At 40.0% G+C, this 144,179-nt stretch overlaps 4 protein-coding genes across 5 annotated transcripts; 1 reads left to right on the top strand and 3 right to left on the bottom strand.

The window, feature by feature from the left end:
- Positions 1 to 87,193: 87,193 nt before the first annotated feature.
- ppp1r3c2a (protein phosphatase 1 regulatory subunit 3C2, duplicate a) lies at positions 87,194 to 88,636 on the top strand. Its single transcript, XM_070850951.1, has 2 exons — positions 87,194 to 87,296; positions 87,448 to 88,636. Exons 1-2 carry the CDS (start codon positions 87,283 to 87,285, stop codon positions 88,451 to 88,453), a joined length of 1,020 nt encoding a protein of 339 aa, XP_070707052.1. The 5' UTR covers positions 87,194 to 87,282; the 3' UTR covers positions 88,454 to 88,636.
- A 3,183-nt stretch (positions 88,637 to 91,819) lies between these two features.
- LOC139218984 (phospholipase A2-like) lies at positions 91,820 to 92,805 on the bottom strand. The gene is made up of 4 exons (XM_070850746.1): positions 92,726 to 92,805; positions 92,462 to 92,609; positions 92,235 to 92,368; positions 91,820 to 91,962 (listed from the first exon to the last, which is right to left on the bottom strand). Exons 1-4 carry the CDS (start codon positions 92,772 to 92,774, stop codon positions 91,844 to 91,846), a joined length of 450 nt encoding a protein of 149 aa, XP_070706847.1. The 5' UTR covers positions 92,775 to 92,805; the 3' UTR covers positions 91,820 to 91,843.
- A 1,366-nt stretch (positions 92,806 to 94,171) lies between these two features.
- prkab1a (protein kinase, AMP-activated, beta 1 non-catalytic subunit, a) lies at positions 94,172 to 100,400 on the bottom strand. Its single transcript, XM_070850276.1, has 8 exons — positions 100,329 to 100,400; positions 98,438 to 98,614; positions 98,162 to 98,331; positions 97,784 to 97,877; positions 97,348 to 97,462; positions 96,855 to 96,988; positions 96,412 to 96,480; positions 94,172 to 95,924 (listed from the first exon to the last, which is right to left on the bottom strand). The coding sequence occupies exons 2-8, from the start codon at positions 98,585 to 98,587 to the stop codon at positions 95,847 to 95,849; spliced, it is 810 nt and encodes a 269-aa protein (XP_070706377.1). The 5' UTR covers positions 98,588 to 98,614; positions 100,329 to 100,400; the 3' UTR covers positions 94,172 to 95,846.
- Positions 100,401 to 106,068: 5,668 nt separating this feature from the next.
- Positions 106,069 to 130,474, bottom strand: phf24 (PHD finger protein 24). Of its 2 annotated transcripts, XM_070850628.1 has the most exons (9): positions 130,387 to 130,474; positions 121,109 to 121,536; positions 119,070 to 119,255; positions 114,523 to 114,601; positions 114,007 to 114,209; positions 112,927 to 113,093; positions 109,935 to 109,967; positions 108,738 to 108,815; positions 106,069 to 107,527 (listed from the first exon to the last, which is right to left on the bottom strand). In XM_070850628.1, the coding sequence occupies exons 2-9, from the start codon at positions 121,532 to 121,534 to the stop codon at positions 107,431 to 107,433; spliced, it is 1,269 nt and encodes a 422-aa protein (XP_070706729.1). In that variant the 5' UTR covers positions 121,535 to 121,536; positions 130,387 to 130,474; the 3' UTR covers positions 106,069 to 107,430. The 2 variants fall into 2 exon arrangements, with proteins under 2 accessions (XP_070706729.1, XP_070706730.1); XM_070850629.1 differs by lacking the exon at positions 109,935 to 109,967.
- Positions 130,475 to 144,179: the final 13,705 nt, after the last annotated feature.

The following is a 144,179-nucleotide window of genomic DNA, read 5'->3' as shown; positions in this document are numbered from 1 at the left end:
CTTGTACCTATTTTCACAGAGATAAAACCAGATTTTCTTAGCCCTGTTGTATTTACAAAACAGTTTTTTACAGTTGTGCTTGTGACTCTGTGAGGCTGGACTTAGAAACAGCACTGCTTTGAGGTAAATGCTTATGAGTATTAAGGTTCGCTGTGCCAACATACACATTAACAATGACAACATGCTGATGTTTTGCAAGTGTAATGTTTACTGTCTTAGCATATTAAAATTTGTGAATTTGCACATAACACAAATTACAGCAGAGGATGATGGGAAGGCTATTGTTTGCTTTGCAGGTATTCTGTCATAAACCAAAGTAATGGATTTATTGAAATTCTGAATCTGGCACAGATTCTAAAAGCCTTAAGAACAGGGCATGGCGTGGGGTTCATTCCCATCCTGGAGCCTGCAGCCAGCAGCTGTTTCAAAAGACACCACAGGAAACATTCAAAACTGCTTCCCTGCCTACTACTGATCAGTAAGAGAAAATGGACTCAGTCAGAATCCTCTAACCTAATGCGCCAGATGGTTTGTAATACAGAATCATCTGGGAAGTCATCCATAGAAATTGTTTGTAAAGGGGCAGGCATGTTCCAAAAATACAAGTGATTGGATGAACCATCTGTCTATCACTGTCAAACAGAAGCTAACTTCAATCCATCAGACCAGAGAAGCATACAACTCCTGCCGAAGCCAGTGTTGAGAAGAACTGTTCTCTGCTCCTCTTTCAGTGAAGAAATTGCATTTGGAGCCGCCATCACACAAAATGTGAAAACATTACAGGGGCAAAGTGTCTTAGCCATGCACTGTGCAATAGAGTTAGATATAGATAACCATAGTTACAGCAAAAGTCACAATTACACCTAGTGACCAGGACAATCCACCAATCCACTGACCTACAGCACACTCAATCAACATGCAAGGATGAGAGGTGACCTTAGGTAAGCCAATTTATTGTTACCCCCCTCTTACAGAATCTGCTGGTAGGGCTAATTGTGTTATATCTGTCCAAAACTGCGCCTTACTTGAGTTCATAATTTTGTGATTGTTTATTGATCAGTTCGATCGAGGTAGCCGGCATTGTCTGACAAAGTCATTCTTCATGAGCACCGGATGAGTCCTGACTTGAACTGACTATACAACTGAATTCACTGCAAACAAAAGCACACCCCTGACGCTCTAAAGCAAACAGTGATGACATGAGGCCACAAGGGTCAGAGGCGTTTCACACCACCCACGAGCATCCTGCTCACCTTGGAATGACCTGGTTATTATGTACTATTTGGAAGCAGACTGTTTAAGCCATGTCAGCTGGCCTAAATAATGCCATCACCTGAACAAGCAGGACTCAGCAAAGAGATGGGGGATTAGCCAGCGTGTTGGCTGCTTGCTGTCTCGCCTGCTGAAGGGCAGATGGAAATTACTTGGAAAAACAATCCTTTTATCACCAATGTCAATATTAATATTAATCACCCAGGGCGCAATTCTGTGAGCAAAACCCAGAAAAACAGCAACAAAACCAAAAAACTCTAAACATACATTTATAGACAAACACACAAAGGTACACAGAGAGACTTGTGCCCTGGCCAACATGCACATGAACTGAAGAGACAAAGGTCATTTAAGGACTAGCCTGTAAGGGCTGTAATATAACTTTCTAAACAGTCAGCAGAAATATTTTATGCCATAGATTTCAAAGACATGAAATAGATATCTTCAAAGAGCAGGTCTAAGATTAGGATGATATTTATAAGGTAGAAATCAAACAGTATACACTGTAACATAAGGCATTTCATGTCTGCATGAGTAACTATCCACTCATTTATACAAGGCTTTTGTATTGAAGCATCACTTTGGGTAAGGTAATTTTTTTTTCCATATTAAACACCACAGTACTTTATATCAGCATTTTGAGTCATAACCTCATTTTAACAAATTCAGCTTTTAAGAAAAAAATAATCAAACTCCCTCCTTCCTACATGAAAAGCATCATGCCGAGGCAGTAGGAACAGTTATTTGTGTACAAAATTCATATACACTATATACAAGTTTAGTTCTGACAATAGCAACACAATAGCTATAAATGAAATCAACCTGTTTTTGTAGAGTCAATTAAACATCCACAGCCCTACAGCCTCACTACAGTACAGTGTAATTGAATTTCTGTCAAATGAGGGGGACCATTCATGATGGCTTGGTGCTTCACATTGGACTGCTTCCAAACATCTGATGTACGGCTGTAAATATTGCAAATATCTAAACAACAGAAGGAGAGGGATTCTGGGTATTGAATATGTAAAAGGTCGCATAGATAATAATATAATCAGCACATTAGCCTTTTTTGTCTTCTTTTTTTGTGTGAAATCTAGGAAAAGTGGTTAAAACCTTAAATTAAAGCTGCCAGCAGTGTTGAAGGGCCCTCACACCTTCATGCACGTCGGGTTGGGCGGCGGCTTCATCCTGTTGCCGGACGCCGACCCTTCCATTCCAAGCTCAGAATTTTCATGTATTCCGGACAGTGCATCAAGGAGTTACATGTCACTTCCTGTGTCCCCTATGTGGCGCTAGAGAACAACCACTAATCACGTCCTATATTTCAGCTTATGAAGTGTTGACTACACCGTGAAAATTTCATGCAAATCAAATGATGATTGGCACAAAAGTCTTACTTCCTGTTGTCACTAGGTGGCGCAATGGCTGTGGTCACTAACTGGCATGTAGATGTCTTCAGGCCGGGAGTCTTATTAATCATGACAAGTTTGGAACAGATTGGATAATGTACACTGAAGAGACAACAATTTCCTGTTTCATGGTGAACACGGCGTTGCCACGGTGACAACGTTTGGCGAAACCTCAAGAGCTTCATAAGTGAGCATCATCCACGTCTTGGGAATGTTTGGACTGAATTTGAAGAGGCTGTAACTAACCTGCTGGGATGGACACTCAGAGAATAAAACGTATCACCTCCTGTGGCGCAATAAGTGTAGTTCAAAATTGTTCAAATGTGTCATTTCTTTTCAAACTGCCATATTTCCTCACAGAGCCGTGGCTCAGGCCAGACGGGCTCTGGCTCATGTGCTTGCTGCAAAAATGGCCAGATGAGGCTCCCTGGACAGAAAAGAGCACAACGGGCAGGTACACACACTTCACACTGTTTTTATTCAGCCCAAATGAACAGTGCTAACACATATCATTTAATGACTCATGAAAAGTAAAGATGTATAAAGATATAATAAATGAAAAGAAAAAACTGAAAAAGAGAAAACGAGTGGAGGAACATTGATAAATAGTTACTCCTACAGGACACAAGGGGGCGCTGTGACACCTGAACCCAAACTTCTACCTGCACTGTGGAATGAACTCCCTGAAAAGAATTGATTACATTTTGTTTATGATGAACACATCTACAGAGTTATTGATAACTTTCCTGGCTGGTTGTGTCACTACGCTGCGACGTTTCTCGGGTCGAGGAAGTGATCAGTCTTGCCAACTCCTCAGTGAGGAAAGTGGCTATAATTACAACAATTTTTTTGTATAGACGGTTTTAACTTGACAACATTAACAACCGATAACGACCAAAAAGAGACAATAGAAAAAACTGTCAATGGCAATGTGAGAAAATGATGGCAACTAGTCTGGCCCTAATTCAGGTTCAGTGTTTGGTTTTTTCAGACCCCCCTCCACACACACACGCTGTGCTGGCTCACAGAAAGAGCAGGTCATCTTCATTTTGGTCAAGGCTTTCTATGGCAGGTTCATCAACTGAGGGAGCTGACTTAAATGAGGAAGCAGCTGATGTGCCAAAAAGCTGCAAAACATTATCAGGCAGCTTGTGATCATAGCAAGCCTCGGCAGACAACTTCAGACCAAATCTGACAGACAGCATGGAGTTAAGGGTCTGAAGTTTGGTTTTTACCACCCTCATCTGGCTGAATAATCTCTCGACTTCAGCATTCGAGTGTGGCAAGGACAACACAGACACAGCAGCCATGGCAAGTTCCTGAAACTTGATATCAGCTGCATCCCTGAACTTCCAAATCTCACCCCAGAAGCCCACGCCATTGCTGCAGGAGAGTAGCCAAGTAGCTTGGCTAATTTTTCTATTTCTCCCAGGCTGTTATTGTGCTTTAGAGTTTCCTCTGCATTGAAAACTGACATGTACTGCAATGCTTCAATGTTGTCCGGCAGTCTCACCCTCAACTCATTAGTGAAGGAGATGGTGAAGGCTACACACCGCTTTCTCACATTGTTCTTCTCCTCAGGTGCAAGGTGGAGCTCAGCTGCCTTTGACTCAAGAAGGTAACCAAGGTACGGTTTGGGACTGATGTATCCATCAACTGGCTCTTTGAGTACATCAGTATTTGCCAGTGGATTCAGCACTGTGCTACTCACAGACTTTATCAGGCTAACCGAGCTGTCAAGAAGTTTAGGAGGATCTACCTGCTCTCCCTCACAAGCCTTGATGGCCAACTGTACCTCATCCAGCACTGACTTCAAAAAAGTCAGACACAAGATGTTTTGAGGATCACCATACATGGAGTAGGAGGCAGCATGGTGGTGCTGTGGTCAGCACTGTTGCCTCACAGCAAGAAGGTTCCAGGTTCAAATCCCAATTTGAACCTGGAATCTTTCTGTGTGGAGTTTTGCATGCTAGCATGGGTTCTCTCCGGGCACTCCGGCTTCCACCCACAATCCAAAAGACATGCAAGCTGGGTTAATTGGTAACTCTAAATTGCCTGTAGGTGTGAGTGTGAGAGTGAGTGTCTGTCTCTGCATGTGGCCCTGTGATTGGCTGGCGACCACTTCAGGGTGTACCCCGTCTCTCCCCACAATTGATGCTCTCATATATGGCTTTGGAGACACTGAAAATCAGTTCTAAGTCTCCCGTACCAAGTACTCCACACTACAGGGGATGGTGTCATTGGAAGCATGACTTCCAGCAAGCTGCAGAGAGTGACACACACAGTGACAACAGGAAGTAAGACTTTTGTGCCAGTCATCATTTGATTTGCATGAAATTTTCACGGTGTAGTCAACACTTCATGCTGAAATATAGGACGTGATTAGTGGTTGTTCTCTAGCGCCACATAGGGGACACAGGAAGTGACATGTAACTCTTTGATGCACTGTCCGAAATACATGAAAATTCTGAGCTTGGAATGGAAGGGTCGGCGTCCGGCAAGAGGACGAAGCCGCCGCCCAACCCAACGTGCACGGAGGTGCGAGGGCCCTCCAACGCTGCTTGCAGCTTTAATTTCAGTTGAATCTGTCTTGGTGTAACAAACCCTTTAGTTTGGATTTCACACACATTTCAGTTGTGGAAACCATAAAAGGGACAGCAAAACTCTTTCCTTGTCAGGTGTGACTATGCTAGGCTTAGTGAATCAAATTCAAACAAATGGACTCAGCTGAATCTGTTTTGTAGTGATTAAAGTCCTGGGCCAGGTACACTCCCCAGCTCCTCCGCAGTGCTATAAGCTCTCAGTTCTTGGAAAGAGACTTGAGAGCATGAAGTGAGAAAACAAAGACGATGCAGAAACATTGTTTTGGCATGTTACACTGATCCCTCCAAGAGCTGAGAGAGGGGAAGTGGGATGTGGAGTAGAACTACAGGGAAATATCTCTTGGATATCTGGCAGTTGGGAAATAAATGTAATCCCCCCTTGTTATTATCTTCGTCCGGGCTTGTGCATATTTGAGATAACGTCGGGTAGAAGGAGTTGAGTAAAAGCATACTCCTTCCAAATAATCCATGCATCTGATTAGCCTTTGGCTGTTGGTGGTGGACAGGGAAGTGGCATTATCTCTAACTTCTATGGCAGATGGCAAAGACGCAAAAGGGAAATGAATGAAGAAGAGACAGAAAGGTACTGTAAAAGTGGAAGAGAAGGATGCATATCATGTTTGACTCTCTTCATCTTTGGTCTGTTTTAAAACACACTACTTCTCCTGCCTTCCTCTGTGGCATATTAGAATGCTGTTGTCCAAGTCTATCAATTCAGCTGACAACCAGAGGGGCTTTCGATGTCGAGACAGGGTCAGGCCATATCCTGACTCAGCTTAGAAAATAAGGGCTCTACATCTTAATGTGAACCCTGCAAGAACATAGAAATAAATTGCCCTCTGCTTTGCTATCTTTCCTCTGCACAGACAGTGTCATGCAAATTGCCATGTGTTTTAATGTATTTTTTATAGAAACATCAACTATTAATTGCAGGACCATAAAAAAAGAGATGCTACATGTCTTCACATGTTAAATGGAGCTAGCCCTGCATTCGGCACATGCTAAGTTATCCTGCATGCAGCAGGGTGATTTCTGTCACTTCATTAATTCTTTTGGATTCCTTATCAAAGTGCATACTGTGGCTGTGATTCTCTTTTCTAGTTCATCACACCAAATAGATCAGCCTGAGATTCATGCCTAATTCTATTAGTCATTGCAGCGCTCTAAGGGGAAAGTAGTATGATAAAAAAAAAAAAAGAGGGCAGAAATACTGGAATTCTTTTCCCTCTGTGGGTACTGGCACCAACTCTCAACTCCCCCATCCTCGCCTTCCTTTTTCTCTTTGTCTCGGGCTTTCTTTGTCTGTCTCCATCCTTCTCTCTCATGTAGACATAAATACACCCCCTCCCCACCCCTCTCCTTAACATTGTTAAAGTAAGTGATGGAGTGATTCCGATGGGCCAACATGTTCCCCACTTCTCGAATTTGTTACCGCTGTTGTTGTAATTTCAATGTCTTCCCCTGTCCCTTTTCTTTGGCGTCTGTCGGCTGCCACTGTGCCTGCAGGACACCAGAGGAGAGGACTGGCATCCTCAATGAGGAGGGAAGCAGTGCTCGCCTTCACGCTCCAGCGGCTGCACGCCTGCAGAAATGACAGTGAGAGGGAAAGGTGTAGGTTGACAGGCTAAAACAGCTCCTGCGTTCACGCAAACACATGAACACATTTTCACAAATACATATGCATCCTGCGCATTTGGGCAGACAAACAGGAGCTGGACATAATAACAGCAGCAACAAACATAAAGGGGTTTTTATATAATTATCTACTAAACCAGAGAACATTGGATACAAACCAATCAAGAACGCTTTCATGAAATAAGATTCACATATTTTGGAGGTGTTTTACCCACCAACGAGAGAAACACTATATAGTAGCTATGTTCCCACAGTAAGACATAATGTGTCTCCACACTGTCAAAGACATGTGTTGATAGGAGAAAAATAATGAGAAAAATTAATGATAAAAGAAAAGTTTTTGTGGACTTTCTCAGTCTTATTTATGTTGCATATTTTCTTAGTTGGCCGCAGGCCTCACCCAACACACTTGAACCTCATGTTTTTAGCCTTAGGATATTCTTAATTTGAACAGTCTGTGCCATGAAAAGTTAAGGTATATTAGCAGTTCATGTTTGCTCTATAACAATTAATGTATATAATGACTGTGATTATCTCTTATACTGAGGAAAAAGTCAAAATTTGTAGAATCTGAAGTTCTAAGTGTTTTTATCCTAAACACAAACACAATTTCTAAAAGGATCGCACCACCTTGGCCTTAAATATCAAATGTCAGAGCATCCTTGAGTTCTCAGCGAGGGGATTTTCAAAACAACCCTTGTCTGCGAGACAAATGTTTAGTGTGGTGAATACTTACGTCAAGCAGGATTCAAGGGTCTGAAAATTGATTTGTATTTATTGAATAGCTTCCTGGAATGTAGGAAGCAGCCGTATGAATGTTTTTATACTCAACAGGATTTAATGACCATGATAGGCCAAAACATCAGTGAATAATTTCAATCATCTGGAGCAAATAAACACTTTCTATTGTAATGGTGCCTATTTAGTGTTTCTATTCATTAGTTGTCACTGTGTGGGTAGCACCTTGAGATACTTTGGTGTTATTTCTTCTGTCTTTATAGTTTATCCTGTTGACAATGAACTCAGCTCTTATTCCTAGCTGAATAAAAGACAAAGGCACATCCCAGACTTATGAAATTGATTTTATTCTAGTCATTTAAATGGCACCAACTGGGTTGTCATTAGAAATGCCCTGAAGACCCTTGTATAACAATAAACAAAACGCCAGATTTCACAAATTTAATCAGGTTCCAAGGTGAATTTGAATGCAAGGGCGAGCATTCTGTCAGTGAATGACCAGATTGCTCATGCCTGATCCACCATGTGGGCCGCCTGAGCTGGTGGGTGAATCTGGCTCTGTGATATAGACAACATGATTCCAAATTGTCTCAGCAAAAAGTTGTGTGATAAGTAAAAAAAAATGTAATGAGATGTAAGTAAATATCCTCCTATTTCCTACTATCACCACATACAAATACACACATGCATTTACACTCAGTGCAACATCAAAGCACTTTTTATTATCTTAAAATTAGAATTATGAACCAAACATGAAAGAATGCAGTAGAAAGCATGAAGTGGCTAATTACAAGCCTTAAGGCTTCTGCTTTGGTCAGTGCCATTACTGACTAACATAAACTCTCATGTACATAACTGTTTCAACCCCGAGCAAAATGTAATTTGAAAGTAGTGTAGTGTGACAGTTTTAATGAAATGCGGCTCGCTTTTAGCCAGCAACACTTGAAAATTAGCTTCCAAAACAATCACAAATAATATGGTGAGCAACTGGTTCTTTGTGTATGCCACACTGTGTATTTCTTCCATTTTCATCCATGCGAGGAGCATCACTCTAGGGATGGCAACGTGACACCACCTTAGTCAAAGCTTAAATATCTCCTCAGTTATTGGATGGATTGCCAAGAAATCTTGGACAGACATTTTTGGTCCTCAGAGGTTGGTGGTCAATCACTTTGGGAATTCTCTGACTTGAAGTGCCATCTGCAAGTCAAAGTTTCCCCTTATCCAGAGACATATTTCTACATCTAAAGAATAAATTGGTACAAACTTTGGTCCTAGATTATAAATCTTTATAATCCCTTGATTTTTCCACTCTCTTCAGCAGGTCTAATTTGCCCAATATAAAGACAAAATGCTTTCAAAAGTAACGATATTCCAGCCTCAGCTTGGATTCTGTGTAAGTTAGAAAACAGCCCTCTGCCCGATCTGCACCTGGTACTACAGAGTCTGAGGCTATACTTCTCCTTTTTGGATTTGTGGAAAGTCTTTCTCCCAAATGAAACGTAACTAATCTGACAACAGCAATATTCACAGTTAGCCCACCAGCACAAAACAATCAGGACTTCTACTGCTCCATAAACCATCATTTTAGTGGAAATGCTCACAAGTTTAGTTAACTACTAGCATGGAATACTACAGCATCTCAAAATAATAAACTATCTACCTTTCTATCTACCAGTTAGCAAACTCAAAGCATCTTTCCCAGCTGAACTTGACAGTTATAAGAGCGGAGCAGAACTTTGCACAGGCACAATTGCAATGTTCTTTAAGAGCAAGTGTTGTGAGAGGAGAGAGTTACATCAACCATAGTTGGTTTTAATGGTGTCCTGTCCTGGTCAACCACATTGTCTATGCTCTGTCTCTCTTCCCACCTCTCAGTTGACATTGCATAACTACTTACTACAGCACTGGAATCACATCAACACAGTTGCAGACAATGTCATTATAAATGGCCCGTTGTTGGGGCCTGTTGGGTTTGGGTCAGACTGCTGAACTCTAATATAGCACAACAGTGTATTAAGTTTTAAGATGTGCATAATTCTTTGCCATATTAGTATTCGTAGGGATCGGGAAAGAGGGGTTGTCCCTGTCAAGATCTATAAAAGTAAGAAATGGATAAAGAGACAGACAGTGTTAAAGAAGATATCTGTGAGTGACAGTCAGTTAGTTGGGAAAGTGGGAAAAGGAGGATGACCTTTATGTGAGGAGAGGTGTCAGCTCCAGGAGGAGCAGGAAAGGGGACGGTGTCTCCTTCGCTTCAGTGACTTCCTCTCTCCTGTACAAGATAGCTGTCGGCCATCTTCCAAGAGGACTCTCTTTCACTCTTTCACTCAATCTTCCTTTATCTTTCTGCCTATCTTCCACCTTTGCCCCCCCTTCACTCTTTTCGTATGTAGAGTCTCCCAACTCCCTCTTTCCAGACCCCCCTCCTCTCTCTCTCCCTCTCTGTCAGCCACTGTTAAATCAGATGGATTGCAGGTGTTTTTCTACAGTGAAGGAGGATTCACTGCTGCTGTATGCCTGCAACCTCTCAGTACGATGCAGCAATCCTCCCAATTTACTGTGCCGTAATTTATCCACAGACCCTAAACATACTTAAATAGCATTTATGCATGCAGGCCTTTTGGTTATCCTATTTATCATAACCCCAATCTCTGCATTAATTCTGAGGTGTGATTAACTACAAATGCTGCCGTTGGTGAGCATATAAAGTCTAGCAATAAACTGCCCAACTTCATCCACTGCCCATACAGTGATGGAGATATTACTCAAGCGGCCAATCTGTGATTATTTTGCATTAATTTACCGCAGGCGTTTTAGCATGACACTAGATGTATCCATGCTGAATACGATTTTCTATCTCGTCTGCTGTGTTTTCAGGCATATTTTCCCGGAATCCTCAAACTGGCAGCTGCTATCAGTAAATGGTACCAACCTTTCTCTGCGCAGTGAAAATGACTGCCTTGTAAGCTTTGCACCAGCCTCAGCCCTCCCAAGATGGTAGTTAAAAAAAACGATGTTGACCTATGCATGGCCTCAGGACTGTATATCTCAGCCAGAACAGCATGCAGGAAATAATCCCCCCAGTTTTGAATTATTATGTGTCCCAAGGTCCCTAAATGGATTTTCTTAGGAGCAATGCAAGCCTGGAGAAGCTGGACATCAGACTATTTTGCTTTGTTCAGTTTTTTCCCTCTTTTATTGATTTTAATATTACCTAGACTTCCATAATCCCACTTATACAATTAGATTTATCTTCACTCTTCCACTCGTGCGGAACGGCACTGATTAATTGAGTCTCTATTGACAGGTCTCAATTAATTGGACAGAGAACTGAGTTCTAACTGCACAAAATTCATTAATAGCTGACTCTATATCAAGGATATTGCATTGAAGGAAGGCTAAGGTCTGGCCTTTTAAGATCACAACAATAAACAATCTGGTTCAGACTATCATGACATTTCCAAACCAAGCCCTTTGTCATTTTCAAAGTGTCTGTCTTTTGGTACAGAGTTCTATACAAAACAATCACTGTTATGGCTCTGTCCTCATATGCTCTCAAAGATCACCCAAGTGCTCTAATTATATTTTGCTGAAATTGTCTAGGGAGCACAGGTCCAGCTACATACTTGCTGCAGCACTATATAGGTGTTAGGTATGTAGGTGTATGGGTTAAGGTTCACACACTACAGTTGCTTCAGTTTTATGGGGATCTCAGGGTTTTGACCTTCTCCAGGCAGGTGCTGCTTAAGAGTTGCTGATTGCTCGGTGTGCATATTTTTCTTTTTCACATTCTTGCATTGTGATACTTTTTTCTTTTTTGTTCAGGTGTATTTTGCAAAATCTTGCGTAAAATTAACAGGGGAAAAAAAGCAGACACAAACAGACAAAAGCAGAAAAAAAAAAATCAATAAAAATGCTTCAAAGAGGGTGCGAAAGAAGGAAAAGCTCAAAACAAGTCAAAAAGTCAGAATCTGATCTCCCATAATCCTTCTCTTTGCTCCATTTTTTAAAGACAGAGTAGCAGGAGTTTGGCAGCAGGCTCGGTTCAATGATGCTTCTGTTCCTAAAATGAGTTTGATCTGCTGAAATAAACTATACAAGAGTTGCATTTTTTTCCATTCAGTAACAGAGTGCACAGTGTTTTGTCCTTGTAACAATGCAAAATTACCACTAAATGCAAAATTGGAAAAGAAGTTTGATTAATTTTTATTTAACAATAGCACAAAAGTCTATAGCATGAAACCCAGTCCTCTAGAGAGAAGGTTTTTTGGCAGCATTCATTCCTTACAATGAGTTGGAGGCGAAGGTGACCCCTGTGGAGCAAGTATCTCAGGCTCAACCACTTTCCCTGTAGCACTTTCTTGCCACACGGGCCATCAGAAAGCCGGGCTCAATCCACTTTTCTAAATTGCTACCATTTAATGGAACACCTTGACCTGACTTCCCTCCCTGCCAAAAATAAATAAAGAAGTTGTTGGTAAAAATGAGGCCTTCCAACTTGGGTGATGCCTGTGGAAAATTGAACGTATCAAACACTGCTTTTACAGAATTGTGCTGCAGGTACTTTTCTCCAAGAAATCTGGGCTAAATACAGTGGCAGTATTTTCTGTTCGTTTCTATACAGACACAAGAGACTGCTCAAAGGTTTTTACAGACAGAATACTTCCTTCATATTTTCTCAGTTGTGAATGTATCGGACTAACTATGCTTTTCTTCACAGGTACTTTGAGACCTCAGGCATGTGCAGATAGTCAGGCAGTTTGACCCAAAGGTGAATAACAGCCACAGGAAAGCCTGATTCCTTATGTTAGCTTTGTCCCAGGTGGGTGGAGGAACAGCTTGTGGCATGACCTGCAGTTACAAGTGTAGACATAGAAGAGTATGAAGTTCAAACGAGAAGGGTGAAGAATTAATGCACTAGAAAGTAAAAAGAGGCTTCTTTTTTTAAAAATTCAGGCCTGGTTTCCATAGCAATTATCAAGCTCATCTTTTGGCTGGTAATTCCTGCAAAATTCAGAGAGGGTTTTATCTCTCCACACATAGATATACAGCAGCTCAGCATGACTCTTTTGAGAGAGCTGAAAAAAGGGTTTTTATTGTGGCTGATTGTCATCCTCCAAGTGTACAGTTATCCCCACAGATTTGGGGGGATCAATCTGTAAAAGTACAGTCCTCTTTAAACACCAATAGTTTATGTTTCTCTCTAGGTCCAACACATTAGCGGGCTCTGATTAGACTTTAAATGTAACTGGCCATAATGCGTCCCACACATTAAATGAAGCCAGCAAGAATCTAATTAGCAATGACTGCTGACTTGAGTGACAAGTTGTTTATGCAATGCGTCGATAAGACAGTGATGTTTGCCAAAACCAAGGGGATGAAACAAAGTCCCTGTTCCAAGCCACTGGCTTAGTGGTCAAAGCAAACTTGATTGCTTATGAAATAATCCAAATAAAGGTTTCTCAACATCAATTGACACACATTGTTGAATCAAATACATCATTTCTATTTGATTATAAAGAGAAGAAATATAGATATCTTGATGACTATCCAGTCCTAATGGATTACTTCTTGTTTAATATTCATGTGTCTCCAGGATGACTACAGCTATCATAACATGCTCTGAATCCAACAAAATCTATTTTCTCCTCAAGTGAGTTTCTCTGCCCTGGACATTCAGATTGCAGCTGTATTTGTTAAATCTTTTACTGGTATCATCTCTAAATGTTGCAATGGGTGGAAAGTGAAAGAGGCGGGATAACACTTCTACTGGCACCTCAGGTAGTCTTTTGATCTCAGCTGAAACCCCACTTGCCTGCTGGGAGGACTTAGAAGGCGAGCTGAGAGCCCAACACAAGCAGCGCCATGAACCTGGGCTGGAAGCCAGCCGTTGTAGGTGTTCTGTACAAAACTGATCATTGAAAGAATAGGGAAATTTTGTTGTCCATTAGTGTTTGAAGATGGCTCCATTACAGATATTTCTAGGAGGGCCTTGGGAAACTCATACGAACGCATAAGAAGCTGGAAACAACATTCAACCTACAATGATGTTCCTTCACTAGCCTGATGGGACAGCAGACCAAATGGTTTCTTCCAGGATAGGGGAACATAAAATACAATGCACTGTTTTTTGTATTTTATTTTTTACTAAAACCAGGATTAATGTGTTTTAACATTCCTCTGTAAAAGGCTGATGTAGTGTAGACACACTTTTTAAATTTGTAGCTGACAATAATGACAACTTTAGCTACCCTTATCTCCTACAAAAATAAAATGATCATACTGCTAATTAGAGGTGACCCTGAATAGTTGACGATTCAATGATTCGATGTAAGGAGCCTGATTTGAGAGCCAATTTAACGGTCGAAATACCCCTTTGACATGAAAAATGTGGTCAGAAAACAGGGGATTATTCCATGTGGGTGTTGTGAATGTCTAATTTTACATATAATTGCTTGAGAAATTAATATTACTGTTCTCTGAGGATCCATGTCTATAGCAGATGACAATTAAGATGTGAAAAATAACATACAGCAAGTACTCTACCGTATGCGGAAATTTTTACTTCCACCGATATTCTGTATCATAGCAACCGGAGCATCTCAGCTGCACCTCTATGGCATTCTCAAGTGCTCCCAGCTGGGCATTTTCAGAGAAGCACCTGGTATTTTCAGCTGGGAAAAAAAACAAACGCTTTGGTGGTGGGCTGTTGGGCTGTCTGTAGATCATGTCCGCTATGTGCGGTAGTATGGACAGCACCGTGGCCCGCACCTACACACTCTTTAGGCATCATTCTGTGATCTGATCTCTCTCTATTTTTAAAATCAGATATAAAATGGATCCGAAAAAGTCACACAGGTGATTAGGTCATCTCTTCGCCAAATGCATATGTGTGAAATCGTCAACTAAAGAGAGACCATTTGGATCATCCTGCATTACACATGTTGTTAGGTTTAGGCTGCTACACCTCTCAATGCATCATGCTTCAATATTAAATCGTGGTTTTTACCTCACCCTTACCAGGTGCTCTATGTTGGATTATCATGAAAATGGGAATCATACTGTAGTGAAAATTAATTAAATACATTGACAGTGAACATTTTGCAAATAAAACCAATGTAAATGTAATCATGCTGCCATTTCATTTCATAATGAAAATGTGTTTCAAAATGTATTTGCCAATGCAAATGAAGTGTATATGAATTTTTGTTGTAGGATACAGGGTTATCAGAGGTTACCCATACATAGTGACCTATATGAAGAATAACTTAGTAATAAAAGTGTATTTTTGTACATAAGTTATTACATTTGATTCTAGGCCATCTGCATTTTGTTTGAATTTAAAATAAAATGCAGGAACTGAATTAAAAACTTTCCTTAATTTCAATATTGCAATAAGTATCTCACCACAATTTACCACGTTTCTTGCTCTGGAAAAAACTAGATACAAATCCACGATGCCCTGTTATAAATGTGCCACTAACAGGCACTCAAGAAGCCAAAAGAAAAGCACAGCCAGTTTGAAAGGAGCACAATCAATAGCAGCCCCCTTTACTTTATTATTTTCCTCCCTGGTCTCATCCACCTATGCCGATCCTGTTAGCACCATATAATCTGTCTCAGGATGGCACCCTTCTTATATCCAGTCTACCAGCTTTATAGATTACTGCCTTTTATTGGAGAAAACAACAGAACAAGGACATTCTTTATTCACTATTGGAAAACTATAAGGTACATCCCTCTCTACTGTAGATGAGACACTCAACAGGCGTATGATAGTAGCTGCTTTAAGAAAGAGGGGGAGTCAAGGGGTGCATACTTGAGTGAGTGAAACTATGTGGGTCATAAAGGGTGAATTCACCTAAATGATGAAAAATCACATTACTTCACATCACTTGCAGTGGTTTTGACATATTGGTTACTAGGGAGTGTGTGAAGAACTAATTAGGAATGATAACTAATGAGAACTTCCTGAATAACTCTGGATCAAGGAATATATGGTAGATAATGATTAGAAGTTATTGGAGAGCAGACTAGGAGATCCTCTGTTTGGGAATTATTGTGTAATGGTTAGCTAAAAAGTAATCCTATGGCCACTGCCGCAGACCACAGCTCTTTTTTCTGGCTTGCCAGACATGCCACTCAAAACTTCAAGCCAATAGGACATGTCAATTGTCAAATGGTAAATGCCCTTTACAAGTCTAGCCAAATATGTATAGCAAATTGTTATCAGTTCTACTCAGAGCAGGTATGCTCACGTGACTGAAAAATTAAAATGAATGAAAAAAAAAGCATTTGGCTTGTGTTTCCTAAAGCAACTGTAGATAATCCAGTCCAGTGAACAGTTTTCATTAAAGCCATTTTCAACCAGAAAAGAGGTCTGACATGGCGATGAATTTCTTTTCACCTCTCATGTATCAGGATGGCAGTTTAGAGACAAAAGCTCAGCCCATAAAACGATGTGCATAGTTAGATACCACGGAGATAGAAAAATGTGTATTTGTGATTTGGCCTTTTCCGACCCTTTCAAAACTCACCATGTAGGAGTACCTGGGTGTAAAATCTCTCAGCGAGGCTAATGCAGTTAGAAAATCTCAGCACTTTTTCCCTGTCTGAATGCAACACATTTACATAAAGCTCAGTAATGTGACCTGTGCTCTTCTGCTTTCTGTATGAGTGAATTTTGTCAAAAGACTGCACATTGTTTCTTTAAGCACATATGAAACTACAAACAGATGGTAAGCACTGAGTAACATTTTTAAGTGTATTTAATGGAACGTGCTTGTGTCAATTAATGATTTTCAAATTTATTTTTCAAGGGGGTCATTTACAATCACACGGTTACAATCACAAGGCAAAATCCTCTCATCAGTCATTCTCACTGACTAACTCTCAGTAACAGCACAGTTTTAACTACGACTTAAGTGTTTCTCTGCTTTCAAGAGCCAAACTTTACCAGCTGGTCTGAGTTGTACACCAGTAACATTGACCCCACCAGCTTGTTTGCGAATCCCCTTGAGTTCCCACTTTACTTCTTTTCACCATCACATTTACCATTTCTTGGCGTGTTTCGGGTGGAAATTGATGAAGCATGACTTGCTGGCGTGTCAGATGGATGGTGCAGGAAATGGATCACTTGCTTTGATTAAAGCACCCCGCTTGGCTGGCTTTGCACATCATAATCTAAGAATGGATTACACTGCAGTAATGTGGGTCACAATATTTAGCAACAGTGAAGGCAAAGCCACTGCAGTGCATGGGAAACGAGGCTTATAGAGAAGACCCCAATGAGATGTAGTTCTATACCGTGTGATTAAATTGTGGAATGCATACAGAAACTCACCGCTGCCCATTTAAAAGTGATTTTCTCACTCCAGCCATCCATATAACTCCTTCGGTCCTGCCTCTGAATGTAAAGGTGAGTGTGATGATGGCTGTGCAGAGTAAATATGCATGTGCGTGCATGCACGAATGCCCGTGCATGTGACTGAGTGTGCAGAGTTATTGACCTCTAGCAAGGGAGGAGCATTAATGTCCAGCGTGCCGTGAAACCGGCCTACACCCCGTGTCCAAGGTGACTGGCACTGCCCTGTCCCATGGCACACTTCTGCCTCTGATGGATTGACTGGGCCTTGGAGAAGGACCTCTCAAAGTGCACTCTGTCTTTTTCTCTATGTGTGTGTATGTCACATTGAAAAAAAAAAATTAATAAATAAAAAAACTTTTCATTGTCTGCAGAATACAACTTTTGTTACAGCTATCTCCATCACTTGTAAAGCTGCTGTTCTCTTGGTAACTCCTCAGGAACATTTATCAAGACTGAGACTCTCCCTCCATGCCTCATGCTAATGAATCCCTGTACACTTTCTTCTCTCTAATGATCCTCAGGAAATGCTACCCTCTTGTCTCCCTCTTATCACTATCTCCCATGCTCCTTTAATTTATCTAATGCACTGTTTCATTTAAGTAATGTATAAATGAAATGTGCCTGCAACATTTTCCTCCCATCATGTTCTCCTTATCTCTTTTCTTCTTTTTCTCTCTGTACACTTCAACTACTTGTGATTGAATGGATGAGCGGAACACCCGGAGGATGGTGCTAAACTCCTACACAAGACTGTATTGTACATGCCAGTTCCATTTATGGGATGACTTATAGATTTCCCCTCAGCACATGGGAAGGCAAATATGTGAGAAAACTGCTAACAACATAGCTTAATTGGAGATTTGATTACAGGCTGCCACTGGAATATTTGCCAAGAAAGTATGTAATGAAAGCTTTGGTTGTCAAGTTTGTCACGTTGGTGGCAAACAATTTCCAGCGCTGATTGACTGTGGATGGGAGAGTGTGGAAGTGCTCATTGGATAGTTACATAGCTGATATATCTTCAGTATGTGCATTTCTATGCTCATTGCACTGATCATGCAAACTAATCAACCTGCTGAAGGGCAAAACATTTGTGATTAAAAAATTTGAATATCCAGTCAATTTGCTGCCAGTACAATTTTCAAGAGCAAATGAAACATTTATTGTATTTTGATATAAACATTTTACGTTGTCCAAAATATTTTACTCAAAACACACAAAAGGCAACACGTAACTAATTAATTCGAATTCATTCAGTGAGAGAAGTCTTCAAACCTGAAAACAGTGGCCCAACAAGTGGCGTGTTTCTGTCCAGAAATACTCAGTACAAATGAGTTTTGAAACAGTTGTGATGTATTTTTTAATACAAGGATGTTTGTTACCACAGTCAAGCAAGTCATTATAAAACTTTGCTGTAAAACCAGTTGCCTTGAATATGGTCTCATCTTTATAACAGCAGCAAGTGATTCTTCTTAGCTGCCCCGTGTGCTTACTTTCCCTCAGCCTACAAATATGGTAAAGGTTCTCCATGCTGTAAGAAGTTTGTGTCCATCAGTTATTGGTGTAAGTACACCAGTAAAACAAGCTTGATCTGTATTAATTGCAGATTCTGCACCTCCTCTGTGGCTAATGTTAATTTCATAATGATCTTACTGAAGTCAAGCGACAGAAGTTGACAATGTGCAAATACTACTGACCCATTTTTGGCTGAGCAGAATATGAAAAAGTAGCCTTGCGTGTCACTGTTTATAACAAAGAGTATTTATCCTTTGCTGGACAGACCACAGTAAAAAAGGAAAAAAAAAAATCTGGGGCATGAATTAAGAGTATACTCACTTCTCCAGGCGCCACTAAACCATTGAAAAAGCAGTTTCTGGTGTCACATTCTTTAGAGATCCTTTTAAAGTGTGGGGCTACAGCAATTTCAGACTACTTCTGTCTTTGCTTCTGACAGGGCACAGTCATTATCTCTGCACCAACAAGAGGCCTGTGGTAAAATAAAGGTTTAGTGTTATGAATGTTCCCATTTGCCTCGATTTTTTTAGATAAATCAAAACATTTTTTTATACATGATGTTCTTCACGTTCTTCAGGGGTTTGTAGACTGATGTGGCTGATGTTCATGCAGCATCGCTGTCAAGGATGGTTTTGATGTTTTCTTTTTATGTTCTTGTCTATTGAGATTCACAAATATATTTCCATTTAAAAATGATGTAATCTGTAATCTGTCTAATATTCGCATCATGCATCATCATTTCTTACGTCCATAATCATTGCTGTAGGCATTTATGTTTATATGTTGGTTATATGGTTTTGTTGCCTTGCATTCAATCTGATGTAAAGAATCTGAAGTACCATTGTTATCAATGGAAAGTGAAGTTAGTCCATACTGTAAAGTACCCAAAAGAATATCATTTGAAAACAGATGTTTTGTGTTGAAACTCCAGTGCGAACGTGTGAAGGTATACTGGAAAAACTGTCACAGACACATCCACTGTATTCTGTAAAGAATCACCCAAAAAAAGGTAAACTTGCTTATTAAGACCCAGCATGTCACATTTACTAAAAATTAAGTCAAAGAGCCCATTTATTTAAAGCTGTAGGTACTTTTGAGATTACAATTTCACTTAGAAAGCGTGTTAATAAAAAAGCCTGCATTAATACACAGTATGACACTACATACAGTTGTAAAGTAAAATACTACTTCCATGTTAATGCAACCATGACAATAATCAGATATAACACTCCAAAGGATAAGAGGTTATTAGCTGAGAAATGTCACGCCATTTGTCACAATGAGGCACAATAACTGCTTTTACTTTTGATATCTATATACAATTAAGTAATTTTACTTCAGTATAACTGAATGTGGGACTTTGACTCATAATTGAGCATTTCTTCTTTGAAGACTAACAACTTAATTATTGTAACTTGTCATTAAAGCACCTGTAGCCATTCCAATATGTGTACACATATTTATGGGTTTATGTAAACCTCTCATCTTTTTCATCTATTCCTCACTGTATAGTTTCCCATCAGTGCAGACTGATAAGCTGCTTTGACCCTGTGTGTCTACATGTCCCTGCAGTCGATGGAGATGATGATCGATGTTTCAAGTGACATTTCTCAGCTAATAACCTCTTATCCTATTGATTCTCTGCCCAGATATCCTGCTCTGCTCTCTTTCAAAAAATGGATTTTGTCCTCTGCTGTCCTTCTACCCACCCATCTTCTTTGCTCATGTTTCTGTATTTTATAGAATATCTAACATGGACATTCAGAACCTCTTCTCCTATTCTGCCCTTTTTTCTCCATATAGCAAACCCCTAAGGCTAAATTCCACCACAAATTAAAACCAAACATTACCATTTTTAGAGAGTGGCCCACTTCAAAAGTCACCCTGCCTACAGGAGCAACTGTCACTTCAGTTATAGTACATCTGAAAAGGCAGAAATGGGAAGGAATTGAAAAAGAGCCTCACCAAAAACCCAGTCATGAGTTACCAGGGTCTTTGAGGAGCTTCTCAAAGGAAATGATGTTTCTGCACACCCATATCACAAAGGCAATCACTGAACACTCCCTCGCATCTTAATTAAAAACTATGGGCATACAGAGACTACCGGTTGTGCTGCCAACTTTGACATTTTCGTCGAAAGAATTCACAGTTATTTCATTGTGTGAGTTTTAATCTGAGCTCTCTCTCTGTCTCTCTTATGTTTTGTATTCATTTATTCATACAGAACTCAAATGAAATAAATCAAAGTTTAACCAAGGAGAAAGGTGAAAATGGTTAAAGGAAAGAGAACAAGTTGTTTGCAAATAAAAAACACTTGAGAGAAATGTATGAGCTGAGATTACATGATGTTGTAGTCACTCTAACTTCATTAGATGCATCCAAATGTGCTTTTACCCTGAAGCACATTCTACCCTAAAAGACATGTGGTGTGAAACACTTGCTTAATGCCTAAATGTTAAAACTCATGTAGCAAAAAGCAGCTTTTAAAAGTCGTTTTCTGTTCATTGCTGTCATCATAGTGGTTCTCAATGCTTCATTTCTATTTAAATGAATAAACTCCACTTTTAATCACACACCCATCCAGGTTGGAAATTACAATAAATTGAATAGAAATAGGTTGATTTTCTGTCCACCTGTCTGTCTGCATGTGTTGATTACAGCTATGTAGACAAAACAACCCTGAAGCCTGGTAGACCATCATTTCATCATTCCAGTAATTTACATGATTAATTACCCTGTGCTCAGTAATATGCTGAATAAGAACGTCTACAACCCACCAATCCAAATGGCTGCTGCAGACACTTACATTTAACTTGACAGTCCATAAATGACCATAAAGTATAAAAAAATAGTCAAGCTCATTTTGGATCTGGGACATTTATGTTTTTGCCTCCTTTTGCCAAAAGAGATGTAGTAATTAATATCATTGCTGAATATAAATCTGGTGTATTGAGAGATTACAGACCAGCATTCAAAAGCTTTTGACACATTCAAGTTCAAGGAGTTGTATTTACTGTGTCTACTAAACTGTGTACATCGTGTAAATCGTGTAATCCTCATTTACATCAAAACACCCTTTTCACCCAAGTCCAACAATTCAGGATGATGCTTTGAATTTTTATTATACAACACGTAGTTCCGACCAAGCAATCTCAGTGATCAACTAACTTGCTCAAATCAGCCTGACAGCACAACTAACAGCTGCCCTGCTTGTCGGTAAAAATATTACTCCACCATTTCCATGGCAACATTGTAACTTTTAACTGCCGGAGTGGTCATGGTCACAAAAAAATCCATTAGTTACATTTTGAAGAACATTTCACTAACAAAGCTTATTAATTCCATTCAATTCACAGAACAGTTTTGTGGCAAGCACACATATGTTTCTCTGCAACAGGTTTCCTTTCACCTCAGTTTCAATACTCCAGTAGGTCAGCAACATAACAGCACTGTGGCTCAGCTCTGTACATGAGAAGTTCGCGAACTAAGTAGTTTTGACGTGACGTGTTAATTTTTCGGTTATTAGTCAGTCTCCTGTATGGAATGACTCATGGAAATGGATATTACACTGGTACACTGGTCTTATAAATGCAATATTACACTCGAAAATTGGCTTTACCATCATTATTGGCACGATTGTAATGCAGCCAGGACCAGGGCGCTTGCATAGAGGTCTGTTAGCATCACTGAGGCACACCCTCTTGAGTAATATTGCTTAATTTTTGCATTTACTTTTCAGAATTTACATTGGTGGCTTTACTAGCTTATATCTAATTGGCTGCTGAATATGCCGATAAGACTACATTTACTGTTGATAATGTGGGCTGACAAAGGAAGACTTAACTTAACGGTAAGAACAATTTGCCAGGAGCAAGTGATCATAGCAATAGTTTATTATCATGTATTAATTGTGCAGTAAGTATAACCAAATATTATTTGATTGAATGATTTACAAACAATCAATGTTTCATGACCCCAATATGAAAAGTAGATGATATAATGTCAGACATTTCTGTGTTCTAATTTGAGCAAATGTTTAATCTGTTTTTAAGCAGGTGCTTGTGCGCTATTAGCAAGACACTGTTTTGTGGTTGATACTACTTGTTAAATTGCCATCAGTTGTGTCATTACAATGTTGTTAACCTTCAATGCTCTCTATTTTTGTTTATGTGTTTGTTCTTGTTCTTTTTGACCAAACAAATGCACAGCATGAGTGGGACTACTTATGTATAAAAAAGAATAAAGCTCTGTCTCAGAGCAATAAGTGCACTTAAAAGTCATATAAATGTAGCTTTTTAGATGACACAATTGTCCTCCCTTATTGTTTAACTGATTTCATTGGCATCCATTGACATTCATTGTTCTTTTTTCCCCTCAATCTAAAGCTTTTCCCACTATAGTTTAAACAGTTGTACAATGTGTGGATCATTTAATTGCATATGCTACAAATACAACTACTGAATAATCAATAAGTAGTCATAGAGCTCAGATAGCAACACAGCTAAGGAATTGAGTCTGTAGTCTGTGATGTGCAACAAAAAAGTGCAACAAATTGCTCTTTTGATGGCCTCCTGTAAGAAGTAGAGAATGTAAGAATGTGAGGGACAGACGGATAGTGTTGTGTGGTCTCTTTTTTCACTGTGTGTTGTAGAGCTGTGAATCTTCATTTAGTAAATTTCCCATGCCAGAAAGCTAGCACACCAATTCCATGCCACTGTCAATCATTGACACGGTGTACTGCTGCAGAATAATTTAGAGGAAAGTGTGAATTTGGTCATTTAAAGGAAGACATTTGAAATGCCTGGATTAGGGTAACTCGAAAGAAGTCAGTCTGGTGATATTTAAAAGTTTTTGACACTGTCTTACTTTCTTAGGTAGTACTATTCTAGTTGGAGAACAGGAGGATCATCAACATATCATCAGTTTATCAGTGTAAAACATGTGGACTACATGCAATAGATACTCAAGCAGATTTAAATTAATGAAATATGTTATTCTGTTTCGCTACACTATATACTCCACGTCATTTTATCAACTGGAGCAATACTCCCACATACTTTTCGCCCTCATACATTACGTTAACATTACGTGGGAACATTTTTGTGTGTGCAACAATGCTTATGTTCTTCATACAACTCTCATATTTGAGTGTGTATTAGTTGTTTGTAGGTTCTCTACAGCACATCAGTTTTATTTTGTTTGGTTGGTGACAACCATTTAAGGCATGGAGTTCCACAGGCATCAATCCTTGGTCCTTTATTATTCTTCCACTTGTAATCTTTGGATCAAATATTTCAAAGACAGTTTTGTTTTATGTAGATTATGCTTGTATCTACTTCAGTCCCAATATTGTGGAACTGAGCAAAGTACATGTCTGTCTTAAAGTTAAAAGCTGGTTATCTCCTCCAGTTAAAACACATAAATATATATATAGGTTCAGCCTCTTTAGTCAAATTTCTTCAAACTTAAAATCCATCTCTTGAACAATAAACTAGACTATTGCAACACCTTTCTGTGGTATTTGTGCAAATGTTTAAATAGTCTAACTGTTGCTCTCTGAGGTCTGAAAAGTTAGACTAACATGCTAAGTGTTTGATTTAGAGATTCAAATGTATTCAGTAACTGTAATTTAAAGAAAAGTATTGTGTGCATCCATAAAGATTTTGCAATATCTGGCATATTACTTGTGCTGCATGTGCTACGGTTGTTTAATCTTTGATATTTTCCAGAAATACCTCCAAATACATGAAGTGGAGGCCTTTGAGCCACTCGCTGCTGTGCTGTCATCCAAAAACCCAGCCAACCTGCTTGGCACTACCTCCTCTGATGGCAGATGTAGCTGCATGGGTTCAGACTTTTTCTTTTTTTACTCTCCTTTTCTCTCCATTTTCTTTTTTCACTTTGTTTGAAGATGTACTTAACAGGACCCTTCCCCGTTGGCATTGTAAAACATTGTAAAAGGCCATTTTTGGGACATTAGCTTTCTCTTAAAGAACACAGAAGAAGAGGAGGATATTGTGGGTTAAGAAGGAGAGGGCTGAGTTAGACAGAGAGGAGGAGAGGCTGAGTTCTTTCTAGCATTTAATGAGCTGAGATGTGGATAAAATTACCAGCACTGAAAGTTTCAGGCTTTTACAAGGGAGTTGAGCTCTGGGTCCTTTGTATTATTTGTGATTTAATTAGCAGCTGTTCACAACAAGAAATATGAAATTAATTAACAGAGGTGTATTTCTAAGCTTTGATCAGGGAAGTCTACTTTATTAGTTGACTTTTTCAAGTGTTTCAATTCCCTGATTAGTGTATTTTGAAGGTAAGGCTGGAATGCAAAACAGATCTTTGTGACTGTTTTTCCTGGCTCATGTTGGCCTGAGAATAAATCAAACAAAGTAATTTGGTAAGTCTGAAATGTGTATAGGTGTCACTTAGTTCACTACATATCTGACTTATGGGTTTGTGATGGCCAAGTAAAGGTCGAAACACGTTGATTACGGTGCCATCGTCAATGTTTTGCTCTTTCAGGCTCCAGAGGCACAGATACCATTGCCATGCTTCAAAGTTCCCTCTGCAGACTTTTAACTGCTAGATGAGATTGTGTAATAGTGCAACATTTTCTCATCAAATAAACTGTACAATGACCATTTAACAGGAAACTGTTCTACAGTGTGGAAAATAAGGGATTAGAATCACTTTGTCTTAGATGTAGATTTCAGAATTAGAAATAACGCAAATGATGAGGAAAAAGCAGGGGAAAACAAAGCCAACAAGTGTACTGAATGCAGATGCAAAAGCATCAAGCAAATGAAGCATGCTTGAAAATGTTTTAATGTCATCTATGTTACACACTTATGCTTCATGTATGATTAAGTGATTCATCTGCAGAGCAAGGCTGCGAAATTTGAAACCACAACGTTGCAAGCTTTTTAGAACAGAGCTGTGAAACACTGTAAATATGTTTTGTCAATTAGTGCAGCTAAGTGGAACTGATTATGACATATTCATCAAACCATGATTTGCGTAAGTCACCGCCCCCACTGCGAACACTCAGTTGCCCAGAACACACAAAAGTTCTTTTTTTTTCAAAAGTCACACTTTCATCATTTCAAGATGTACTTAGTACAACAATACATTTAGATGTACAATCAAAAATTCATTGCTTGCTTCTTTCCTGTGTATTTTTTGTCAGTGTGAGACAGAAACAAAGGTAGAGACATAAAAAATGTAAATCCTGAAATTAAACAGAAGAGGACAAAAAAAGATAAACAAAAAAAAGTTTCATAGGAATAGCAAGGCGAAGGAGATGACAGAGGAAAAGAGAGCTTGCACAAAGTGAAACCAAACATTATGTCTTCCGTTTCCTCAAGCGGTTCATGCCTCTGCTTCCATTAACCTCCACGATGACAAGAACAAAACAAGCGGATACTCCCTGCCTCTCTCTCCTGCACCCAGTAGCGCGTGTGCTGCTGAGGTGGGGAACGGATCACGGGCGACACAGATTAGGAGTCAACAGGGTTCCCTTCATCTGGCTGAATGCAGCTGGAGGGCCGATTAGACAACCCAAGCGTGGGTGAGGAAGGGGACGCCCGATGCTATCACAGCCTCTCAAACTCACTTCCTCGCTGGGAACTCTGCAGACTACCGTGAAATTGATCAAGCTCCCCTAAAAGATGTCATAGTATGTGTGAGTGGCATGTGGCAAATGAGGATAACTGCTATATAAGGATGCCTGCAGGTTATAAAAAACCTTTGGCTGATGTGTCATTTATCAGATTATTCTAAATTAAGTGTGTTAACTGGGGTCGAGGGTCATTTTTGTTGATTTAGCTAATGCTTGTTTTTTTTTCTTTGCATACATGTATGTTTTTTCCAGCACCCATTAACTTCCCTTTACCCTAAATGTACGGTGCCATTTACTTCATCACAAACTCAGCTATGAATCAGGTTTACCATTTGGTGTATTTAACATACTATTACATTCCTGACAGTGGAAGCCATGTCTGTTTCTGGGTTGAGTGTTGAAAGGTCACCTGTAACTATATGGCTACAGCCATGAAATACAACAAAGGCTTGGGCTGTAATTGTGGCTACGGTTAGGGATATTGCTATGGTTGTGTTATGGTTTTTGCTATAGTTCTGGCTATGTTTAGCAGTGCCTTTAGCGCTTACAACTGTTTTTCATATGCAACAACTATTTCTTTCTCTTTCATTTTAAAGATATGTACATACAGTACCTTTTCACAAAAAATTATAATAAAGACAACATTTTCATTTTTATACCTTTTCCATTATACATACATATATATACACAATACATATTTTGCATCAAAGCATTACACAATACTGTGTATAATCTCAAAAATGACTTCAAATGAATCATGTTGGATGTTCCACAATAGGCCTGAGGACACTTTTATATGAAAATTACAGTCTTGGGATCTACGCTTCTGATCAACAAACATAAATGAGATAATATCTGAAAGGTCAACATGAGGATTTTCAACCAAGTTTCCTTTTCATGTTTCTATGTTAGTGATAAAATGTATGTCACTATTATTCTGTTGCTTTACCACAATAAGACTGACTCTCCTGGGGTCAAATTGATAGAAGACAACATCACAAAAAATGCTGTCAGGAAAAACAAACTCACTGCTAATAGAAAATGGGCATCCTGAGGAGGGATTTTTTATTTTTTTTTTCCAATTCAGGGTTTTCTTTAAATGATGTTACCCAGACCGCAGATACCATCTGGCTTTTGAGACGGTTGAAATGATAGAGATCTTTCCCTCTGGTTGATTTTAAACATTCGGGGGGAGGTATATCCTGCCACCATGTCAGAGATGCTCTCAGCTTCCTTTAAGATATTCTCCTGCTAAATCTTTCAAATTGAAAGTAAAAAGTATTTACAGGCAATCTGCCATCACTATCTGAGAAGAGTTAACTGGAGATTCGGGCCAGGGTCTGGCACGCTCTAGGATTGTATGAATGCAGACACCAGTCTCCCTTTACGTCCTTGTGGCCTCCTCTATCTCTCTTCCACTCTGACACGTTCACTTTTTCACCAACTGTGACCTGTGCTTCTTCCATTCACTCATCGCAAGCAGGAACTGGGTCAGTTTGACCTTTTATCTGTCAAAACACAGAACTAAAGTGACCTGACAGGACAGAGTACACTTTGTGCTGACTGGCACTTTTCTTATCTGATACAGGCTAAATTTGTTTGCTCTACATTTACCATTTCTCATCTGCAACACTTAAAACGAGTCACACTAAAAAACACTGTCACTGTAGATGTGAGCATCATCATCCTTTCTTTTCAGGCCCAGCTTTGATGCTTGATCTGAGGCTTGCAAAAGAAAAAAAAAAAAAGACTTAAGGAGGTTGACTTCCGCCTCAACAACAAAGAACCCACTCGAACATCTTCAATATGTAATAAAGCATCAGGGTGGCAGCTGATGCTTCCCTAGTGTTGTTCCATGACTGATCCTGGTGTAAAATGCCCCAAACTATAAACATATGCCTACATTAAAAAAACAAAGCTCTCTTTTTTCATATAAATTGGTCATCCAGGTTTCTCTTTGCCAAAGGCAGGGTTACAGAATGACCCTGTTAAGATGAAAACAGTAGCATGAGATTAAAGCACCACCCTGTGCTGGGAAACATTTGAATTTGAATGATGCTGGGTTGAGTTGGCGGAACAAATGGGAATAGAAATCCTCTGCTTTACAACACAACTACTCTCCTCAGCATTGGTTATGGAACCAAATAAAGGGATAATGAGCCAACACTGAACTGTCAATTACAGGTACAGTTATGTTCTCTGTGGCTTGCTTGCTTTGTCAGAGGATGTGCCGTCATCTCACAATACTAGGTATTTAACATCCTCTAGAGAATACTGTATGCACAGAGAGGCTGATAACAATGGGATTATGTAAGTAATGGCTGAACTGAGTGAATTATTCTGACTGCCTTTGGAGCTTTTCTCACAAAAGCAAAGGGAAATGCCTCCACATCACAAGTATATGGACACTTACAGTGGTACTTTGTATTGTCACTGTGGTTGGTTTACAGCAGGTCACAGACAACCAGCTTCATTAGATATCCTATACCGCAAAACATCATTATCTTATTAAATAATATGTGTAAAATGGAATCCTAAAAAAAACATGTCAGACGAAAGTCAGCCAGTATGAATATTTCAACCAAATTCCAATAGAAATAAACTTGTTTCAAGAATTATCTAAAAGAATTGTGTTTACATCTTGAACAAAGAAAGGCAAACATAGGGGCTATACTAGAATGAAGAAACTTAAAATATTATTGGAACAAAATTATACTAACTATATAATATAAGTCTATGTACTTTACTGTGCAGGAAAGTCAGGGGAGTCGGTTTCTTTACAGACATAATTTTCAGGTGGAACACCTTAGTACTAATAGCAAACAGAAATGTGATGTTTCCTTCTGTGATAAAACCATTGAAGTGCTGGTAACAGAAATAAATCATAAAGTCAATAAACTTACTCAGGAATGTCACTTACACATTGTTAGCCATATTAACCAATATTCAGAGTGTATTGACTTTAGTAAAGGTGCATTTTAATACTTATGAATTCAACTTTTGATTTGTCGAGGTCAGTTGAAATGATTGGAAAAATGTGTTATTTTCATCCTTTAAAAGTTCCAAAGTTCCAATGAGTTTCACTGACAAATTGACTTTATGTAATGAACAAAGTGACTGTCCATGGCCAAGTATACACGTTTCTTCTTTTGTCTCTTTGTCTAGTGAATTCTGGCGAACGCGAAAAGCCTTGATGTCCTTCTGATGCCATTTGCTTACCAAGCTCTAATCATTGTCCAACAGAGTAGGTGAGTGCATCCATGAGCACTCACACTTTTTTTGAAGCTTCTACACAGCTCTGCTCACTTTTCCATGGACCTAAACTGCCCCTCAAAATGGAGTGACAGCTTGAACCACCCACATATGTTTGAAGGAGATGAGAGAAAGCTATAGCAGCATCAAGTGAGTATGAAAATGCATACTGTGGAGGTCTGTGTGACATTGTCAGATTCTATCATCAAATGCAGCCTCCGTGTGTGTCTGTTGCATCTGCACGGTTCAAAACACAATGATTTAACCAATGCACAATGTTTCCATCAGAGGAAGTAGTAGATGATGTTCTTTCTTCTCTCTGCTCTATGGTCTGCATTCACTGCAAAACAGGTTATTCATGAAACTTGTAAAATCTTAATTTGGGATTATGTCATCCCTTTCTTTTCTTATCTAAAATGGATAATTCTGTCAAGTTCCACTTGCATTACAAAGCTGAATGGCAATGGGGGCTTAACAAAAAGCCACTTTTGGATCTGTGTCTATATTATCTTTTTATGACATAAACATCTCTGTATCTGTATTCAGAAATATACTGGAATAGAAAAGGGTCTGTGTTAGAAGCTGTTAGTAACTGTCTAGTCTGCTGCATTTTCAGTCAACAAGATAATATTTCAATTGTATACCTGAGTCAATCAATCAATAAATAAAAATAAATTAATTGAATATAATAAATAGGTGAAATTATTTTCAAACTTGTGGATATGGTGGAAATCAGTCATGAAGTTCAATGAAAAATACTAGTCAGAAATGCACTGGGCCATATTGCCCTATTTTCATTAAAAGCTGGAGGTTGTGTGAATAACCTCTGAGGAGACTCGGATGAATGTAAAGTTGGTCTGAGGTGCCTGGGATAAAAAACTAGAAAGCGTTTGAAAAACACCGTTCCTCATGTGGCCAGATTACTAAAATCTTAATAAATGTGACTGAGCACGTAATAAGAGGAGGTCCCTGTGAAAATTAAGTTTGTTTGAAATGAAAATGAGAGCTATTGACAAAAAAAAAAAAAAAATCCCTTGCACCATTTTAATGCACTTTGGAGACAGTCCCTAAATTCAGTTCGCTCCACTGTCAACAAGACGCCAGGCTTCAATGATGAATCACAAGGTAAAAAGCTTTATATATGGCTAAAGCTGAAACTAACCAAGTTTTGGAAGCAGAATAGATGATGAGCAAAAGGCCTTGTGTATTTCAAGGATCATACCAATCTTAAAGATGAACAAAAACATTGCATTATTTTCTATTTATGTTTTTGTAATGACTAAAGCCAGAGCCTTCACTAGATCAATGCCACATGCATTGCCAGTATAATGTTAGTTGTTGCTTTTGTTGTGCAACAATAAAGACTGAAAACATTCAACCCAATGTACCAATAAAACCATCTTAAAGATAGACATTGAAGATACAGAAAATAGCAAAGACATTTTGATATATTGAAACATTAGATTTCTTACTTTTTTTTTGAGTGACAGGAAAGAAAAGAAAAATTTATAAAATCTCCTTGTAACGCTCCTCACCATTAGGTTTTAAGAAGCAGAATAACTCATGGCTCATATCATGGTTTTGACTCGTAAAGTGAGGTGAATTTGAAAATAAATAATCTAGCTTTCAAAAGACTTATTTTGACATTTTGAGATTTGAAGAATGGTTTACAGTTGTTTAGTGGCCTCATTTTGATGCTAATCTAAATCGTTGCTTTCCTCAGTGGCAGATTCTTTTGTTTGATACTTGTACATGAGTCAATATTTTTCTTTGTAGCAGGGGATGTTTTACAGTGGCCAGTTATTCGGCAGGGGGCCAGCGGGAGCCGAGCTGCATGGTACAGCGTGTGTGGTGATTAATCACGCTGTGACTCTGCGTCTCTCGGGCCTGTCAACTATTCTGGCCGCATGAGGTCTGGGAACATCTGGGGATGTCTGGGGACGTCAGGGGGTGACCACGGCCCATTCGTCTCCCAGGGACAGCGACCAGACGTGCCGCCTCAATCTCACGTCACCCCCCCTCCCCTCCTCCTTACCTCCGGGGTCCCTGCAGACCCAGCTTGGACAAAAGGTGTACACTCTTATTACATGACACATAACACTCTGAGGAACTGTGAACAGAGGAAGGCGATGTCTTGGGGCTGCACATCAGTGACAATAACAACCGGGGTTGGTAATATGCCTGTTGGTGAGCTATCAAGAAGAACAACAACCTGCTGGGTGTGGGAATAAGGCCTGACACATCGCTTTAGCGGCAACAACTTAAGACAGGGATGCAGCTTAAAATACCGCAGCAGCAGACATGCAAAGGGGCACAGGATCAGACTGATAACATAGATAAATGTTAAAGTTATGCTTAAAGCAGCGCATCGTCTTCAATGTGCTGAAAATATGCAGCAGCTGAGAGGCAATAAAAGCTGGCAAAAAAGGAAAAAAAAACAACAACAAGGTGTCAGTGGCATATTTCTTGCTGGGGTGCGCAGACAGATCTGTCTTGCTAGAAATAACAACATGGTTTCTAACAATACAAACAATCCCTGCCAAACCAACCCCATCCTTAGCTGATATCAGAAATATATCAAGCTCTGTCATCATATGAGATTTATTTCAAAGTCCTCTACGTTTTATCCTTTGAGAACTAAACCCAGACTAAGGTTTCATTAAACATCCTGCGACCAACTGCAATGAGACAAATTTAAATGTGAAACATATACCCCCACACAATTAAGATAAGGGATAATGTGTTGTTTAGACTCGGTTTATTTTAACAATTCAGCGACACAACTGGTTGCACGATAAATGCTCTCAATGCAGGTGACCTAAATATTAGATTAGGAAATATGCAAAGCAAGATTTTATAAGCAAATCCTTCCAGTGGGCAGACTTTTCGCCCATTAAAACAATCCACTGAATTACCCTTGCCATGCACTAAATCTTCCACTTCAGGCATCGTGTCTTGCAGCTTATTTTGTAAACATGAACCTGATTGTGTCTGTGGTACAATCCTGGTGATTCACAGTAAATCAATTCAGCGGAGATAAGATAAAGCAGCTGCGATGAAGTTAATGCAGATGAGGTATTTTGGGCATAAAAGAACCAGCTGATTATGCAGTGGCCCCTGTTCCTGTTCCAGGAAGCGGGTGTACAGCAGAGATACATGCGCTGTGCTCCCCCTCGCTCGGTGTGTGACGGCATGATGAATGATAGCCATGGGGGGAGCAGAGGACATGCAGCCAGGGCAGGTTTAACATGAGGGAATCATGGGATATACATGCACTGGCTTTGTTCACGGGTCTCTTTCCATTTTCATCCTTCTGTCCCTGCGGCTGGGGGCTCAAACACCAGGTCTTTGGAAAACCGCAGTGGCGGATTTGAGGGTCTCCCTCCAGTGTGACGTTTGACAGGTGGCGGCTCACAACGCATTGTTTTCCACAGGCGAAGATTTGACGTTTTAAATCCTGCTTAAATCAGTACTGTTGGACTTTTCTAGGCACATGCACACACCAAAAGCCGTATAACACATGGCTCTCAGTGACTTAGCTGAGTGTGATGGGATTACCATGACTCTGGTGAAACTTAAGCAGAAACCACATGAATATAAACTCTAATCTCTAATGTGAAGGTCAGTATATCTCTACAAAATAGATTATTTTCAAACCACACACAGAGAAATCCAAACACACAAACATACACACACATATAGGTCATAGAATTGAAACCATGGGATGAGAGTTTTAGATGTCATCTGTCAGCACAAAGCAATGTTTCACATACGTGAACGGCAGAATAATAAGGAGTAATTTTAGCTCAAACTGGTGCTAAACCATAAAGCCAAGTGGTCTTGGGCTGAGAATTTAATTTCTAAACAATACTTTTATGTTTGCTAATGAGAATCTTCATTGAAGACGCAGCTTCTGTCTCTGCTGTACGTTTTAAAGGAAGGACTAGTTTATCTCAGCGCTGAAACGCCCAGGTGGGGATTTAACTGGAACACTCACTGGCTGTGCTCTGCTTTATCAAGAGCCAAAACACCACAACTCATCCAGCAAGTTAAATGGAAATGAATTTTACGAGAGTTTATATAAAAGCTCTTAAAGTTTGTCTCACGTTTCCCAAAACAGCACTTACGAGCGTGTGCTTGCATTTGGCTGTCAAGAGATAATTGCTGAAGAGGTGTAAGAATTCATTGCACTTGAGGTACTTGACTTGTTTAACCGCTGTTTTCGTCTGTGCTTTGCATTTTTGCATTACATGGATGACAGATGGCACTATTGAAGCACTTTATACTTAGAGCTGTCACACTTCATGTCATTGTGTTGATGTTTGTTAAAGAGAGTAAATTTTGTGTCGTCTATTTTAATCGAAACACATTTAAAGCTGCAAATCAAACAGTGATGGTTAATAATAGTCTTGAGCCCAATCAACAACTCGTGCAGGTAGCTTAAGGTGGTGTCCGGTGACATTTTGGCAACTAGAAATTCTATATTAAGAAAGCAAAATGACCAGCTTACATTAATACTAAAAATAAAATTATGTTTAAGCCTTCACAAAACCCTAACACTAAAATTAAGGTTAAATGTGGTCACCATGACTATGCATCATGGCTGTAAACAGAATGATATCCTTTCTACGCATGAGAAAGATGACGAACAGGGGCAGGAGTAGTAGCAGCCTGTGGATGCAGAACTCTTGCCAGTTTTGTTAGGTTAGATCTATGTCATGACTTAAAAGGATTGTCTGGATTATTTTAGTTTAACAAGGTAGTTATCCATAATTAGTGTATTACTTACTGTATACTGTAGTCAGCATGCCTGCAGCTTGGAGGAAAAGGCTGAGATCCCAGAACAGACAAAGAAATCTACTACTGTGGACTGGGTCAGCAGAAAATCATATTTTAGCTACCAAAAAAGCCCATCAGAAAAAAGTCATCATCAGTTTAACTGCTCTAATGTTACCAGACTCCATTCACAAAAACTATCTACAGTAAGTAATACACTATGGATAAGTACCTCATACAGCCCCACTTCAACATTAATGAATATTCAATAACCCAAACTATCCTTTTGGATTATTACACCACAGGGAGTCAGTGACCATAATAAAACAATACCAGTTAAAGTTTAAGCTTCAAGGGTTTATTGATTTATTTATTTTTTGGTTGGGAGGTGATGAGGTGATGGGTTTTTATCTCTCTTTTCTCTCTTTTTTCTGGCACTTAACCTACTTCTTAACCAGGTGAGCTATTGAGATTTTTTGCACCAGGACTCACTGAAACTGTTCAAATATACATTCAGATGAGAACCTCATGTGATTCATGATGCTCCCAAATTGTGTCCGACACTTTACATTTTTTAGTCTGCATTCTTACAGCCATTTTTCCCCACCACTGTTAACTAATCTTAATGTGCCCTTCGACTGCATGATTAATTCCACGTCCCATCAATGCTGCCATTAAATCTTTTTTTTTTTACTGTTGCTCCTCTATAGCTTAACATCCCAGAAGGCACATATTTCTGCTGCAGTGAACTGAGCTTGAAGCAGTTGCTTGGCCAGCCATGTTTTCAGTTTGATGAAAGTCTTAGTGAAAAGACACAAGGTCATTTAGAGGATGTTCTTGCTGACTGAATGAGCAGAGCAAACAAGAGCAAGCTGCTGTTTAAATTAAACATCATATTTAAAAAAAATGAGGCCAAAGTGCTGTGAATGCTGAGATGCCTTCAGTTCCACAAAGGTGAGTTTTCTGCAGATCACGCCTTCATTTGGTTTCTCTTTCTCGGCTCAGCTGTATGTGCTCATTAGGTACTAAAGCTAGTTGAACAGTTAAGCACACAGCCTCTGGAATCACACAGGAACGTGGAAACATGGGATTGAATCTCAGGAGAGTCACAACAAAGTAACAACAAACAGGAAGGTGAGCAAAAAACTCAGTGTCTGCTTTCATGTAGTCAACAACAGCACAACACAAGTATGTTTGTCAGAACATTATTTAGTAAAATCACGACTGAATAATTGCCCCAAATTCATTTTGCAGCTCAAACTAACTACTGCCTACGAACTAACTACTCTGCAGATGTAGTTCAGATTCACGTAAACACGGGAACACTGTTAAAGAATAACTTGTTAAATAAGTCTCGTTTGTATGTGGATGATAATTAATTATGCAACATTCAGATTTTCTTTATATTTCAGTAAGATATAGTCTAATTAAATATTTAATATGCGTGAAGATGGATGAGCTGTAAGGCACAACTTTATGACATGGCCACCATTCACTTATGATATACCTTATCATAAAAGCCTTTGTTGACATCTGCTCTATTAAAATTGGTTAACTACAAAATTGTGCACAACATGAAAATACAACATGTAAAATAGTAAGAAGACAACCACAGTGTTGTCGTGTGATTTTACTGCTACTGACTAATGACTGTTGCATGTTACATGTTTTCTGAAATATCTAACAGTTTAAAAATACTACATTTTAGTATTTTACTACTACTACAAAATATAGTTTTAGTGTAGGAGGTCTTTCTGATGCCAAAAAGTGTGTCTGCAAGATAAATTCGCTTTACATATTCTGCTTGTAAGAATCATTGCAAAGAGAGGCAAACATCAGATGAATGACAATCTAAGACATTATGTTTTAGCCCCAAACAAAATGTACTTCTGTTTTATATTACTGCTACAGTTTGTCTTAATGTCTTCCTCTTTTTCTCTGTCTCTTCATTCTGTTATCCAAACACGAATAGGCAAAAAGCACAGATGCCGTCATGCACACACACACACACACACACACACACACAGTATGGCCATGCTTAGTTTGGCAGCGCCTCCGTCACTGTGAAAGACCTCTTTTCTCTGGGCACCAGTGGAAATGACTGCCCTTTCATTAATCTCCCTGTCCACAGCGCAGACCTCCCCTAATTATAGCCTTTGTTTACCTTTACGCTGGCACGCCCATTGAATTATTGATGGCCGCCCTGCCCCAGTCAGTTTAAAGGCCTCGCCAATGGCCACACAGAAGCCAGTGGACAGATACCTGCCAACACATCCCCCATGTCTCCTGTATGACAGTTCACTGAATTATTATGCTAATAGCAATTTGTTTTCCTGACAGTGTGCTTTGTGCAGAGAAAGGCATGCCATCATCTCATGCTTTGTTGCGTAGGTGTTTGGTGATATGAATCATTATTTTATTTCACTTCACTATTTTATTTTACTTCCAAGTACTCTTCTGATGTTATTCTTTACCAATTTCAGAAAACATTATTGCTAAGATCACTGAATCTTCAAGGTTCATTTTTTAATCTATTGAATAAACAAATGACCCTTGGAATTATTCAAATGAAATGGCAAGCACTAACGATCATCCTTACTGCTCATTGCATGAATTGAAATGCTTCCGAAGCATAATACAAGTCGCATCCAATTTGCAAAACCTGCCTTCAGTGGCCCATTATAACCCTCTAATGGCATGCATATATAAAATCCCTCTATCTCTACTGCAAATAAAAAAGCAACTGAGACCAAACCAAATCCATGAATGATTACCCCCAACAATAAGTAAATCCGCAGAACTAAAATTCAATTTTCAGCAATCCCACAGTCCTACTGCTAGACGCCATTCAAAGCTCATGAGGATTTGGACTTAAGGCGACTTAGAGGTGATTTATGCAGTAACCCAAATGGCTGTGCTAGGAAGAGAAGAAAGGTCCGGGCCTTCAGAAAGAAAACCTGTCTCGGTGTCATGGTTCACTGTAGCTGCACTCTGCCAGACAAGGTAGGGTTGCACACCCCCTTATGTCATGCAATTGAAGTCGACCCTCTCTCACTGCAGGCTAGAGAGAGAAAAAAGATCAATCTTGAATGTCAAAACCATTTGAGATATCTCTGACATGGTTGTTTAGAACAGTTTCGCTCCAGTATACCAATCTATAAAAAGAATCAGAATCTCCTTTATATCTCAGTGGACATTACATACTGTTTATAATACAAACAGCAATATATCATGTGTCAAAACAACGGTGGAGAAATATGCAATCGTACCCCATTTAAATACTTAATATGTACTAATACATATTTATATGGGACAATAATGCGTTGTTAATGCTTAATGTTTTCATAATGATCCTTCTCAACAACCTGTGAACCAATGATCTTGTGATATTATGGCATCAAGTTTGAGGAGGATTATTTCTATATATTTAAACTTAGATTATGCTCTTGTTAATTACATTCATTTTGTTTGGCATACAAGATGGTATCATCGGCATAAAGGAGGGGGGGGTAAAGTTGATGTACCTTTACTAGCCATCCCTGGAAGTGACAACCTTGTCTCCCAGAAACTACATTTACATACATTGTGCAACAGCAAATAAAATGTTGACTCCCACTTGGTTAAACATGGGGAAATCATGGTGATGGTTTTGATTTAGAGTTTCTTTATTCATGTTTAACTGAAACATCAGGTAGTTCCATTACATGGAGGTGGTATCAGCCTAAGCTGAACTGTTTTCCATATTTAGGGACTTTTTCCAGAGGCAAAAGTGGACTTGAAAGTATGTACAAGTGATGCTGTAGTAACAAGAGAACACAGACAGAGAAAAAGAGACAGGCAGACAAAATTCTGTGTATTCAGTCATTCATGAGCAGTATTTATTTTCATAATGATAATGCCCATCAGAAGGTGGTTATTTTCCCCACTGGCGTGCACACAAAATCAGGCTGCAGCTGTTTAAGTAACCGTATGGTGACATGTTTCGGGGGAAATCCAGCATGCGTGAAAATTTGTGGTGTTAAACTGACTCACTGAGGCTTTTTGATGTGGAAAGCATGTGCTTTATCAGCTGATCTAAAACCAACATGATGTGGCATTTAGGCTAACATATGCATTTATTTTTTTGTGAATTAATATAGATGTCTATGTGCAATCACTTCTTAACCTTACTGCTCCCAAGAAAGATTAACTCAACACTTTATACTCATACACAGGAGTGGATGCACAATAATTATTATTGCCAAAAGGTACCATTATATCATTCAACATCCGTCGCAAGTCGCAGCAATGTATTTAAAAAGGTCACTGTGCAAAATTTGAGATTTTAAGAAGCTATCTGAATGTGAGAGGTTTGTGCACACTAACTTAACCCTTAGTGTAAACTCTGTGTACGTTTGTTTCTAAAGAACACATTTTAGCGTGAAATATTTTAAGAATATTTATAAAAACAAGAGGCAGTGAAAAAAGGATAAACGGAGAAATGAAAAGAAAATCGAGACAGAAACTCTTTAACTAGCTTCACAGAAATGCAGTTTCACACAGGCAGCTTGTTACATTACACGTTCATTACAAAATTCAATCATTTCTTTTCTCATTTCCTCTGCAACACTAGAATTAAAAAAGGAGAACAAAATGGATTATTGCTATTTTCCCTCCTCGTGATCACACTTTAATGCAGAAGACATCAGAGTACTGATATTAGAATACACTGATATACTAGGATTACTTTCTCATTCTGAAACAAACATACTCAAAAGGATGACACTTCTGGGGACAAGGTTATACTTCATTCATTTTCAGCATCAGTGGTTCACTTACATGAGCTGATATGACTGATATCACTTTAAATGCCATCTTTCAGTCCTCTGCCCTTCTGGAATACCTCTGCTGAGGTGTTAAAGATGGGATGCGGTGAGCACTCATGGCTCCTTTCACAGCATTGCGTTATTAGTCTGCACAGGTGCTTTGCAACACTCCTTCACTCTGGAGAGAACAGTAGGCAACCTCAGGCTGATGATGATGGCCATTTCAGACATCAGCCACAGGGTGAAAGGGGGGGGGGGGGTGAATAATAACGAGACAGCAAATGGAAAGGCTTGTCAAGTGGCATTAAAGTGTCACTTTCAGAACATGAATCACCGCATCACCGAGGGGTCTTGATAGATGTGATGTCAGGGAGGTAGATCTCTATTGTAGGCTGAACACAACAACAGCTAACAAGTTATTGTGTGTTCAAGTGAACCATTCAGCACCTCACAAGAAAAGAAAAAAAAGATTACACCTTTATATACCCAAGATGTTAAATTGATCCCCACTATGGTTTTGTTCAAGTCGGGACCAACTATTTATATTACACGCACCTCGCTCAAACAAAACTGCTTCGGCTCATCAAATTTTTGTGCAAAATAAATACGATGAGAGCCGTTTCAGATATCAGTTAGAGTGCACCGAAGTGGAAAGATAATAACGAGAGTGCGATACAATGTGATTCTCAAGTAGTATTAAAGTGTCACTCTCAGAATGTCAATCATCATCAAATCACTGAGCAAGAGGCCATGCCACGACGATTACCACACGGATGGTTAAACACTGCAGCTGCCATGATGAATTTATTTTTTTACATCATGTAATATGTTTGTTGTGTTTTCATATGCTGTGAAGACTAATGTTTCCATAATGATTGGTATGATTTGTATACAGTACAATAGCACTGATGCAACCTTTTTATTTTGTAAGTAGTAATATTAAGCAAAGAATTAAAGTAAAAATTGAAGAGACCAGTTCAAAATTAGTCTGCATGGGCTTCTCAAATAGGTTGTTCAAAGGCTGTGAAACATGAAATCTATAAATTTTACAAAAACAACATGAGCCATATTCTGAAGCTTGTTTTCTAAATAATCTAAACGAAGCTTATCTCAAGTTCAATCCTTCCCGCCTTCTTCTTAATCAGTTGACTATGGCCGTTTACTTCAAACCAACCAGATTGTCAGATCTCTGTCAGCCAATAGTATCATTGCTGTCAAAAGTTTATATCTGTTCCCGTCTCTGCTCCTGTGAGCTGTCATTTCAGGGCAAAATCATTGCTCCTACCCCATTCAGCTCCAGTTTCATCACATCCAGCACCCAGGTTTGAACACAAAGGCCTCATCACATCCAGATCTTAAGTCAAGTCTTTCAACTTTCACCGTCAACTTTTTCAAACTCTCAATTCAAAGTTTTTTTCCTCCCCTCAGGTGGTTTCTTTTAGTTATCACCTTTACAAAGATCGTATTATTCTTATTAGTCATTTGATGATACTAAAGAAGCTGCAGGCGGCTGTCAAATGAAGGGCCTATGTCGAAAGCTCACCTGTCCCACCTACAATAGAGACACCTTACATTAACAGAGTCACCATATTCCTGATATTTTAGCTTACCTTTTGCATAATATGTAGACCAAAAACAGGAGAAGAGCAACAAAGACAGCTCACTGATCCAGTTTGTTTTTGTAATTGCAAAGTTTAGTTTTGCAATGAAATTTGTTCAATAAGCATAACATTGTTCATCACTGTCACTCAAATAGGGAAATACAGAGAGTAATCATGAGCTCATTATGTAAATCATCATATTACTCTTCATAAAAGGACTGATGGGCACCAATCCCACAATGCAGGACCTAATAGATCTTTCCATCTAATTAATTTGGGAAAGGGTTATGTAGCGGTGGGAACCATAAAGTTGAGGGATTCAAAAGATACAGATGTTTCAGGCAAAGAGGTTTTAAAAACTGCTCAAACTCAAAGCAGAACAGTCTCAGACCTGTAGTTTCTAGATTATGTAAAGTCACTCCTTTTTATTATTATAACTATCTGATCTGGAGTTATTCACTTGCAAGAAATGTTTGAACATCCATTTTCAGGAAAGGCAAAGCAGGATAGAATGCAGCGAAACAACGGTGGCACCAGGCTTTGACGGGGGACACACAGTTGGGTGTCATACGCATAGCAATAGAAATCACCATGATTTGCCCCAGCGAACTAAGAGGGGACTCAGAATCAACCATATACAGGGGACCCCGATAAAGAGCAGCACAAAAAGATGAAGCATCTCCAAGCATAATGGAGAAATGAAAAACAGTTTGTGAGGGGAGGTTAATTCAGAGCCACATCACTGATGGAAAGAGTTTTTCAGACAGCTGATCAAGACATTGTTGTCCAGTTTCAAAAGCTGAGCTGACTTAACAGAATTAAAATGGTATACAGGCACGTTTTTGCTGCAAGCTATTGGAAACCTTGTCCAGATCAGTCAGTGATCAGTTGTTTAGAGACAAAAACCACTTACAAGTACAACCTGACTTGACTCAAACTCAACAAGATTCTAACACTGACTTGGATTGCTGGACCGCTCAACACAAGGACATAAGAGTGGCACAGGACAGGGGAAAACTCCGACGATATGTACAGCAGGGAAGGGAGCACAGGTGGAAACAATCAGGGCGGGGCAGACAATCACAGGAGCAGCAAAAAACAAAGGGCAGGAAATCAAGGGGCCTAAAAGAAGAGAGAAAAGTAGCACGCCACAATAAAACAGGAAATACACAACACACATGAACTAACTAACAAACTTGACAAGACATAACTCTAGTAAAGTGATCTTCATGTATAGAATTGGGGAACTTGTCCTTTAAGATCGCATTAATGGATGCAGTTAGTTGCTTCAGAAAACACTCAACTATAAAATAGTAGAGACAGGCGTCCCTGTAGGGGTCTAAGATGCATACCATAGAATTGCAATGCCTCAGTTTGATTTGACTGTACTGTACGGGACCTTTGACCACCACGTTTGTTTTTTTTTTTTTATTGTCCCTGTACTTTCAGAAGGAAAATATCCGACTCCCAAAAAACGATAGAAATGTGATAAAGTGCTCAGTGTTGTTCTGTTCCTCCAGCATGTCGCAGGACTTCTGACAGACAGAAATAGAGTTGTAGTCATCTTCGAGAGAGGAAATCAAAGCTTCAATTACCTTTTCCAGGGTGCGTTGGATGAAAAATGGTCTAGGAATATTCTACAGCTGAAAGAAACAGCATGGGAGAACCCAAAATACCAAAGCTCAAATTGCTGTCAAAAATTACACCTACATTAATTGCTATTGGCTTTACTTTGGCAGATGGAAATCCATGCTGAATCAATTAAACTGAGTTGGAAGCTTCAAAAAGAACCATTTTTGATTTGGTCTTATGTAGTTGCAGGAAACTCTGTGACACCCATTACTTTTTTTTTTATCTGAGGCTTCTCAGAGTCATGAGCCAACTGGAGCCTTGAGATTTTATAGGCACACATAACCATGTTGTCAGCATAATAATGAAAATTTATTGGAAGTTAGTGAAAGTCCAATTGGAAGCAAGTGCATTGAGGATAAGGAGGAGAATCTTTCAGGACCCCAGACTGAAGTGTAATATCACCTGATGATACCTATGGTGACAGAAGACATTTTTTTTTGGAAAGATAACTGAAACCAGTGAAAATTTGTCCCTAAATTTGACTTAAAAACCTTCCTTTGAGTTAAGCAATCTTGGACTTATACTGCAACTGAAAACAGACTGCTATTCAACAATAGCAGGAAAACATCAGGAAAAGGACAGATAAATTACTGTGTTGGATTGTTTCTCCATTAGCGGTAAAACTGATGCACAAAAACCAATAATCATACCAACATTGCACCAGACTGTGTTTTATCTTTGTCTGCAGTCATTTGACAATTTAGTGTAACCAGCAGAAACAGAACAGTGTACTAATTATCATGTCTTCCAAGGTTTCAGTGTTTCACGATTTCTCTCAAAACAACCAAAGGAACGCCTTTGAATGGCTTAAAGAAAGCTGAAAAAAAAAAAGAAAAAACAGTTGTTTTTTTTTATTTTATCAGTGCAAATAAGTCTGATACAGTATGACTATCAGAAGAAACACACGATATACAACCACTACCACATTTCATGAAAACCTTGCACAAAAAGTACGAGTCCTTTAATCATATCCAGTACTGGCTGAACAGACTGTCATTTGAAGAAAAACAGCTTAAGCCGTTCCAACAAATGCCCCAAAACAACATATGTCTACGTTGAAGTCACAAATCCCAGTACTGATATGTGCAGGGTCTGGTTCTTATACCAGAGCCATAAAAGTAGTGACAAAATAAGCAGAAAAATCACCCCACTACTTGAGCAACAACACACTGCTAATATCATTGAACCCTTAGATGGTGTCACACCAAGTGCAGACACACGGACTTTTAAAAGAGAACCTCGGATGCGTGTTCAGATGTATTTTCATACAGAGAGGGGAAGGGAGATCCAAACAAAAGTGGTCACTGGAGACACATTTAATGCGTCTGTAAACTTACGTACTTACAGCTGTCCACTTGTGATCGGGTCACAAGACGCCTGTTAATGCCAGGTTGACTACACCCACTCTCAGAAGTGTCACCGCTAGTGGTGAGAAGAGTTGCAGTTTCACACAGTCAGCACTGTCTCCATCACCGGGGCAGCCAGTCTGCCTCACGTCATGTACTGATGTTAATCTTAGCATTAAAGACTTGGAGATAAGTTTGACAAAAAAAACTGAAGTACTTCTTTAAGATTTCAACATGCAATGAGTCCTTAAAAAATAAAAAAATAAAAGACGCAGACGGTGGCTCTTCAAAATAAGCCAGAGAAAATAAGCTGCTCTTACATCCTTAATCTCTCTCTGACATTTGGGCAATAAGTAAATCATAATACTGGATGACACTTGGAGTTTCAGCCTTGCATTTATGTGCAGCTTTTCAACACTATTAAAAGCCTCAGTGTTATCATCTGGCTACGGGAAGGGTACATTTCCTGATTTACTGTTATTGTTTTGTTTCCAAGTACAAACTAAATAAACTCAGTACCAAGAAGGATTTCAGAACTGCAGAAGATTTGCAAACTGTTGAACAATGCAGATGATGCAGAAGCACACAAGGTTTGAGGAAGAAAAAGAAAAAGCAAACAATGCTGTAAAGTATAGTTTGTGGATTCTGTGTGCCGTTACAACCCTGACTCACAGGCTGCAACAAAGGAGGGAGTACACACAGAAGCAGCAAGGAGAGGTTTATTACCACAACATAACTTAACAGAAATAAGACTGTTCTAACCAACAAAGGTTTGCTGGCCATGTGGTCAGCCAGCAACTCAGCCCCAGAGAGAGAGCAGAAGGACAGACGGCCTTTTAAAAAGGTAGGACCACAGCTACAGGTGTGGCCAGGCAACTCAACGCCCACTTCTCCAGAGTCAGGATGGAGAACAGCAGGGTAGCAGACACATCAGCAAGGCCGTCACAGTACTCTTAATAAATAAGGTTCAATAAGACTTTGAAAGCAGACTGGCAGGAGGGCTTGACTAATGTTAGTTTCCCACTATTAAAATATTATCAGATTTTGACACAAAGCTAGAAGTTCAGACAAATCATGAATGATTTTATGATGTAGCTGTGGAGGTTCGTCTACCAGGACACAGCAGAGCAGAGCAAGGACACAAAATGGGTCAAATCAAGAGTATACAAATATCTGGAGATGCATCTTAAGTTGGTTGTCAGTTATCAACAAAACTCACTGCTGGATTTTTAACAGCTATTTCGTAGCCATTTATGCTCGGTGAAAAAACATTTTAGCGATTCTGAAGTAGGGGATTATTTGATTAGGGAGTCTCATTGTGTAATTATATGTATGATGAGATTTGTTTATTGATACATTTGGGTATTTAAATGATATTACCCATGGTTTTGCATGTTTTACCCCTCACAAATCCTGTACATTCACATTGAAGCTAACCAGTTTGAAAATCTTGCTGCAGGTTTTTAAATATTTGAATGTGCATTTCTCTTCTTGAGAAACAGTTTTTTTTAAAAAGTAAGAATCACCATTGCATTAACTGTAAGGTTCCTTCACCACAGCAAACATGAGCATTGTAGCTTATTTTGAGTCAATTTTACTTTTAATACCAAGTATTGTGCAGCCACTGTACAATCTGCAGATTATATTACAAAAACAGGCCCCAGCAAATTCACTTGATACCCCATTTGTGTAACGTTATGGGAAAAGAAGCGCTACACTTGTAACACGTGTAGCACACAGTAAGTCATTGAGAAGTCACTTACGCTTGGCAAATCGGTGAATGCTGTTCAGAACAACCCGGTTCAGAGTCTCTTAGGGTTTGGAGCATGCCCCAGGACTCCAGCTGGTGAGGCAGGATCGGTGAGCGGAGCAAGGAAGGAGAGCTCACACTCAGGACAGTTCAGTGGGAGATAATGGTATTGTGAGGACTGCAGCGGGAGCAGAGCTCAGTGAGACAGTGGACAGAAGCAGACAGAATCCAGGAAGAACAGGGACAAAACTCGTGGTCAGAGACAGAAAGCTGAGGTGATTACCGGGACAGAGACGAGGGGGTTTGGTCGGGGACAGGCTGGGTCAGCAACAGGCAATCAGTCCAGGAATGAGTGCTGGAGAGTCTTGTATCAAAGAGCAAAGAACTAATGAGAGATCAGGAGCAGGTGAGTGGAACAGGTGGTGGGAGTTGGCTGATTGGTGGGAGTGGCTGGCAGGTGTGTGGAAAAATACTGAGAGGAGGGTTAACCAGAAGACTGCCTGTGACAACAGTGCCCACCTGATTATAAAGTTTAGTTTTTGAGAAAGGCTCAGTAAATTAAATAAAGATTTACAACCTCAATAAAGCCAACCATTGGCACAACTGAAACAATATTCAAGAGTTTGTTCTGTGACTTTCATGCTATACGGAACGCCACGCCCCAAATCTGCATGGTTGTTTTTGTGCCCCCTCAAGCATTTCCTGAACTGCTGTCTGATTATGCATATGGAATAAATGCACTTCTTGTTGTTGCAATTTCACCGTATGACCCTGGCCTGTATGTGACCTTTATGGATGTGTAGAAGAATACAGAACATTAATTTATATTAGATCCTGACTGATCCTGTCTGCTGGTTTATTCATTATCAGTGAAGTTGAGGCTGCGGCTCCTCGTGCATAATTGCGTACAGTGTCTCTCTGGGGCGATGCTGTGTTGGGATAGCTGCAGGTATATTGGTACCTTTGGTTGCTTTGAACAGTAAAACTGTTACAGGCAACCAAAACAGGCCACCAAAGTATGAAGTACACGTGTTTTGTAATTAAGGAGCTAAAACGCAGTGCAGTGGTTTTGAAGGCACAAAGAGACGCTGCTCATTGTGGCCTCTGTCATTATTTGGTTATTTGTGTCAACATTAAATTGGTGATTGTCTGGCTCACTCCCAGATTTGCAGAGCTCATCAACATCACAGACTCAATATATTGTCTCTTCTCTGTTATATATTTGTATTGGCACCTTGCCCGTTCTACATATCTTAAAATCAAAAGTCTCCAGGCAGTGGATACTGGTTCGAGCTGTACACCTCTGCCTCTAGGCTATCCCTTGGCACAGGCGCATGCAAGTCTGTGGTAATTTAATGCTTGCCGCCCAGGCCCTATGATCCTGTGGGAGTGCCTGTGCCCCTGTAAGTGAGGCTGAACGCTTTATCCCGTGGCATTAGTCGTCCATGTTTGAGTTAATACCCTAGAGTAGAGCTTCTATCCAGAGGCATTAGTGTCTGACACTCTACAGCTCAGAATGGGGGAGGCTCTCTCTTCCTCCTTTAGCACCAACACCCCCAACTCGTCTACGTTGTGTCTCTTTCATCCTTGCACTTAGGATTTTGATCAGAGTTGGCAAACTTTGCTCACACAGGTACCCTCAGATAAAAGATACACGATTCTCCAGATGTGCAGCTGCTTAGCTCCAAGTTTGGGAAGGACATCAGAAGTATTCTAATTACCTGTCTCCATGGCATCTAACATTTGAGTTTTTTTCAGGCATTTTTACAGATAGGAGTTGTACAGATGTGTCTTTTTAAAAATAACTTGTCCCCAGCTGCTAGTGTGTATTCAAGCTTGGTAATTGTAACTGCCGTGTAACACCAAGAAAGATTCTTAGTATAAGCTTAACATTTTTCATTTTCCACCTTAAAAATGTCAATAGAAACATCAACAGATTATGAAAATAGATGCATGTTAACAGCATTTCACAACTTACATCTGATGTTTGCATGTAAATGATTTAAGATTCTAAAGCATTATGGGATTTTCATAATCTGCAACATTTTCATGTAAATACAGTGCATGTCTGGTTCGCTACTTTCACTGATGCTGTTTAGGACCCCGATCCCCCACCACCAACACACACACTGTTCTAGTCTCTCAGCACGCACACACAGAGGCACACACACGCACACTTTGAATCCCCTACCACAGGCACAGAGATTTGAATGTTATGTTCAAAGATTAAAATTGTTTGTGTCATTATGGTAATGAAAGACAAACAATGTCTCCTGTCATTTAAAGCAATTAGAGTAGAAAATCCCTCTACTTTAATCAATTCATTTTGTGTTTGTGGAGGATTCTTGGACTAATTATCTTATCTTTATTTAATTTATTCTAACCTTCTAGATTATGAGCTGTTATTTATGCATGATTACAATGATGGAAATTTTGTTGACGCACCGTATAAACAAAACATATGACCACAATATAATCATGCTATTAAAAAAGAGGGGAAAAAAAGAAAAAAGGAATATTCAAAACTAGTCTGACAGTCTGCAGAGGATATTTCTTTTCCTTTCTGCCACCAACAAGGCTGATAGCATTAACGTGTGCAGATAAACTCCCTGACCTGTCGCTTCATGTTATCACATTCATAGCCTGTGCACCGCATTCACAACCTGCCTCCTTATTCTCATGATAACCCCAGAGCTGACAAAAGCTATTGCAGTTTGGTATTTCGCTTCATGCAGGGTGAACCATCCACAAAGTCCTTCACGTTAAAACAAAAAAAAGTCATTCCTGATTAGCTGAGTAGTCTAACAGTCAGGTGGCATCTTTTTGATAGCTCTGAACTAAATTATCCAAACACAGTTATTGTAATACTGGCATTTTACTAGAGAACAGTTCAGTTGAGTGGTCTATTTAATAGATATGTGATATCAAGTCTGAGCTTTATATTGTTAGTGTAACATTTTAGAATTGTTCACCAAATTCAAGGATAATTGCAGGTACTTATCTCACCATTGGTTCAACGAGGAAATGGATTATTTATACTCACATGAACGTTATTTTAATTCATATTCATAATGTGAATTATTATTGGATGAAAAGAGAACTGTCACACAGTTCCTGAAAACCAGAGATTAAAAAAAAAAAATCCAAATAGCAGCTTTAACAATGTAGACAAATTTTAGGTTTGAACGTAGGTTCAGATTTTTTTCAAGTCCGTCGTAATTAAATCCTCAAATTCCTATATGTTTGTTGAAAATGTACAGGTTGCTGTAACCATCCCTTCTACCCATACTGATCCCGAAGACATAAATTCACATCGTGACTCCAATATTAGAGATGAGGGGCAAAATCTTCTCTTGCATAACTGTAAGATAATAATATAATATGAGGCTTCAGCAGTCTGAGTTAGACAAATGAAGTGGATCTTCCAAAAGTCTTTTTATCATGAAATGTCCGTTTAATGTTTTCTTGGATTCTTTTAAATTGTGGAGCTGCACTGAAAGGAGAGTATTGGTTAAAGTTTAAAGGATTTTGTACAGTGGAGTTTGTCCCTGTTCTCTTCTTTTGGAGTCACACTGGGAATTGATCTCAGGGCCTGTGTAAACGGGGAGGTGGGGGTGACTACCGTGCATTTAATGTGCCATTTAATGTTATGATCAATTTTTCTCAATCAGTATGATTGATTGAGTTTAACATCAACACAAAAGTGGGTGCAACCTTAAAAGACAGCGAGGGAAGTCCATACACCAAATAAACAACATTTAGACAGACTCTCTTTCATACACTACTAACTAACTACTGTGTAGAGCCCATTCTCTGCCAAGAAAGGCCTTTTTGAAAGTTGGCTAATAGTCAACACATAAAGAAAAAACGAAGCACAGTGGAAATATTAACTTTGTCATGAGGTGGCATATTAATGCTGATGTAGAAAACAGGTCTGAACACGGAGGACTCCAGGGGATTGCAAGAGCCCTTTGAAGTGGATATGAGAAGTGTTTTTTTTTAACTTGTAAATTGGCCCATAATGAGTGACACGTAGCTGTACACAGAGTCTAACAAAGAATCACCCTTCCAATTACAAGAAGACAAAGATTTTGTAATAGACTTAGTGAGAATGGACCTCTGTTGCTCTCACTTATGTCAAATTTAATATCGACCTCAAAGTGGCACAGAGAGAGAACCACATAAAGATAATTGCAACTAATGAAAACAATTAGGGCCATGGCTTGAGTGGATGAAAAGCTTTATTTTATACTGAAATTAGAGCAGGACAAAACAGACTGAGGCTGAGTTTTGTGTTGATTGTGACAGTGAACATTTTAGTCGGTCTCTCAACAACTGTGATCTCCCTGTGAAGGTGCACAGGGTTGAAATGTGAATTTCATGAAAAATGACCTTGGTGACCGAAGACAGTAAAGGTTTGCCGCTAACTGTGTGTTTTTTTTTTTTAAAAAAACAGAGTGGATCACCTCTACCCAGCCTACAGTCATAACCTTGAGCAATCAGAGGCTTTAAGAATTGTAAATTCATGTCTTTCATGGACCATGTGGCTAATTGTCATGTATGCTGCGTCTTGATTAGTATCTTTCCTGATAACTATAATTTCATTCCATTACCCGTTTTTGTGTCTGATAAAGTTCATAACGACTAAAATGTCATTTTTTAATGCTGTTTCCAAAGTGTTGGTCCAATTAATCTTCTATTGTTTCAATACTAATTCGTTATTTCCAAGAACGTCCTAAACTAAATCTCTGGATGTTTTGAATTGTGAATTTTTTTCTAAGAAGGAATTTATTGTGCTTATTTTTCATTTAAGCATAAACTTAACCTTTTTTGGTTTTACCCTTAGTATTTGGTTATTTATTATTAAGTCTATAATTCTACAGAAAGCAGTCTGCAGACAACAACAACACATTGCATTCAATGAATTAGCATGTAAAGCTTTACTTATGCAGGAAATCTCACCGCATGACACCGACTGACACATGTTTGACACTATCAGCGAGTGAAACCAAGACGTCCTTCAGAGGAATTCAGTTAAACTCCGTATTGTTGAGTTTCCTCAATAAGTGGGTGGTTTATAAGTAAAGACAATTGTAGACACTATTTCTATATTGCAATTGCCTGTCATGAAATGATAGATTGTGGTTATTAAACTCTTGACACAAATTCATCAAGCACTGCCAGCATGCAACCACAACTACAGTGAAAAGATTAATATGAATTTGAAAATGTTCCACATTCAAATATTTAGTTAACATTTTTCTACTGAAGTTGAATGAAGTTGAATGTGTATGTTTGTGAGTGGATGGGAGAGAAAGCGATTTGAAAGGACGGGAAAGTATTTTGGCAGTGAACAGTTTGTCCCCATTTCTTGAAACTCACACTAGCTTTTCATGCTAACAAGGTCAAAATGACCTCTTTAACATGTATCTTTATATAATCAGGGAGATAGAGGTTAATGCCAAATGCCAAATAAATAATTCCAGTAAAGAAACAGAAAAAGTCAACTAATGTGAGTTAGGCTGTATGAGTGGGCACTGGAGCTCTGATAAATCTAATCTATTTATGGCACTTCAGTCATGATTTGCTTTTGTACAGGTTGAGATTACAATATATGGTACAATTACAGGCACCCAAGCCCACATTCGTCTGTAGTCCCTAGAAGCTGAAAGACAACTCACCAGACAAAATGTCTAATGAGCTGCTGGAGAAAATGAAAGCAACAACAGAGTTCAGATTGAAAAAGTGGCATCACTCACAGCTGGCCAGGGAGCAAATCCATACTAGGATGCTTTTCAGCAGAGCTCTCTGTGCCAGTAATTTCAACCTGCATGGTGCTCAAAGAAGCAGGCAGGGCAGTTTCACCAATGTCTGTGCTGAATGACTGCTGAATGATTTATCAAGTTGCAAGTGGCAGTTCAGTGGGGCATCGTACATGAGTAGAATGCAAAAGTGAGTCCTCCAGGTTTATAAAAGATTGCAACTGCAGCCATTTGGGATGTTTGGAACGTCACCTGATGGTTTGACAGGGGACATTGGGACACTGCAGGTGAAAACAAACTAAAGCATGACAAGGCAGGGTTACAGGGTTGCCAAGTACAGGGACGCCTACACCTCACAGGCAGGCATATTTATTTTACCTACTTACGGTCTGGGTAAACAACATTTCCAGATTTATAAAAAACATAACCTAGAGGCTATAGTTTTTAAAGTATTTTTGCAGTTAGCTGCACTCTAAGATACATTCATTCAACAACACAAATGATAAATAACCTCACCAATCCTGCCCTCGTCCTATGAATTAGAACAATATCTAATCTTAGCCACCAAATTACATCAACTATAGTTCTAAAATTGACTTGGAGCTGTACATGCAACAATCTCCAACAAGTTACAAGTCAAACGACTCAAATTCAAACATTCTTTAAGTTGAGGCTTCGTGCATAATGAGGCAACACATCTGCCATTATCAACAGACTCACTTCTCTTGCTAATGTTTTAACCCATCGTGGTGATAACTTATATGTTCAAGGGGTTTTATATCCAGTGCGGCTGTTCACAGAGCAGCAAAACCCAGAGGGCGTATCATGTGGCTCCCCTCATTAAAAAATACACTTCATCTTGCTTATGCAATAGCTATTAACATAGCAAAGCAACATGAAGCAATGAAAACTACTCCCAGTCATCAGACAATTATCCGCATTTTCATTCACTTAAAATGCATCTGCGTGTCCATTAAAGCATGAAATGGATTGTAATTTTTTTTCTTCTTCTTTCCGTTTTTGGCCAAAGAATTTGAAAACCTTTCATTTTGAAACACAGCGCCAATTTAATTGCACCACTCAAATACAATGTGCTCGCCCTGTAAATGTATTCAAGAATGTAGAAAAAGGTGGTCTTACTAGATAATTTACATTCTGCTTCCATTGGGTTGAACAAATGAAACATCAAGGGAAGAAAATAGGAGAAAGGCAGAAGTCAAAAAAAAGAAAGTGGGAACCGTGTTGAGCTGCTTTGCCATCAAAGATGTTTGCAAATTCACCAAATGAGAGGATGTACAGGTTATAATTTTCTTCTCCTGAAGGAAATTACATCAACAAAGTATTGTCTATTTAACAAAATAAGTTTTAACAGAAACTTGGATGTTTTGTAGTTGTTGGGGTGTTTCGGGGTGCTGTATGGTCAGGTGAGGTACGGATGCAGCCATAGAATTGTCAGCTGTCAGCATGACTGGCCGATCCTTGCAGGGCCTCCACCAGGGATTAAATGCACCACACATTAGTGTATGTCTAAATGTGTTTTTTGTGAAAGAAGCACCATCTCGCTGCTGATGTGAAAAATAGCATTTGATATGCACTGCATGTGTCGCAATGCACGCTATGAATGAGAGACATGTTGGCCATTTCAGCACCATGGACAGAGACACAATGAGCTACTGTGTGTGTTAATCCACAGCAGGTCTGGAGTTTAAACGTCTCAGCGCCGTGGAGAAAGACACACGAATTCTAAACGAAAGGATTTGAGTGTGGTGTGTTCACACTGGGGAAGTGAGTATACTCAGTCAGTATACATAAGGGGAAAAGATCACTGATTTTCGTTGAACCTTTAGTTTAAACTAATTTGAATGCTGTCTCTTTGTCATCATCTTGACAGTGTCATCATAAAGTCGTGGTTGCATTATTGTATTCCCTTTGTAAAATGGTAGTATGGTGTGAAGTATGCTGTTTTTCATTTGTATAAGGCCTGCTAACTGGAAAGAACTACTAGTTATACAACTAGAGTAGTATATATTCTAGAGTCTATAATACACTGTTGCCCATAAAGTTGGAATAAAATGTTTTTTACCTCTTCTCATGAAATAATTGTGACAATGTGATTTATTCTTGATAAATAAAGTGGATATCTTCTCAACTTTAATGATCAAACTCTTCCAAACATCACAGTGAAACTTAAACCACAATCAACCTTTGCAAACTGTATATTCAGGCATTAACAAAATTGGGGGTATTGAACAATTATTCCAACTTTATGGGCAACAGTGTATATACATGGGATGCAACATCAGCTTTACTGTTTTTAGAGAGAGATAGACAGACTGTGGTTGAGTGTTTTAAGACCATAGAGAAACACTGTGTCCCAATTCAGTCGCTGGATTCTCCAAAGTATGTATTTCTACACCAAATATTCTAAAAGGTCCAGCCTGTCCCATTTCAGTGGCTGCGTCAAATGCATTTAAAGAACTCCAGCCCTCTGCTGTGAGACTTCAAGAACACTGCTGGTGTATTGTTTTGCAGCCAACAGTGCTCCATAATCCATTATGTGCCAATCGCTTGTTTAATGGAGCAGTCATGCTAAGTTATACAGTCAGGAAATGTGCATTCAGGTGGTCATGCATCACTGATGAATTAGTCCCTTGACCTGCACTTCGAAAAAAAAAGATGAAAATAATAGAGGCCTGGAATGAATCCACAGTCATTATATGGAGTTAATGTGTCAACCCTTTCTATGTACTATCTTTGATGCTGAATAATTTGATGTTGTTACACTTGCTAACGGAAATGAATGGAAAGAGAAAATATAAGATAAACATGATGCGAAATGCCATTTTGGATTTTGAAAATAACTTTTATAATGAAATGTTAGCCAGCTGGCTAATTTTCAATTGCAGTTCTCTGATGAATGGTGAAATAATATTTCCTAATAATGAGTTGGGTTTGAGTTGAAATAGTGTCTACATGAAACTTTTTACAGTAGTTGGAGGCTTTATTTCATGCCTCTGTCCCTTCAGACCCATTCGAAAGGGTTGGAGTCAGGAACAGTTTTTGCCTCAATGTTGCTTTCGGTCGCTACAAAGAAACCACTTGAGTGCTCTGTACTTGTGACTCCAAGCTCCCATCTCACAGCAGCAAGCTGCAGTTCATAAGTAATGCAATGCAAAACACAAGTTGAATCCCATAGAAACTCAAGACTCTGGGGAAAGCGCTCCAAGGGCAGCCAGCTCCTGACTGCTGTGCAAACACAGGCAGTCCCTCCAGGGAGCTCCCAGCTCACACAATGAGGTCTGAACATGCACAGAAGACCTGCAGAGAATGAAAGAAGAGTAGAAAAATGCAAGCGCCACCACCGACACCCAAATTAGGGAGTACTGCATGCAAAAGCCCAGAAACATTGCACAACAGCTCATCTGACAATATCTCTCTCAATTTTTTAATCTGCTTTGCTCTATTTGGTTTCCTACAGATGGATGATTTCGTCTGCAGCCACTGATTTTCAGATGTTCTCGGTATCGGACAGGTACTGTCGGTTTGACTGAGGTTGTTTCCAAGCAATAGCAATCTACAGTTTTATATGGGGAGGTTGATGGGAGCCTCATAGTAAATAAATACAGGCTGGTGAGGCAAAACTATGAGCTAAAATGGGTTTTTGCATGATTAGCTTTTCAATTTCCATTTACATTGAGAAATGTAAAACAACAAATGGAAAGGGTGTATTTATGTATTAAGAGAAATGTACGGAAAATGAGTGAAATAAGTAGGCAGATATTGGTGTGACAAACTACTAAGATGTCTTTCATCCAAGGTTCTCAGAGCTTTAAAATAAAAGTGTTTTTAGGAGGATAAGTACTGTAGTTGCAGACAGTTGTAACCACTACAAATTTACAATAAGCTATTTTGCAACCAAACAAACATTACTTACCTTAGAGGTGCAAATGGCCTTACACTGATATCATTAGTATCTACTGAAGGAGTCGCATTTTTCCACTCACCAATGTGACCCAATTTTTCTCACTACTTTCCTTCCTGTCTGTCCTGCCTGAATGGTGAACAAGAGCTGCATAAAGGAGATTTGCACCCACCCCGGGGCTTTACAGAGGGAGGTAGCATTTTCTTAACAATAATAAGGATTGCCCTCATTCAGTCTGAAGACTCAGGAGGAAAGACGAAGAGGATATTTACGGCTAATCATTTCGTAATTGTAACATTAATCGTGTCACGGTATTTGTGTGAATCCCTTCACCTGCACACATCCATGCCATCCATGAACAGGGACAGCCACGTGCAAGCAGAGCGTAGCTGCACCTACTGCACCTCAAGGAAACAGAGAAACAGAGAGATGTAGAGGAGAATGAGAAATCTTCTCATAATCATCCTGAGCTCTTACAACTATGCATTATTCACCCAAGGACACTCCTACACAGTCCCAAGTGGATTCATAAACACACACAGCCACTGCAAACAAGCATCAATAATCCTGGTCTAGAAAAGGAATAAATACCACATTTACTATGTTGCATTTATAGACTCAGGTAAACAAGCATCCTTTAAAGCAGTCAGTAAAATCATCAAGGTTACCAGTAACAAGCACACATATAACATATAATAACAAACAATGATATTGTTCAACGTGCTCATATTCTATCGAGCAGTTTGGATTAAATTTGTCGGGGTGTTGCCTTCAAGTGCACGATTTAACCAGTTCCTCCATAAGTACAATTTCTATCCAGATTCAATTAATTTTCTAAAGATTATGGTTTATACTGTGAAGCTCTGCAGAAATGCCGAGCACAAATGCTGATCGGTAACACACAGGTGTGTGTCCTTTGTGCTGGGAGAGCAATGTCTTACTAGAATTAGACCTGGCAGGGTTATTTCATTTGGGTTCCGCGGGTGGACCAATAAAGACAGAGCAGGATGAAATTAATAGAGGAGATTCTTTCTCCCAGATATGTCCAGCAGAGTTTTCGTTAGCAATGGAGAGGATGAGAAAAACTGTTAGAGGGTTTTTTTTTTACGGTGATGGGATGTCTTCTTTTGATGAAAGTTCTTTTGAATATCATGGTTGCTTTACCTGAGTCTCCCTGTTGCATTATTTTGACATGATTAGGTAATTAGTGTCATAGTGAGCCAGTCACCTCAGGTCCCACTGCATTAGAGACTGAATCCCGAAGGACTGAGGAGGATCGGCTGCCAATAAGAGCATCTATAGATGATTTACTGCATCTGATAAAATATCTGAGGAGAAAAGATTTCTCTGCTTTTTAACCTTGTTAATTTTTTGGCTCTAATACTGACAATGACCCAGAGTATGTGGGTGAACTTCTATGTGGTACATAAATGTAGTGCTTTAGGTTGCCAGGGAACACGATCTAGATAGCAATGTGTTTGCTGACAAAATGTAATTGGCTAAATGCTTTGTGGTGTATACAAGTTATTTCTCGGTAACAGGATTAAGGGAAGATGACTCTAAAGTAGCGTACATGAATTATTATGACTTTTAGCCAATGTTGGTATTTTTCCATTTTTCCATTCTCTACAATCTGGCAATGTGTTATACTGCTCATGCCTCATAACTTGCTATGAACTGTTTAACTACAAGTCATTGATGTTTATTTGGGCTGCCAAGTTGCCAACCAACTCCAACTCTGGAGTGATTCAGCGCTCTTGATATTGTGAGGGCATTTCAATTTAATTGCTGTCAATGTGAATAAAACTCCAATTCAAGTGTAATAGTGTAATATTGCAAAAGAAGGAAGAAGACACATATATATCCCGGGGCGACAATAATTAATATGACTTGGTTGAAGTAAGTTATTTCCTCTGTGTTACTGTGCATCAAAAGTGTCCCGAGATAGCTTGGCTCCTGACAGGTACTCAAGAGCAATATTCACCAGCTGAAGACTGTCCTCTGATCAAACCTCTGACCTAAAAACATTTGAATTTTAAAGTAATATGTGCATGTCTGTGTGTGTAAGTATCTGTGTGTGTCAATTAACGATTATGCTAACAAGCAAAAGGCTGCATTAGCTTCCAAATGACATTTGGCTGTAAATGAAAAGGGACCAAATTGACCAGGACATTGTTCTTGCACAGACTGTGTTGCCAGGAGTCTGCTGCTGTACACATTTTCCATTTCATCTCTTCACTGAGAGTCGACCATTTCATCACTTATTTAGCTTGTTTCTGGTTCAGCATCTGTCCATCTCCCCCTGTCTCTTTATCTCTCTCCCTGGGTGTGCTTGCAAGTTTGAGTGTGTGCACTGGAGCGGCTGCTCACTAAAAGTTGTCTTTCATTTTGTGTTCTTTTTATTTATTTTATGGCTGTCTTGTTCTGGAAATTCATTGTTGTACAGATGCTTGTCTCTCCCCTGTGAGCGCTTTCCTCCAAAGTTGAAACGAGGCCTCACATCCTAACTTGGAAAGAGGATTGAACTTGAGTCAAAAGACCTCCTCCTTCGATCTGTCAGCTAGACCCTGATCAAGTCTGGTTCTTACATCTTGGTAGCTTTTAACCTAGCAACAACAGAGAGGGCTGGCAGCAAAGAGGGAACTGAGGGAGGGTGTTTTTTCAGCACAACCAGAAAATGTAATACTTTTTAATCAAGACTGGGGATGATGCCATTGTATTAAATCATTCATCAGCCAGACAGTACCTGCAACAGCAAGAAGTTGAGAATCTAGGTCAGTAACTGGGTGAAGGAGAATGGTTCCCTGTTTCAGAGGCTGCGAATGGAGTGGATGTTGGCTTACACAGTAACATCACCAAGAAGTGCTGATGTTACTGTAGGAGCACGATGTTATTCATGAGACATGAGATGGGCCAACAACCATGCGTAGACTATCACAAGGGACTGGATGTGCTGTCAGTATTCAAGGAAATTCAACTGATGGTCTAACGTATTTTTATTATTCATTCATTTTTAGTTCATGCACTTTATTAAACACACACACTTACACTTCATCACATTTATTCACACACTTTGCTTAAGCTGACAGGTTCAAGAATAAAATATTAAGGTTTTGAATATTTTTTATGTGTAACATCGAGAAGAGAATGAACTCAGCCTCAAAATGTGTAAGAGTAGAACTTAGAGGTTCCTCCCCCTCCCTCCGCTTCAGCTCTGCCTCAAAAGACCCCTACCAAAAAGGAGGCTGTCATTCACATGCAGGCTAACCATGGCAACTGAAGAGGCCAGGTATACAGTAGCATGCACAACAACCCACCACAGTTATAGCGCAGGTTGCAAGCTGGACATAGAGCTCCAGGGAGCAGGCAGGAGCTGCAGAGCTGCCCGCTGCTGGCTGTTCACCCCCACGCAGTTCTCTTGATATGATGAAATTTCTAAAGCCCATATTCAGTAGTAATAGACTAGTATTACTGTTGTTTGTTAAGTGTGCCTAAACATAGAGCAAGAGTGGCAACACACACACACACAGGCATGAAACTGGGACAGCAGGTAATAGGGGTTTCATTCACTCGGGGTATTCACAGAATTTTAGATGGGTAACGAAACCAAGCAAAAGTGACTAAAAAGACAACTGTATATAATAGTATATATCAACAGAACTGCTCTAGAGCCTCAATATTGATCAACTAAATAGAACAAAACTTGACACAGCCTTGATCTCCTTACTTAAGGATTATATATTCCATGATGTCCAGTCCATAAAAGATTACATGGGAAAGTTTAAAAATGTGAAGTGGCTCACAAGAACACCCCTCTGGCTGTTGCAGAATGGCACAGTCTAATTATCCACTCCCATCTTCTTTGGCTGGTGTGATGCAGTAGCTCTGAATTTGTGAAAGATTTGTAGATTTTTTCATGTGTCCATTGTCTCAGGGCTTAAAATACTCCTTTGAACTCTGTTCTCTCTTTGCTCTGTCTTAATATCATAACAGCAATTCATGTCCATTGGATTCATTTAATTATTTTTAAGTGATTACTCCTATTGAATTAACTTTTCTACACCCTGCCATTGATTATCAACCAGTGAGACACACATCAATACACTCTCACACACACACAGACACAGCCACAGTGGAAAATACGGGCCGGGACGTCGCTGCGGGGGGAATTCCAAGATGTTTCTGTTCTCTCGGGCAACTTGTCTCCTGTCACAACACTCTTTTACCAGGGGAGAAAGTGCGCATGAAAGATCTTCCAAAATGAAATCACTGAAGAGATCATGGGTGGCCAGGGACAATAAAAAGAGGAGGAAAAAATGAAATAGATGCAAAGAGAGGGAACAGAGGAGGGGTTGGGGAGGAAAAAACAGAGCAGAAATGGCACAGTGAGACACAAAAACAGCTTGGGAGGCAGTGCAGCGGAGATGCGCCAGGACCCCTGGGGATGGGCAAACTCAGCACCATCCTAATTTTCATTTCTCGGTGTGCAACCCCAGATGATTAGGGTGTAATGATGGTTATTCTAATTGGCCCTTTGCTTCTCCAGTTTCGCATGATCACATGGGCTCCTAGGAACATTACTGTACACATATTAAAGGACACTTTGCTATGATAGTCTTGACAGGAACATTACTATAGGCTCTAACATTTTAAAATACATTTTGTTAGTGACAAATTGTATGGAGGCTTTTGTGGAGTTCTGATAATTTTAAGTATTTATGGTTACTTTTGGTGTCGGAAGCATTTCAGCCCAATAGAATTTTTGTGGGTGATTGAAGTCTTAATTTGGTGATTTAATTTAGTATTGACCTTTTGCAAGAAGCAACATGCTGTTGTCAAATGCTTTTCTACACGCAGCGTTTGACGGATGTTTCTAACCAATTACTGTTTGATTTTTCCGCCTTGAGTATTACTCAAAGTATCAGGATGAGGTACCAGTGCATCTTTAATCTTCTGTTGAATTTGTGCCATTTTTGATGTTGAGTGCGTTGCACTGTGACGAATGGTTTTCCTATCATATATAGCTTGATGACACACTTGCGGGCAAGCCTGAATGTACCCTATTGTCCATTGATTTTGTCTCTGGTAATGGCCAACCCGGAGTCATCTATTATGAAATTTGAGAGGAGGTGGATGACTGCTGTTATTAAACCATGTCATGAAAAAGGAAAGAATCGGAAAAAACAGAGATAGTGCAGATCAATTCAAACAGACAGATACTTATTGGTCCTCTGAGCTCTCTGTCTCCCTTTTCGACAAATTAAATTCAATTTGTTCTGAGCCTCACTCTGTTCTCAACCAGTGCAGTCAGGTATGTTATGATTATTCACAATTCAAGCAAATTCAAAAACAAAATCAAGCATGAAAAGTAGCAGTTAGGAGTGCAGTTGCAAGTAAGGGGGAGGACTGGTTGTTGAAAAGCTGCATGCTGAGCATAGTTAATCCCACACCCACAATCATAAGGGCACACGGTCATATGAAAGTATGCACTAAACTTAATGGACACCAGTTTTACCATGTGCACTCATGCAGTTCACACTCTGTGTCTTGGGAGCGTGTAATACCAAATTCTGTATAGAGAGCCATGCACATATGCAGGGACTGGCTGTGGAAGATATGCAGTTGATTTTAATGCAGGCATCTGTTTTACCGCACGTTTTTCCCCAGAAGAGGATACAGCATTGTTGTTTTCATGAGCAGCTGTTTTTTCTGGGTTCAGTGCTTTCCAATGATGTAGCCCAGAACACATCACCCATGAAAGTGGGAGCTCGAGTTGGCATTGCTAAAGGGTGCTGTGTAGGCGCTGGGCTCTGGCGCCGATACTCTTCACTGTGATGTTTTGGAGGCCTCCCAGTCCTTTATCATGCACAAGAGACGAAACCCAAAGCAGACTGATGGGAAAGGAAGGCTATCATCAGAGGATGCATTTAATTTCCATAAAGATGACTTTGTTTCCTAATTAATCTCCTGGCTCCGTCTCCCCACTTTGCTCCTGTCACTTCCTCAGAATGAAACATGGCCGGCAATTTGTTAAATCAATTATTCCGGGGAAGAAGCAGGGCTTTCGGCGAGCCCATCCACACAAACACACGCATACGTGCTCACACACACCGCCATGTACACACAGATGAGGCGGCAAAGGACACTGATTGTGGAGATGCAGACTGGCCTTCAAGTAAAAAGGTGGACAACAATTTTGGAATATGAGATCTGGCAAGTAAGTGGGAGAAACGGTTTGTCCTTGTCGACATGACGGAAAGCTTTATAAACACTTGGCTGACGAGGACTCTCCTTGGCCTTATGCCCTGAACTCCTGCAGAAAACAGGACTACTGAGCCCCGAGGGACAAGATACACAGAGAGAAAGAGAGGCAGGAGGAGTGAGGGTGAAGTGACAGAGGGACATGAGCAGGGAGGGAAAGGAGGCAACAGGGAAAAGAAAGATGCCACAGGGGAGAGGGAATGAGAGCCAATGATAAAAGTAGAGAAAAGCCTCTCTTCTGTGTTTCTCTCTTGTTACAACTTAGAAAAAAATAAATCCCATATAGTCTAATGTTTTACTTTCCGTTCTGAATTAATTAAAACGTTGATTTAGAATAAACTATTTTAAACCTGACACATGCTGAAGGCGCACCGAAGCGGAGGATGAGGCTCAGGCTTAAAACCAAAAAGCAACAAAGCACATTTTAGATCAAGTTTGACTTGCCAATGATCTACAGGTGCACAGAATAGAAGCATGATTCATTTCAGGGCGAGACGAGAGAAAGCGGATTGGTTCCAAATGAAAAAGCTGACTTTCAAATAGGAAGACAAACAGAGAGAGAGGTCTGATGGTGGCGTGCTTTCTTTCTGGCTGTATTAGGGAGAAGAGGAATAGCATGGCGGGATGTGTTTAAATCAGAACGCTCTATCTTGTTGTGGGACACATTTCATTAAGCCCAGCAGCTGGGGCCGTGGCTCCATGCGCCCACACATCTATCATACAAATCCATCAGGCTTGTCTCGTTCGTGCACTGACAGCATGTGTGTGATAGGAGCCAGTCCTCCTGATCAGACCACTCACTGACTGCCCATACTTATTCATTTCCACTTCCATCTTCCTCTTTCCGTGTTAAGATTTCTTATTTGCACTCTCCGTCTCTCTCCCTCTCTCTGTCTCTGTCTTTCTATGTCCTTTGTCCTTCATTTCTCTCTTAGCCCAATTTTTTTTAGGGGGGCAGATGTTGCCCACCTCTGAATGGATTCTAAACCCTGCTGTTTTTTTTCCTGTTTCATTCCCTCTTGTGCCGCCTATCTGTCTCTCTTCCACTGGTGTGAGAGGTATTCAGATATGTTGTTGTAAAAATAGAAATAGAACAATGTAGTGCATTACAAGTCCAAGCCATGCTTTAATAGTGTTTGAGGTCAAAGTAATAAAACAATGAACTTAGCTATCAAGAGTAACATGTACACTGCTACTTCTTGTGTGGCAGATTGGATCTGATCAAATGTCTAAATGCATCTCAGAAGAATTCACATTCAAATATTAAAGATTTAATATTTTAGAGCGATCATGTCTCATGCTAACTGGATAGCAGTACCACTGAGCCGATTTTCTCTAGTGTGCTACAAGCTGACTGTGGCCGTCACCAACTTGCTTTTAGAGCCAGAGGTGGCGTTAATAAGACCCCTCCTCTGACTGGTTAGTTGCTTTGTCATCTAATTTAGTCTAAATTTGACTATAATTTCCAAAATGAACATCCCGCTTTATTGAAGACTTGAAACTAGAAATAAAGACTCAATCATTAGGAAAGCGTTTACTGAGGTAGCAAAATATGTTTCATTGACCTCCATTAAATGTGCCTTCTTTTAGCATTTAGTGAAGCCTCTGCCTGAGTCAATACTTTGCTCCTTTAGAGGTGAAGCTAAATACGATATATGTTTACCCTCCAAAATTATCCAATTAAATATTGTCAAAAAGTTATAATGTGTTCCAAAAAGTATACACACAACATGATTTCAATATATGGCTTAATCTGTTTTATGTAAGTGCCTGGTCGGGAAAAACTGAAGGCATTCAAGAGTTAAAATACAATGTAGAGGAAGATAGAAAAAGAGTAAATGCACTTTGTCTCCTTTTCTTTCTCTCTCCCCTTCAATCTCGAAGACTTTGCTTCTGATCCCTCCATTTCTGCCTGATCCGTCTGCAACTCTCCACTGTGCTCAGCAGCATGCAAACACTGGGCTGTAATTGGAATGGGTGACATAGTCTGGGGGGGAGAAGCAGCCAATTAGGGGGCTCTGGTCTGGGAGCTCAGGGGTGAGGGGTCACAGTGTAGTCCATTGTTCCGAGCGTGCTCTTCTGGCAGTGTAGCAATCCATATGAGCTCCAACGAGCGTAAAAGCCTGTGACTTTGCAACCGTGACTCTGCAAATCAAAGGTCCGTTCTAAGAAGATGAAGTGCATCAAACACTTGACCTGCAAACTACTTATTAATGCTGTTGTTAATGAACCATCAGAAACTTTCAAATCCATTCATGAGGGTGTTTGTCCAAGGGTTAAGATATATGGAGAGGGAGTTCAGAGGGGTTTGTGGCTGGCTACGTTTGCCGCTAATTCTGCTTATTTCTTATTATTCTCACATCTGCCACTGGTGTGATATACAGGGGTGACCTTCACTCTTCTCGCTATGTATTAGTCGTGACAGAGAAGTCCCTTGAGACTATGATCTGTATAAAAGCTTAATGGAGCTGAGTTTTAAGAGATACGCAGTCTGAATCGCATTTTTTAAAGTCCACTTATATAGAGTGAAGAAAAATATCAGGAAAAGGTTTAGTTAAACTAAAGGTGATAAGTTGGAACAAACGTCATGTATTTGCCCTCATTTAATGCATTAAGAGAAAAAACAGATCCAAATGAAATATCAGATGAACTCTCGTTTGTTTATCAGCCCTTTCTGACGTTATTTTGGTAGTCGGCCATGTTACTTGAGATCCAGCTGATATGGTTAAGAGCATATCATACATAGCATACAAAAGAGCCAATAAATATGTGTTATTAAGTAAACTAAACCACAGTAAGTGGGTGCATTTATACTTGAAAGTAAACTACAGAATAACTTAGCATTTGACTTGATTTTTGCAATCTGATCATGCAATCATGAGCCTTCTTTTCTGGGTGCCTTCATTTTGCCAGAAACTGCTCCGTCTTACTTCATGGAATTGTATCTAACGTCATCAACACTTTCACCATCTATTACACTACAAGCCTGACCTCTTGAGCTCATCAGATTAGAGCGATATCCAACTTTTAGGTGTCTCAGCACTTGCTGCAACAAAAATGCACTTTCCGATAAATTTTTTAGTGACTTTAACTCAGCAGCACCAGCGATACGCCTGATGTGTTTAAGTTTGAGAATCTGTGGCGTGGTATTGTGTTCTCTCTTCAAACAGCTACTCCTTCCACAGTGTTGACTGCTTTGGTTGCTTACCATAAATAGCTTTGAGGAAAAGCTCCGCATGTGGGGCACTTTTAAATTCAAAGTGAAATGAGTCGCATTCTGCTGAACCTCAGAAAAGCGTCCTTTTCACAAAAGTGGAGAAACAAAATTAATTCTCTGTCATTTTTGATCACACGTGCCCCAAATATAAACTCCTATTCAGGCATGCTTTACAGCCTTGTGTCAAACTTTTCCATGCTGTTGAAACCGTATCATCAGCACACTGATCGAGCGAGCATACATACACAATGTCATTTTTCTATTATTTTCATTTTACACTGTTTTCTGTCCGTCACGTATTCTCTTCTTCTAAAACTACATATATCTAAAGCACTCTGTAAACCTTGTACTTCTATATAAACACATTTTTAAAAAGGTTTGTAAATTGACAGTTTAGATTAACATCATGAAATAACAAGACAGATGATCCCATAAGGACTGGATTCTTTCCCGGTCTTCAGTAGTAGAAATCATCGTATTCTACACAAGAAGAAGCAACTTTTAGAAGTGAATATTTGTCATTGCAGCTGTGAAAAACAATTCAGGCAGCAATGATCATAACAATATCACCTAAAGGATATATGACACTTTTTTCTTGTCTAAGCTCTGTCATGCTCTGACACTTCAACAAGCATCCAACTCCTCCCCCGGGCTCCCGCATTCAAGAGGCAAGTGCTCCTGTTTGCTGTTTGCTATTCAAACAAACATTCACATCAATGAATATTAATATTCACGTTCTTATAATGCAAGTGTACTTATCTATGGTGATCTCTGACTCGATGTGATAGCTTATTGGCTGTTTTATTTTATTTACCGGCATGCCAGCAATATGACCGATTAAAATAAACTCTTCTCACGTGTCCTGCACACACGTGGGTGATATTTCTGTACACCAAAATCCAAGACAATTAAAAAGTGATGTGTTTTCCTCTGTGTCAGACATCACTGCTATGTTGACGAACACTTGAGCACATACTAGACAACGTGGCACAAATGGGTTCACTTGCCTGCTTTACAAAACTTCACACATTCCAATTAATCAAGTGCAGGGTGGTAATCAAGCCTAATTACGGTAAATGTGTTTGAAAAATGTGTCATTCACACTGGTTGAGTGTGTGTTGCTTATTAATTGGATTAAGTAAATGCACACTTGCTGAGAAACAACTCCAACTCTCTATCCCCATCTAGGTCAGATGTTTCACCTCACCTTTCTTGCATGGTTGCATTCATTTATTTCAGAACCTGACCTGTCTCTCTGGCTTTTCTGCCCCACCACTCAGCTCTCTATTACCTCTGGGTCAGAGAGGTCAAAGTTGAACTCGGATTCTTACTGACTCCCTCTTTTCCACCGTGTAATCCCCGACCGTCTGTGGCCCGATTCCTTGTGAGCGGCAGATGTGAAGCTCATCTCAGACAGTCCCGACACGCTCTCTGACTCCATCTGTCTCCAAACATGTCTGCTTGGTGAGCCGCTGTAGTGCTGTAAGAGGGGGCTGTGGTTTCAGTGATCTTGAGCCAATCAGAGGATAAAACACAGCTTCAGTACCTCCAGGGCGAGTAGTAGGAGTGTGCCCCCCACTGAGGAAACTAAAGTGATCAGTGTTGAGTTGAACTACACAATCTAAAACAGTGGCGAAAGAAGTATTCAGGTCCTTTGAATAAAAGTAAGCGATGGGAAGGGTTTGCACACAAAGAGGTGGTGTCACACGTGTGCAGCTATGGTGAACAGACCCATCATGTAGAAAAAGGGCCAATCAGATACAAGTAAGAATCATGAAACCGTAGTTTTTGTTGAGTAAAGATGTAAAGAAAGCTTATCAATGATAGAGACTAATAAAGTAAGCAGTACAGAAAAAGAGTTACCTTGCAGAATGGCCTCCTTCAAGATGTTATATTATAAGATATGTTGCAATAATGTTATTCGCACATTAACATATTAAATGTTTTTTGTTGCTGTAGTTGGTTGAGGTGCAGCTAATTGCTGTTGGGCAGTTAATCTACAGTCTTGAACCTATAATCTACATAAGCATCACATTCTATGAAATGGTTCTATTGCTGCTGAAGGAGCTCTCCACTGATTTTAAACATGAAGGTTTGTTGCCTGTGAAAACAGCTGTATAATTCCCCTCTGTGGCTCTGGAGGCAGCGTTCCAAAGTCTGAAAAACGGTATTAAAAAAAGATCTGTGTTACACACTAGATGTGTGGAGTTTGAGAGATGTAGGCATTGATGGTGTTATGTATCAAAAGACGCTATGAACGTGTGTCATGGGAAATCAAGCATTTTTGGAGCTTGACCTCTACTGGGACCTAAAAATCTGGATATCTTGGTTTATGCTGCTTTGATTTTGACCACTCATTTCACTGGTCGGCACTCTATTGTGTCCCAACACATAGATACAGACAACTATTCACGCTCACATTCACACCAACGTGCGATTTAAGGTCAATTAAAGAACAACGACCTCAAAATTTCAATAACTATAGCTGAGTAAACATGCTTTACACATTCTGGTTTCCACCTCTGATTTTGAAAACCTCCACACGACAGCCACGTGAGAACTCAATCTCCTGCTTCTGTTTTTTTTCTCTTTTTTTTTTTCCCTAGCTGGCTATCTCACTGACTCTCTGTTCATCTCTCACTGCCGATGAATCATTATCTATCTCCCTCCCTGCCTCCTCAGCTCGTGCCAGGGCAGTATTATAAGACTTCAGTGCCCTTTCAGAGAGGATAACGAAATCCCCACTGGAAATGCTTGAGTAAATGACCGTGGGAAATGGGTATACTTTAGAACACAGTGATACTAGGTCCACGTGGAGAGGGAAGCCTTTGCAGGCTAAATCCTAGTCCACTGCCTGGTGTTTACCCCTGGCACCGTATCGCTTTAGATCTGAAATCCTGACTATCCTCAAAACCCCATTACAGACACTAATCCCCAGCACACTCTGCGCTCCTCGCTCATGGAGGCATTGTGGCTAGACTGAGTAATTTCATTTCCACTGAACCTATGCAAATATTCTCTGTGTCAAATACTTTCCAAACATATATTCTGCCTTTATTCTCCAGTCTTGATCTTACACACAGCCATAAAGAAACAGTTCTTGTCACAGACAAGCTCGTTAAGCTTGTTTGCTGGGTTTTAGGGAACAGCAGGATGCTGCATCTGGCACCACATGCTATAAGCAAGTGTAACAGTGGCAGCAACAGAACAGAAAACAAACATTATAATGTGAACATGATTTTCTTGAGGTGGGGAAAGTTATTCTGTTTTCCACAGAGAGGAGGAGAATGGTGAAAAATGAGTAAATGATGGTAGAAAGTACCCCTGGGGCCGGTCAGACTCATCTCTGCTGGATTATATGTAAATGGATCTTGTCTTGGTGTAAAAAAAGTCTGATGGGAAAAGAGAAATACAGTATGCATGACAAGTAAGTGACCGTAACACAGAAATATGGACTTGCTGAGGCTGAAAACAAGTCTGCAGATGAAGGGATAGATACGGTATTTGCACGAAATGCTACGGTGTTGTCAGGAACGATGCCAAAACTGGAAAACAAATTATCATTGTAGACAAGACGGGAGAAAAACTACACTCACTTTTGGGCTGTGTACTATTTTACATGGCACAACAGGGCAATGCTTTTGGATTTAATAAAGCAATTGAAATAATGAAAGTGAACCGGATACAGGGGTGAACAGCCAAAAATGTTTTATCACTTTCAGAAATAGGCTTAGAGGGAGAGTTGAATTCAGGCAGCAAAGTCAGATATAATTTCTGCAATTAGGATCGTTTCTATAGTAGGCCCAGTGTTTCTTTCAGACATGAGAGGAAATCAAGATAAGTAGCCCACAAAGAATATCTCATGGGGAGCGATTCCTGTTACATGCCGGAGCAGTTTTATGGTCACAGGGGCTCAAGATATGAATGTGTATGTGAAAAAATACATGTGTCTCCAGACGTAGATATCTTTAGCAGTCTGACTAAGAGCTGGATTTAAGGCTTTCTCTGTGCAGTTGACCCCAGGGGAGACTGCTGCGTGTGGACACGAAACTAAAGAAGTAGTACTAACTTTTCAAAAGATTTCAGGCTCTGTTTAGCACAGAGACACTGTCATATTCTTAGTGGACTCATTATTATTGTTTTTTTATTATTATTATTATTTTAAATAAATCTGAGATTTTATCCTTTTTTTGTTTTTTTATTCTCAACACTAGCTTAATCATTTAAAGCTTCTTACTCAGAGGGATTCAGATGATGACCAACATTTTGTTTAGTGTCTTACACTCTTGTGTTCTCTTGTTGCAGTAAACACGAGAACCTTTCATTTCCAAATCAGTTTCACTGGTAAAAACTGAAAGCGATAATTTTGCCATTTTCGACCACTTGAGGGGACCAGAGACAAACTGTAAGCACAATGCTGATTACTACCCGTTATGTACACGTGGTGGACCTGTTTGCAAAGAGCTGCACATGCAGCAGATGAGGAGCAGCAACATTAGCATTCATTTATTCACTTGAAATCCAATATTCACAATATGATGCCTAACACTCCTCCTTTTAGCTCTGTTTTGGTTTCTACAAGCTTATGAGGTAAATACCCGGCATTGAAAAAATATGCTAAACCGCTCCTTAGAAATGAAAGGAAGTGCAGAGTTGGGTTATAATTTTCTAGTTACAACTATCTGAGTGATCCCTTTCACATTATACAGATACCTGATCAAGTGTTATTACAATAATATCGATGATAGCCACTTTAAACATTCAACATTGGAAGCGCTTTATGGGGACGACACTTAGCATTTCCATTCAGGTCACGTTCTGCAGTGAAGCTCTTGTCTGAGCAATGCAAAGCTCCCTATCTTCCCACGGGAGCTTGCACTTATATCAACAGTTCCACACAGGCAGGGAAACAAGATCCACCTGTATTCTAATGCAAGAAATGCCAGATAGGAATCTCTCGGAGACTTTTTTTTTAGTTCACACACATATGTGATCATATGTGTGTGTCTATGGTGAACTGAATAGGTGAATAGGTCATGGTCACACATAAAATGAGAGATTCTGTCGCCAAACGAAGCATCAGTAACAGATGCAGTGAAGCCTGCTGGCGCACAGCCTGTATCGGGTCCTATCAGACCCCCTCTAAAGCCTCCTCAGGGGGCGTTTAATGGAACAACAGCTGTGCCGATGCTATTTCTCATTTAACTCACTTAGAGGCTGCCTTCTTATCACAGGCTCAGAACAAAAACACCAGGTCGCCCTTTCCAGCACTTCCCTCTTTCTCTACAGCTCCCTAATGTGATTGTGAACTTTTAAAATTTAATTGTGGTTCTGGAGAATTGCTCTGTGAATTTGATCGAAACCCCTGCTAGAAACCAATCCGCTCGTTTCCCTGAAGTAAAGCTCCCCCCTGGCCAGCCCCTATCCCAGCACACAAGCTGTGGAGGAACACAGAACTCTCTGCACACATAATCATACACACACCCAAGAGGGCACTCTAATATAATTAGGTACAAACCAATTATTCAAGCAATCAGTCTCAGTTTGATGATGTGTCAACACTCCTTGTCAGTCCTATTTCCCAAACTGTTCTTGAGCTGCATCACTAATTTTGTATTCATACTCAGCATCCATAAAAGCTTGCACTCTCTCCTCAATTTTAATCATTGTAGTCTCGGCAATCAAGAGCGAGGAAACTGTTGACAAGAGGTCAGAAGTCAAGTTATGAAATATTACAAAAGTGTGAATTTAAATGAGCCACTCCGCTTGTTATCCTCCCACAGTAAATGCCCAAAATGGACTACTTAAATGCATATTGCTGCCTTATCACGACGGGTGAGGACGCAGAGCAATTTAAAAGCAGGGCAGAAATTTTGGAGACAGAAATAGAAGTGCATAAGACCTTGGAAGGGGGAAGTAAACTACAGGTGCTATACAGTAATGTACCTGACAGCAAAATCATTTTCAAAACAGAATGTGGAAAGTTGGTCTAGAGAGTGACGTTGTTTATTAGGCTTAGATTAGATCCTTACTCTTAGTTTCACTGTCATCATCATCATTATCAAATAAAAATGTGTTTAGCATGTTGTCATTGCTGACAGCCAATAACTCTTATTCTCTCTGTGACCTGAGAGACCATCAGAACTATTAAGTTTATGAAGCTTATCCACAACCAATTAACATACCAGTGTACAGTACACACAAACTCTAAAACCCCACGGTGGTCGAGATAAAACAATTAAACTTTAAGAAGCCCTTTGAAAAGTGTTGCACCTACTCAGTGTAGTTACCAGAGAAAAGCAATATGTGGGTTAATACATGGGTTATGAGCTTTTTGTGCTAGTTTTTTCCTTTGCCTTTCTCCACAGGATTGAGGTCAGAGGTCAGCTACAGAGTGGCAAAGCTGTCAGCAAATAAGAATTCAATATCTTGCTCAAGGACACATCCGAAGACCTGTGGAAAAGAAGTTAGATGGGAAAATGCATTTTGAGCATGCACAGCATTGTAATGTTATTTTTTTGGGGGGTTTCTATGTTTTTCAGCCACACTGGCGACGTGGATGATGGAGGCAATGTCAATCTGTCAATCAGTTGCCACTTTGGTTGTGACTAAAATATTTCAGACACTATGAAATGGATTGCATAGACATTTGTGGATCCCTGAGGGTGAATCCTTATGACTCTGCTAATCCTCTGACTTATCCTCTAGAGCAACCATGCAGTTGGCATTTTTGCTTTTTAATAAAATGTTAAGAGAACTACAAATTGGAGGCAGATATTCACTGTGTCCAGAGGATAGATCAATGACATTTCAATCCTTCCTTTCTATCTAGTGCCATTTTCAGGTAAGTGATTTCACTTCTCCTGTGAAATATCTCAATATCGACTGGTTGAATTGGCACAAAACTTGACTCTCCTCTCGCATCACCAACAGGGTGACATTTGACTTTGTCCAATACTTGCTTTATGACTATAATGACCAAAATTAATGACATTTTCATCAGCCTCAGCTGTACTTTGATGACACCTCAGTGGTTCATAAAGATAGATTGACATCATTTGGTTTGCATTTAAGTCCTCCATTAAGTCTGTTCTCCAATGCAGTATGACCACCACCTCTCCACATCACGGAAGACACATGTTGACTGTGACCTGCTTTCTGCCAACAATCTTGTCTAGTCAACTATAACTTGCAAACTTAAGGAAGACTCTTGTGCTTCCCATATCACAAGTGAAACCCACTAATGATGATGTTTCCAAAATATTTCAGCAGGCTATGACAACTTCTGTTGACATGCTATCTAGCTAGCAAGTGATTAGGCCTAAAATAGGATGCTTTGGGAATCTTTCTTTCAAAGCGTCCTCCTTCTCCCAACATCAGATAAAAAAGAAAGATCGGGGGGGTGCGATCCTAAAATAAAGATGAGCTGATGATCAGTCAAACTTAAAGATGACTGACGAGCAGCAGATAAAGTTAGCTTGCTAGAGTTAGCTTGCTAACTTTTTTCAAATTAAACACAGAACATTTTGACAAGCTCCAGCAAACCAAAGATGGTTGGCTGCAGCCGTCTTAGCCTTTTGACAACACAGCCACCTCCTTAATTCAACAACTGTCAGGTCGGGCTGCATACAGTCAGAGCAGCTCCATTTATTTGTGTCTTGTCAAGAAACGCCAGCGCCGCCATTCTTTTTGAACTGACAAGAGCAGATGATGACACATTCGTGCACGTCACTGTGGGACGGTTCTGGGGATTCAAGCAACTTGATGACATCAAAAAGTCTCTCTGAACATTTGCCATTAGGTGCTCAGTTGGGAGATGAGCAACATTTGCCCTTTTTCTCTGAATAACCTCTTAAGTCCCAGAAGTAACCCAACGCCTTTCTTTCCCCACTTTCTTTCATTCTTGTTTTCCTTATTAGCGTCTTAACTTGGGGCTAACATCACCAGTTAAGATTCATCAAGGGGAGTAAAAAATGATCAGTGGGCTGGTGGACTGCAGAACATGAAAGCTTTTCTGAGACCAATTACAGCACAAATTGAACACAAAATGTTCCCTTTGCGTTTTGTATATGATCTATTCCAATTCCTAGAAAAGGCAATAAATCACAAGTGTAGTAAAGTTCTGCCCAGTAAATAATCAAATTACCAACACAGACACCTCACTGAAATGGCACACCAGAGGTACGGGTGGGATGACAGAAGCTCCCCGGCCACATTGCACGTCCCTGTTTTCATTTTGAGTGGCGTAACCCACTCCATCACCCACCACCCCCAAGCACACACACACACACGCGCACACACACCCATAGTATACCCTTCAGACCATCTCATAACCCATGCCGTTTTTTGCCATTTCTCATTCCATTAAACCCTGAATTATTCAAAGCAGATGAAATTGATTTCTTGATAGTTTAATCGCAAATCAAAACCGAACCTTGGGCCCAGTTCATTCCCTCTGGGCAATTTTTGACAATCAAATATTCATGGAGAAATGAAATGTTAGCAGATCATTTTTGCTTCTGGCTGATTAGGCAGACACAATAAAATTCAGATGGAGAAAAGAAGGAGGCATGGAATTAACTCAAGCCAATATGCCACGGAAAAATTGAAAGTGAGATAAGATTTTCAGACTTGATTCTATGATCCAGGAAAAGCCCCTATATTGAAGGCTTGTCCTTTTCTGTTACATCAAGCCAATTTACTGCAAAACAGTAAGGCAAGATTGAACAAGTGAATCAAACCTGTACTTTAATTTAGCCTGTAATGACTCTTTATCAAACAGACAAGTGGAAGAAGTTGTTACAAATCACAAACAATGGAGTTCAAGTACCTGATGCATTATATTCCAGCACTGATAATAAAATATTTAGCAAGTTGTCACATGACTATTTTCTGCATCCGTTAAGAATAATTTCAGGTTGACCCCAGGTTAGCCCCACCCTGACCCCTTTTTAATCCCTACTCCAAGATTAAACTGCAGGCAACTCAGTACTTTATAGATTATTCAGTATAGTATGATAAAAGTTTGGGAATAAACACTGGGCTACTCAAATACAACCTAAGAAATTAGAGAATTTGACTTTATCTTGCAGCTTGAGAGTTAGGTGACAAGATCAGTTCATACCACTCTCTCACCTGTACTGTTAATATGAACTGCCAGCAGCCAGCTCGCTTATCTTAGCACTTAGAGGCGCTAGTGGGTGGATTTTGTAACATTTTGACAGAGTAGCTCTTTCTACATTTCCAGTTTTTATGTTAAGCTAAGGTGACAATCTTTTGGCTATAGCCTCAGTATGTTTTGCATTTAAATGGTAAGACCAATCAGAAATATCTAAAAAGAAAAAAAAAAAACAGTAACAACAGTTCTTTTCCCATTCAAGGTTAAGAATGAACTTTCAGATTCAAAAGAGTTTCATTACAAGGTTTCAGATATCCATCAAAGTTAAGCACAACTTTGCTGAGTTTTTACTCCTTTTGCCATTGGAGTTGGTGAAATATCAACATTGTGCTTTCCAGTCTCAGATTTCACTTCCTTATCAGTGCATGTGTGTTGTCCAAAGCCAGACACAGAGGTGGTTCCAATATGACTCATCCTTTGATGACAATAAGTGCAGATGTTCACAGTTACTTTGTATGGATTTAGCGTCATTGAGGGCGGGCACTACAAAGATTTTCTGAAAATAACAGTGTTATCTTGTAAAAACACTTTACCTCCAGGTCAGAAACACTGTCTGCAATTCATCATTTAATAACAATTTTAGAAAAATATTTTTCCACCAAGGGGTTAAGTTTGCAAAGCAAATGATTTCTCACTTTTATGAGTGAGGCTATTGAGAGATTGACATGAAGAAATGTGAGACAATGCATTATGCTTTCCTTCTAACATTCCTAATGTCTATTACTGTTTCATTCTATGATGAAAACTGAATAATGTATTTGTCTTTATTATTCTGGGAAGTACTTTTATAAAATTGATCAGTGATTGCTAGAATTAATGTGTCAGCTAATTAATTTCAAAAATCCAAACTAACTAGATATAATGTCTTTAAAATGTTGTAATACTGGGCTTATGCTTCTATTCTAAGTACAATATAATGCTATATCAGCGTCATAACCACTTCTTTACATTTTTAAAGGGCACGCTAGAATGCAATTACATTTCTTCTCCTCTCATCCAAAGAATGTATTACCTGTCCATTACTAAACAAAAGGAGCCACGAAATGACCGAATTTCACATCTGAGATGTGATCGTTGGATGATTAAAGTCCATTTGAGATCTCTGGGACTGCACACAAATTCTATGGGTTTTCTTTTCAGATATGAAGAGAAAATGAGAGCAAGTGATAGAGGTGATGAATTAGGGCACAAGGAATAAAAGGGTGAGATCAAACAGCATCACAGGGAATAAGGAAGTAAGGAAGAATTTTTAATACCGTTCTGCCTACTCCGTGGCTAATTCACTCACCATCTCTCTGAAAGCGTCTCGAATCCGGCTGTATCTTTTCAAACCAAAGGATGACTTACTCACACTGACATGGAGAACAGTAACATCAGATATATTAGTTCAACAGATTGCATTACTGCTCCGAACATACTTGTGCCCAGCTGCTTACATCTCGCTCCAGCATCTTGCTTTTTTACCTGGGGTTATGTTACAAGATTTACAGTCTTGAGATCATTGTAGGGATTTTTATTTACAGGATTTCTTTCAACAGTCATAAGACTCTTAATTAGCTCATCCTCCTTTAGTAAGAACATATAATTATATACAAATTATAGACAAGCATATAGTTTAAACTTTTTTTTGTTCAAAACCAGACCATTGTCTAACTTTATTCATATGTACAGTAACAATAGAGCTCTTTGTGCAAACTAACCTCCCCAGAGTTTACACAGTATTTAATTAACAGAGTTCACTCTCTCTCTGGTGATTTAAGGCCTTTCAATAATGCAGAAATCCTTTGGATCGCTACTAGACTCCACTATGCAATGCCTATGGGATGCATTATAGGAAATAATCTATCCGAATTTGCCCCTTCCAAGGTCACCCGCAGTGTTACAGCACTTGAGACTTTATGTTCCTTGTGGTTCTCCGCAGGATGGGAATCCATTATTTACTTGCAAGCGTTTGCACCACATGGGAACTTTCCTTCATGCAATAAGCGGTGTATGTGCATGTCACCACTGCACCTATGCACTGTGAAGCAGCAGTGGAGTATGATACCAATGCACTTGAGACTGTGGATTCTACTCCAGCACCACAGGCTACATCTCATACTACCTCACTAGCAGATATGAGACTTGCTCTGGGGTGTATAATGTTCTATTTGCATAATGTATTAATGTTTTCAGTTTAATAAATTAACATTTTCTAATACAGCACAGCCAGCACAACAACACTGATTGGTCGTTTAAAGAAATAGAAAGGACTTTTGAATTTTTAATTGTGAGAATTTCTGAGAGTATAATAATGTTTGAGAACAGACTCGTGCCAGACTACTGGCCTGGCAGAGGACCTACTCCAGTTGTTAAAGTTCTCAACAACATACATCATTTACTGATACTCTGTCCAAGGTTACAGAAGTGCTTGCGTTTGTGGAAAGCATTTCATGAGGCTCTATCAGGCTGATTGAGCCAAAGCCAAAGTCACAAACACACCTGTGGGCTGCAGGCCAGCGTGGTTGTGCCGTTCATAATGAAGAGAGTACGGGGCAGCTTTTATTGTGCTTATGTTTTCTGTAGGAACTTAATGATGCAGAAGGAGAAGGGGGCTCTTGTAATGGCTATGGTTGATACTCCACTGCCATCAAGTGGGGCTGTGAGAGACTGCAAGTAAACACACGGAGGCCAGCTTTACTCAAGCTGAAACAAGTGAATCCTGGGTAAATCTGGCAAGGGGGAGGGGCATTGGAATCACACTCACAAACAAATGAAAAACACATAAATGAAATATGTATAGTATGTATGTATGTATACGCAAAATAATCTTAACACTCAAAGTCAGGACCACTTGCTTTAAAGGTCTGTTTCGTACAATCTACTGTATTTGTGTGAAAACTGACCTGCCCCTCCCCATCCCTAAAATATCTTCCGTCAACATTCATTTGGATTTGATAGTTGAAAGCCGTAAAAGTTGGTAACTTTCACCTGGATTCACCTGAGCGGTCCATTTCCTCCCCAGCTGTGAAAGTACACTCAGTAGGAAATGTTTTGCTACTCACAGCTGTTAAGCAAAATGGTCCTGCAGTCTGTAAATTAGGACACATCTGGTTTCGGAATATCACTGACCTCTGAAAATTCACCGAAGTTTTCGGAATGAAAAACTGTTCCTGTTTAAGTGACTGCTGTTAGAATGGGCTTTGTCTGGCACTAGATGTACTATTTGCATCAGCTTTCAAATGGCTGCTGTTCTTACACGACGCATTATCTTGAATTTATCTTATGGGAAAAAAACGAATTGAGCTGCTTCACTAAAAGAGAACTGTAAAACCTGATCAGTGTAACAGGATCTACACGTGTTTATCTTAGGGCCTCAACACACAACTCATCAAACCTTCAACCAGATAAGATGCACTTTAAAACCTGTCTGGATTTCAATTCCGTCGGATGATAAAGTGATTAAGGGACAGTAAGTGAGGACATATGCCACCTGTTCCAAATCCCAGTGTCTGTGCCTGACGCACAGATAGCAAGGTGAGGATGTAGCATCAGCAAAATAAATTCTGTCCAGGCTTGTATCAAAGGATGAGGCAGGTGTGTAATGGTGCCAGCCGGGTGTGTGTGTTTTTTGGCACATATTTGGGCACTGAGGGAGCATCATGTCTATAAAAGAACAAAAAAGAAAGCATCCCCTCAAGGCCAAAGTAAACTTTTGTTTTAATGATAGTTAGTGTCTAGTGGGATAATGCACCATTGTCTCACAATCTGTTGTTTCTCAAGTCTTCCAGAAGTAACACTGAGGAACTGAGTAATACTTCTGAATGAGCTGACACCAACTAGGTAATCTAGTCCTGGTGGCATGTATATAGCATTAAAAAAGTAAACAGATAGCCATTTATCTCATTTATCTTATTGTATTTTACTAAATGAATGTCATTGGGAATGTATGATATTAAAGCATGTCCCACACTGAACTACTGTATGTTGGGGGATATTTCTGCTTTTAGTACTGAAAAGACTAACGGCACATTATTCATTATACTGTACACACAGTCATTATACATCACGCATAAGTATAATTTCATGCAGATAATATGAACATCCTCGCTGTTCCTACTACTGTGTAGCAGCACGGGATGCAAATAGCTGTTAAATGCACACAAGAATGCATATTTTACCAGTGCACTAAAAGTCCCGTTTCATGTGAACTCATTAACACATGAAAGCACATTTCTGGGGTTTGTTACTGTTTAATGAGTGTCACTGTGGATATTACATGTGTCTTATATTTCATTTCTTATGTTAACATCACAATCATTATCACGAAATTACCTCAAGTTTCTACATCTCTATGGGGTTTCTGTCTGATTTTCATTGTATTAGTTTTCCTCTAATCATTTTAATTGGTTTAGAAAGGACACATCATATTATTTTGTGGAAGACGTAGCTGTCAGGTGAGCTATCTGCCATCTTTCCTTTATGCTCCACTGACTTTATTTTTATGCACATGATATTTCAGTTTTGTAGTCTTCCAACAGTGACAGACTCCTGACCTGTGTACCACTTTGGCAAGACTGTCTCATGACTGATAAAGTACGTTTAGCCTCATTCAAAACCTCTTTTGGCAATATTTCTACACAGAGCTGTTTGCTCTTTTTAAGAATAAGGAGCTCCTGGTGGCAGGTCACACACAATATAAGATGATGATTGGAAAGTGTCCCAAACGTAACCACATATTTTTTTTTCACCTTTCAGTTGTATTTGATTCATACAAATTGATTCTAGACAAACACAAAGAGCTTGTGGTGGTATGAGATTTCCATATTGTGTCTACTACCCAAAACCCACAACAATTCCAGCCCAACAATGTTTGGCTGATGAATTGGCATACAGCACTGTATGCAACGCATGATGTCCGATAGGTGGATGTCATTAAAACATTTAGCTATTGTAGCAGATGGCCCTGCGCACAACGTGAAGATGATGAAAGAGCTAGATTGGGAACTACTGTAACAGATTAGAGAGGATGAGCAGCTTGCCTGGTCCTGCTATCACATCCTGTTGTGACTTCTACAACAGCAGAGTTCAAATTGGGTGTCCCAGCTGCTGCCTCGACCGCATGCTGAGGGCCCCTGTCAAAAAGCTAGTAACTAAACCAATGGCGACCCCTATCTGTATTCCACTCCTTCCTAGCCTTGGACTGCCATCTGTAAGGGTAAACAAGCACAACCCCATGAAGCCAGCTGCAAAATAGATGAATATTCCAGATTTTGTTTTCACTAATAGCTATTAACAAGCCTCTTAGCTATTGTGGTAAGGCAGTAAATGCATATCTCACCAGTCAGTTTTTACTCCCCTTACCTCATTAGGCTAAAAATGACATGATGACAGACATTCACTACAGTTTTATGACTGAATCATATCATAAGATCTTAGATTTCCAAACCTCCAGTGAGACATTGATTACATTTCATGTCAGTGTGATGTGAAAATCATTATTCAAAAGTCTATCTGACAAACTGGTTTGCTGCAGTGTATTTACGTACTTCATACTTATAGAAAATAAGTCTATTAAGTATGGAAAATGCCTAAATGACTGAATAATAGTTTCAATTGTGACAATTCTATAGTCATCAGTTCGATGTTTGTAATAGTCCACTATCTATTCTATAACTGAATCCATCAAAATCTGATGTTTTGAGAGGTTTTAAGTTTGAAAAAGCTTCTGTACAAACAGCATGAGCAAAAGAGACCATCAGTAAGATTTACAATTATGTAACACACCGTCTGATGAAGGTGTGTCAGTGAGTTGGCCTTCATCTGTGAACCACGTAATTACACTGTCATGTAAGCAACTTTTCACCTTCATGCCCCGGCTTGAAGAGCTCAATAGGGCAATATGTTGGTCTGAACCACTAGTTCATCTGATGTAACATGGCACAGAACTGACGAGGGAAAACAACCCCAAAAGACAGCCATAAATGCAGAAATGTGGGAGATGACTGCAGTGAGCTCACCAAAGAAAGTCATGTGAATACATGCATGCAGTTTGACTAGACAAAAAGTAAGCTGTGTACTTAAAAAGAAAAGAATTTGAATTTGAACTGCTGCTTTCATAAGCAAAGATTTTTTTTTAACTCTTTAACTGTCATTCAAAGTGTGCAATAGGAGCTTAATTTGATTTGTCACAAGTATAAACAGCTAACCTCAGACAGCTCCCTGTTGTATTAGAACAAACAGCTCAGCTCATTGTGATGTAAAAGACTTACAACTGGTTTGAGAAAGGTCACAGTAAATACGTATTGAATGTCGTTGCATGTATAGTAATGTAGTTGTGAGCAGGAGGATCCTAATGAGCTTGTGAAAAACTGTAAAGTCCAAAATGTAGGAATCTTTGAAATCAAGTCATATGTTAGCAGCCAAGTTTTGTCAAGGAAGAAGCATGTGTGGAAGAAAAAAGACAATAGCTCTGGTTCTGCGGCATTGATTCTTTTTTTAATATCTGTCTTGTACTCTTTTAATACTCTATATTGTGTTCCTAATCCAAACAACCAACTCCACCAGCTTATATAGAGCTACATAACTGTGAAACACACAGCTGATCAAATCGACCATGGCTCTTTTTGGACCTTAAAAATACAATACATAAAAGGCCAGACCGTCTGATGTGTAGACAGATGCTATGTCATTTACAGCCTTAAAGATAAGACTGTAAAACAGCCAGTGTGTGAATGTAAGATGAATACACTATACAGTAATATGACATATTTCCCTCATGTCAGGTAAGTTCAAAAAGGCCTTTGTTGAAAGGAATCGATGTTTGTATTGGAATGTGCTTTTATTATTTACATCCATATTTAGAAGAGCATAAAGTCAGATCACACCTTCTTTTATAAAATGGGGATAGTGGAGAGACAGACAGGAAATGAGGGCGAGAGAGAGAGAGGGTGTGACATGCAACAAACAAATCAGCAACAGTTGCAACCATTTGGCTGTGAACATTTGGCTACAGAGGCTCTCCACCTTTTTTCTAATGCTGTGATATCTGAGCCATTTTGTATAAGAACAGGAAAAAGGCAAGGGCTTAGCTGTTTGTCATCGTGATTGAAACACTGACTCAAAATTAGACGCAATAACAGACATAAAACATGGATATGAACATAAATTATGTTTATTCACAGATGAGTCTATGCTCATCTTAGCAATATTACAACATCAATATACATAAATATTGCAGTGAGCCTGCCCATCACAGTGTGGAGGAGTCCTGCCTTCTCTTCCCACAGGAGGGTGCTCCTTCCTTATCCCTTCTGGCTGTATAGGGAGTCAGCACAAATGATGATGGAGGTCCTGCAGGGTGCTATCTTCACTCAGCCAAGGGTGGTAATGGGGTTACAGTGTGCAATTTGCTGCTCTACCCCTGCAAGCTTACATCAGCCTCTCTCATCATTCTTCTTAAAAGTGGAATCCTAATCGTTCTGCCAGCAGAAATACAGTTTTGGCTTTGAAGATGTTATTTTTTCCCCCAAAAGAAATAAAGTTTTGGCTTTGAAGTTACTATTATTGTATTTCTGTTTATTTATTTATTTTCCCAGAACGGACTTGGATCTTAAAAGATGTCTGAGGCATTTCAATTTTCAAATTAAAACTTCAAAAGTCTATCTGACAAACTGGTTTGCTGCAGTGTATTTACGTACTTCATATTTATAGAAAATAAGTCTATTAAGTATGGAAAATGCCTAAATGACTGAATAATAGCTTCAATTGTGACAATTTTATAGTCATCAGTTCGATGTTTGTAATAGTCCACTATCTATTCTATAACTGAATCCATCAAAATCTGATGTTTTGAGAGGTTTTAAGTTTGAAAAAGCTTCTGTACAAACAGCATGAGCAAAAGAGACCATCAGTAAGATTTACAATTATGTAACACACCGTCTGATGAAGGTGTGTCAAACACTTGCAGGTTCTTTTGGTTGAGACTCTCCCAGGAGCACCCATTGCAATGTCTTTCATATCTGTGAACCACGTAATTACACTGTTATGTAAGCAACTTTTCACCTTCATGCCCCGGCTTGAAGAGCTCAATAGGGCAATATGTTGGCCTGAACCACTAGTTCATCTGACATAATGTGGCACAGAACTGACGAGGGAAAACAACCCAAAAAGACAGCCATAAATGCAGAGACGTGGGTGATGACACTGCAGTGAGCTCACCAGTGAAAGTCATGTCAATACATGCATGCAGTCTGACCAGACAAAAAGTAAGCTGTGTACTTAAAAAGAAAAGAATTTGAATTTGAACTGCTGCTTTCATAAGCAAAGTTTTTTTTTTAACTCTTTAACTGTCATTCAAAGTGTGCAAATAGGAGCTTAATTTGATTTGTCACAAGTATAAACAGCTAACCTCAGACAGCTCCCTGTTGTATTAGAACAAACAGCTCAGCTCAGCGAACACGTACTCCGAATGTGTTATTGAGACATTAGTGGCAGTAAGTGACAGAAGGTGTGATTACGAGAGGGAGCCAGTGTGCTGTGTTTGTGCTGCAGTGAAATCACAAAAGTGTAGTTGATCGCACAAATCATGAAAAACCAGTAATGCACGCAGACAGACAGACAGACAGACAGACAGACAGACAGACAGACAGACAGACAGCATAAAACGTGAGATTAATCATGCGTGTCGCATGACTCTATGTGAGCTCATTGAACATCTGCATGTAGCACACAGAAGTCAGTTGGTATGCATCATGACTTTTGTCAGTGACTGGAGGGGGGGGGAGGGACTTGGAGAAGTCATTACTGATCACTTCATTTCATCACATGCTGTACTGAGTTCATGACCAGTGCATATTCTAAAATAATAAACATGTGAGGTGAATAATCAGACAGTAAGATAAGAGAGAGAGGCAAGGTGGACAACCACCTGTGCCTTTTAGACCATATAGTACGGATGACTGAATGCTGTTCACATGGCCTGTGTCTGAGTGATGAATATAGAATAGATGTGTGAATTAGTCATATGCAGTAGCGTAGACGGCTTTTTATATGGATGATTATAACGGAAGCATTGATTGGCAGAACCTCACAGTCTTAAACTTATGTTAAGTGGCTATTCTGTCATGTACTGAACTGGAACACGCTGCAGTATCAGCCTTTCTTACATACTGCATAAAACTTCTGGAGAAGTTATTGGCTGATATGATATGAGGCTACATGAAATATGTCTCTAGAGAAAATGGACATGTAGAGAATCATTTATTGAATTCAAAGTTTTAAGCATTCGGTACATTTTGTCCAGCTGTTCTCATGGCGATTTATTACTTGAATGTCGTAGGGTCCAGTAGACAAACAAACCGTGATTCAACTGGTTTTTAACCAACCATAGCTGTAACACAAATAAGAAATCATGTCATTTTACCTAATAGGCTATGGATTCTTCTACTTGATCAAGAGAAGAGGAAAAGAAACTGTTAACTGCCAACACAGTTTCAATTTAAGACATTGCTAGAAAATATGCCCTAGAGCATTTTGACCACTGGCACAATATAATCTGATCTGACCTGATCTGATCTGATCTGATAAGTAGGGTACATTCTAAGATAAGCTGTGAAATTGTAAAACTAAGCACTTCATGGATGCACAGCTTGTGGTGGAATAAGCCATATTTAGTCAGTGATGTTGCTGAACAAAGCCAATCTCTAGTAACCATGGTGAAACAGTAGGAAATGCAAGCAGTTTATAAACTTATAAAATCAATTTTCTGTTGTGCACTGGATGGAGCAAGTTTAGTTATTGGCAATATCATCAATACGATTTAGCACTTATCAGTGTACTTATCAATATCATTAAAAATTATTTATTAATTAATAATATTGGGGCACCACCCTGGTATCAGGGACCAATAACAAACTGGAATACAGTCTCAAAAAGAATATTCACTTCAAAATGTTGATATTTAAATCACTATCTTACATTTATAAAGTGAGTGGAAAGGCATGAATCTGAGCACTGACCATTTTAACCAGCTGTTACCATAACCTATATGCACAGTAATCACAAACAACTACTCTTTAAATGCATAACAGAGTTTATTCAACAAAGCACAATGATTTGTAATCAATAATACTAGTTCAAATAAACATCTGCTATTCAACAATCTAAAACAGGGGTGTCAAACTCATTTTAGTTCAGGGGCCACATACAGCCCAATTTGATCTCAAGTGGGCCGGACCAGTAAAATCACAGCATAATAACGACAACTCCAAATTTTTCCCTTTGTTTTAGTGCAAAAAAGTACAAGTACATTCAGAAAATGTTTAATGAACTATCTTTTTACAAAACATTATGAATGACCTGAAATTTGTCTTCTCTGTAATATTTACACTTTGTAAAGTCATCCCGCGGGCCGGATTGGACCCTGTGGCGGGCCGGATTTGGCCCACGGGCTGTATGTTTGACACCCCTGATCTAAAAGTAGCTATTACTACAAAGGGTTAACACTCAAAAGGAGATACAAGAATCCAGCATGTGTGTGTGTGTATCTGTGTGTATGCACGTGTGTGTGTATGCACGTGTGTGTGAGAGAAGGAACGGGGGGGGTGGGCGAGGAGATTTCTAAACAAGATTTGCAGGAACGCAAATACACGTGCTGAGCATACCGCCTGATTAAGCATCTAATACACACCTGTTCAAAGGAAGCTAGTGGGACAAAACAACGCCTAGAATTAAGATCACATCATGTACAAATAACAACGCACAACAACACAACACCACTCTCCCACCAGAGGTGACCAGAAAGAACAATAACCAGTGGAGGTCTGCATGTAGGATGCATCGGTATAAGGCACACTCTACTGCGTTTGTACAGTATATGGCCTTCATGGCTCTTGGTCCTGCTGTCTGCCTAGAGGCGAAAGATGTACTTCGAATATGCTGGCGAGCAAAATGCGGTTTGTGGTTCGAGCCTGAGGCCTTCCTGTGTGGAGTTTGCCTGTTCTTTTGTTGTGCTTGCACGAGTTCTCTCCGGGTACACCGGCTTCTTCCCACAGTCCAAAGATAGACAGGTTAGGTTAACTGGTTAACTAGGTCAATTGCCCGTAGGTATGAGAGTGAGCGTGAATGGTTGTCTGTCTCTATGTGCCACCTCTGTGATCGACTGACAATCAGTCAAGGGTGTGCTACACAAATGTCAAATGTCAGCTGGGATTGGCTCCAGCCCCCCAGCCTCCCTTAACCCTTTGATGCACAACATATGCACACCCCTTCTAATACACAACATGGGTCAAAAATGACCCACATTCATTTTCTATGTGATTTCATGCTGGGTGAGTGTCTCTTTGCTGTATCTTTTGAAATCAATTTATTTTATGATTGAATATTCCAAGTATTCTTTTAATATCTTGTTTTTGAGTAATACAGGTCATTATTATCCATTTTCCTTTTTTTATTTTATGAACAAAAATAGTTTTTTGTATTTTTACATCATCATCAGGTTGTTGATTGTGGCCTGTGGAACGTTGGTCCACTCCTCTTCAATGGCTGTGCCAAGTTGCTGGATATTGGCAGGAACTGGAACACGCTGTCGTAGACGCCGATGCAGAGCATCCCAAACATGTTCAATGGGTGACATGTCCGGTGAGTATGCTGGCCATGCAAGAACTGGGATGTTTTCAGCTTCCAGGAATTGTGTACAGATCCTTGCAACATGGGGCCGTGCATTATCATGCTGCAACATGAGGTGATGGTCGTGGATGAATGGTACAACAATGGGCCTCAGGATCTCGTCACTGTATCGCTGTGCATTCAAAATACCATCAAGCAAACTGCTCACCCACACGACGCCACACACACTGTCTGCCATCTGCCCTGAACAGTGAAAACCGGGATTCATCCATGAAGAGAACACCTCTCCAACGTGCCAGACGCCATCGAATGTGAGCATTTTCCCACTCAAGTCGGTTACGGCGACGAACTGCAGTCAGGTCCAGACCCCGATGAGGACGACGAGCATGCAGATGAGCTTCCCTGAGACGGAGGTCCTGGGCTGGTGTGGTTACACATGGTCTGTGGTTGTGAGGCCGGTTGGATGTACTGCCAAATTATCTGAAGCGCCTTTGGAGACGGCTTATGGTAGAGAAATGACCATTCAATTCACGGGCAACAGCTCTGGTGGACATTCCTGCAGTCAGCATGACAAAACTTGTGACATCTGTGGCATTGTGCTGTGTGATAAAACTGAACATTTCAGAGTGGCCTTTTATTGTGGCCAATCAATCACAATCAAACGTTTTCTTAGGTAAGATTACAATATTTGTAAAACAAGACTTACATGTATCAGAGCAGTGACATGTGGCAGGCGAATAGTTGTCCACAGTAAACATGTACAAATGTCAAAGGTTCCCACCAAATACCATAGTAAACTCATGTGGGTCATTTCTGACCCATGTGTGTAAACTTGATGTAGACATACAAAAGCTATGCTAGTTCATGAAGTAAGAAAGGAAAAATAAATATGATGATTTCAATCAATCAATCAATATACTTTATTAATCCCCGAGGGGAAATTCCATTTACAGTGGGGGGGAAAGTGGGGAGGAAAACAGGAGGAGAGAGAGGGGAGGAGAAAAAACATGTGACACCAGACTGTACTCATGTGGAGTGCAGTGTGGGACATAAAAACTCAGTTCGGTCACTTTGGACCCATGTTGTGCATCAAAGGGTTAAGGATAGGCGGTATGGACAATGGATGGATGGATGGACAGATGAACATAAAGTCCATAGTTTGGTGATTAAAAGTAACATGTGGTAATGACGGGAAGATTAAACAGAAAAGTCATAAGATTCACAGAGATCTCAAGATCAAACAGCCGGCAGTCTATAAACTTGCGAACAATGGAGCCAAAACTGGGATGTGGCACTGAAGATCTTCTCAGTTTATAGAAACTGATTGTTTGAGCCTGTCCTGAACAACCTGCTTTGGGCGGTGCCAAGAAATTCTTTTAAGTTAGTCAGTTTTCTTGCAGCATGAGGAAAACTCATGTTGTATCATGTTACATATTTACACATGTTTTAATCATTGTGTTAAAGGAATCAACTGACATTCATTTTTGGAAATAAACATACTGGTTTCCATAACTCTCCTAATCTCAAAATGAAAGCCCTGCCTGCCAGAATGATTTTTAATTTAAATAGTAAAAGGGGGTTCCAGTTTTTCCAGTGAGACTTTGTCCCACAGTACATGCAGTGTATGCATATGTGTCTTCATGTTTCGGTTTATTCTTTATCTTCACTGTATATACCATGCCATGCTGTACATACTGCCGGTCTGATCGGCATTAACCAAAACATCACAGTTCTTTAGAGGCAGGACATAAACAGTGGAGCTTCACTTCATTGGCTGAACTCTACCCACATGCAAATGTGGTGTCACAGAGGGTTCAGCCTCATTTTCTAAGCCCCACACATAAGCTCCAGAGAGAGACTGGAGGCAGACTAGAACTAAAATCCTCTCTTTGTTTGAAGTGATTTTGATGGCTCGCTTTATTTGGACTGGCTGAAGTTTGATTATTAGTCTTATTCATTATTATTATTCATTAAGACTGATTTCTTCTTACAGAGTATCACATCTGCAGTATAACAATGAATTGTACAAGGTAAGCTGATGTGACTTTTATTGGAGTTCTTTTAATGCATTTATTTTGATCACATTAATAATACCTGTCAGAGCATGTCAAAGCAGAATCATACGTAACGTTATATGGAACGATAGATCTCATTTTAACCCCATTGTGTCGTCCCTCTCAGAGTTCTCAATGCCTTGGGTAGTCACCCCCAGCCAGCTGTGATGCCAGTTGACCTTGCCATGTGCCTGAGCCTCAGGCAGCGTCAGCCTCTTTATCAACTGCTGTCCATGTCTCCTCTGAAACCTACGGAGCATCGTTGTCAGCCAGCCGCCTGTCCGTCAAGGTCCAGCCTTCGCTCTCCACATCAGTCCTCCTCGCCCTCCCACTCATCGCTGCCCTCCTCTTCCATGCGGTCAGTGCTCCGGAGCTCTTTCCGCAGGGACGGAGGAGGTCTGAGCAAGAAACGTGTCGTGTTTGCAGACGCCAAAGGATTGGCTCTCACTGCTGTGCGTCTCTTTATCCCGGAGCCTCCCCCCCCTGCTTATACTCTGGTGATGATACCATCTCCAGCCAAACTGCAAGGCCAACAGTCGACCTCAGACAAACTGCAGCGCTACAAGTTGCGGCTTGGCTTCCTACAGCCAGTGCTTGACTTTAACGCCTTCCTTGCACGTCTGCAGGAGATGTGTGTACAGCTGGTAAGCTGCAAAATTTCAGAGCACTCCTTGAGTGGCAGAGTGTGTGTTTCCCATGTCAGTACTGAGAAGGCTGTGCACGTAAAGATGACCTTTGACTCTTGGCAAAGCAATCATGACATTCCCTGCACATTCCTGCAGCACAAGCGCTGTGGGGGTTCTGAAATAGATGTTTTTGCCTTTGACATAAGCTTACCAAAGAACATAGATCCAAATGAGCGAGTCGAGTTCTGTGTGTCCTTCAAGCCTGGACCTGGCACAACACCTCACTGGGACGACAACAGGGGGCAGAACTACAGGGTGCTCATGGAGAAAGATGGATCAAATGCTAACCAAGACAACGCTAACCGCTATCACCCTACTTTCTCAAAACATCAGCCTCAGTCATGGCCTTCACAAGTGGCTGTCAGCATGCAGACCTCTGCTGATTTGCAGAGGAGTTTGTCAAGCAGAGTCAGAGCAGAGTGGCAAAGTCTGTGTTCAGCTAGGTAGACCTGTGAAATTAGACCATGTCATTTCAACAGAGCTATGAGAATATGTACATAGTAAATCTTAATTAACAAAAAGTTCTTTTGGAGAGATGTGTGGGCTGTGCTGGATGGTTTTAAACCTGCTGCAGCAAAACACAGCTCACTTACATGAGCTCAACTATCGTGCTGAAATGTGAATAATACAAACTGCAATAATTTTGTGATTAAACCAATTTAAAAAAAAAACTTTTCTATCTCTTTTCTTCCCTTTGAAGAAGTTAAATCATTTAACACATGCCATTTTTAAGAATAAGAATAAGAATAATAATGACTTTATTTATCCCGGAGGAAATTGTTGTGCCAGAGTGCAGTACAGAGGTCAAGTCACAACAATACAAAATATTGAAATACAAAATTGAACAGAAACAATGACACAATAAAATACAATTAAATTAAATAGTCTGTCCCTTTTTAAAACAAAAAGTACAGATTGAAAAGTACAAATTTGTGAAAAGTGTCACAGTGTGTGAGGTGAAGTGTGCAAAGTAAGTGAAACTATACAGAATAGACTTTAACAATTAAATATGATATGTGCAAAGTGCAAACTGTAAAACGGGAGACAAAGTGAAAGGGAATGACCTTTACTGTTATTGCACGTGATTCTGCTTTACACGTGCAGCTTAAAGTTTACTGCACTGAAATGTGTATTTGTGCACTGACATGTGACAGGTGACCTGCATTTGTCTGAAAGAGAACGCATGTACCCGTAAGCAAAGACATCATTTTGATGTAGGAACGTTTTGAATGATCTGCTTTGACACAGATAACAATCACTTGGCTCAGGCTCATATTTCCGTTCCATTTTTATGTGGCACGTCATTCATACCAGATACAGTAAGTCAACGAAATGTGCAGGGCTCTAGACACGCCTCCTTCTGTTGTGAAAAGTAGAATAACATGCTGGGACTTCTTGTGCTCCGCTTGACTGGTATGACAAATATCAAGTAACCATGGCAGCATGCAATGTTGCATGGGCCTGTGTTTACACGCACTGGTGGAGTCATCATTAGATACTGTGATGGCCACAGTGAGAACATTTCTTTCTTTGCTTCTCTTGTTCCACTCCCTCTTAGTCACCTTTCAGTTTTCTTTGTCCTTCACTTTCTTTTCCCTCAGAATAGGGTTTTCCCAGACACACTGCCTTTGTGAATTACAACAGCTGAATGACATCATCTGGAATGTCACATGTGAGCCCTTCATTTACACACCTTGTGCCCAAAAGCTCCTATTTATTTATTTTTAGACTCTGAAAATCCTCATATAGACTATTGGTATTTAGGAAATTACACAGCTGAGTGGCTGCTGCTTCTTCAAGGATCTTGGAGAGAAAGGGAAGGTTGGATAAAGGTCTATTGTTGGCTAATACACCTGAATCAAGAGGAGACTTTTTCAGAAGAGGTTTTATTTACAGCTACTTTAACTAAGGACTGTGGTACGTTGCCTATTAGTAAAGACTGGCTGATCATATTCAGAAGAGACGTGTTAATTAAGGGCAGGACTTCCTTAAGTAGCCCAGTAGGGATGGGGTCTGGGAGACAAGTTGGCGGTTTGGATGAGGAAATCAATGAAGCCAATTCAGGAAGATCAATTGGAGAAAAGCAGTGCAAATGCACATTAAGCCCAACAGCTGTTTCCATGGTAAGTTTAAGAATGGGCTTATTACAGCCCTGTGACAGCCACAAACACTGGATGTTTTCCTTTCTTTTTTGTCCAACCATTTGATTTACTGATTGCTACTGGGCTGTTATGAGAATTTCAGCAAATATAACAAAAACTGCTTCTAAAAGAAGTCACATGCCCTGCCTTCAACTTGTACACATTTACACAAGGTATTTGCTTGGAGATAAGCTTGTCACCGGTCAAAATATATATTTAGTTCCTTACATTTCTCATTTCTGTCATTTTATCTCTGAGCCAGCAGCAGTCACAGCTGGCTGATGGCATGCAGCCAGCCACCAGCTGCTGGAGCTCACAGTGCTGATGCTTAGTGTTGTCTGAACAATAGCCTAAAGACCGATCCAGTGGGCTAGAGCCACAGCTGCGATCACACAGACTGAGCTGCTGGGAGCCAACGGTGGTGGCTAGCTGAAACCAAGACACTAGGCTACAGTGACTGGATTCATTTTATTCTGGTGCCAGATAATCTCAAAACAACCAAACTTTCATCTGCAACCATCTGGTGTCCTAAGAGCCTTGTGCAACAACTGAAAAGAGGAGAAAATGAGTTATGAATTATGAGAAACACTTAATGAAAGCAATTGAAAATGGGTAGTGTGTTACCAAAAACTGTGTATGTATTGTTGTTCCCAATACAAGGTGTTGGCAGAATTTACACAGGGTTTAGAGTGACCTTTGGCTGTTTAATGAATTGATAAAAAAATAGTTTTTGTTTCACTTGTTTTAGCTGTATGATGAAGTGTTTTTTATTTTAATTATTTTAAAATATAAATCAATCAGTAAGTAGTTGTGGATGGCCCCGCTCTTCACTCCACATACAACACATATACCAGAAATGGTGTAATCTCACAATGATTTTTGTTTCTTTGTTTGTATTATTATAATTAGTATTATTACTATCATCTATTTGTACATAACGTTAGGCAAGTCATTGTATAGTAGGCTTCTTTATTTCTTTTAAAGCGTATGTTTTGGTACTTTTTAACCATGTCAACTTTAAATGCAATTACATTGCAGTAGGATGGCTTCATGTACATTATAACACAGCACACATTTGCATATTGCAAGTACTTTACACTTCATTCATTTGCTGTTATAGACAAAAGATGAATAGGTAGACCACATATAACTTAAAAATCTATAGATCCATTTCACCGCTGCTATCTAAAAAATGATCTGAGGGAGAGCAGTTTCTCAAAAATCATACCATCTGACAAGAGGCTCGCCTTCTTGCCTGACAAATGTACAAATATATCATTGCATGTAGGTTTAAATATACTGGACAAAGTATACTTGGACAGCTGACACGCAGAAAACATCAAATGGAAGAATCTACCCTGCAGACTAGGAAAGAAAAAGGTGGACCATAGCGCCCTCTATGGTAACTTGGGTTAAGATTACATGCTTGAATAACTGGCTATCAGTAAACAGCAAAGGAGGTAAAATAAAATATACAGATATAATTGCTTTTATTTTAAGGAGAACTTAACAATTACAAAACCAACATGGTTGATTCAGCACATTGAGGGGATGATGGGCGGCTATGTACAGAAATCCTGATGTGACATGTGAAGGTATATGTGAATATCTCTAATAAGCCAGGGGACCTCAACCAATTGATAAATGGATCACTCTCTTCTGCATGAATTTTTAATTGCATACAGTTGTTTGGTCTTTAGTGACAGTGGTCGCTGGGCAGGTGCTCATGCTCGGGGTTCCACGGTGATCTGGAAAAACACTCTGCGGCCTTCCTGTCACACTCACAGATGAACATCTCACATTCGGTGTTGTTGCCTGAGGAAGATAAAGTAGAGAGCATGCTCTGATCCCCAAAAGCCAACAAGCATCCCTTTTAATTAAACTAATTGAGAATAGTATCAATTTGACAACAGTGACAGCTTTTCTCATCAACATTTATACCTTCCTAAACTCAATTTTAAGTTGTATTTCACCTCTGCAACATTTACCTCAGGTAATAACTAAAGGTATCATGATGGAAAAGGGAAAATATGGGTATTACTACAGGTTTTATGAGAAAAATTACGAGTTTGCTTCGGTGTACTCACTGCCACAGGTGACCTTCTTAGTTTGCTTGTCACAGCTGTAGGCATAGAACTCGGTGTAAGGATTGTCGATGATGGGCCAGCACTCAGGGTGTTGCATGGCATCACTGTAACACTTGTCATGCACTTGGCAGCACCTGAAAGTTAAAAAAGACAAATTTTGATACAACCCGGGCAAGGTTTTTTTTTTTTATGTCTATGAGTACGAAGCAGAGAGACCAAATTGTGACCTATCCAAATCATCCACAGGTGTGCCGGAGCCTCCCTTTCCACAGTAGCAGCCATAATCGGCGTAGTCGAAAACTGGCCAGCTGTCAGGCATCACACACAGGATCATCTTTCTAAACTGGTTGAGTGCCTTGTTGTCCAAGGACTGGGCTAAAGCACAACAAACAGGAGCAATTACAATACTACCACAGGATGCATCTACACACAACCACTTTTCCAACAACAACCACCATACAGATGAACACCTCTTGTCAAGTTGTACTCACCAACAGAGAGGCCTGTTGCTACGAGAAACAGAGCTTGGAGGGTATTCATCCTGTAATTCAGAAGGGCAGTCACAGAGCAGCTCACACTGTAACATCAGACCCTGTTTATATATCAAGTAAGGGACCTTGGGTTCTGTCCTGTCAGCTGTTCATACTACGCAGGGTCACACGCCGCACAATGCACTCACAGTCTCTGTGAACCCTGAGCTTTGTTGTTTAATGTGTTTTTCATTCTGTCTAGACCAGAGTTGCTCAGCCTTGGGATCGGGGATCCACATAGGGGGCAAAACACCAATAGGGTTACAAGTCATGTGTGAGAATACAGTTGTTTTCAGTCCCATTTTTTTGTTTATAGGTTTTTTTGAGTTTGGTGTGGAAGAACACACAGAGCGCCCCGCCCCCCCACTTCAACCTCGTCAGACACCTTTGGGATCAACTGGAACGCAGACTATGAGCCAGGTCGTATCGCCCAACATCAGTTCTTGGCCTTACTAATGCTCTTGTGTCTGAATGGGAGCAAATCCTACCAGCCTGGTGTGAAAATCTTTAGGAAAGTCTTCCCAGGATGAGGCCGGTATAGCATTATATTAATACTCATGGTTTTTGATTGAGATATTGAACAATCCCACATGCCTGTAATGTTGGTATGTCCACATACTTTATTTATTTGCCCTGCCTCCATGCTCTCGAAAGTGACCCCCCTCGCATGATACATGATGAAGTCGATACATGTCTCATTTGCATTGTCATGAGTGCAATAACATTACCATGTATAAAGGGTATAAATAAAATTTAAAAAAAAACAAAATAGAAAGGCAAAAGTAAATGGAGTATTCTTAAGTCTCTGTATGTGTAAGTCTGTACTGACATTATTTCAGTTAAGTTAAACTTTCTGTAGACATGTTATTATGCAACACTTTCATGTCCAATAAAGAGACAAACATGAGACCAAACTCAGCCTGCAAATTGACATGTCCCACCATATGCACTTATACATGGAAAGTCCCAGACTGCAAGAGGAACAGTGATACGAGCAGTGAAGATATGATGAGCACTTGCGTCGGGAACAAATTGTTCAAAAGTCACTTGTACTTTAGCCTCCAGTAGCTGTAGAAGAGAATGTTTCAGCTTTTCCAGCACATCTGTGAACAGTGACACTGTATTTGGCTTTTATTTCACTTTTAGGTTGGGATTGTATCTATTTTAAGTTAGTGAAACTAATGAGTAAAATAATATGCTTATTAGATATATGTTGTAAAACATTTAAATGCCATAGCAAAAATCACTAAACGTGACTAAGGTGGTTGTGAGTCAGAACAAACTGTATCTGACAATACATAAAATACACACATCTTTATATCGTGATTATTATGAACACAGAGGTCAGTTAATTATTGCTGACCTAAAGAGAAAATAAAACAAGTGCATAAGAATTTGTAACTTAATCTTTAATACAAATTTCTTTCAAAATGGAAAATGTTTACACACCAGCATGGTTCATCGGGTCAACAACATTTTTAATGATACTACAATTTATTTCAAAGTCCAGCATTTTGCATCAATAACTCATTACCATGTTAGTTCTGAGAGAACAACAGAAGTAACACAAGCAGAGGGGAACTCTGCAGAGCACACCGTCAGTCTTTACTGGCCTACTATGGCATAGAACAAAAAGAATTAACACCATGGTCTCATTTGGTTTGACACCACACGCTACAAGTCATTCACAGTCCTGTCCTCTAGTCATCATGAAATACAGACAAACGTGTTAACGATAAAAAAAAAAATCTCCAGTACGGCTCAGTCATATCATCCTAGGCTGGTCCCTTAATCAGCATTGGAGTTCTTCAAGCCAGTGGTGGTCACATGACCTTACTTACTTGATTTTAATTGACTTGTTTTTTTCATTGTTAAATATCTCCAACATTTAGCTTCCCATCATTTCATCAACCATGACTTCATCTGAAACATCACATTATAGAAACTGGTGCTACAGCACACACAACCCAGTAACAGCCATGTTGAGCGAGCCAGCGGGAAGCAAATATCATTTACACTGTATGAAAAGAAGAGAACTTATGCTAAGAGTGCAACAGTACATCAGTGTGAGGACTACTAAACTGGCTTAGACGTTCAAAAGAATTAAGCATTATTCTTTCTATACATTGTTGTTGCATACACTGTATGCATATTCTACTTCAAAAATAAATGTCTATTATCGTAGTGCAAAACTAATAACTTAACCACACTTCACATCAAATGAATTTCTCAAAAAGTCATACATGGTTATGGTTTTGGTCTGAACTTGTCTACGTCTTAACTGGAATGGTATAACTGAAAAGAGTATTTGACAACAAAACAAACCACTTCATCAAAAAAAAAAAAAAAAACACATGACTGAATATTTAACAAATGATAGAATGATAGAATACATCTACTGTGTGCTGTGTGATGATCACTAAATAAAACTCAACAATTTCTCAAGATTAACAGGCAAATGAAAACAGTGGAGAACTACGGCAGTGCATTTTTTCCTTCTTTGATCACCACATTCACATTCTTGATTGTACCGCCACCGTCTGCATGAGAAACTGTGCAGAAACCTCCACTATCTGACGACTCTGCCACTTATCCTCATTACATTTCCATCTGTTTTGATCGGACATGTCAGTATCCTACCTCATTATTATCACCCCTCTATGTCTACTAAGCCAAGATAGAGTTGTTGAAAACTTCAGAGGGCGGTCAGTGAACAAATAAAGGCAGATTATGTAGGATTGGAGCAACTAAGTTACATTTATCATCCTAAACTAATGTCTACAATAGCTGGATATATAGTGAGTGTACAAGATATAATCTCAGGGTTCTTAACCTTTAATTAATGTCAGATTAATCTAAGATTATCATCCAGGTGACTGCTGGCCTTTCTTGAGTTTGTGGGCCATATGTGTTCGAACTTCAGGATGGATAAAGTCACCATTTAAATGACCTTTTAAAGCATATTTGTACAACTTATTAGCAACATGACCTGGATTCATCTGTTCTCTCCAATGAAGCTAATATTTTGTACACTCAGTGTACAGTTACCACACTGGGACAGGATCCAAAAGACAAAAGACAATCAGATGGGCTTGTATAGTAAGGTGGTGACATACTTCTTCTTATAGCGATGTGTCGCGCTGAGCACCATCACTCCATCCTGTGGAGAAAAAGATAAAATGGAGGAAAAACCTTACTTTTTAAGCTATGTATGCTCATCAGTCATGGCACCTTTAAACCTTCTAAAATGTGATCAAAGTGAGCTACACCTTTCTCGACTGCTGTTCTAGTGTTGTAGTTTTTCCTCTTTCCCCCCCAGATTTTATCCTAAACTGCGGCTAGCATTAATATCTTGACAGCCAGGTTTGGTTTGTTTTTCCTATCACTATGTGGGAAAAATTATCTGTCCTTCGGCTCCCCTATTAGCAGCTTGTTATCACTTGTCGGCACTCTATAGATACAATCTGCTGTGCAAGCTTGCTAGCAGCTGCAGCAGCTCACAGTTTCTATTAAAAATACTAACAAAGCTGGTCATTTCTCAAGTGTCACCACAGAAAGTTTTCCCACATTTCAGCAGCCACATGGTGCTGAAAAATAGCAAACACAAAATTCTATTTTGGTGTGATTCAGTCAACTTGAGACCTTACCTTAATAGAGAGAGCGTAGAGGTGGTTGAGCATGACATGGTTGGGTTCTGGGAGTAATGCAGGGTCACACTGGATATGGAAAAAAAAAAAAGGGGCAAAACATGTTGAAACAGATTTTCATTTTCTTTCCAACTGCAATATTCATGCTTTCTATTTCCACACTTCAACTGTATTCTGTACATCTCCATATACAGTGCTTGTCTCATTGTGTACTGTTTGTTGTGATTTCATCTGTTGTGGCTCCAGCATAGGGATGCTGTTTGATGTTTGCCAAAAGGTCCATGACAGAAACATTTCTTATTCTATATTTTCAGTTGCTGTATTTTATGGGTGTGACAGATACAGCACGAAAAGGAGAACAAACAGGTCATTATTTACGGAAATTGCACAATAGAAATGAATGAGGACAATAAGCCTCATTAAATTGCATCACAGCTACTTACAGAAATCCCCGTGTCTTTGTTGAGGATGACCTGCAGCAGGTGAGGTGGGAGTATGGGTGGAGACTTAAACTTCTCTTCCTGTTTGGGAACGTAGGCATCCTGATGATATGGCCCGGGAGGGGAGCTGGAGAGGTCTAATCAGGGGAAAGGAGGACAGGATGAAGGGTGGAACTGTATGACAGGCACAGAACATCATTTTCAAACTTTTCCACAGACCAGTTTCCAAATCATGGCCTCTGTTCACACAGCAACAGCAAAATGTTTATTTCTTTTTCCTTAAAGAGCTCAAAAATCATGTTAAATAATAATTCTAATCAATGTGATGTTACTACTAACAACTACTACTGATTAGTGGCTAGATATTGTAATCAGAGTGAATGAATATTAAGGAAAACATTTTTTAATTCATTCTTTTTTTTTGCTTTTCCGGACCGTGTCCTACACATCACTGAGCCGAAGTGGACAGACGTGAACAGGGGTTGTCAGCACTCACCGGACATGTCAGAGCATTTCTGCGAGTCTACCATCAGAGCATCAAACACCTCAAAGTCAGTTTTCTTCACCTGGATGATATTGTTGACTGTCCCAAGCTGACTGGTTATAACTGGCTGCAAGAAAACACGAGATAATCAAATCCACAACTAAAGCTCAAAAGTATGAACCTGCCAGACACAATACAACTTCTATGATAAATAATCACTGTTTAAATTGAACAGCATTTGACAAAACAAATCTCAATCCACTTATGGTGATAATTAGATGGAGTGATGGAGAAAATGTCCTGGTAAAGATGCCCAGATAAAGAGATCAAGGCATCTGCATGAACTGCAGTGCAAAAATCGAAACTGTAACATCTTCTTAGTGATCTTAGCTGATCAGAGAGCTTGCTTGACAAAAAGTCACGTTGGAGTGTGAGAATAACTGCTGACCTCAGCTGGGTCGTGGGTCCACTGGCCATCCACATAAAACTTGTACTGATGCTCGCCTTCAGGTAGATCGACAATGGCCACAAAGGTGTTCTGACTTTGACAGTTGACAAGAGACAGCATTCGGTGCGCAGGTGAGTTTACACAGTATTTTTCTTTGAATCTTCACCCTCATCAATTATATGTATGCCCTCTGATTAGTGAGTGAAATTAAACAAATCATCAAACTGGATCTAGAAACCGATCTTTACCCATGTAGAGATATAGTGAAAGTTTAGGATATTAATTCAGCTCTTTTATGCATAAAACAACCAGCTGTTTCATAAAAAAAACCTAATACTTTAGTGTTAAATATCTTAGTAATGAATATAGAATTAAAACCTTCTAATAAGGGGAATCTTGTTGGCCCAGTTGTTGAAGGATCCAGAGAGGTAGACCTCCTTGCCATCTCCAGTCCAGCGAAAGACTGTTGGTCGGTCTAAAGTCGGTCCTTTGTCTTCCGCCTCTAAGTCTTGCTGCCATGCAAGGAACTCCTCTTTCTCTAAAGGAGCCTAAAATACACATCAAAACACCCATCATTCATTTGCCTACTATTGAAAACTCTAACAGACATGACCGTGTTTACAACAGATAAGCTGAGACAGCAGCACAACTTACTTTCATATCTTCACCATGAAAGATGTCTGCATCCTCAGGGCTGTCCATCAGGATTTTGGGCCTCTCTCCCTCCTTGATTCCTCGGCTGTCCCTCCGCTGAGCCTTCTCCCCCTGGCCCATGGCAGCCCTCTCACTGCTTGTGTTCCCCATGTCTTCTTGTGGTCTGGAGCAAGGTCACTGACAGTAGTAGAGTTTTTAAAGCCAACCATAAGCCCAGAAAAGACTGCACAAGATCTGACTTTTTTTTTTTAAAACAAAGTAATTAATCATAAATAGCATTAATAATCATTAATAACTGAAGTAGTGGACAGAAACGTTGCCTCACTCATTTCTTACACCTTGGGCACTAAAGCTGCCATCTAGCATCATTTATAGTGAGTGCACCAGAAAAAAAGGTTGAGTCAAATGTGTAGGTAACAAATTACACGGAGCAGTGGGTCAGAACCATGTAGAGGGACTTGACAGGCTTATACTCCACACCTGACAGCTGAATTTACCAGTTCTTTGCAAAATATGGCTTCATAAATGAAGCATACTGTATGATCATAAAACAATCCCTGCAGCTGGGAGCTGAATAGCAGTAGACAATGTGGAATATTTTTCAATGCATAACCCTGGTGCCTGTATTGTTATAGCTTAAGTACCTTTGTTATGTTAGGTTCAAAATGATCCTTACGTAACATTTATTTCAGCATGACGCCCTCTCTCTTTTAAGGACCAGTGCTTTGTTGGATTCTCATACTATATTTCATACATAACACATGCCTGTTACATGTTACATTACGGCTAACTTTTCAAAGTAAAACCTAACGCTGTGTTTACATTTATGAAAGTACCTTACTTCCACTGTAATGTAAATATACATTTGCAGTTACTAGAGACTTTCTTGAGATTGAAAATCCATCACAATCAGCACATATATTGATTTTCATCTTATGTTTACTTGTGGTTTTCTTGAATACATTACTGCTGCCAGAAAATCAGCCTGCACTCCCAGCTGCGTAAGTGAGGAAAAACATTACATTGCCATAATAAAGGCAGAAATGTAATTTGCAGTAATGGCTTATCTATGTATCATGTCAGTGTAAATGCAGTTTCATATAATTCCAATAAAATGAAATCAGCTGAAGTGACGTCAGTCACAGTTGTTTAAAATTGGAGATCTCTGTCGTTATTGATTATTATTTATCTCTTATCCATTACTGATGATTCAGTCATTATCACGGGTGACAGGAATGGCTTGTATGTTGTTTTTTTCTTCTGAGGGCATTGCTGTGTTTCCCGCATGGTTTTATTTTGTAATGATTTGGATAATTAACATTAGTAGTCGTTTTTCAAGGCTTTTGCTTTGACTCCGTTACTGTTGATGATGGAGCAGGAGTGATCTTCCACTATGATATTAGGATGTTGAGTAAAGTATCATTTCCACCACTAGTCAAGGTGATCTACCAACATAACAATAAAATAAAACACGCATGTAATGTTATGTAGTGTCGTTATCCAGCATACCGGTAAACCTTAAACGCAACATATTGACATTAGCCACCAAAGGTAGCTAACGAGTGACCCCCAACCAAAGCTAGCATTATGTTAGCTCGTCTCAAAACCTGGTGTGGACGAAAATAAGCTCTATTTTTAATTCCTGCAACAATATGGCCTGGTTCGCTCGTATTCACTGGACTGCAGGTGGTTTAGTGTCAGTCAAAGGTAACAAGAGGTAGCGGTGCGCGGTTTACTGAGGCTAGCTAGTTAGCAGCTACCGTCACAGTGTTGTGTAGCCTGCTGGACGTCCTGTTAACCCAACCAGTGCTACTGGCTGCTAACCAACAAAGACACGACACCAAAGTAAAGAATGAAAACACTGACTGTAATTACAGTGTAGTGTTTTTACCTGAAAAGCCTTTACCGTAGAAGCTGTCTGTGTTAGCTCATCACATCCATTTAACAGCAGCAGAAAACAAAACATTAGCTTATGCTAAACAAACCCGCCCCCTAATTTGCGCATGCGCAGTAGAGCAAACATAAAACGGTGCACTTGATTAAAAACTACAAAATAATCACACAACATATTTAGTATTTATTTCAGTTTATGTATTCGGTGTTTTATAATCCTGATCATATTTCAAAGTTTTTTGATTGTATGTAATGAGACATTTGTAATGAGAGATGTAATTTGATATATTCAACACTAGATGGAAGCGTGAGTCAAGTACAGTGACTGACAGTAGGACAGTTCATTTTGAATGTGGTGAGCTTTCATTTCTGATATACATGAAATGTATTTTTTTTACTGTAAAACTAATGTACTGATATCATGGATATGTATAAATATATCTGTTACAAATAGTTTTAATCTGAATTGATTAAGTGATCCGTGCAAACGAAACGTGTCCTACAAAAAGTGACAAAACTTTGAGTCATCCATACATCCATCCATACGTCCATCCATCCATCCACATACATACATACATCCATACCTCTTATCCAAAGGGGTCGCAGGGGTGGGTTGCAGCCAGTCTCAGCTGACAATGGGCGAGAGGCGAGTGTAAGTCTGTGCTGCTAGATATTTTCTTAGAATGTAAGTATATCGAGGAAAGATGAACACATAAGCATGTATAATGTAAACCATGTAGGATTATTTTATTGCATATAGCAGCATGGGTTGTTGATCATGAGAAAAATGAGTCTTTATGTTTGGATATGCTCTTCTTAATGCCATGCCATTTAATAATGATGTCTTGAGCCTGGAAGAGTGTCTTCGGCTAAATTTAGGCTACAGAGAGAAAAAGAAAGCAGCTTGGTGCCATTCTTGACATTTACAGTGAGTTTATTCTGCAGTGCATCATGTGCAGAGAGTGAATGCAACTTGCCGTTCACACAAAAGGTCTTTAAGTGGCATTTGATCTTTGGAGGTCTGCGGTCTGGAGGCTGCGACAATGCCTCAACAATTACCTCCGTATGTAAGGCTACACTTTGATATTTGAGGCTTTACAGGGCTCACAGCAGACACACTCCACAGAGAGGAGATGATGCCGCAAATCACTAATTGTTATGTCTGGCAGTCCAAGCTGATCCTAGAACAGTGCCAAACCTCCTATAGCTGCTGTGGTCGCAGTAGCCCTGAGCAATGCTAATGTGCCAGTGCTCCTGTGAATAGCTGAAGCAGATATTGTGGCTTATCACAGCAGGAAAAGTGCAAATGTAATTAATAACACTGATGATGTTCCAATCCAGGGTCTCATACATGTGAGCACGCATTAAACTACTACTACTGTAAAATGTTTCCTGTTTGTCACTGTTCCGATTTTGTATCATTTTCCACTTGATGTTTATTAATTCAAAGCCGTTGTGATACAAGCTTATCATTTAAAACAGCAGCTGTTGCATCTCCTTTTTGCCATCAGCATTGCCTACCTTAGCTTAGCTGATGAGAGCATGACAGAGGCACATTATCTTTCCAGAGTCCTTATTCCTTTCACCTCACGGGATGCAGCTTTGTTACAGTATCTTCTGTTGAAAAAGAATCTATTCATCTTTGTTTTGACTCCTCTTGCCACTATCTAACCACAACAACTGTCATCCTCGAACTTTGACAAAGATTTAATAGAACTAATGATGTTCACCCCAAACAACACTCAAACATCCTCAGGGGGCAGTGAACACTGCAGGCTTTGGCACATAACGAGGAGCTAAAAAAAAGTGTCCAGCAGAGATGTGTGTACTGATGGGGGGTTAGATTTCTCTGAACCATTTAAAAACACAGGAATTTACATTTCACAAGGTCCTATTATCTAGAATGTCACAGCAGACACAGCCCCACATAGTGGGCATGGTCACAGTTGATCGTTCACAGATGTCAGTCCACACCGGGTGTTCAATTACAGAGATTTAATGTTTCCATTCGCAGCCTTTATGCTTTGTTGTAAACAGCTTATATTGTTGGTTTCTTCTCAAATGGCTTCTTATCTGGGAGAAAATATTGTTGGGAAATGTCAAAAAACAAAAACAATGATGTTATCATGTGATTTTTTTGGAGTGGAGGAGAAATGCATGCTATACTTTCACAAGAGCACTTCAAACGTTTCATCAAATCAGGTTTTAAAAATCCAAGAGTCAGACATGTTAGGCGAGCGTCCTGGAACCAGACGGCGGTAATTGGCTCACGTCAGCTTAGGAGACTGAGTGGGCTCCGAGGGAGAAGTTGGCCTGGCTGCTGGAGGTGGGATGTGATGTTTTTGCTTGTATGTGGAGGTGGATTTAAAAATGGATTTGAGAGATGGAGTTGGATGGTGTGGCATGTTGTTAGTTTTGATGCATTGAAAATCATTTGGCAATGGTAGAACAAGGACTGAGGTGGGAGTGGCTAAACCCTGATACTGGTCTGATATGACTTCCAAAGTCATTTATTCTTGCATTTCATTCAATGTGATTAAAACTCCTACTTCCTTTCTCCCCATCTGTATGTCTGTGTATGTAAATATCTCTTCATATCAAACATATATTTAATTATTTCTAAATTTTTTAAGAGAATTTCCTGACTTGATAGAATTTAATCCAAGAGAGAGACTAAAGCCTAAACTAAAACTGGGAGAGTTCTCATAGACTTGTGAGAAATCCTGTATTGGCTCAGAGACCAGCTGATGAACTCCGTGATGTGACTGATGTGCTGACATTTTACTGTGGCTCCATCCTGGCACCACTTCCCCAGAGCCACCACACTGTCACTGTTGTTTACCATTACTCATCCCTGCTGAGTAAAGCCATCACACAGCGGCAGCCAGCCGCTCTACAGCAGCTCAGCCAGCAGCTGGCCCTGATACACTCTCTGTACGACAAGCCGGATAACCTTTATACAGAGCTCCTCTGGATTACACATGGGGAGGTGGTGACTCATAAACTCACACTTGTTACCGGGCCATTATAACAGCCTTACATCTGTGCATGCAACACTCTCATATTAATGGGCTTGTTCCTTTGTGAAGCACTGAAAGAAAACTTGTTTTAATCAAAGCACTGAAATTCGAACATCATGAAATAGGATTATGGTCTGGAACTCCAGGTTTAGAGGGTGGTGAACATCAAGAGGAATAGCATGCATTCTCTGCAGGCTTGTCTCTTGCAGGGAGCCTGTCTGACTCCTACAACCTTGCTGCTGTGCGTCATGGCTGGCTAAGCAGCGTTATTACTTTTCATATTTAAATTTCCAAACCAGCAAATCATAGAAAGAGACAATACTGATTTAATGAAAGATTTGTGAAACATGGTCAATAGTGTCTTACTAACATTTAAAGACCTACGTTTCCTCAAGCAGAACAGGTGTTGTTGACTCTTTATACATCCACCAGTCAGATTGGTGGTTAGATCTCTGCCTCCTCTACTCTGCATGTCGACGTGTCCTTGTGCAAGACATTGAACCCCAAAGTGCTCCTGAAGCTGTGCTTTGGAGTGTGAATGTGTGGGAATGAATAAATAGTCTCCTCCACAAGTAGATTCCTCCTGTGTAAATGATGTGTGAATGTGAACGTAGAGTTAAAGTACTTTAGCACTGGCTTTTACCTTCTGGGTAAAAGTCTAAAATCCATCCCACCATTTTCAAATCCTGATTAAAATCAATAGAAAGCACCTGTGCATATGTCTTAGAGCTTAAACACCTTATTTGGCAGTGTGTCAATGTCAACAAATGCCATGAAAAAAAAACATTACTGGAAATTAGTCCATCTGTCTCTGGTCCTGTCTGTGGTCCCATGCTTGATGATTCCTATTGTAGAAATGAACCTTTATACAGTTAGTTTCCTTATTCAAAAAGGTTCAGTGAGTTCTTAGAATTGCTGGGCATTGTAGTTTTTATCAAATGTAACTTAAAATGGAGTTAACTGTGCATTTGGTCCACACTGCTTTTAGAGGCGGATTAATACAGATTCAGTGCTAGAATGAGAATTTACTGCAGCAAAATGATAAGCAGCAGTTTCACCCTGGTCTCTTGAAAACTCAATTGGTCTATCCATGTTATCAAGATTTGCTTTTGTCTATGAAAAGTTACCTAGAAGAACTTTGTTGAATGGACCGTTCCACCGACACTGTCCATCAAACTGAGTCACACGCTCCACTGTAACCTAATTACACGTCTGCGCAAAACTCCATCATGCAGAATATAAAAACTTCATGTACTGCCATTTTCATACCTAAAAGACAAAGATGTGACCTACGATAAAACTGGCAAATCTGCTTCAACTGTACTTGACCTCAAGTACACTTTGCAGAGTTGAAGCAGATTTGGCGAAAGGGGCTGAATATCCCAAGTGACATGAAGGCAGCATCACAGGGCTTAACACGATCTTCCTCATTAGCCCAGTCATTTGTGAGGCTATTTGGGTGGGACAGCCTTGGACTCATTCTGAGCTCAAGTTTCACAAGCGACTCAGCATTTAATGTAGCAATTAGCCCGGTCAAGAGCATAATCATTGAATCTGTTATGAAACAATTACGTAACATCCTCATCGGAACGATGTCCCTCCCACGCACGCTCTTTTATTCTTTGTGTCCTTTGTCTTTATTTCCTGCTTTATCTCTGTGAGTCTTTCTCTCTCTTTCCACTGTTTTTATCTTTTTTCTCTCTCCCAGTCTTACAGTTTGACCCTCAGCAAAACATTTGGGAAGACGCTTGTGCTGGACTGCTGTTTTTGCTCTTTGTTTTACTGACAGATAAAAAAGTAAGATAAGCTTTGGGGCTTCGAGGCTTTTAGCTACACTGTCTGACTGCTACAAATATGTTCGCCTCCTCTATTTTGACTAATCTTACTTTTTGGAGCTTGACAAGCCTTCTAGGAAAAGCACAGTGCAAGCCGCAGTGTCTGTCCAACCCTCCCTTGCAAACCCCTTGGTGAGAAGGTGACCGCTTGGTGGTATGAGGGACAATTCTTTTCATCTTAATCTTAATATGCAGGTGAAAGGTCGAGTAGACATAATACTCTGAGAGCCAGGGTTCAGCCCTCTTATTGCAAGCTTAAGCAGACTCTATATGCTCCTCAAAATGTTTGAGATTTGGTTGGTAAGATTCGCCGCCTTTGCCGCCTGAATAATGCATCGTCTGTGCAATCACACTTGATGAGGCAAGAGTCTTATTGTATGCTTTCGGCTCCAGCCACTTTGAATTGTGGGCAGAGGGTAATCAAAATGCTGATAACTGGGTGAATTTTTGGCAAGTGTACATTCAGTGCTATGCCACTGCCGCTCCAATTGGCAAATCCCCACCCCTCAGAGTTATAGATGGTTTGATCAACCATATGTATGGAAATACCCTGCTGTTGGTAAAAATTCAGTTCATTTATGTTTCACTGAAAACACATAATGATGACATGATCGTATTGTGATATAATTTTCCAAAATGATGTTGTCTAAATGAGTGATTACATTATGGAATTGAACATCATTTGGATTAGGCTATGTTATATTGTAATTTTCCATACATTTACCATATTTTGTTATGTATTGTTATTGGAAAAATATTCGTATTAATGTCGTGGTACTGATTTCAACCATTTCGTAAATCCCCATGGTGAATGTTTTTTGTTGGTGTTCAGAAAGGACACAAACTCAAGATTCTCAATGAGAGTAAATGCCATGCATTTATTTCAGCACTGCAACATATCCCTCAGACAATCAAGATTCATGTCATAACCATAATTATTCACTAAAAGGTTCTGGCATAGACCCTTCATAACATGGCATAAACACTACACGAAGTTCTACTTGTTACAGCATATGTCCAGTGATTCTATGGGCAGTTTAATGTGCATTTAAATTGCTGTGTAACCTGTAGGATTACAGAGTTCCCACCACTTTTTCCATAACAATCCTTAAACAGTGCTTCTGCATATTAACAAAAGACAAGTGTTTGCACAACATCTCCCATCGTCTGTCAGTATATCGTTACAGTGATTATGTCACAAAGTAGTCCGACTGCATCTCATTCTCACAGTGCAAATAATGACGCTAGAACAGGAGGGCAGATGTTTCCACCTAGTCAAAGTGCAGCTCTGAGCACAACATGAACAAAATGCACTATATGGCTGTATATACATGTCAATTACTGGGTTAGCTTTCATTAACGTTCACTTCACATCCTTTTTCACAGTTAGTACTTCAGAAGAACATAGATTCTTGGTTGAGAATGGGGAAAACAGAGGGTATATCAGAGAATACAGGAATAAATACAGAGATTTAATGCATAATAATAATTTATACTGGTATGAATAGCAGTTCTCATATAATATAGTGTATGCGGATAGCTTTCATTCCTGTTTGGTATATGTTCTGATGGCAGCTGCAGGGTTAATCTCCTCCCAGAAGTATACTGACTTGTCAAATAATAATGAATTTGCATGTGCCGCTGTGTAGTGTGATTAACATTTTTGATGGTGAATAACACAATCCCATTACAGTAGCATGGGACTATTATTAGGACATGATGAGGCTCAAAGGGATGAACACTTGAAAGAGTAACAGCCTGTCACACAAATGTACCCGCATTGAGAGGTGTGTTATGTACCTGGAGGGCTGTAGAGTGTAGTATTTGTCATTTAATGCAGAGTGTCATCATCCTAGGAGCTTGTCTGATTGTGTGCATGATCTCTGCACTTAAAAGTTTCAGAAAAACCACTGACTGACTGACTAGTCGTGAGTGGGTGGCTGTCTTTCCCTCATCCTATCTCTCTCATTTGTTGGAAGCCGTCAGGTTTTTTCTTAGTTGAGACCTGTGACAGCTGCTGTCACTTGACTTGTCAGTCAGTGTGTGTGTGTTGTCAGTGTTGTGGGTGTGAGGTGGCGCAGAGGAGGAGAGATTCTGTCTATGGCTTGATCTGCTGTCTCTCCGTGCTTCATCCAGTTCGCTCAGTTGCCTTCCTCGTGTCGTCGTGTCATCCCATCTGTAGATTATAGGGTACACCCTCTACCCCTCTCCCTCTCTCTGCTGGGGTGCAGTGGAGGATCCTGGACTATAGAGGCAGACGGATGTGCATGGCAGAACTATTGGGCCGCGCAGCCAAAACATAGATGGCACTCTCCTTTAAAAAGTCTGCCCAGGTCACTGGCCTGTTGGAAAAAAGACTCATTGATTAACAAGCGAATGAGGTTGTATGCATTTTTCTTGTCTATTAGTCAAAAATCAGTCTTTGCAATAATTTCACTCCAGTGTGAGACTAAAATCAATGGTGTGGATAAGACTGCAAACTGTGTGTAAGGTTGGGATCACTAAACACAAGAAATATGGGACAATGATGACAAGGCTTTTTCGTACTGCCAACAAATCTCGCAAGCAATGGATTTAATCTACTAACAAGCATTGCCTCTGTGGCCAAAGCCTCTGCGTGAAAGAGCTCCAGTGTTGCCCTGAAAACCTTTGTCATGATTCTTTTGATGATGATTGTGATGAAGATGGGCACTGCAGTCTCCTTTGAGTCAGCCCTACAAGTGCCATCCAGGTCCCATAAAAACTTAGTATAGTGTGGCACATTGAACTATTTCTTAAAAGATGAAAAGTGTCCAAGTGAAAAAGTGTCTCATTATAACCAGATATGTAGATGGGAAGGAATTATCCCACACAGCATTAACCATTTTACAATACAATACAGTAACGATGCAGTTCAAATTATTTGATTATATTAAGTGCCTGGCTCGTGCTCTGCTGTAATTTGTCTCATGCTGCTTTGGAAATTCATTTAAAAAAAACTGTGTTTGTCAGACCTCTGTTTAAGCATGTTTTGCCAATTAGTATTCAACTTGATAAGACTCTTGTGTAGCTCTCTTTGAAATGGTGGTTCCCTGTAGTCGCTGCCTGAAGTGCTTGTGCATTAGCTGCAATTATTGCGAAATTTTGTAATGCAGCGTGGGAAAAGTCTCAAATGCCATGATGTGTCAAAGAGGGCTTGTCTTCATTATCTGGTGACAGTTAGACGGTGAATTTGAGGTGATTTTCAGGGGAAGTGAAGCCTGAAGGAGAGTTGTCACCATCCGCACTGCAGTCTTCTAGGTTTCAATGTTTACCTCAAAATAAATCCCACTCTTGCTGCCCATTAAATACTGTCTTTGAATAGCGGGGGCCACTGCAGGGTCCTGGTCCAGTGGGAAAGCTCTAGGCTTATTCTTACAGGCTGAACAAGTTTATGTAAATTTCACTGATAAAGCCTGTTAGAGGCAAGAGCCTGTGAGAGGCTCTCTTCTCGTTATCGTGCAGCCGTTATGTTCTACGGTTTTTCTGATAATTTTGTCCCCACACACTCACTAAAAATATAAGAGGACAAACCTGTTTTCATCAGTCTTGCTCCTTTCACTGCCAGAGCTGGCAGGACTGCTCTCGCATATGGGGCCAACATGACTTATACTGTAAAGGACAAAGAGTAACACACAGACAGTTAAGAGTTAGACAGTAAACTACAACAATGGTCAACGAAAGGACAAGACATTTCCTTGCGCTGAAAAAAAGGGAAAAATTAGGGAATCTATAGAAAAGGAAAATGCATCCCTAAAGTAATTCACCATCCCAAGCATTCATGATGATTTTACTGAGAAATGAAGACATTTTCTCATCCACATCTGTAATCCCTACTTTCACATAAAACTAGGCCACCATCACTGGAGTGGCACCTCACATGTAAACCCATCATCTTCTGACGTAAGAGACACTGTTTGTAAGACATAATGTATAGAGAGTGCAATACATGTATCACTAAATAGCACTACACATTATCCCGTTCTTTTTTTGGCTGGATTCTCTTTATGCTGCCAAATCCAATATGTTATATAAATATATGGAGCAAGACAATGTTGCCTTATATTTCAGTAGAAACCCCAATGACTGTCTTCCACACATGTGAGTCACAAGTTTTGGAGTCACACAGAATCTCTTCTGATGAACTTTCTGACTGATGGCTCCTTGAAAAACTCCTCTTCAGTCTCACACGGCAGCTCGGTAATGTCTATAATCCAGTGATGAAAGGGAGCAGAGTTTTGTGACGCATTTGATATTTGCTTTTTAACGAGCGAATGAGGTTGCATGCGTGTGGACCAGATGTGCGCTCTCACACCCTTTTGGTCCACGGTGTCCTCTTACATTAATAAGTGAGGCTGTTAAAGCAAAGCTCCCCTAAAGAGAACAAACCTCTTTCTGTTGATCCCTGTAATTAGAGGCCAGTCTGAATTTTATTCATACTTCAGCATAAGAAGACCTAATCATATGAAGGGCTCTCATTGTGCTCATTAAACGTGATTCAAGGATGCATGCCTGTTTGATTGCTGTATGTTTGGAAAGACTTACAGTTTGGAGTTAAGAGGCTCCACTCCAAGCCTTTTTTTTTTTCCTTTTTTTTTTAAGAACAAGGGTTAAATTACGAATGAAATCTAAATCGAGAGGTTGTCTGAGGATACTTTATGATTGCAGAGTGCTCGAGGGTGTTGAAGTAATGAAAAGGAGGCAAGCCATGCAGTGCTGAGTCACACTCACCCACAATTCATAGGAGAGCAGAGTCCCATGAGTCTGTGGGGAATGCCATATGTTGAATAGGTGAGAGGGTTGGAATGGTACAGCATAGAATTGACAGCACAAGAGGTTATAAGCAGTAGCAAATGCATGCACACGTAGACACACACAGTACACACACCCCCCCAGTGGTGGAAAATACTGTATTGTTCTTTCCAATGTAATGTACTACTATTTCATACGTGTACTCCACTGTATTCCAAAGGGGAAAGAGATCATTTACTTCCCTACATTTAGTTACTTCTTTCAACCACTGACACACACACACACACACACACACACACACTCAATGTCACACAAACACACAGTGAGTGCAAACACAGGTAAACTCATCAGAGTCAATCAGGGCTTTTTTCCCTTCACTATTACTCTGATCAAGTCAGTTTGTAAGCGTCAAACTGATCAGGAGCAGTGATGTATAAACATATTTATAAAATATTCTATATTATATGAATACTGTGTGTGATTCCTTAGTGCATTTTCTGCCATAAGCAATATTAATCATCAAGTATAGACCACAGGACATGCACACCGTGAAAACAACAGCTCTACAATGCAATCCAGCACAATAATCATCGAGTTAAGAATGCTTTTTTGAAGGTTATGATGTCTGATTTTTGTTCAGGCTAAGTCATTTTCAAGGCTGTATATTGCGTCGGAGTTGCACCTGATTGCGTTCTGTTGTGAAATACATTTAATATTTTGTCTCCTTTTTGATCCATTATGAAAGCTTCACAAAAGGTAGCATTTGTTGCAGGGTTGTTGTAATGGTTGTTGCGTCTATACCCTGTGGCCATTCCCGGCACCAAGCCTTCATTGATCTCAGCCAAACAGAGCCCAAACAGCTCTGTGCTGAGTCTGCCTCGACAGTCTTCAAAACACACGGTATAAGTGAGTTCCAAGCAAAAGCAAGCAGCTTCATCCATCTATTACATGACATGTATTAATAGGTGGAATTCAGTCATATTCAGCTACAAACTGACAGGCAATAAGTGCCCGCTAATGACATGACTAGCAGCACAGAATACATGATTGAATGAAACACATTATATCTTATTGCCTTGATATTAATATGAGAGGAGGAAATGACAATTTTGACTTATTTTGATGTGATTTATATAAATTTGAGTTAAATATGTTTGACTTGAGAAAAAGCATTATCATTATATTTGAGAAAAGTTTTATTGCTCATCAAGTCCCTTTGCTATTTCCTTATCAATGTTGCATTTGGGGTGTTCACTGCATTTGGCTCCGGCCAATGTGTCAGTCAAAAACAATGCCTTTGATTCAGCAGCGATCTATTTCAGCTGAAAGCTCCTCTGCAGAGAAACAACATTGTTAAGCCAGACTTGTTATAGTGCACATTGTCCAGCCATGCACTTTCAGTGTCAATGTAATGAGAGGGAGTCCAACTTAATGTGGATTTTTTGCATTTATTTTCAATAACTTATCTTCATGAATATTATCTTCCATTTCATTGTCCTTGAAGCAATGCAGATACAAATGATTAAATCAACAAATGGTGCAGTGGTATGCCAGTATTAACTTTGATTTTCCTTCCATCAAAGCTGTAACAACTGAACCCTGAAACCTTACGGGATTTCAAGTTCCTTTTCTAATTCATTTAGATGTAGATGAGATTTACCTTTATTGCGGGGAAATTACTAAAGCTACTGTATGGATGTCTCACAGCACACATTACCCTCTTCATCGGAGGTCAGCACATTACTGAAAAACAATTAGGTAATTAGTTCAGGCTGTGATTTAAGGTCTTTCTCCTTAAAGGGAATTTGGCAGTGTAGTTTCATAAAATAAACAGGATGCAGAGTCGTTAACATCCCATCTGAGCAATTCGATAATGAAAGCTGCAATAACTCTTCTTATGGCCACTTGGAGTCAACAGAAACATTTTGTGGAATTGATATGACAAAACTTGTCAGGAAACAGCTGTTTGCTAACGCACACACAAGTTAAGGAACAACGTTGTCATTTAGAGTTTTGAGTTGTGTTTGTGTTGTTCTGTAAAGTCCAAAATTAGAGTATAAGCCTGGTATCTTTAAACGTGGACCCTTTTTTTTTTTTTGTACATATTTTGGGTTCAAAATTACTGGCAGGTACAAACATTTTTGTAATTGGTCATTTGTAATGAGCAGCTGTAATGTAATCTTTGCTTTGCTTGTCTTCTGCTGCCTTGATCGATTAATTTGTTTGTGTTATTTTGTGACTTTGATATTTTATAGAGCTAGTTCGGATCCGAATGAACATGAGTGGCAAAAACTAGACTAGCAACTCCCGTGTTCTGTGAGGTAAAATTGTTGTTTTTGTCAGCGGAGTTTGGTGGCTTTGAGCCAAGCGAGATAATGGCAAGAGACAGCAGGTCACTTAAAGTGAACAACAATTGACTGATTTTTACTTGACCTGTAAAACACAATTAAGTTGTGTCAGCAGCAAACTTTTAAACAAGGCATTTTAACCAAATGAGGTAGATCTAGAATCTAGATCTAGATCCAGCACTACTTGTGGGTTTGCACCCTGACAGAAATGTATAGAGCTGGAAACAGAGGAAACTGTATGAACTGATTTTCTCATTTGACATATTACGCATGTAAAGCAGTGTCAACTGCAAAGCAACAAAAATGGACACTGTTACTATGGATTTTGCCGGCCACAGAATGTATATGAATGGATAAAAGAACACAGCTTTCTCACTGTCTCTATTCTCCATGCAGTCAAACCTTTTTTCCCTCATCCCACTGCAGTTTGCATACAGATGAGATCCTGATTCTCTGTGATCCTGCCAGACTTGTACATAGACGTGCACATTTTACCTCTAGTCTAGACATGAACTATTTGCGTTTTCTAAAAGTATTCAAACTAATGTTCTAGGTTTGAATTTAACTACTTCTTGGCATAGAACTGACTGATTGATTTACTGGCTCGTCTTTGATATACTCACCTCACATTGCAGGACTGTGAGTCTTTGTTGAGCTTGTGGAACCAGGATTGCTGGGCCTGGCGGCATTCTGCTCTCGTGATCACGCTGTCCTTATCCAGGCCCAGACCCAGGAACACTGACCGTGCTTTGTCTCTCTCCTTGGCAGTCAAAAGACGCACCAGTGAGTTCTAGGAAAAATAAAAACCAGTGTTTGAGATTAGCTAACCTCGATCAACTCCTTTAAAGCACTCATAACAATTCTGTTCCCCATATATGCTTTTGATTGATGTAATTCAAGGGCCTAGGAAAGGTATTTTTAGAGCTGATTTAGTTTGGGCTTAATCATTGTCAATCACATTAGCACTGTCTGAAATAATCTGCTACCACTGCTTTACAACGTTCTCCCCCACGCACAGTCCACAAATTGCAAATTTAATCTCCCAAGCCAAAATCACAGCACAATATTTAAACTATTGCACGGTGATCAAGTGACAATACAAATGAGTAATTCAGGCAGGTAGATGCAGGCCATTAGCATTTGCCCCCGAGCCTTTTTATCAAACTAACCTCAACATAATGTATTGTTTCACCCATGTTCCTGCATTCTCTACAAGGCTGATTACAAAGTATTTTGGCTGACCAGGGGGAGTGTCTTTGTGAGACAATCGAACACCAACAGCCAACAACATACCTGTTCTCAGTTTGTAAAGCTGCAGTTAGAGTTCTGCACTAAGAAGTTATAGTGTAGCAACGTCAAGCAAATCTACACATTATGTGGTCTACTGGTCACTGCAATTGCTGATCTATGCTGCAGTAAATTAAAAGAACGTGAAGAGCTTTACTTTGGCTCAAATCCAGTTGATCTATATCACAAAGTGAATAAAATAATATGAACACAGTTTCACAGAAGCACAGAACATAAAGCAACATTTCTGGATTTACTTTCAGTATCTGGACAGTATAAGTGACATCTATGACACAGGTGTTTGTTTTTACTTCTAATACTTAATGAGCCTAACAGCAACAGTGAGGCTTAGCTTGGACCTAGGGTTATTTTGTGTAACCACCAACAATAACCAAAACAGTTGTCTTTTACTTCACCTCTGTGCGAAACTTCCTCAACACTACCAGAGACTCAAAGTACAGGAAGTCCGACCACTCAATGAGACCCTTTTTCTCAGGATCCAGCGCTGCAAACTGGGCGAGGACTTCCTCCTCTTGCTCATCAGTCAGGTCCTTATCAAACTGCTGCTTGGATGCAAAGTGGCGGTACTGCAGCAGCTCATCTGACACCAGGCATGACTCTACAGCGGCAAGGAACAATTCATCACATCAGACCTGATTAGTCTCAGAGCAGTCTTCCAGATATAATTAACTTATGGTGACTCATTCTCTACAGAGGCAAGACCACCTCCCAAGAAAATAAAACCACACATTTGGAAGAAGGCGAGGCTGAGGGCAAAAAATGTAGTAACTGACTGAACAGCATACGCAGCATGATCTTGATTTGTTTCTTCTGCTAAATGTAGGATTGAGAGTTCAGGAGTGTGAAGAATGTCACCACCGCCTTGCACTCTTAAACAAAATGTATTTTCAAACTTTGACTTATTGACTCACCTGGGATGATCTTGCACTGCTTGAAGGTCTCCAAAAGGCTATACATCTCCTCCTCTGTTAGGAGCAGATTCAGATTATCCTACAGAAGAGGATGAGATGAGAGCAGAGAATTACACTTAATACAAAGTGATCCTCACAAAATGTCTTCTATTGTCAAGTGGCACATTACTTGGTGTTTAATAAGTGAGTGGGCTTTAATTATATGGAGTCAACTCCAGATGGGCCTCCTGCAATTAGCCACAAGCATATAAGGTATTGTATTGGATTGTGAATCTATTTCACATTGTGCAACGATTCAGTTTCCCTGGTGATTCACCTGAACTGCTGGTCTATCTCACTATTGTATCATTAGTAAAAGGCAGCCAGAAAGAAAAGGGATATTTCCAGTCTCAGTATTATGTTTTTGTTCGATTCCTATTCACCCTAATAAATACATTTGCCTGATGTAGACATTAGCAAATCCACAGGGAAAGAAAATCACCGGAGACACTGATTTGAATATTCATATTTGTATATTATTTGTACATTATTTAACAGATAAGTGGCATGATTAAACTTTAATGATCCCTATGGGATTATTGAGGTAAGTCAGTTCCAGTTGGTTTACATAGTCTTTAATCACTGTTACAACCTGTCAGGGCTTCACAAAATCCACATTATGAAATCTAAATTAAAATGCACAACTGCCCACCCTTAAAAAGATGAAAAACATCCCTCAAGCTCAGCAAATGACTCCACAATCACAAAGGGCTATAACAAGGATGGATGTCAATATCAACCAACACTTATTAGAAATGCATTTTAGGGTGATTTCTTAGATAAAATGAGAAGTCCAGGGAGCTGATTAAAATTCTACTCGAACATAACTTGCCCTCACCCACACACTAGCCCTGACCAAACCCCCCAAATATCCCCAGCTTTTTCTAGGCAGAAAAGTTTGATTTACCCACAAACAAACAAGGCGCCATCGCCTCATTATATCAGCCACTGGGAGCTGAACATGGGTGCCAACAAGCTCTATGATGTCCTGCATTTCCTCCTGTCATCAAGATCACAGTAACTGCCAACACCTCACTACCCCACTGTCTGCACCTTTTACAGATCAGCAGCACATACTGTATGTGTAGCTACTTATTGATTTATATTTTGCACCCTTTCCCATTTTGAATCAGCCTAATAGCAACAGGAACATATGAAGAAACTCACATGATTTTCCTTTTCCTCCATTTTTGCACTCCATTACTGTCTAATGCAGCATTAACCTACACCCCATGTGGCCATTCCAAGGTCAATGGAAATCTAAAAATGAAACACCAAACCATGATAATACACTCACGTCCCGTCTGCAACACTCCAAAAAAACTATAGGGATACAGTCTGGGACACGGCGTCCTTGTTAAAATTTTGATATGTATCATTTTAACAGAGTGGAACTCTCAGTTTGAAGTGTCTAAGCAGAGTGAGTGCAATCGCCACACACCTGCCACAAGAGAGCAGTTTGTGTCGCACTGGAAAACCCTGCATGATTTTTTCCACATTGCTTTGTACTTGTCCTCTAACGGCTGCTCTCTGCATCGCAAAGGCCGTTGAAAAGCCCAACGTGGTTGCATTTTAAGGAAGGACAGACAGTTCAGAATGAAATATGATATGTAAAACTGAGCTGTAGCACATATATAAGCAATGTCTTCAAATGTATTTTGTATCCTGGAGCTAAGTATGTCTCACTGTCATTATTATGGACAATTTTCAGCCACAGGTTGACTCTGGTACCTTCAGTCCCAGTTCAGCTTCCCATTGCACCAAATCCAAAACTATGTGCCATATAGGTTGACTGTTGTTTTTTTTAGGCAGCTGCTATTTGCACCTGGAAGTCAGTACCCAAAAATACTATTTGCTTCTGGGATAGAATAGCCAATGTGGCTATTTACACCAGAGTGTATGTTCTAAAAGGTATATTTTGTGTTTAATGTAATCTTTTCTGTAATCTTATTGGTGCCTAGGCCTAGCCAAACTGCAACTGAAAACTGATAGTAATAAAGGAAAACTGAAAATAGCAAGTCATCTATGTCTAAAATAAAAACAACTATTGAACTACTGTATTTACCACTCAGATCCAAATAGATGCTCCATTTTTTATTATTATTACCTGCATTTCTTTGCTCAAAAGGCTGCATTTCAATAATCCTGTGATTAGATTAGAATACCCCCCAAAAAGTCATAAAGAATCCATTTCATCTTTAAGTGTGTGTCATTGAAAAAGTAAGATGAGAATCAACAAGAGGAACAAGAATGATTTTGCTGTCATCGGTAAACTGGTTCCTTTGTTTGTTCTATGCTTGAAAATACTTCTGTGCATATCCGTGCATATTCCGTTGTTATGATCCACAAGCATTACTCAGTAATACCAACTGTCTGCAGAACAGTGAAACTGGCCATCTGCTATGGATGCTATAATTATATTGTTTTATCAGAGAGAAGTAACCTTAAAAGTGATTTAAGAGTTTATAAAAAAAAAACTGATGACAGCATTTGAAAATAGGTTCTCTTAGGCAAAAAATGCCCGAGGGGGCGAAAGTCTAATAATAACAACGCATTCTAATCTTGCTCTGGCAGCTTGTATAAATAGTTATTTGAGGCTGTTCTGTTTAGAAAAATGACAGTGTTGATAGTGTGTTCAAGAAGTATCCTTTAAATAACTCACATTTAGGCCCAGGGCTAGAGCAGGAAGTTAAAAAATCTTCAAATTGATCTCGAAGCAGCAAGAATCAATGGTTTCATGTGAACAATGAATCAGATGACTGTGTGATGTGAAAGATGTCGATCCTAGTGACATAACCACAGATTATGACACAGAATAAGAGAATTAGCACCCAGCCCTGCAATTCCGCTTGTGTCTGCGGAGCCTTTTAGTCACTTTTGGCTCACTGTTTTGCAAACGCAGCTGTCATTAAGCTCATTTGCAGCTGCAACAGAAGCAGATGTTTTCTAGAAAAAGCTCTGATAAGCCTGCATACTAGTTTCCCAGAAACATTTTGCAGATAACGAGTGCAGAGCTAAAAGGAGAGTGAATATTGGACTTAAATTCATGACACAAAACTGGACTCAAAATGAATGCTTATCGTGGTAAATGTCATTTACATATCCAGCTATGCTGATATATAAAATCTGCTATATAAATGCACTCTTTAACAGGGACTCCTCAGCTATGACTGAAGCAGAATCTAGCAGCAAGCATGAAGAGGAAGTGAGTGCTGTAGAGAAGGGTCACAAGTGTTCATGAGCCCCTCCTGCATCCTGAATCCTGCCATTTAGACATACATGCAGAACTCTGCTTTGAAGGCTGACTTTAAATCCACTTTCAAGGAAGCATAGTCCATCTGCCAGCACCAGACTCCAGTGCCTGTGTGGAATTAAATGTCAGATACAGAGAGGGGATTTGTAACAGCTGACTGACACATACAGAAAAAAAGCTTCTTTCTTTAGCTATGACGGCTAGAATTCACAATTCAAATCAACCACCTCGCCCAATTGTCTGCCTCCACCCCCATTTCTCACACAAGGAAGGAGCCAGCCAGATAAAGAGGACCTTTCGGTGTCCTCTCTCAAGATGTGTGAAAACATCCCCTTCTACGTGCAACTTTGGCAAGTGATCTCTCTTCTCAGGCTTTGCGAAAGACAGTGAAGCCCCTACTCCACTCTGAAGGGTCCTCCAGCAAAAACCCTCTTCAGCTGCTTATGCTGAATTAAAACAGATTGCATTAGGCCTCTCACGGGGCGGTGATCATCAGAGAGTCATCAGGTTCGGCACTGGTCTTGAATTCCTGATGAGAAAAACCTTCCAGAACATTGCCTCACTTTATGTATTAACTTGTTTAAAGAATAGTTTGTGTTATTAACAGTGTAATAACAAGATGTAGCAAGCAAAAGTTGTGTTCACCTTCTGCAATAGAGAACTGGCTGTAGCTAATTCATGTGGCTAACTCACTGTCACTGACATTTAAAGGAAACAGAGCCATTGATAAAATAAGTTACACCTGTGATTCTATACATAGTGACATAAAAACCTGATGACCAACCAAGCATTATGTCGAAAAGTCACCAGTTTTAAATTTGCAGGTTCAGGACCATTAGCATTTGTAGTGAGTCGATGCAGTAAACTTCATTCTCCGTAGCATTAGGATGTCCCGACTCGCCTTTTATCCTGTTTGTGATGCGGAAGGTTTTCATGGAAGCACTCAAGAAGATGCTACAAAGTGACAGGGTGAAGTAGAATAAAGTTTCCTGCTGATATTGGATACATGTGGCCACAAATGCTCCCAGCAACGTAGTCGTCTCATTGTCTGTAGTGAAAGCAGTCAAATCAAGAGTACTGAGGAAAACATAGGTTGGGGTTTGCTAAAATAATCCTCCATAAATCCTTGATAACCCACAGGCCGGTGCTACGAATGTTAACGCTGAAACCTACATGTGTACCTGCATTTGCATTTATGAAAACTGCATCTTTGTTCTTCAGCAAGTGACGGTGGTGATGAGCTGTGTAGACTTACACAATAGTAGCAGCTCCAGCCTGTAACAGTGTGGGCTGTATCTCTCATCTCCTGCAGAGCCTCAGCACGCAGGTAGCCCAGCTCCCTCAGGCAGCCATCATGGAAAACCCGAGTGCAGATCCTGCAGGGGTACAGGTCGTCGGCCGTCCATACCTCACATATATCGCACATCTCATCACTTGGTGGCTGAGGCAAAAACAGAACTTGTCAGTCAGATTTTTTTTTTTTGCATCTTAATAAGGCAGACCTACGAACTCACACACACACAAGTGCTGCGTCATGTACAGTCCACGACAGCTCTGACTAACAGGTTAGGAGGAAAGATTAGACATCAGTCCATGAATAGTAATGTTTTTTGGTTTGATTAGTAGTATGAGTTGCCTTTGACATGAATACTAACATCTGTGCCTTTATCTAATGTGTTCATTTTCAGTCTTAGTCCAACTTGCCTGTATACTCCATTTATAGCCAGAATAAACTCAGCTGTCAAGGAATGGAAAATGACTGTGGCCTGCTGTAGACACACCGCAGATGAGGTAATGTCAAATTCCCTCAGTCACAGCTTAGCTTATAGTTATGGTCAACACGCTTCCTGCAGAATGAGATCTAGGCAGGGCTATAACTGGTGGAGTTCATCATTCATCAACTCAACAAGATGCAGTACTTTATCTAAAAATCAAGCCGAACAATTAAAATGGCTACAGGCTTCAGTTTTCATTATGCCACACAGCGCTACATGTGATGGATGTAACACACAACATACTGACTTAAACTGGTTTATGACATAGTGAAGCATGGAGAGAATGAATTTTTGACTGCACCAATGGCGAGGCCAGACAGTCAATAAAACACAGAGGGTTCATCCCGTTGGGAGCTGGATTGTGCTCGGCACCTTTCCCTGCAATCTGGCAGTTGAAGCGTGAGGCATCTTGTGTGGACAGTTGACATTTTGGCCCGAGGGTAGTGCTAGAGTAAAGCTCATTTCGTGTCAAAGGTGGAAAAGATTCAGCCTCTTACTCGAAGGCACTAAAAATTTTCATAGCTATGATACATTTCTATATTTCTTGCATAAAATGGGAAAAGTGCTTTAAAGGATAATGTAAGATTGCAGATTTTTGTTTTCTTTGTTGTAATGTTACAACTGAGTCTCATAAGCATTAAACTGAAAAGTGACACCATGTATATTGATGTTGTGGGGCAGAAAGCACCTATGAGGAGAATAAGATTGGTCCCAAAATTGACTCTTGAGGTACACCATACTTGGCATAAGAAAATAAAGCGGCAGATGCTTAAGGACATTTAAAACTTCCAATGTGACAGATAGAGGGAAAATAAATTTAAGCCAATTTACCACCATACAAAATGAACCCATCATCCCTAATCACCCATCAAAAGCATTAGCCTGGCGAAGCAATAATGGTCTAGTTACCAAATACATATCTATTATTATCCCAAGGTAGACGGTTTTGTTTCTGCACCTCTTGTTCAAGTACAGCACCAGCAGTACAGCAAGTTGCCAGGCAATGTTTACTCTTTGTAAAAGAGAAAACCTGATGGTGTCAGTGCTCCTGTGAACTCCATCCCCTGTTAGTCAGCGTCACCCTGGATATGGTCACCTCTCTGAGGCAGCCAAAGCAGCCCGCCCACAAGATGCCCACTGTGAAGAGTCCTCGTGCACAACAGCATCAACACATCTCACAGTTAGTGTGAAATAAAAAGCCTTGCAGAAAACTACTTCAAATGCAGACTTTCTCACCTTCAGTAAAGGTGTTTAGATAAAGCTTAAGGGTCTCTTTACAGCCTGGCTGGACTGCATTATCATAATGCCTAACTTGAGGGAGGAGAGGATATAATGCGCTGCTGTTGCCATTGAGATTCTTTGACATCTCTCAGACATCTCTTTAACCCCAGGACTTGGGGGTTCATAGTGTGTGTTTTGTAGAGGGTATTTTCATGTTACTCATTCAGATCAAACTCTGCCCATGAATTGTTAATGACACATCGTTAGCCTCAGCTCTATTTAGGCCATACTTCAATACCTGCTCTTTCTTTTCCAGCTCCACCTCTACAGACTGGTCGTCATCAGCTTCCCTTTTGGGCCGAACAAAAGCGGGCGGTGTAAGCTGATGGCTCTTATCAAGATCTTCAGGTTCCACTCCTTTCCCATCACGTAACCTCGACCAAGCCTCCTGGTTGACCTTGCACTCGTCCCTGGCTGGAGCTGAGGCCTGCTGGGAGGTCGATGGACCCGCACTATTGTCTGTGTCCTCTTGCTCCGCCTCCTCGGTGTTCTTCTCATCAGCAGTGGCTGATGGTTTGGCAGGGCCTTCACCGTCCTCCTCTGCTCCTTCTGCCGGTTTGGTTGGTGGAGGACGGTCTTTAAGGCCTGCCTGGAAGGCAGAGACGACAGCGTTGCATTTCTGCACCTTCTCCACCTGCTGCTTCTTTGACATGAGCACTCCCATGGCTACAGACAGATAGAGAAAGAAAGGAACAGGACTGTTACACAAGAATTTTACATTTACAGTTTATCATAACCCTTACTTGCAACAGTAGAGTTATTAGCCAGAGATCTAAACCCCTGGAAACTTGATTTTAAATTGGAAGCATTTCAATATATTGTTAAATATACATGACTGAATAAGCAACAATAACATTTAAAATAAGGGAAACATCCCAGAAAATTATCTATTAAGAAATAACCTAAAAAAAGTCAGGTAATCTGCTTCATCAGGACTATACAGGTGTTGTTTGATCAAATTTGATTGACAATGCCCTGACAGTAAGCACACAAACTCACAGCTATCATCAGACTGTGATTCAGAAATACTAGATTTTTCCAAATGAGCTCCGCCAACTTGAACCCAATGAGACAAACACACACAAATACTGAAATCTATCACGTGACACAATCAATCCTGCTCTAACTTGGCAGAAAATTAAGTGTTCATGTATTAACACCTTCTTTATAGTAAGAAGCTGATTTAATTAATATTCTTTAGTGGTATCTCCCATGAAAAGGATATGTACTGGACCACATCGGTCAGGATAAGCTGCAGTCAAACACAGATGAGAACATCACCCTATGAAAACTCTCTTTGAACACTGGACCTTTCTTGGTGTGTTCCTCTTTCCGTATTCACTGAACAGCTTGGTTCCTTTTCAAATCTCTTTCTATCAACAACAATGTCCCTGAACTCCTCTCCTTATTACTAAATAAACCCTGCCCATCTGCTCCTGCTCCCACATCTCCATGGCTCACTGCTAGCATTTCTTAACACTGTTCAATCCGCGTGAAGATGAGGATATTGACTGAGATTAGCTTTTTGTTTGCATAATTCAAGTGGCAAACATAACGGTGGAAATAAAGAGAGTAGGTCCCACAGATCACAACACACGGACGAAACTACATTGCATGTTTTTATCTTATTACACACCAGGTACAGACTGAATGAGACCTTAGGGCCAATGCAGTGGTTGCCTTCACACACAAATGTTGCTCTTAATGCTCCATGAGTAAGGGATGCTGTGCATTATGTGTTTTATTCGTTTTACCTGTTGTGCTGTGTTTTTTGATGTGTGGGGGTGTTTTTTAATGTCTGAATGTGGGTTTTTAAACCTTTTTTTTATAGCAGTGACAAAAGAAAAATGTTCTGTTTTTACCTGGAACAGACAATAAAGTTGAATTGAATTGAATATCAGTGTAGAAATCTGTACTTTCTCTCTGCAGCTCGTCATATGAAGGACACCGCGCATCTGAACGCAGACAAGTAACTGCCTGTCAAAATTAGAGACATGCAAAGCTTAACAGTAAGAAGGCCAAACAAAAATCTTTAAGATTTGAGATGGTTTGAAAGACCATGTATCTCCATCTTCCACCATCTTTAACCCAAATGGATTTTTAGCATTTAGGTTAAAACAGACACTTTGAATCCAAATTTTTACATAGTTGAGAAACTAAATGGTCTGTTCACACAATTTAAAAAGCATATCATCTCGCTTAACCCTGCTAGTATCTTGCCGTGCAGATAACTTTGGGTTCAGTTTTCTTGGTTTATGGATACTTGTTTCTCAGATTTTGGCCAGATTTTGAGTTCAGAGAACCCCAAGAGAGTTGTGTGTGTGGGCATATGAACTGTGTGCTTCTTTTAAATGGTCCCGAGTTCAAGCAGCCGTGGATATCTGACATCTCCACTCTTCGAGTCCGACTGTTCACCAAATGAAATGACTCGATCAACTTCATTCATCCTGGAGGAGAAAATTAACTTCTCTCTCGCTGCAGGTTTTCAATAAGTTTGTGCTCGTTATTAAATCAAACACCTTTTGACTGCTGAGCATTTTTATGAAATGCCAAGACAATTTAATTTTAAATGTAACAATGTTATTGTTATAGTTCTTGTTTGTAAAGAGTAAAGAGTGAAGACTACTGTATCAATTCACAGCACATAGATGCAGTAAGCTGTGTATTGATTTTAACTACGACTGATGTGATTTTTGTGAGAAAAAAAAGTGGCACTTTAAAGTTTCCAAAGACACAACTCTTTTGGATTCCAACTCCTGCATTTGTAAAGAACTCTGTACCAAATATTTTCAAGCGATTGCATAATTCTTCACACATTAAGTGAAGTCATGCACTTTAAGATGTGATATACCATGCAGCAGTTATAAAAAAAAAAAAATTCAGATCCAGAAACTGACTTACTGTTAATTTCCACATAAGTGAGACACGACCGTGAATTCCATTATTGAAAAAAGGCCTCTGTCGTGGATTCAAGTTGATTACATGGTACTTATGGGACATGTGTCTTTGCTCTCAAATGCAATCCCATCCATCCACGCTCCACGTAAGTGCTTGTGTGAAATTCAATCGCATTTATCTGAAGTGAAATGGGAGTCATTCCCTCTCTCTTCCTCCTAGGCTAAGACTAATATCCTGCCAGGCCTTATGTTCTCAGGCTCGTTGTGGACTCGTGCTTCAAAGCCTGTAGAAGATACAACACGATACGACTGCGCTGTCTCTGGTTTTCATTTTGAAAAAAATACACCTAGATATGCAAAAAGTTAAATGACATTGCAGTTAAAACAAATGAAAATTAGAAGCTCCTTGATTTCTTTGCTCTAGTTTGGTTTGCTTTCATGTTGACAAAACAGAGGCAAAATGAAACTGAAATGATTACTGCACTGAATATCTATTTTGGCAGGTGTCTTCGTAAAGGGAAGTCAAAGCTGAGGCATAACAGAGATTTATAAACTGTGTCCCCTCAGACTTAACATGTTTTGGGTATGTTGAATGTCCACACTGGCAAATGACAACATGAAGTATACTCAAAAATGCCTATACCCTTTCTGAAAAAAAAAAAAGTCAAGAGTGTTGTTGTTCGACTGTATTGTTCCATGATGCACTACAGGAACGGAAGAGGTGCTCGGATTTGGACATAAAGTGAAAAATTATCAGATGATGGTGAAATGCCTTAAGTAAGCCTTAACAAAAACTGTAAAAATGCCGCTTTTACGGCTTTGGTGGCTTTTGGCTCTGTGGAAAAACTGGGACACACGATTATCTTCCTCAAGGACAACCACTTCATTTGAAAGGTCAGTTTTCCTGATAACAGTCTCACACCCTCCTGCAGTCTAATAAATGACAGCAACATGATGAGAATATACAATGATTAAAATACACATATGCCGGCCTGCGGAATACTAGACAGACTGTTATCCTACCTGCAGGAATAACAATCAGCTCAGTGGGTTTAGCATAGATGAGCTTAGGCTGACAAGCCCTGCTCCATCGTTTTAATGCGGGGTAGTTTGGATTGGTTTTATGGATGAAAAATGGAAATAAAAAAGGTGTTTAATCATAATGCCCATTTAAAATTGCAACAAATGTCCCTGGCAGGAATTGAACCAGGAATGTTGCTGAAGCTCTTTGTTACATATCATATATATTATACTGAAATTACTGTCTCTGGTTTTCATCTTGAAAAAAAACCAACCTTTTTCTCAAATATATACAGAATCTTACCTCTAAGAAGCCAAAAAAAGCTGGGCCAGTAGGAAATAGACAGCAACCCCAAATTTCATAGCCATCCAATTATCATTGTATTATTGTAACATTTCCCTCAAAACCACAAATGTCAACCTCACAGGGGGATTTCATGGCAATCAAGTACTTCATCAGCGTGACATTAACATTCCTAGAGCCAGGCCACTTACATGATGAAAAAATCAAAACAGCACCAGCTTGGATGTTGCTTGAACTACTTGAACGCACAAAAATCTCTTAGCCAACAGCTCATACATGTACAGTAAAAACAGGTTGTGTGATAATAACAATACAGGATGGCACAGTGATTATTATAGGGACTTAATTATCCACTGAAGTGACCTTCCCATTTCGGTCAGAGCAGTGCTGGCACAGACAGTACACAGTGACAGCCTTTAGATGCCAGATGTGCCTGCAAGGACCAGCTTGTGAACTGCAACCTTTTTCACATGAAGCCATGTTTGAAAGATTTTGCATGCTTGAAGGCAAATCTTAAAATGACGGTATGGTTGATGTATTGGTTAAATGCTGACCACCACAGCTGGATCCTCAATTACTGTGCAGTGCAGAAAATGGGCCGCGCCATTTTAAATGAGACGATCAGCAATAAAGAAATTCTTCTTTAATAGCTAGCGAAGTGAACAGGCTTCATAAACAGTGAGGGGGGATAAATAAGAAACAATGACAATAAACTAAGTGCTATTACAAGCCCCAAGGTCTTCATACACTCCATCGAATCAATGCAAGAAATAAATAGCACAAAATGTCATTATCCTTTGAAAGTCAAGCACTCATAGCTCGAAGTCAAAATCGAATTTCTCCACTATAGTGCAAAAATATATACATAGATCTAAAAAGGAAAGAGGGAACAGTGGTTTGCATTCTTCAAACAGAGCTGGAAGTTAAGCCGCTGCTGATGAGGACATATCAGAGCGCACAGACGACCTTGTCATTTTCAGGTTAACTTATGAATTTTAAATAAGGGCCTTGTGGTTTTTTTTGTCTATATACAAGTTGATTCTGACACAAATGGGTCAGCGTCTGGCTTTGATACCTTAGTTTAGAAGATAGCACTGAATAACCTGCCACTTGGTTGCCTTGCAAGTCGGAGATCCAAAAGCTTGTGGCCAGAAGCCTGTCAAACTGCTCAGCCCATTTTCCTCTCTGACTGACAGCAACATTTGTGCAGCTGAACACCTGCGTGCACTTCATACTCACAAGAGAGACAGACATATTTGTTTTCCATCTATAAGAGCACTCTAGTGAGTATCTACAGCAAAGACATGAATACTTTTTTGAGGAAGACACATATATCGATGTCAGTCAAAGTGGTTATTACAAATTGTGTCTTATTTTTGTAGTGTTGGCCGTCATTCCTACCTGTCATACTAACATTGTACTCACCAAGTTAATTGCTGTGATCTGACCAAGCTAAAAATATACCTGAGGAGACAAAAAAAAAAAACAAGGACACAGACAATAACACACCAAAGTTATTGGTAAGACGGAACTAAGGCAAACTGTAAAACTATCATCCAGACTGTCACTTGTATCTATCACACATTTGATAGTAATAAATAGTACAAGGGGTTATAATGTGAGCTTGGAACAGACAGCTAACCTCTACCACTGACCTCAGGGCATAGATGTATGTTGGAGGCGGGGCTCTGTTCATTCCTATTAAAGTTGCTCAGAGGCGCATGATGGCAACAAAGTTCAACTTCCCAGGCATGAAAGTACACAGATCTTCCGCATTGTTGGTCCCATGGACAACAAGCGTCTTGGGTGTACCAATTAAATTATTTAATCGGTCAGCTCTTCTAGACTTCCCAAATGTTATTGGATCAAATTCAGATTTTTGCAGGGGTTGGGGGACATTTACAGGCATCTCTTTGGATTACAAAACAGAGATCTTTAAGATTGTTACTTGAGTCATCAGCTGCCCAAAACTGTCAACTTCCTAAATTAACTTTCACCAGATGTTTCCTGTGCGATGTGTGATGATTATTGTTGATATTTTGCTCTCAGTTATGGATTTATATCCAAATAAAATTGTATAGACGGTGTTGGTTGTGGTTCAGATGGTGCTTGTTTCCAACTTGTTCGATCATCTGACTGGTTGTGGCTTTTTTTTTTTCCATTTGCTATAAATGGCAACAAAATCTTCAAAGGTCAGTCACAAGTTGTGATGAATGGTAAATGTTCATTCAGGAGCACACAGTATTAAAAATGGGTGCCACTAAGGCTCAGCAGTCATCCAAATTCACCCTTCATATTATATTTGAAGGCAATACAAGCAGAGGAGGATGGGATAAAACTCCCTCAGGCTTGACGTTCACTAGACTCCTGCAGGAGCAGCTGCCTCGGCTGCTCCACTCTCCTTCCCAGACCCCTCTGAATGATTTAAATGCCCCTGGATAAAAAAAGATCTGGACCAAAGGAAGGAAAACAGGGCCACTCCTTGGGGCAGAACCTGACATATATGGCTGAGAAAATATTATTCTGTCAAGCTGCACTGCGACAGAATATTCTCAAGATGATGAAGTATATCAGCAATTCACTCACTTATGACTTAAGTCATGTGACTTTGCTCCATTCATCTATATTCTAAAGAGAATACAGCAGTTTTTGGAGGAGTATATGGAAATGAACCCTTTAATTTAATTTCTCTGGCATTTATGTACTTTTTGCACATGAAGCTAATAAACATTTTTAGATTCAGTATGCATGCTCTTGATTGATATCAGTGATTGAGTGTGACGAGCTCTCGGATGATAAGACTCTCAGGAGCATCTAGGTTTAATTAAATATTGATAATTTCTGAGGGAAGTGGCACCAAAGTGCACTTCAAATCCTTTTTCTTTTTTCTCCTCTGAGAAATCCTTTTGTAGCCTGTCCACACTTCACTAATTTAACACTACCAGACCATGCAGCGCAAAACACACTATATTCTATAAGATTTCCCAATAGCATCCAACAGACTGAGCTGACGTTCCATCCTACCTCCACCTGACTTCATTTTGTGAGGTGCAGCTCAGACAGATGAGGAAATGAGGAAAAAAATATATTGGCGGATCTATTTTTGTCACATAAACTGGTGTCAAGAGCTGAGTGTATTATGAAGGAAATGAATCTTTAGTTTGAATTGGATCCATTTACGTGTAAACAGGAGTGTATTAGAGGCCAACAGGGGACACCTTAAGGTCTGTATTAGTATTCAGTCCTCTGCTGCCCAAGAGTCACCATGGGGATGTTATTGAGATTCACAAGAGCTCATATAACAGCTATTTAGCAATATACCTAGACAACACTTGGTCACTGCAGTCAATTCATCTGCTGAAGTATATTTTTCACTCAGTTTGAAATTTTCTTATAATTATGGCTGCTGTCGTTATGGGTACATTTGGCCAGGTGCCACATAGCATGGGGGAGGATGTTGTTTTTTAGATGTTGCACAAGGTCACTGTGAATACGGCACAGATTAGCTACATAACATGTTTTTAGGCTGTTCAATTAAAGAGTGTTTTTTTTTTTTTTAAATGTGTCCAGTGTTTCAGAAGAAAAATGACAAGTCAAGAAAAAATGTGCAAGTTTTTGATTTTGAAGAAGAACAAGAATGAGTTTTTGATCCCTTTTACCATCTTGTGACACCTTAAGTTTGTCTTTGGGACCCTTTGAGCTCCAGATGGCCAGGTTAGGATCGGAACCACTCCTCACACGACAGCCACTTTGAATCTGTGGGTTTCGGATCTTTTTGCCCCACTACGCAACGGATCAGAAAAAGTCCCAGTTTTAATGGCTGCACACACTGTTGTGTAGTTGTATGTTTTATGTCATAAAAGCACAAAAAGGATGCTCATCTGCATCGGACTTTACTTGCATGTCATGTATACTGTACGATTTCCCTCTCAAAGCTGTTGGATGTCACTGTTATGTGCTGATTAGAATCCCAACCAGTCCTCCTTTTCATTCCTTGTTTCAGAGGAGGGAGGGGGGCATTTTTTGAATGGAAGCACCACAAAGCATGCCTTTTCATGGGAATGAATCCCCCTTTAGCCGAAGATCTCACCCACGGACCAGGGAAGCAAAGACCTGGAACTAATTACACTAACGAGTTCACCCTGATCCCTGTAATAGCGAGTGAGTGGAATCACTAACAGCCATTTAAAGCACGAAAATGTACATGCAGTTGGACACACAAAGCCAAATAAATCCAATGCAACAGCTTAAGTGTGGTTTGCTTGCTTCCACCTGGTCTGCGCTGTCACTCTAATTTCTTCTGGAAGAAAGAGACTGCTACGTGCATGACACAACAACTCTCACTCTGGCCTCTTCTCCCACCCTGAGCACAACAACATTCCCCACAAAAAGCATAATATGCTCAAGGCTCGACAAATGCGTACGGGGGTTTCAAATTCAGCCGGACCTAAAAAAAAAAAAAAAAAAAGTGCCTGAATGGAGGAGGAATTTAAATCTCAATGCATCGTTAGGCTGGAGACATCACGTTGGCATTCAGGCGCTGCCAGGCTGAGAGCCTGTGCCAGCCAAACGTTGTGAGAGTGTCTGACAATAACCACAGAGCAGGCGGCAGTGAAGCAGCTCGGGCTGCAGGGATCTGTGACAGACTGAGAAGCAGGATCTCACTCCAAGGTTAATGCTGAAATTGGCTTGTTTGTGGGTCTATAGGGGCTCGAATATAACAACAATAGGGTTGTAAACAAAGACAGATGGGGGGCTTAATGGACAGCAGCACTCCCCCATGGGACAGTGCTGGGGAAAGTGGACAGAGAAGCTGGGGACAGAGTCATCCAACCATGCCATTAGTTTAGCAGAATCTCCCACTGATACAACTTCATCTTTAAGGTCGGAGAAAGATGTGTTATCAGTTATCCTCCCAATCATGTGCATGCATCAACTATTGTGCAAATATTTCTGCATTTATTTCCTACAGTGAATTGCAGTGAAACGAAAGAGACACAGAAGCAGCCAAAGCCACCGAGGAGAGCGATGTGAACTCCTGTAGTTCACACCCATGTGGATGCTGACCTAAATATGCATCCACATGCAAGCATCGGTAATGAGGCTTCCCACTAAATCCAGCAACACGAGTCCCGTCACAGCCCATGTTTGCAGCATCAGCACACAACAATAAAAAAAAAATAAAAAAATCAGACTCTAGACCAGCCCAGCATGGCAGGTTTCTGATTTTTTCTTATGTAACATCATAAAGAGCAGTGTAGGAAAGAAGGCCAGGCAGGCTGCAGGTGGACTCACCGTAAAGAGTAAAGGCTGCTGTTCTCACTTTATCCTCTCTGGCTCAAGCCCGGCCGTCCAGCATGGCAAAGACTTTGCTCGAATGAAGTATGCGCGCCTTTCCTGGCCAGTCGGCAGCCCCGCAGAGAGATGGATGGCACAGCACTTTGTTATTCCTTCCCCTCACCGTCCCACAGAGAAAATTTACAGTCGGAAGCAGCTTCGACCCCTTGGCAGGGATAGAGACTTGTTCAAGAGCCGCGGACAGCTCCGGTGCTGAAATCTTCCTCCTCCCTCTCTCTCTCTCCTTCTCTCTCTCTCTCTCTCTGTCTCTCTCTACGTGCGTATCTGTCTCCCCCTCTCTCTCTTTCCTCCACCCTCTTCCCTGAGCTGCTCCCTCAGCATCTGAGGAAACACGCAGCTCGCTGAGACAGGGGGGGGCTGATGGGGGGGTCACTTGGTGCAGGCTTACACACAGACACTGAAGTTAAACCACGGATTTATAACCATCATATTTGCAGCCCCCTCCCACTCCCACTCCCGAGAGCCCCCTGAGTTAGTCACGATCATTCAGCATTAAGCTGAATGACTTGTGGGCTCCTGAAGTCTTGAACCTGGAGCGTCTTGATTGGACCACCAAGGACCCTGCAGTTTCCAAAATAGTGACGTTAGGAAAGATGCTTCCTCGGCAGCCAATTATTTCACACAGGAATTTAAAACGTAATAGAGGATCATTTGGAGGATGGTTGTGCAGTTTGAAGGTTTTTCAATCCCATTTGAAGGAGTGGGGGGGGGGGGGGGGGGTTATGTTTCACAGCAAGGGAAGCCTGGAGACAGAATTTAGCATATGTGGAGCATGGAGGCATCTTAGGCATGCAGAGCTGCATCTGCACAGTGCAGATAAAATGTACAGCTGTGATGCTGAGAGGAGAGCATGATAGATAAAAATCTGCTGTGATAAATTGCTGTGGAAATTGGGGGGGTGATCCCTCACCAAATCATCATATATGACTGAACTTGTGTTTTTGTCTTTAAGCAGCAGGAAATGTCCAGAATGAGTATCGTACTCTTATTATGAGACTAAAAAAGGAAAATCAAACCCTGCACTCACTGGCAATAAACCTCAGCTCATTTAGTCTAATGGACAGTGGCGAAATAAAGAAAAAAGCTCTTCTTCATCAACAGACATACACAACTCAGGGAATACATACAAACTGTGATTCTGTAATTGAATTTTACACAATTTTCTGGACATTTAGAAAGTCAGCTAGCAATAAGCTAAATATAAGCATCCTTCATATAAGTAGGGCTGCAAATAACGGTTGTTTTTATCAATTAATCTGTCAATTATTTTTTGCACATTCAAAAAAACAAAAAAGTTAAAAAGGGCCATCTCAATTTCCCAGAGTCCAACTAAATAAACAGCTTATAATTTCAGTACTGACTGTTATGTGGCACTCATACAGTATTAGCAAATATGTATAAACTTAACATACAGGGGGATTTATTTTGTTTCCTATAATAATTTTAGCTCAACATGTTCAATAAATACAATCTTTGGTCTGTCATTAATAGCAAAACCGAATAGCTGGAACACAGATATAACACTAAGCTATAATAATATAATAATAAATACAATAATAAGCTGAATGAGCACATGGAAGTGATCTAAATACAGTGACATGTTTGCGCAAAAACAAGGAGAATAGCATATACAGCATACTATGTGTTACTCTTTGCACATTATGTATAAAAATCCAAGCACTGATATATACACACATAGATTAAACATGTGTATATGTGGTGTGACAGCTCCCAAAGGTAAAAGCTGAGTCAGTATCGTTACCATAGCCTTTCCAGTGCCTGTCCACAGCAGGATATATGGCTAATGTATGAACAACTGTATGCATCATGTCCCATTGTGTTGTTCCACAGCCTGCTGGTTCAGATGGAAGGCAATGCATTATTAATGAAGACGTAAGTGCACACTGACCCATCGGTCTTGAGGCACATGGCCTCTTTTCTCAGTGGGGGGGGGGAGAAATGGTCAGCTATGGTATGTCACAGGGGAAACGTGACCCCTCATCTACCTGCCTGTGACACATCTTCCCCTGTAGTCACCTCTGCGCTTTACAACACAAATAGGATATAGATATTTTTGTGTGTACATGTTGGCTAGATTGTGTTAGGCTGCTGCAGGCCTCTTGTTTGATGACGGTAACACATTAAAAGAAACACGTGACCCTGAAGGAAATCCTGAAATATTTCCCGAAAACTCTTTTTACATTTTCTGACAATCTGCATTTCTGTTGCTTTGCATGTTTGTCTGCAATATTTAAATCAAAAACAGTGCGCACTTTGAGGTGAACATAAATTAGTCAAAGTCTTTCAGAATAGAGACATTTTTTTTTTAAGAGAAATGGGCTCTAAATGATGACAAGTGGTGGAGCCAAAACCAAGCTAGGAATGTTTTTAAAAGAAGAATAACGCTGGGAAAGTAAATAGCAATGGCCTCAGTTCATCTTTCACAATGGTGCATTCTTAGCATTCCCATGGATTTGGAGTTGGATTTTGGAGCACTGCAATCATTGCCTTTTCAGCACTTGAATTACAGCCCATGTGGACTGAAAACAATGGTCCTGATGGCACCTGATTGCAGTAATTACACCTTTCTTTTTATATTATGTCACCTGTTCCTGTGGCACTGTCAATGCAAGAGCACAATTTACCTCTTCTTCAGTCATGTTTTAATCCCCCCCCCCACTAATCACATCTTGGTCCAACGAGGTAGGTAGGAAGGGGGAAATCTTGTAAACTAGCTTTTGTAATTAATTGCAATTCTTGCAAGTGTATTTCTGAAAATGTCAAACTATCCCTTTAATATCATTAACAGTGATTATATTGGCCTAGTTTTGCACTGAACCATGTGAAAGTGCACCAACCAGCAAGATGCTGAACCCATTATAGAGCTAATGAGGTCAGAATGAGCACCACAACAAATGACATATATTCCTCTTTCCAGAAACACTCTACTAATTGCAGGATTTACTATTTCACTTAAAAGCCTACATGCAGCAACAAGAGAGGAGAGAGAAAAAGTGACAGGCCCCCGAGACGGAACGGTGCTGTTCTCCAAATTTTGCTTTTTTTTTTTAATTAAACTTTATCAGAGCAAAATCTTAATGATTGATGACATTTCAGCCACAGGTGACGTTCCTGTAAACATGGTCGTGTTTCACCCACTGCTCTCAAGTCTCTCTCCGTAGGCTCAAGTTTCCATCTAATGTAGGATTGTATACATTATTCTCATATTTCATTACAATCACTTGTGTTTCATTCTGTTTCCTCGTGAATTATTCATGAATTACGATTTATGTACATACAGCATGTATGCTTCCTGCATTGTTTGTATCTATTCACAGTTAACAGCCCCTTGCTGCTTCCAGGAGACTGCCTTTGTCTTTACAGTCATGGAAAACCTTCCTTTCAACATGACACCTGATCCTATGACCTTCGTCATTGCACCAGATTTTCTGCACAGAGTGTTGCTGAGTGCTCACTGGTGTTCACGAGTGTTGTGTCATTCATAAACGATAGATTCAAAATAGTCTATTGAGAGAACATACCGACCTGAATCACCTCCTGAACCAATCTGTTCATTTTTCAGTTTAATTTACAATATGTGGTGAAAGCTGCAGTATGAAAAAAAGCTGGCTGAAGACCGTCTCAGATCATTTCAGTGCACAGAGCAGGTGCATTTTCAGTGATTCGTTCACTGTACGTGGCACATGGTGACCGTGACCCCTGAGTGATAGTCAGCAGCTCCTGACACAGTCTCTGATCCTTTCAGCGTGGGGAAAAGGTGCCTGTTCAGTTGGTTCATTCAATGAAACATCCTTCACAGTGAAGGTGAGTGATAATGAGTAGCTGAAACTGCCAGATTCAAGGCCCAACAAGTTCAAGAGTATGTTGTGTGGAACTAAACCGGCTGAACCCACAATGCAGACACCGAACAACTGGGCGGTTGGGAGACAGATGGGTTTATTTACACCAATGGATAGGAGCAAGGACGGGGAAAAGGGGCTAGCGGGAAGCAGGACCGGGGTGGGGACCAGGGAAGACAACCAGGTGGAGCAGGAGCGGGACGGAGACCGGGGGAGAGCAAGACCGGGATCAGGACAGAGAGCAAACACGAGCAAAATCACAAGTAGTCTTGGAGAAAGGAGCCTGAAGAGTACCAAGTGCAACGGACAGTCTGGAAGAGAGTGGTGATCTGGGCTGGGCTTATGTAGGCAGGGAGGGAGTGGGTGGCTTGATTGGGGATTGGTGTCAGGTGTGTGTGAGTTGCAGGTGTGTGACCTGGAGTAACCTCTGCTCAGGTGGCAGGTAGAGGGAGAAAGGACAGGGGAGACAGAAACCAACAGGATCCTGACAAAGTAATGTCAAAAGACTCAAAGGGAAACTGCCGATTTTCAGCCTGGTATCATTACAGTATGCGTAGTAAATGCAAATGAACACTGTTTAACTTTTCTCCATATTGTCTGCCGCAAGAGCTCCCCCGCTGATTGAATGACTAACCTAACAGTAAAATAACAGTAATAAAAAAAGTAAAATAAAAAAAGTTATTTATATTGTGCACCAGATGACAACAAAATGGATGATGAGTGGGAAAGCTACTTAGCGAGCTGGTACTGCTGGAAGTGAGGCCACTGGGAAAATCAACATTTTCCTCAGACACAAAATCACTAAGAAAAACTCTATATGACTAACATTAGACTGTACTAACTCACTGTTAACTGTCTCACCTATTCTCCCAGCTCGTCAATCTTTTGGAAAATCTGCAGCTGTGAATGCGAACCGAACCTGTTTCAAGTAAAGACATGATTGTATCTGCTGAGTGTTCAGTCGTGCATGTGAGTCCTCTGTCCGTTGGTTTCAGAGCTCTACGTTGTAATAATACAAAGCCGATTGAAAATCAGCAAAGTGTCCATGTAAAAGTAATTTGCATCAGTGTTTATCTCCTATATTCAGCAAGGAAACTTTGAAAACGTCTAGAATTATATATAGGGTTTGGCGTCTTCGTCAAACCGACAGCACTTAGGTTCTAGAAGCCGGGGATCATGAGGAATAAACCATTTGGCTCTGTTTCAGTTCAGAGAGTGGGACTACACAGTCAGAGCTCCATTCAGTCATTGAGGGAACAAATCTTTTGGATGAATATTATATATGATATGTATTAATGAACTGATTGTAGTGATTCGGATACTGAAAAGAACTGCTTTGCACATCACAAGCTCACATGTCCACTTGGGTCAAATGCTTTCACATGAAAGGAGACGAATGTGTTAGTGAAGAGTGAAGGGACAAACACCATCATATTCCTTTTTATATTCCTTTTGGTTGGACACTTTAAAAGAATGAGTAAGCCAAGCACTTCGGTCTCTTTCATGTGCCTCTGGACTCATTGTTCCCACTGAAACTGAGATGGATGTGTGCATTATTATCCCGAGATCATTAAGCATACTCAAGCGTTGTATGAGTCTTGCAAAATAACAGTTACAACAACCAACAACAATACATACCATTCAGGTCAATTAGGAGACTAATTATCAAACTATGTCCGTTTTTATCAAACCAATTCTAAAACAGGGACATCTTACATATTAGCTTACATTACAACAGCTTAACTATTCATTCAAATATTATTACGACTGTTATATAGTGTATGTAGGATTTTAGGCTATTGGATACAACCTATTTGATGTGACCTTGACTTGGATATCAGCTTAGATATTTAGCGAAATCCCTCCCTTGAACAGCAATTGTCCAATTATAGCTTAACAACTGTATCTTAAACAGTACAGTAGGCCTTTCCTGCCGAAGCACTGCAGCACTAATTAGCTCTACACTGCAGTGCTATGTCTTTATTTCCATGTCTTCCAGAGCACAGATCATCAGATGTTGTGGATGTTGACTCTTAGATAAAGACAGGCAACCTCGCCCTTAGTCTTATAGCAGAGTATCACGTGTAGCCACCAAGCACTTTACCAGAATTCTCCGTTCACAACAAGTGAGCTGGAAACATAAAAAACATTTTCATCCAACCAACTGAGTTGATATTTGCTTCATTAGCTTGCTAACTGATGAGATAACAGACAAAATCAGACAAAGTCAGTCGATGGCTGGAGGCTGGGAGTTTATCTACCTCTCTGTAAAATCAAGATGATGCTGATTTTTGATCCGCCACCGTTACCATCATGAACTACACATGTGCAATATGAGCCATCTGTATGTGCATTGACAAGATTAGCAACAGTAACTAAGGAGAGCGGAGCTTTGGAAACAGTCATATCACACATCTTTTTTTTCTTGTCTTTCCTTTTGTTTCTATCATAATACATTGTTAGACAGTGGTGTTTATTCACGTCCGAATCTTTGAAAAAAAAGCTTGATTTCTTTTTATTTCTTATTCGGCTCACATAACAAAAAGCAACAAAGAAAGCCAAAGATACAGAGGTCAGACATTCATTGCCCAAAGCCTGCAACAGCTGTGAATGCAAAATAATTGAAGTGAAGTTGCTTCCCTTTAGGCAATGATAAGTAATCTTTTAAGTCTCATTATCTAAACATTTATTCAACATTTTATGGACAGATCCCGACTGCGGGGGTTTAGAATAAACTGGAGTACAGGCTGTGGTTGAAACTCAGCTTTGTTTGATGTTCCAGCATGATTAGATTAACTGAATGATGACTCAGCCTCACATCTGAACTCAATATGGATTGGGGAGGAAGACTGGAGGATGTTTCAAAACTTTATCATAAATGTGAAATTTTACTCTAAATGTGTTTAACGCTTTACTTTGTGTTTGTAGAATGTGTTGTTTTTTCATGTATTGTGACTTTGGGCCTTGCATTATGGCTTTTATTATTTTATAAACCTCATGATACATAGAAATATGTATTTTTCCCCCAGAAATCCATACTGTATACATACTGTATTATTACATGCATCCTCCCTAAGCATGGCTTTAATGGTTGCAGGCTGGAAAAACCTGTTGATGCCAATGCCAACACTGTTGCCAGGCAACTGATCAGTCCTGCAACTGATATAGATTCACTCCAAATCAGCCAATTTGTTGTTCCAAAGTTTAGAGTATGAGTTTAAGATTTTTCAAAACTGCGTCTTATACAACTTTGTCTCACAAAGGAATAATTCTGACTCACTGCATTCATGTCTACCTTTCCATGTTGTCTTGTAAAATGTAGTTTTTAGTTGATTAAACTCCCTTGTTGTTTGATACATAATGTTAAATATGGCAAATTATTAGCAAGGAACTTGGATTTAAACTTTAACAATTATATTTTCAAATTATTTGAAAATTTTGTACTTAAGAATTGTTATCATCATTTGCAAGCAGAAATAATCTCATTTTAGGAATCTAAATGTTCAGGAATCTAAACATATCAATTTTGTTTTTGACTTCTGTTTCCAATGTAATATTTCCCATGTACAAGCAATTTAAATGGAAATTAAGGTACCAGATTCTAACCTGAAACCGTTTTATTGTAACATGTACAGATTAAAACAAGTTTTTGCTTTGCCCTTTCGTCCTCAATGCCGCTTCAGGATTAGAAAAACAGATAAATAGATAAATACACTGAACAAAAATATAAACGCAACACTTTTGTTTTTGCTCCCATTTTTCATGAGCTGAACTCAAAGATCTAAAACATTTTCTATATAAAAAAATAAAACATTTCTCTCAAATATTGTTCACAAATCTGTCTAAATCTGTGTTAGTGAGCACTTCTCCTTTGCTGAGATGATCCATCCCACCTCACAGGTGTGTCATATCAAGGTGCTGATTAGACAGCATGATTGTTGCACAGGTGTGCCTGAGGCTGGCCGCAATAAAAGGCCACTCTGAAACGGGCAGTTTTATCACACAGCACAATGCCACAGATGTTGCAAGTTTTGAGGGAGCGTGCAATTGGCATGCTGACTGCAGGAATGTCCACCAGAGGTGTTGCCCGTGAATTGAATGTTCATTTCTCTACCATAAGCCGTCTCCAAAGGCGTTTCAGACAATTTGGCAGTACATCCAACCGGCCTCACAACCACAGACCACGTGTAACCACACCAGCCCAGGACCTCCACATCCACCATGTTCACCTCCAAGATCATCTGAGACCAGCCACCCGGACAGCTGCTGCAACAATCGGTTTGCATAACCTAAGAATTTCTGCACAAACTGTCAGAAACCATCTCAGGGAAGCTCATACGCATGCTCGTCAATCTCATCGGGGTCTGGACCTGACTGCAGTTCGTCGCCGTAACCGACTTGAGTGGGCAAATGCTCACATTCGATGGCGTCTGGCACGTTGGAGAGGTGTTCTCTTCACGGATGAATCCCAGTTTTCACTGTTCAGGGCAGATGGCAGACAGTGTGTGTGGCGTCGTGTGGGTGAGCAGTTTGCTGATGTCAACGTTGTGGCTCGAGTGGTGGCGGTGGGGTTATGGACGCAGGTGCATTTTATTGATGGCATTTTGAATGGACAGAGATACCGTGACGAGATCCTGAGGCACATTGTTGTGATATTCATCCACGACCATCACCTCATGTTGCGGCATGATAATGCACAGCCCCATGTTGCAAGGATCTGTTCCTGCCAATATCCAGCAACTTGGCACAGCCATTGAAGGGGAGTGGACCAACATTCCACAGGCCACAATCAACAACCTGATCAACTCTATGCAACTCTAGGAGATGTGTTGCACTGCGTGAGGCAAATGGTGGTCGCACCAGATACTGACTGGTTTTCTGACCCCCCCCAGACCCCTCCAATAAAGCAAAAGTGCCCATTTCAGAGTGGCCTTTTATTGTGGCCAGCCTCAGGCACACCTGTGCAACAATCATGCTGTCTAATCAGCACCTTGATATGCCACACCTGTGAGGTGGGATGGATTATCTCGGCAAAGGAGAAGTGCTCACTAACACAGATTTAGACAGATTTGTGAACAATATTTGAGAGAAATGGGTTTTTGTTTTTATTTATATAAGTTTTAGATCTTTGAACTCAGCTCATGAAAAATGGGAGCAAAAACAAAAGTGTTGCATTTATATTTTTGTTCAGTGTATATACAGTTCGAGTGACATACTGTCCCTTATATAATTGTACATGATTAAACTCCAAGACCACGGCCCTGAGAATGGAGGTAAACGGTAAGAAAAAAAGCACTGCGAAGCTGCAGATCTGGTTTAAAATTTAAAAAAAAAACATCTTACGTCACAAGCTATTTCAAGGTAAACAGCTTATCAATTTGGAACAAGGACTCGAACATCTGAGGGGGAGGAAGTTGTGAAAATCAGACACCTCCTGCTTCCAGGTGAGCATTTTCAAACTGTATTCAACATGAGCATACTTTACAGCTCATATCCTTAAAGCTAAAGGTCCAGAATGATGTTGCATATCCCAGATTCTAACCATCCTAGTTTATTCAAAATGAGGCAGTTTTCTGTTGTGACACATATCTCTGAAAGCTGGGAATTGAATGACTGTTAAAATCCACACTAAAATGTTCTGTGGCACATGCACTTTTGATAACCAGTCTGTTGTTTAACTACAAATTGGTGAAATTAATGTTAACTGTTGTAAGACAGGTGTAACAGCTGCACAAACATCAGTGTCTTTGGGGCATTCATGTTTTGCTCAAATGATTTCATTAAAACATTGCAGCAGGGACCGTCTGAGTCAAGTCAGATCAGGTAAGACAAAGTGTGCCGAATATATTTAGTACCCAACTATAAATAACAGCTTCACGTGTTGCACCGCCAGATGAGGTGAAGAAGCAGATAGCAAAGCTAGACAGTTCTTAATAAGCAGAAACAATTTTTTCATTATTCAATCAATGGGTTGTATACTTGTATGTGAAAACGGTTGCGTGTGGTGGAGAACTCCACGGAGCTTTTCAGCTTATTGTTTTGGTTTCTGGCTCACAGCTGTATGGTTCTGGTTCAGTCTTGCTGCTCAGACTAAAGTTTGCAAGTGAACATAGTGGAGCTTTCAGCAGCTAAAGGGCCAAATATTCAGGGATTGGTGGGGACCAAAAACTGAGCTAAAAGTGAAGATTGGACTTAAATCCTTAATGATATGAGACTGTTGTGTTTACAGCTACAAACAAGTTATGCCCTGTGTTAATTACTAATCACTGCAGTTGTCCCATTACAGAAGCTATAGATGGTCATAAATTATTTTTATCTTAATGTAAAATTGCTGTATATTATAGCTTTAAATAACTGTCCCCTCTCTTCAAGACCACCCCTAATGCGACTCCTCTGGAGTAGCTTATCCCACACTCACACACTCCTGGATGATATGACAGAATGAAGTGGAAACTGGATTTCCATAGTCACACTGAAATTCGATAGACTGCTGCCAAATGCTAATCTCTTATCTACCTGTCCATCACTGCAGAACAGTATGACAAAGCAGAGATGAAGAACACTGACTAATCTGGAGCACAGCTGCTCTTTGTCACATTGTGGAGCTCATTCAGCGACATGTGGTTTACCTCCTGACTAAGCACAGTTGGTGTGATTTTATCCAGATGCTACCTGCCGTCAAATCCTGCTCTAGCATCCCCATTAAATCGATGCTTCATCCAAACAATGTCATTTCTCCTCCTCATCAAACCAGATCAGAGGATTTGCTGTGACAGAGCATTGTTTATCATCTTGGTTTCACAAATTACCTGTCACGTGTTACACAATTTTATCACTTCCCCCAATTTAATTCAAAATGTACACATGGTCATTTCCTCAATCTTTGTGATTGATTAACAATTTGAAGATGTTTTCCTTTCCCTCAGACAATTTGACGTCCTCGTCTGACAGTGTAAATTTCTTACCAGTTCTGACAAAGCCCCATTATTCAGCATCAATCCCGAGAGCTGACACAGTGGATCTGGCACTGAGGCATTATGGACCGCAAGCATCCATTAGGACCAAAAGAGGGGAGGGCCAAACACAACGTCTGACAGCTTGAGCTTTTGAGTTTAATTAAATGTGTCACAGGTTTGTGCCTATTTATGGCCTGGATGGAGTAATAGGGACAGGCTGTAACTCCTGCTAGCACAGCAAGAAAATTTACCTCATTTATCTCCCGTAGTGAACAGGGAACTACATATTTTTCAAATGTGAGCACTTTGAGCTGTAGCTTTTCCAAGATGCCAGGGTTGTGAAATAAATCGTTAACGAGAAGATACGGGTGATATAAAAACACATTTTGCAGGAGTGGTATTGTACGTCAACTCCTAATAACAATATTTTAATCCTTAAACGAAACACAGCTTCATTTTAATCTTTGAATTTCTTTAAACTCCAATTCCAAAGCTAATATTTGCGAATAAAACACAACAAGGATCCGAAGAGTCATGTGACACTTCTGTTTTTATATTATAGCACAAAGCTGCATAGACAATAATATATCAAAGGGAGACTTTATGAATCCATATTAGATTTGTCTGAGCAATTGCAATGCAATGAACTTCATTTTCTGACAGCAATTATCAATCTATGCTGAAAAACGTATACATTTAGCAAGCAGATTCAGGAGCAGAGGAAGCTTTCGTCTCTGATAAAAGAAATTAATCTGTCTTAAGGCAGACAGGCTGAATAATGAATTTGAGGGCTGATAATCATTCATCTCTTGCTTTAATAGTGCAATACACTAAGTAGATGGTTTTGAAATAGGTTGTGCTTGATAAACTTTTTAAATATTCCCACCTTTTCTTTTTGTCATTTCTTTTTTAGATGTTTAGAAGTCATCCTCCTTTCTTTTGATGCCCTACATCCAGTCTAACCTAGGTTTGTATTGATGGACTAAACGGTGTAGATAACCAAATGGCTGCTGTGTGACTGTTTTCACCTGGGTGCAAATAGAAACTGTATTTTTATTTGTGAAAATGACATGCACACTATGCATCCCTGCACTGAAACGCAGATAAGATGTACAGGTAACCTTGCAACCACTATGAATTTACTGCAAATATCATCTTTACATGATATTGATCTGATGTATTTAACAGATTTTGAGAAATTGTCAGAAATAGAACATTTGGATTGACTATAAATATCTCAGGAAAGAGGAGATGTTTACTCCACCATCACCTTGGAGTACTTTCTGCTCAGAGCACATGCAGAGACGCAGTGTGATCAGTGGCTACCAAGGTAACCTGCTTCTGCTGCAGAGGGCTCTGAAAGGACCTGGCAGGGTTAATTAATTAGCCATGAAGTGACAGAAACAGAAACACCATCTGAGACCACCAGAGTCAGGTTGAGCCTCCTAACTTCGACTGAGAATAGGGCCTCTGGAAGTTTTCAGTGAGGTTTTCGTTCCCTTGTTTATTTATCAGAATTGTTTCCACTCTTGACATCTTCATCTTTTTAATATATGGAGGTTAATCTCTGTGCAACTCTGAGGATGGTAGTAATGAAAGGAAAAGCCATTAGCGGCACATATGAGAAGCACCTGCCTGCCTCTTCTGCAATCCAGATCTCAGAAATCAGATGTAGATAATGTTTAGAGCACAAATGACTGTCCATATTTCCATGGCAGCAGCCCAACAGAGCATTTTAGCACAATTGAATATTTGATAGGACCCTGTAATGGAAACCCTCGTGTTTCAGATGCACCTGATGGGGGAAGATCGCAATAGACAGGAAGTGGTCAGGAGTCTGGATGTCAAACTACAAAAGCAAAGAAAACATACACAGTAATATCAAGTCATTGTACTACTTCTTCTTCAGTCAAGACACATTTGTGTTGTGTGCTGGTGGGTGAAAAGAAAATTGTAAGACATTGTTTACAATATGGTTTCCTGTCTTAAAGTACAAAAATCAAAGACAGATGCTCCATCACTTGAAAGCTAGCTGCTCTCTCCTTAATTTGAACGCAACTTTATTTATTCAAATCAAAAGACCCCCTTGGACATTGTGTTGAACCCATTGCCATATCCAGTGCATATTAAACAGCCATCTTCCAATGCTCTGTGAATTATCGTCCACAAATACAGTAAAGATGTAATTGGACTTCTGTGTAGACGAAGGAGGGATATGACAAACCCGTTTAGAAAACTGATGAAAAACAGACAGCTGCAGGCAAAACACAGCGTTGCGATGATCTAATTACTTTCTTCCGCACATCCTCCACAATTACAGTACAGCTGCCTCCCCAAATCACTGGGCATGTTAATAAGTAAAATATCTCATGCTACAACTCTATTACATGAAAATAAACAGAGAAGGCTCTGGCTGAGCACGCTTGCTAATTGGAGCCATTCCTCAGGTATTCATTACAATTTGTCAGGTATTCAGTTTTGATATATGATGTGTGTTCATGTACCAAGTAAACAATGTGACATGCTTGAAATAAAAATGCAACATTGTTCCAAATTGTGTATAAGGAAAATGCTTCACCCAAGAATTTGATTGGCCCCAACCTCAACCCCACCCAGCACCTTTGACGTGACTTTGAACGCCAACTGTGACCAAGGTCTTACCCCCCAACATCAGCGGCTGACTTCATTAATGCTCTAGTAGCTGAAGGGGAACGAATCCCTGCAGCCAAATTCCAAAATATTACAGGAAGATTTCCCAGAAGAGTGGAGGCTGTTCAAGAAGCAATTTTGTGCCAATGTTTGAAATGCTCACCAATCACATCTCATTTGGGGGATTTGGTGTCCTCATGCTTGTGTAGTGTAAGATGGTTATATCGCTAACATGCTCACATGCATGCTAACATTTGATTTAATT

Source organism: Pempheris klunzingeri, chromosome 19 (assembly GCF_042242105.1).
Source record: "Pempheris klunzingeri isolate RE-2024b chromosome 19, fPemKlu1.hap1, whole genome shotgun sequence".
In the NCBI taxonomy this organism is placed as follows: Eukaryota; Metazoa; Chordata; class Actinopteri; order Acropomatiformes; family Pempheridae; genus Pempheris; species Pempheris klunzingeri.
This window is presented reverse-complemented; position numbering and strand designations above follow the sequence as displayed.

What these genes read in the sequence shown, in the direction of transcription:
- phf24 (XM_070850628.1), bottom strand. Translation starts at nt 121,534, where the DNA reads ATGGGAGTGCTCATGTCAAAGAAGCAGCAGGTGGAGAAGGTGCAGAAA. An exon ending in AGCTGGAAAAGAAAGAGCAG is followed by an intron (nt 119,256 to 121,108) that starts GTATTGAAGTAT and finishes TTTTTGCCTCAG; the next exon opens with CCACCAAGTGATGAGATGTG. An exon ending in GCAGTGCAAGATCATCCCAG is followed by an intron (nt 114,210 to 114,522) that starts GTGAGTCAATAA and finishes TTGCCGCTGTAG; the next exon opens with AGTCATGCCTGGTGTCAGAT.
- LOC139218984 (XM_070850746.1), bottom strand. Translation starts at nt 92,774, where the DNA reads ATGAATACCCTCCAAGCTCTGTTTCTCGTAGCAACAGGCCTCTCTGTT. An exon ending in CCTGTGGATGATTTGGATAG is followed by an intron (nt 92,369 to 92,461) that starts GTCACAATTTGG and finishes TTTAACTTTCAG; the next exon opens with GTGCTGCCAAGTGCATGACA. An exon ending in TAAGAAGGTCACCTGTGGCA is followed by an intron (nt 91,963 to 92,234) that starts GTGAGTACACCG and finishes TATCTTCCTCAG; the next exon opens with GCAACAACACCGAATGTGAG.
- prkab1a (XM_070850276.1), bottom strand. Translation starts at nt 98,587, where the DNA reads ATGGGGAACACAAGCAGTGAGAGGGCTGCCATGGGCCAGGGGGAGAAG. An exon ending in ACAAAGACACGGGGATTTCT is followed by an intron (nt 96,481 to 96,854) that starts GTAAGTAGCTGT and finishes TTCCATATCCAG; the next exon opens with TGTGACCCTGCATTACTCCC. An exon ending in TCTACGCTCTCTCTATTAAG is followed by an intron (nt 95,925 to 96,411) that starts GTAAGGTCTCAA and finishes TTTTCTCCACAG; the next exon opens with GATGGAGTGATGGTGCTCAG.